Source organism: Megalops cyprinoides, chromosome 5 (assembly GCF_013368585.1).
Source record: "Megalops cyprinoides isolate fMegCyp1 chromosome 5, fMegCyp1.pri, whole genome shotgun sequence".
Taxonomy (NCBI): Eukaryota; Metazoa; Chordata; class Actinopteri; order Elopiformes; family Megalopidae; genus Megalops; species Megalops cyprinoides.
The window spans coordinates 40,848,694-40,991,283 of record NC_050587.1 but is presented as its reverse complement, the minus strand read 5'-3'; the positions used below and the strand labels follow the sequence as shown (position 1 = coordinate 40,991,283).

The following is a 142,590-nucleotide window of genomic DNA, read 5'->3' as shown; positions in this document are numbered from 1 at the left end:
TTTGGTTTTTGTCTGGTTTTTAATGTCTGTTGCTGGTTGTTGTCGGTGTAATGGTTTTCCTGCAGCAGTCGTACGGCCAGCAGCAGGGGTACGGGTCCTACGGGCAGCCCGCAGAGTCCTCCTACACACAGTCAGGCACATCTGCAGCCAGCTATGCCCAGCCATCATACGGGTCCTCATATGGCCAGCAGCCCCCAGCCTCCTGTGAGTTATGCATATTTCAGAAATAAGCCAATCAGCACTCTGCTCTACAGGTTTCTTGGATGCTCTGTACTGGCTACATTGAAATCAAGATCTGCTGTGCAGAGGTATTAATAGTAGTTATGAAAACTCTTCTGTTGGGCAGTTTGCCAGTGACTGTTGCATGACTTTGTTTTCACAAAGATGGTAAAATTATGCTGGTTGAGAGAATCGCAGATCCTTGTTGTGAGGCGTCTTTTTCCTGGGTTGGGGGGTGGTAACGGTGCGGTTTCTCTCTGGGTTGGGGGGTGGTAACGGTGCGGTTTCTCTCTGGGTTGGGGGGTGGTAACGGTGCGGTTTCTCCCCCAGCTGGATACAGTGCTGCTCCTGCTGGCCAGCAGGGTTACAGCCAATCCGTGCAGAGCTATGGTGGTGGGGGGTATGACTCCGCCCCCACCGCTGCCAGCGCCGCCCCTGCCAGCCAGGCCCCTTACAGTGGGCAGGGGGGGTATGGAGCTCAGTCAGCCTATCAGGGGTACAGCCAGCAGCCTGCCTCCACCGCACCACCCAGGTAACTCGGCGACACACCTGTCCCGGCTTCCTCAGTGACGCCTTTCAGACCGATCTCTCTCTCTCTCTCTGTGCATGTGGGGGTGTGGCCAGTCTCCACTAAACCCCTTTTTTTTGTTGCCATAGCTATGGCGGCAGCAGCCAGCCCTCCGGTTATGAGCAGAGCTCGTACTCACAGGCGTCGCAGGCGGGGTCGTACTCACAGCCGCAGGGGGGGTACCAGGGGCAGCAGGGGGGGTACGGCCAGCAGGGCTCCTACGGCCAGCAGGGCGGCTACCAGCAGCAGCAGCCCCCCCCTCAGCAGCCCCCCCAGCAGCCTCCACAGCAGCCCACCAGCTACCCTCCCCCCCCCAGCTCCTACTCACAGCCTCCATCCAGCCAGTACGGGCAGCAGGGCGGCACCGGCGGCAGCTACGGGCAGCAGAGCGAGTACAAAGCGCCCGCTCAGTACAGTGAGTACCCGCTCCGCTGTGTGAGAGCCAGGGGTGTGGCAGGTGTGTGGAGCTCTCTTCTGATTGGTGGGTTGTGTTGCTGTCCCGCTGCAGGTAGTTATCGACAGGAGCACCCCAATGGCATGGGCGGGTACCCCAGCCCTGACACGGGCGGTTTCGGGGGTCCCGGGGAGGGCCGTGGCATGGGCGCGATGGACGGGCGTGGCCGGGGCAGGGGCGGATTCGACAGGGGCGGGATGATGCGCGGAGGAGGCGGAGTCATGCGAGGGGGCGTGGTCAGAGGCGGGATGGGGTAAGTCTTTTTTCGATCGCTCCACCCCCCCACACACAGGAGTGGCGTCTGACTGCACAGGGCTGAAAGCTACCGCACCCCCAAAACATGCCCCGCCCCACCCCACCCCATCCTCTCTCTGGCTCACCCACAGCTAAGAGGGGTTTGTGGTTTCGAGAGAGATTTATCCCCATTCTCTCTGAAACAGCCAAATTAGCCTGCTGTGTGCGGCAACAGTGTAGCATAGCAGTAAGGAGCAGGGCTGCTTCAGTTCCCACCTGGGGCACTGCTGTTCTATCCTACCCAAAGTACCTAACCCCGAACTGCCTCATTAAATATCCAGCTGTATGAATGGGTAACATGTAAAATTGTAACCTATGTAAGTTGTTCTAGATATTGGCAGTAATGTCATGTGTGGGTCTTAGTGGCCTGCAGTAACAGGTGCTTTCAGCCCTGCAGTCTGTGGCCAAAGGTAAGAGTTGTGATGGGGCTTAGCTGTGCGGCTGGAGCAGACGGCGCAGGGCGCAGCCAGAGGGGCGTGGCAGTGATCCCGCGGGGGGGAGATGGCCGTGCACTCTGCCTGTGGTCTGGGTGCTGTGTGCTCCAGGTTGCTCGCTTGCACCCCCGGCTGGATGCTGCAGGACAATGCTCCCGGCCCCTCCCTGCACAGCCTTTCAAACCTGTACTCAGCGCTCTGCAGAGCCGCGATTGGTCCGTTGTGCCGCCTGCACGGTCATGTGACAGGGAGTGGCCGTGGGTGTGTGGTTTTTCCCAGACTGCATTGCTGTGGCATCTTGCATGCGTCACAGTGTGGCTGAGACATGCAGGACTTGTTGTAGGAATACAAAGCCACGCAGAACCCCTCTAGATACTTCACTACTACCAGCAGTATCAGGTTAAGTGTATCCATGCATTAAATCTGTGTTTATGTATTTAAAATTTGTGTAATTGATGTTAAAGGGTTTATTTAATAAGGAGACTTAATTCAGCTTCGCAAGGGGTTCCTGTATTGCAGCAGATTTCAGGGTCAGATGTTTAGAGTGTAAAAGGTGAAGGCAGGTTCCAGCAGCGTTGTGTTCTGTGCAGAACATGCGTTTCTCTCTGGGTCTCTGTCAGCTGCTAGTGTGTCTCTGATACACTGCATTAGCGACGCTGTTTTCGGACGGCTGTTACGGGTTCATTTCCAGTTGAGCAGAGAGCAGAAGTGCTTGCATGTGTGTTCACTGAGCACACAGAAGGTGGCACTAGAGTGCCGTGTGCTCACACCTGTGAGCCTGTGACCTGCCTTCACCTTTTCCCCTGTGCACAGGTAAGGAAGGGGGGAAATGTGGTTTTGAAATGCATGCTTCTGTAACATGGTTTTTCTGAACGCCTTTTTAACATGCTTTGTCACATTTATATACTACAGGTTACAAAGTGAGAGCCATGTGCTTTATCAGTCCTCAGAGAGTCTTCTGCGTATTGACAGGCACTTAGACAGAGTGTCTGCATTTAATCGGGGGAATAGAGCTCAAAAAGTCCTAAATGTGCAAAGTGTCTCTTATGAAAGCAAAAATGTAACAATAGAAATTCTTTATGGATAAAATGTGGTACCAAACATTGTTTTTGTTTTACAGAACTGTGTAAATTCCAAAAAAAAACCTTGTGTAATGGAAATGTGTAAAAATGGTGTTTTTTTGTTTGATTGCTAGAGCTGCCTTTTGTAAGGAGGTTGTTTCAGATGCAGTTCTTCGGGCTGATGTGGAGCCGGGCGTGATGGTGTGGGCGTGAGACTTGTCATGATATCGTTTAGGACAGACATATTTCATCTACTTGTACAGTCCACACTGGTCTGCGTGAGATCTAAATTAACACTGACATAGGACTGACTTGAAAAATGGGTTTATTCTTCCAGCACTGGGAACATTATGCTGGTATGGTTTCCTCACTCAGGTCCACCAGCTTCACCCCATACTGACACACCCCACACCCCACACCCCGGTGCAGGGCTCAGGGAGCCGAGGGGTCCGGTCCACGGTGGCTGGCTGAGGGAACTGAGCAGCCTGGTGGACAGCAGTAGTCTGCTGGGTGTAAAGGAGCCCTTACTGGGATATCCCACCTGTACGTGAGCAGTGGGTTCCCATAGTTACAGGCAGCTCTGTCAGAGGGGCAGGGCGTTTAAAGAACTGCATCTGAAATGAATCTGATATAAATACTCTGTAACTGTGTAGGGGTCTCTACCCCACAATAGTAATAAAGATAACGGAAAAAGCTCCTCCCCTTGGCTTACTCACCCCCTAGCGTTGTTTAGCCAGTACCCGGTATGGAAGCATTGTATGTAGCCGGTAACAAGGCCAAGCCAAAATGCTGTAAACCCCACAGTGTGACAGCCAGACCCCCTGTTAGACTGTGGTATTGGGGGTGCTCCCCTAGCGAGCCAGCCGAGCTCGAGGTGTGGATGGGGCCCTCATTTCTCCCTTTATTCCCCCAGCACCGCTGGAGACAGAGGTGGCTTCATTAAGCCTGGTGGTAAGTTAACGAGTATTACACTGGCTACTTACCACACAAACAGAATGCATCAGTTTAAACCCTTACAGACTGCTTCATTCATGCTCTTGTGTTGGTGTAGAGTTTGCCTTAATCTACTGCTGGCCATTCATTTGGGGGTTTTAAGGGGTTCCAGTTAACCATTGTCTGACAGGCTTAAATTGCAGTGCATTATGGGTATTTTTGCCTCTGAGGATTAACGACACAACCAAGGTGACCATGAAAACCAATATACACAATTTCAAACTGTTTACCGGGGAAATAACTGCAGGTCTGTGTAGGATGTGTATTGGAGTAATGTGACAGTCTTAAGGTTTGAGTTTTTAACCCCTGGTGTTCTAATTTCAGTGTGGCTTTGAAGTCACATTCTTACAATGGAAAACATTTTCTTTGATTAATTGGGTTTGGAAGTGTTTGACTTCTTGAAAAATTTTCCACTGTAATTAGAAGTAAAATCTTGGCTAAAATAGTGGCCACAGTGGCACAGGTTTCCTGTCTGAGCTGCAGTGGCTGCTGGGTAGTGCTGAAGCAGCTGTGCTGTTGGGTAGCAGGACAGACGTACACCAGACTGACGTCTCCTCTCTCTCTTTCTCCCCACCGGCGGACCTGCAGGACCAGACTCAGACATGAGTAAGTGTTCCCCTCTGTCAGTGCATGTTTGACACCAGGCGCTCCTATGACGAGCGTTTCTCATGCTAACGCAGCTGTTCATGCTAACGCGGCTGTTCTCTCTCAGTGCGGCCAGAAGAGCAGGATGACTCCGAAAACAGCACCATCTACATCACAGGGCTGACAGAGAACGCCACGCTGGACGAGGTGGCCGATTTCTTCAAGCACAGCGGGATCATTAGGGTAAGCGTCTCCCTGCGTCTCAGACGCGGCTCTGCCGGGGAGCCAGCCTGCTGTCATTCAAGCCGGGGTGAGCTTTGCCCTCCCCACCCAGCGGTGCAGAGACTGGGGGATGCTTCTCCTTGGGTGGAATAATGAATGAGTGAGTGAATAGATGAACTCTGCCCCCCCCCCCCAGATAAACAAGAGAACAGGCCTGCCTGCCATCAACATCTACACAGACAAGGAGACAGGGAAGCCCAAGGGCGATGCCACGCTGTCGTACGAGGAGCCGCCCTCCGCCAAAGCCGCCGTGGAGTGGTTTGATGGTGAGATGAGTGTGTGTTGTGATCGTGGCGCTCTCGCTTGTGGTGAGGTGGTGCTCACACCCTGGCGCCGGTGTTTCTGCAGGTAAAGACTTCCAGGGGAAGAAGCTGAAGGTGTCGATGGCACGCAGGAAGCCCATGATGATGCGGGGGGGTATGGGCATGCGGGACGGGCGTGGCATGATGCCCCGCGGAGGTGCGTGAGACTCCCTCTCCTCACAGTGTGTGTCTGTCTGTGTGAGACTCCCTCTCTTAACTGCGTGCGTGTGTGTGTGTGTGTGTGTGTGTGTGTGTGAGAGAGAGAGAGAGAGAGAGTGTCTGTGTGTCACTCCGTCTCTTCACTGCATGTGTGTGCGTGCGTCTCTCTGACTCTCCCGGTGCTCACCACTGCCCTCTGTTGACAGGGATGATGGGACGCGGTGGTATGGGGCGCGGTGGGGAGCGCGGCGGGTTTATCCCGCGGGGGGGGCCCCGTGGCATGGGCGGAAACATGCAGCTGAGAGCGGGAGACTGGCAGTGTCCCAACGCGTGAGTACCCCACCACCGGCACCAGCCACTGCTCCACGCAGCCGATCAGAGCTCTCTCTCACTCTGCTCCACGCAGCCGATCAGAGCTCACTCTCACTCTGCTCCGCGCAGCCGATCAGAGCTCTCTCTCACTCTGCTCCGCGCAGCCGATCAGAGCTCTCTCTGCTCCGCGCAGCCGATCAGAGCTCACTCTCACTCTGCTCCGCGCAGCCGATCAGAGCTCTCTCTCACTCTGCTCCGCGCAGCCGATCAGAGCTCTCTCTGCTCCGCGCAGCCGATCAGAGCTCTCTCTGCTCCACGCAGCCGATCAGAGCTCTCTCTCACTCTGCTCCACGCAGCCGATCAGAGCTCTCTCTCACTCTGCTCCGCGCAGCCGATCAGAGCTCACTCTGCTCCGCGCAGCCGATCAGAGCTCTCTCTGCTCCACGCAGCCGATCAGAGCTCTCTCTGCTCCACGCAGCCGATCAGAGCTCACTCTCTCTGCTCCGCGCAGCCGATCAGAGCTCTCTCTGCTCCGCGCAGCCGATCGGAGCTCTCTCTGCTCCGCGCAGCCAATCGGAGCTCACTCTCACTCTGCTCCGCGCAGCCAATCGGAGCTCACTCTCACTCTGCTCCACAGCGGCTGTGGCAACCAGAACTTCTCCTGGAGGATGGAGTGTAACCAGTGCAAGGCCCCCAAACCGGAGGGCTTCGGCCCACCCCCGTTCCCCCCTCCAGGTAAGCCCCCGACTCTGCTGTCTGAAGGAGTTCGTCCTCCAGTTACACTGATTGTGAAACTCCTGCTAGATGAATGCAGCTCTGCGGTCCCTCTGACTGTGCGCTCACTGTGGTTGGCAGGTGGTGACCGTGGCAGGGGCGGTCCTGGCATGCGTGGGGGCAGAGGAATGGACCGCGGCGGACTGGGGGGGCCAGGCGGTCCGGGGGGCTTCCGCGGGGGGAGAGGGGGAGACCGCGGGGGCGGGTTCCGAGGAGGCCGTGGCATGGACAGAGGAGGATTTGGAGGGGGCAGGGGGAGGGGAGCCCCCCCAATGGACGATATGGGGGCCAGGGGAGCCAGGAGAGGAATGGGACCTCCCGGAAAGATGATGGAGATGAAGTAAGTGACACTTTCCTTTTCAGAAACCTGTGCTGAAACGTCTCTAGGCTGAAGATGTCCACTGAGTGTCTTAAGGACCTGACCTGACCTTTAACTGCATGTGGTTGTGTTGCGGTTGGACAGTAAGTGACGTTTCCCTTCCTTTTCGCAGGGGAGACCACAGGCAGGACCGGAGAGACCGACCGTACTGAACGACCGTAATGCGACCAGATCACATTCCACACAAGATTTATTTTTAAAACAATATTTTAACTTCATAATTCTGTATGGATAGACTGTTTAATATGGCATTTTCTTTTCAGTATCCAGTAAGAGTTTAGTGTTTAGTGATTTATTTTTTGAACCCACTCCGTGTTTGCGTTGGTTTTTATTAGCTCGGATTCTGGTAGATGGATCCTTGTGAACGCAGCATACACACGCTGTCTTGTCTCAGTCAGCTGTAGGAGGTGTATTGTGGAATCTTGTGAAAAACAAGTGAATGTTTTGTTTTAGTTTCTTTATGTATTTTTTTTATTTTAAACTGTACTGCTCCCCCCAATCCTTACTTAAGGCTCCCTTTAATACCTTTATGAAAACTGAAAATAAAAACACGAAAACGTGGATCTTTTTCCTGTTTGCTGCCAGGGATATGAAAGGGAGAGAGGGGGTGTTCAGCCTGTTCAGCACACAGATGAATATGGAAGATTACGGCTCATTGTGACGAGTCGTCCTGTATCGGTTTGGGCTGCTTTAATGGATAGATGTCTGGAGCCATTCAGCCCGTCACCGAGCTGAATGACGATGACCCATGCACTCCCTTTGGTGGAATGAAGTTTGAATCTGTGAAACCTGGTATACTGAAATGCAGCTGCCACCAACACGTTTCAGCTCATCTGGATCTGCACCACAGCCAACATGAGCGGTAACCCGATTATTTCAGTCGCTCAAGTATTTTTCACCCAGGTTATTTTACCAACACACAATATAGTTCTCAAGCGTCAGTCCTGAAGATGTAATACACAAGGAGGCCCAGAACATCCCAATATTCTTGGATTGAAATTCTCTTGGTAACATATTGGAGAGATTTTATGGTGCCAGTGTACCAGATTCTTAGTGCTGTGTTTCTGACAGGCTTATTTTGTGTGTGAGAGAAAACAGTCAGGAAGCACCGTGGCTTTGCCGCTGGTCACTCCGTTCCCCTGCTCATGGCTGTTTAGCGGTGGCGGTGGCCTGCTTGGTCATCTTGGCCTGCTTGGTCATCTTGGCCTGCGTCACACAGTGAGCCACAGACAGTGAACCCAGCATTTCAACATTACAAAACGACACGGTCATTTTCCACTCACTCCTGTCATACTGTAGCCGTAAACGGACACGTGGAACATACATTGGGAACGTGTCAAAAGCAGGGGTGTTTACAGCAGTGGTTATCAACACAAAAACCCGAATGAATTCTGAACTCCACATTTCCTGAAGTCTTTCTAATTTTCTCTGACCCAGAGAACTGTGACAGATCTGTTAAGCCATATCTTGTATAAGGTTTTTGAATGTGTTATGAGAGAGATTAAAGTTACTCAGTTACTGGTAAAAAGTTCTACAGGTGAATGATAAAAGTTATTGGCATTTTTAACAGGTGCACTCATCAAGAGCAACTTACATCAGTTACAGGTTGTTGCAGTGTTATCTTGTAGCAAAGGGCAAGAGCAGTCACCCCACCCGGCCTCAAACCCGGGTCTACAGGGTACCAAACATGTGACGCCAAAGAGCCAGGCTTGTTGGTATGGTAGTCTCAGCACATATTCAACCGTAGTGATTCAACACTCCGTCACATATCTATACAGCTGGATAGTTACTGAGGCAATTGTGGGTTAAGTACCTTGACCACTATGCTACACTGCCGCCCCTGGCAGTTTTAGGTAGGATGTACGGAAGGTGCAAAACTGGAGTGTGTCCAACATGAAACGGGCTTCAGTGTAACATGGATGTAAACCTGTCAGCTGTAGAAAGGGCAGCAAGACGGTGGGATATACAGCAAAGGGCATTAATGACAAGTCAGAGGAGATTATGTTATACAGCAGCATTGCCAGACTACAGTTAGAGTTCTGTGTCCAGTTCTGGGCAGCTCACTACGAGGACAAAGCTACTGGAAAAAGTGCAGAGAAAGGCAACAAGCCTGGCTCCAGGCATTCAACACAGGTGGTACAAAGAGAGACTCCAGGACACTTAATCAGCAAAAGGAGAGCCAGGGGATCTTTGACTGGCGTTTTTACATTTTAAAAGTGATAAAGTGGAGTCTGTGCAGGAGTGTTCACATGTGAAATAATGTGTGGATCTGCCTCGTATTGATGTTTACACAGGACAAGCAGACACTGACTCATCATGACCAAACTGGACTGTGGCTGTGAGCGCCAACTTCAGCCTGAAGTCATTGCAAAACTGCCTCATTTCCAACCAGCTTTAATCAAACTAAGGGAACTTGTGGGTTCTGTGAGCCCTCCACATACTGACAAAACCAAAGAAGTGTGTGTGAGTATGGGAGAGTGAGAGTGAAAGCATGTCAGTGTGTGAGTGTATGAGTGTGAGAGTGAAAGTGTGTGTGAGTGTAGGTTGTATTAAGTTTTATCTTTAGCCAGCCTGTCGCCCCATTGCCCTGTCTAAACAGCGGGCTTGCTTCCTGTAAGTCTGATACCGGGTCTGAACCTCCACACCTTTGCCCACATCCAGAGGCTGTGCTCATCATCAGGGGCGCCTGCAGGATTTTCATCTTTGGGTACGCACAGAAGCTTGACCACGCACACATACACACATCGAGAGAGAGCTGAGAGGGAGAACCGCCACTGACTGATTAATGAATAATTAAATCTGGCCTACCTATTAATAAGTTAACTATCCTTCTCCCGGTCGCATCGAATTGCTTGAGCACTTCCTCATAGACCTTTGATCGCATAGCCTAAAATATTTCAGGACATTCTAAAACGCTTAACGTGGCTTAATGTTCCAGCACTGCGATCAAAGATCACCAAATTTCTCTCTGATATCTCTTGTCAGAAACACTTCCTCCTGTCAAAAAAATCAAAGCCGAAATCCTAGGAGTATGGTCGTTATTTCATGTTAAGCATTTTCCTCTCCATTAATGCCCATAATAAGGAAAAACCTTAACATTTAATGTCCCAAAACGGTGATCAATGATCACCAAATTTGTCTGACATCTCACATGTCATAAACACTATCTCATATCAAAAAAGCAAAATTGAAACCCAATGAAAGGGGTAACTATCTTGCGTTAATCCGTTTCTTCTCCAGTGACCCCCATTATAAGGAAAAAGCTTAACATAGCATTATGGACCAAAACAGCGACGTATCAGGACTACACTTCTCTAACACGTTTCTGATCATGACCACGTTCAAGAACCAATACAATGACCCCATGGGTTCATTATAAACACTGAGGTTTTCCCCATAGAAACCCATTATAAAGACACTTGCCGCTGGCCTACAGTTGGCCTATTGGGAATAGCTTAACGCAAATTTTCATGTTTAACCTGTTAGGACATCACTTGAGCTACAGCCTACACTGGGGTGGTGAACAGCAATGTGTAGGCCTACTGTTGCAATAAGGAACATTAAGGCTTTTCTGCCATTATAAGAAACAAGCTTAACGTGGCTTAATGTACCTATGAACATAGATAAAAGAAAAACAAATTTCTCTCACACATCTCTTGTCATAAACACTTTAACATATCAAAAAATCAAAACCGAAATCCAAGGAATATGGTCGTTATCTTACTTTAAGCCTTTTTCTTATGCCCGGTACTTAATAAAATCGGTGTATCACATCGGTGTATTCAGTGTGCCGCCAGCTAACTTTAGCTTGCAACCTAGCTAGCTAGCTAGTTGATACGCCTATCTACCTAGACACACCTAGCAAGCTAATTTCTACTTCGATAGAAATTGGAAAAAAAACACCAAATGTTAATAAATGATCACACTATTACGATCATACAATCCAAAAATTGTCCATACTTGGGTTACGCCTTTACCAACAAAGCGATTTGCCGTTTGGTGTAAAAGCGCGACTTCCGTTAATGCAACCGCCACACGGAGCGTTACGGCCAATGCCATTCATATTCCAAGGAGTGGTCTGTCTTCTTTTTAATGTCTCTGACACACCTCTCCCCCTCACTTTTCAATTTCAAATTTCAATTCCAAAGAGCTTTATTGGCATGACAAATATACACATAGGTACACATCTCTGTCTGTCGTGGAGCGCTCACAAGTCGGGAATCTCATGCCGTACAGCTGCAGGCGCCCCTGCTCACCACGATGTTTCTTCACCAGCAGATCACACTGTTAATTAGGAATTAGTTTATACAATAAACAGGCAAGTAAACTAACTGGCGAAGAGGCACGTAGTGTCCAGCATTGCGTAAATAGGTTGAAATGTTTGCGAAATATATGGAGGGTCATAATCTGGTGACTGTAATGTTGAAATCACTTTTTTTTTTTACCTTGCCCTTCAAAGTGTGCACATTAACACGCCTCTGTTACATTCAATCATTTGTTAGCTGACGCCTTTCAGCAGGGCAATGTTTTAACACAGTACCTGTTTTTTTAACTGCTGAATATTTACCAAAAGTCAAATAGTTAATAGTTCGTTGCTAGTTAACCAACTTTCTTAAGGGTACAACTCTAGGGACTCTACTTTGGAGTTAGATCGGGGGTAGGTGTTACGTGGAAAATAACGTGATCTGCCAACTGAATGAAGTGGAAAAAAACAACAAGATTTGTTTCAGGCTAAATTGCTTACATTTGCGGTTGGGTGAAGTGTAAATTACAGTACAAATATCCTAATCACACATACACACTATACGTGGGCGTGCACAGCACATAAAAGAGGAAAGTAATCAAATTTCCTGGCAGGTACTCTTTAGAAGCTGAGCAAATGTTAAATCTGTTGGGCTTTCACCACAGACCAAGCCATAATGGAATTTTGGAGGGTCATGTCAACACTCATTGTCTGCAATAAAAAAACAAACAAAAAACAAAACAAAAGAACATTCCATGTCTCGTTTGACTTTATTTAAATATTGTCACTGTATGTACTTGCTTATTTTTTTTTTTGTCCGGGCATGCCTGTCCAAGGAGAACCGATTGCCATGTATTGCCTTTTCGAAAAATATAAGAAATGAATAAATATATTCATTTAAACAATTAGCATGTATCACCTATTAATAAGAATTTAAAGATTAGTAAAAGATATTTTTGAAAGTGTAGCAATGTGCAGAGAAAGAGACTGAACATATCTCAAATATGGGCAGCTGACAGATTTATTCAGGTGTTGTTTCTGATATCTTACTGGCTGACCTGTCTGATATTGATTGGTTGTTGAGAGATCCTCAGCTGACCTGTCTGATATTGATTGGTTGTTGAGAGATCCTCAGCCCCATGTCCTGTGTCAGAGTCGAGCAGGAAGTGCTTCATTATCCGATATTCACCTATATCTCTCACCTTCCTTATTCCAGGAAAGAGGGTACTTCATTCACATTCTAATATAAACACAAGTCTTTCTGAGTATAAACACTTAATGGTTGTGCAATACATTATATCTGAATGTGCACTTTACCTGTTGCTGAATATTTCATTCTGCATTTACTGCTTTCTTCTTACTTATTTATATATTTTTACCCCCTTGTATTTTATTTGTTGCATGCTTGTCTACTTTATTTTTTATATCCATTGTTTCTTGATACTTTAATGTGAGCAATCTCTGGCACAATAATTTCCTTCGGGATCAATAAAGTCTTATCATATCTTATATCTTAGGACATAGCGTGGTGTAATGGGAATTCAATAACCATAAGGAAAAAACTAACAAAAAGGCGTTTGGCTGCTGTTCAGTTATAGCTTACTGTAACCGATCTGTTGGAGAAGATCCACCCTATGGACCACTTCCTGGGGACACCACAATTTACATTATTACATTTAAAATGGAGTTTAAAATTGGAGTAGATATAACCCCACCACCCTGCAACATGTACCCCACACTCTCAAACCCTGTGACATGTACCCCACACTCTCCAACCCAGCGACATGTACCCCACACTCAGTGATGGCTGGTGGTGATATTGGGTGGGTGGGCTAACAAATTCAGTACACCCATCAGCATCACAACAGCAGAATCACATCCAAGATATCAAGTTACAGCAACAACACTATATACCTTGTTATAGCAAGTGCTCTACAACAACACTGTAGAGAAGTACCCACAAGAATGGCCTGATGCCAAAAAAGTCTCTGTATCTGTCTCTCTTTCTCTTTCTCTCGCTCTCTCTCTCTCTCTCTCTCTCTCTCTCACACACACACACACACACACACACACACAAACATACCATTTATACTATTTTTTCTCTGTACACATTAGCACATGCCATTTTTAACAAAAACAAAATATGCAAGAATGATGGAATGATAGGCTACATGACAGAACAGAATGCTCTGTCATGTAGCCTACAATGTCAGAAAAGGGTCCACCTAAGCATGCACTTCAAAACGTGTACCAACTGTAACGACTGCCCATAGATACTGCAACTGTTTTTATCACAACCGTTTTGCAAGACATTGTGTCAAACATTATGTCCCGAATAAAACAATTTGGTAACCACAGCAAAAATAACGGTCATTGTAGAAGAGAGACAGGCAATATGTAGACAGGAAAGCTAAAGGAAATGTGTGTGATGGTCTTTTAAGAGGTCTATAGGCTTGGGCCTACCTTATTTGAAGAGAAGCTCACACCGACGACCTTTCTGGGACGCAAACAGGTTAATCACCATATCATTGAAGTCCGGTGATTTTTGGATAAAGTCCCAAAGGCTCGAATAGTTCCTAATAGTGACTAGTCACAAGATTGGCTGTTCTTTGAGGTATAATCCGAACAAAAAATATCCGATAACAACGTAAAAAGTTGAATCATTCTGATTTTTTAATGTTCAACTTGCTAGATCGATAAGCTAAATTTGAAGAACAATCGGGGGTTCATTTAACGGAGTATTTCCCGTCATTTAGCTACCGTTTATAAAATCACCTCTTATTTTAACCAACAAAATAAACCTTCAATATATCATCACTATATTAGATTGACTGATAGCCATTTGACAATACTAGCTAGCTAACGTTGGTTGACAAATAGCTACCTATTGACAGCCACTCTTTTTTTAGCCACTCTGCTTTTGCCATGATCATGATTATTAGAAGAATGTCACTCACTTGACACAGAAGATGGGTGGAAGCTGATGCCACTGTGTTTGGGCTGTAAAAATAAGCCCATTTAGATATATCCTGTGTTTTTCTTGTGACTATTTGGTGCTGTTACTGCTCTAGGTTCCACCATTTTTTAAATCTGTTCTAAAGTTTTTTAACAATAATTTTCTCATCTTTGTTGTAAAAGATAGGGAGGGCTTAGCCCTGTTAGCCCATTTATACCAGCCATCCCTGCCCACACTCCTCTCTAACCCAGCGACATGTACCCCACATGCTGAGAGCACTAAACAAGCGTGTGGAGGAGTGTGAGTGTGTGTGCGTGTGGGAGAGTGTGTGCGTGTGTAGGAGAATGTGTGTGTGGAAGAATGTGAGTGTGCGGGAGAATGTGTGTGTGGGAGAATGTGAGTGTGTGGGAGAGTGTGTGTGTGGGAGAATGTGAGTGTGTGGGAGAGTGTGTGTGTGTGTAGGAGAGTGTGTGCGTGTGTAGGAGAGTGTGTGTGTGTGTAGGAGAGTGTGTGTGTGTGTAGGAGAGTGTGTGTGTGTGGGAGAGTGTGTGTGTGTGTAGGAGAGTGTGTGCGTGTGTAGGAGAGTGTGTGTGTGTGTAGGAGAGTGTGTGTGTGTGTAGGAGAGTGTGTGTGTGTGTAGGAGAGTGTGTGAGTGGGAGAATATGTGTGTGTGGGAGAATGTGTGTGTGTGGCAGACTGTGTGTGTGGGAGAATGTGAGTGTGTGGGAGAATATGTGTGTGTGGGAGAATGTGTGTGTGTGGGAGAGTGTGCGTGTGTAGGAGAGTGTGTGTGTGGGAGAATGTGTGTGTGGAAGAATGTGAGTGTGTGGGAGAATGTGTGTGTGGGAGAATGTGAGTGTGTGGGAGAGTGTGTGTGTGGGAGAATGTGAGTGTGTGGGAGAGTGTGTGTGTGTGTAGGAGAGTGTGTGCGTGTGTAGGAGAGTGTGTGTGTGTGTAGGAGAGTGTGTGTGTGTGTAGGAGAGTGTGTGTGTGTGGGAGAGTGTGTGTGTGTGTAGGAGAGTGTGTGCGTGTGTAGGAGAGTGTGTGTGTGTGTAGGAGAGTGTGTGTGTGTGGAGGAGAGTGTGTGAGTGGGAGAATATGTGTGTGTGGGAGAATGTGTGTGTGTGGCAGACTGTGTGTGTGGCAGAATGTGTGTGTGGGGAAGTGTGAGTGTGTGGGAGAATGTGAAGGAGAGCCTTCACCACCTCTCCCTAATTGCTAATTGTCAATTGTGTATTAATCATTGGTTACTTGTATGCACATGTTGGCAATTTGTAAGGGAACCAGCTTCTTCTTGGCGACGCCTCACTAATTGGAAGGTGATTAACAGGTGTGGCTGCAGACCTGCACAGGCTGGATTCCTTTGTTTTGTTCATTGTATTTTAAAATGATTGTTAGTTTTACACTTTTGTTCTCTTTAGGCTCGTTAATGAGAGAAATGTCAGCCAGCTTCTCTCCAGGGAGAATGTGAGCGTGTGGGAGAGTGTGCGCGTGCAGGTATATCCATGTCATCCTGTTTTTCACACCACAGGTTTACTCTGACCATGCAGCCATACAAACTTCCCCTCTGTCAGCAACACTGGCTTCTTCTGAGGTTAAACACAATATTTTCTGCAGGATGCCTGGGACCCCAGACCAACCAGAACATGGCTGAAAAGTACAATTTTGCATTTTTTCCTCATTTGGCAGAGTCTGTTATCCAGAGCGACTTACACAGTGCATTTAATGAGTGGCATGAAAAGTTGCACAAACAGCACGCTGCTAACCACACAAGCATCAGTGCTAAAAATGGCACCGCTGCAGATAAAACAATCAAAATTGCATCACAATCAGACCGTAAGCATCTCACCTGCAGCTGCCAGGAAGGGAGGGGACTGGGGGTGCAGTGTTTGTGTAGGAAGCAGGAAGGAGGAAATGCATTTCAGTGTCATAACCTTCATCTGAGAATTGACGGCCAGAGGGTTGTCTCAAGTCTGGATATAAATATGAGGTAAAACTGCAGAGCAGCACAACACTTCGGAGATTTCCACAGGAAGAATTCAAAGCCGCAGGTACAGAACAGAAATGGTCCGTCACAATGGTTTTTGTACAGAATGTTCAAATATGCTCTATGGCATTTCTCAATGATTGTGTGGTGGGATATTTAAGATAGATGCTGGGTGTGATTGGTGTAATTACATTTAAACTTGCAGTATCTCTCTGTTGGATTCAGAATGATTCTGTGTTTGAGACATGACTAGATTAGAGATGAATCTGTTTGAGTTTTAGAGGTGTTTCTGTGTTTCAGGGGTGACTGTGAGTTTCAGAGATGACTCTTTCTTCCTGCTTTCTGGCATTGGGGCTGTATCTGGTTATCTCCAGCCGAGTTTCTGCAGGTGAGTGACACCTGAGAAGGACCTCGTGCTCAGGAGAGAAGCACAGACACTGCTCTTGCTAACAGAAGCTTTTTAGAGAAGTACTCATTTTCAAACTTGCTGGAGATTTGACTTACATCAGAGGGTGACTGTTTGAAAAGAGGATAACACAGAATAAGCAGCTTTTGTTATTTTGACAGATATAGGCACACCTGAGAGATGTAATTAGCACACTGAGGTTCTTTTGACAAATTCTCTCATAGAACAATGTTACACTAACAAGTATATAATAATTTAACATTCAAAATAGCTCACTGTTCTAAAAAATAATAGACCTGAAAAAGAAAAGCCCAGATTTTGAAATGCCTGAAATGTAAGTGTATTAAGTAAATGTGAGTGCTGTTATATTGTGATGCACACAGTGTGCTTACCCTTTACCCTCTGTGTGTGTGTGTGTGCGTGTGTGTGTGTGTGTGTGTGTGCGTGTGTGCAGAGGAGAGTCTGGGGAGGCCGTTCATTCTGAGCGCTGTGGAGGATGCTAAGAGGATGGTTGATGAAGCCTACAAATACTCACGTGAAGAGTAAGTGTGCAAGTCTCTCTGACCCATCCTCATTTCACACTGCAGCGCACGCGTCTGTGTGCACATAGCAGCAGTCTGTGTATCAAACCTCATCACTGCATTTCTCAGCAGTTAAATGTTCCTGTTTGTGTGGCAATCTGTCCCTCTCTGTGTCAGTGTGTGCCTCAGTAGGTTTATTGAGTGTAAGTTAGACGAGCTGTCCATGTAGCGTGTATATCTCAGTAGTTGGATTCCCTGCTTCTCAGTGTATTGATGAAAAATGGTGTGGTTCCATAGAGTTCTTCTGTCTGTATGTTTATCCCTGATGGTGCCATATCTGTAACTCTGTGTGTGTCTGTCCCTGACAGCAGCATGTGTGTAACTCTGTGTGTGTGTCTGCCCTGACAGCAGCATGTGTGTAACTCTGTGTGTGTGTCTATCGCTGACAGCAGCATGTGTGTAACTCTGTGTGTGTGTGTGTCCCTGACAGCAGCATGTTTGTAACTCTCTCTGTGTGTGTGTGTCCCTGACAGCAGCATGTGTGTAACTCTGTGTGTGTGTGTCTGTCCCTGACAGCAGCATGTTTGTAACTCTCTGTGCGTGTGTCTGTCCCTGACAGCAGCATGTGTGTAACTCTGTGTGTGTGTCTGTCCCTGACAGCAGCATGTGTGTAGCTCTGTGTGTGTGTCTGTCCCTGACAGCAAGATGTGTGTAACTCTGTGTGTGTGTCTGTCCCTGACAGCAGCATGTGTGTAACTCTGTGTGTGTGTCTGTCCCTGACAGCAGCATGTGTGTAACTCTGTGCGTGTGTCTGTCCCTGACAGCAGCATGTGTGTAACTCTGTGTGTGTGTGTCTGTCCCTGACAGCAGCATGTGTGTAACTCTGTGTGTGTGTGTCTATCACTGACAGCAGCATGTGTGTAGCTCTGTGTGTTTGTCTGTCCCTGACAGCAGCATGTGTGTAACTCTGTGCGTGTGTCCCTTGCAGGAGCTTGGCCCGTGTGCAGAAGCGCTCGGCCAGTGCTGCAGACGTCCTTCGCCTGCTGAAGCAGCCGGCCCGGGACACGCGCTCAGCGGTGCGAGCTGCAGACTACATGGAGAACACGCTGAGGCTGATCCAGGAGAGGGCGCACCACGCCCACAAGCGCTCCCTCAACGCAACAGGTCTGAGAGATAAACACTGACACCACCAGACACACAGACAGACACTTACACACATACACCACACTGACACACAGACACTTACACACATACACCACACATACACCACACTGACACACAGACACTTACACACATACACCACACTGACACTTACACACATACACCACACTGACACACAGACACTTAAACACATACACCACACTGACACTCAGACACTTACACACATACACCACACTGACACACAGACACTTACACACATACACCACACTGACACACAGACACTTACACACATACACCACACTGACACTTACACACATACACCACACTGACACACAGACACTTACACACATACACCACACTGACACTTACACACATACACCACACTGACACACAGACACTTACACACATACACCACACTGACACACAGACACTTACACACATACACCACACTGACACACAGACACTTACACACATACACCACACTGACACACAGACACTTACACACATACACCACACTGACACTCAGACACTTACACACATACACCACACAGACACTTACACACTTACACACATACACCACACTGACACACAGACACTTACACACATACAACACACTGACACACAGACACTTACACACATACACAGACCGTCCCACACAGGCCGTCTCTTGCTTTGTAAATTGACAGAATCTCTCTGTCTCAGATCTGCTGACTGCAGACGAGCTGGGGACGATCGCCCGTCTGACTGGCTGTGCAGCACGAGTCCAGCCCCCATCCTGCCGCACCACTCCATTGGTCAACAAGTACCGCACCGCCACCAGCGTCTGCAACAACCGGTGAGAGACACCTCCCTCCGTGCACTCACAGGGTACCTGATTGGTGGATTCTGTCTTGGGGTATGGCTACCCTTAATGCACTACATTGGCTATGCATTGTTAACTAGAATATCAGAAGCAGGAACCTGCATATTGGGAGACACAGTTTTACATTATCCCCAAGCACCATCTGAACGGCATCCTGCCGAATCGGTACAGACCACACCAGAGCTGCACAATGGCACTGCCATCCTGCGTGAATTCCACACAAACGCACATCATCTCTGTTTTGTCCTGTTAATTTTTCCTCAGGAAAAACCCTCGACTTGGAGCCTCAAACACACCCTTCACCCGCTGGCTTCCTGCTCAGTATGAGGATGGGGTTTCCCAGCCCCAAGGGTGGGACCGCAGCCGGCTCCACAATGGCTTCTTACTGCCTCTGGTATTATTTTTGTACTTATGACTGGTGTGCTTAAGTAGTCTAGTCCTTAGGTGGACTTTCAGATGAAATATAACATAAATGAGGCGAAACATTTCAAAACCCTAAAAATCAAGTGGACAGTGTTACGTGTTGTACATTACCTAGAATCTTTTCCTCCTTTTTTTATTCTTTCACTCATTATATTTTTCTATCTCTCTCTCAATCTCAAGGTGAGAGAGGTCTCCAACCGGATACTGACCACATCTAATGCAAGTGTAGAGAGTGATCAGCTCTACACCCATATGGTGACCATCTTTGGCCAGTGGAATGACCACGATCTGACCTTTACCCCCACCTCACCCAGTATTCGTTCTTTCAGCAATGGCATCAACTGCGATGAGAGCTGTGAACAGGCTAATCCCTGCTTCCCTATTCGGGTTAGTGACCTCCAAAGTCCAGTCTAGCCTCTGAACTCATGTTTCTGTGTAGTTCTGTATTGCTCACCCTGTGGCCTGAATATTAAAAGTTGTAAGTGTAAGTGTGGTTGTAAGTTGCTCTCTTAGATTCACAGGTACCCAATTCGAGACCCATCATAGATGGGCTGTGTGACTTTAACCCAACCCCCACTATCCTTTCCACATAATCAGATCCCAGATGGTGATCCCCGTTTTGGCTCAAATTCCGACCAGTGCATCCCACTGTTCCGCTCTGCCCCAGCATGTGGGACAGGGAACACTGGCTACGTCTTTGGGGCGAACAATGTGCGGGAGCAGATCAACTCGCTGACGGCCTTCCTGGACGTGGGCCAGGTGTACGGGTCAGAGGACGCACAGGCACGAGACCTGCGCAACCTCACCAACGATGAGGGTTTGCTGCGAATCAACCAGAGATTCACCGACAAAGGCCGAGAGCTCCTACCCTTCTCTACCATGCCGGTTAACATGTGCGCCACCCGCCAGAGGATCACCAACACCTCTGGCTTGGAAGAGGTGCCCTGCTTTGTGGCAGGTGAGGCCCAGTACTTGCCTCCTGCCTGTAGAGAAAGGCAGCAGACTCTTCATAATAAGAGGGCTGTTGGTTTAAACTTCAGTAGCAGAGTAACCTCTCAGATACAACAGTGTTACAAAATGTGTGTAAAGTAAATGTTGCAACCCTGTTGAAATCACTTGAGAGTCCAGGTAATCCAGCATGGACAGGTTAAGTTTATAAGGTTTTAGGAAGGCCTCTGGGTTCAGTATGGAGACCACTGCTATTGGGAGAAGAAGGCTGTTCTGTGATTTTGTGTAAACCTGCAGATCTGGAGGTGTGAGTTGATGGGTAAGGCTGCTCATGCTTTTCTTTTGCATGTTCTTACAGGTGATGCCAGAGTGGATGAGAACATCGGCCTCACCTCTTTGCACACACTTTTCTTGCGTGAGCATAACCGCCTGGCACGTGCCCTGCGTCGGCTAAACCCACACTGGAGCAGTGAGACGCTTTACCAGGAAGCGCGCAAGATCATGGGCGGTTATCACCAGGTAACACTACCACCAGGGGGCGCAACACACAAACCCCTCACAGACTCAGAAGCTACTAGGTGCAGAGTAATACGGTCATTCAGGTGACTCAAAGCCCAAGGTCTATTCATCCAATTGTATACCTGTTCACACATTGAGAATCTTTTTCAGCCATTATGAAGAATTCTGTTGTCTTATTGGTTAGCAGATGCGTGAAGACCACACCCCCAATATTTCCTGATTGGTTGAGATAACTCATTCTTAACTCTCTCCCTTCCTCTCCCCCAGGTGATCACATTCCGGGATTACCTTCAGCACATCGTGGGTCCCGATGCTGTGGCTCGCCAGCTCTCCACCTACCCCGGCTACGATGAGAACGTGGACCCCAGCATCGCCAACGTCTTCGCCACGGCCGCCTACCGCTTTGCCCACCTGGCCATCCAGCCCTTCATGTTCCGCCTGGACGAGAACTACAACGAGCACCCGCAGTTCCCCAGCGTCATGCTGCACAGGGCCTTCTTCGCCCCCTGGAGGCTGATCTTTGAAGGTGCGCTGGAGAGCTGCCTGTCTTATTCCGTTGAGAGATTTAATGGGAATAAGGGACGGGCTGGGTACACCTGGGCTGAGATGTTGCCTGGATTAGAGCCCTCACGCTCACAGTGGGGGAGCTCTCAGTAATACAGTTTAGGGTGACTCGTTTCTCTCTGTCTTCTCAGGTGGGATAGACCCCCTGATTCGGGGGCTGGTGGGCCGTCCTGCCAAGCTCAACACGCAGGATCACATGATGGTGGAGGCCCTGCGGGATAGGCTCTTCCAGTTCGTCAGCCACGTGGCACTAGATTTGGGCGCTCTGAACATGCAGCGTGGCCGTGACCATGGCATCCCTGGTGAGGAGCTCCTGACACTCCCCTACACCTCCTCCTGAGGGCTTTTCTCCTGTATGTTTATGTCTGTCTCTGTGTCTGTGCCCAGTCCTACACCACTCCTCCCACTCCACCATCTCTGCCCTCTGTACCATCCCTGAACTCTTTGCTCTTCCATGTCCCCCCAGGCTACAACGCATGGCGGAGATTCTGCGGCCTGTCTGAGCCACAGACCCTGGACGAACTCAGTCAAGTTCTGAGAAACCCCACACTGGCTCAGCAGCTGCTTCAGCTGTACGGAACCCCCGCCAACATCGATGTGTGGCTGGGGGGCGTCTCAGAGCCCTTCGTGCAGGGGGGGCGTGTGGGCCCCCTCTTTGCCTGCCTCATCGCCACCCAGTTTCAGAGGATCCGTCAGGGAGACAGGTGAGCTGGGGGAGCGTGAGAGTGTGAGCAGGAGGCTCTGAGGAGCTGCAGTTTTAGGGCCTCAGTGTGTAGCAGCAACTGTGACACCTGACTCTGTACCTGAGTATCCTGGACTCCTTTGAGCCAGAGAAATCATAGCCAGTATCAGCAGCTCTGTAAGCAGGATGTCTGTAAAGTCTCACTGGTAAACATTTCAGGCTGTGGTGGGAGAACGAGGGGGTCTTCACCAGCAGACAGAGGGCTTCCCTGGCCAGCGTCTCCCTGGCCCGCATCATCTGTGACAACACCGGCATCACAGATGTCCCCAGTGACCCCTTCCTGTTCCACCCCCGTGGGGCTGGCTACACCCGCTGCCAGGACATTCCCCCCTTCAACCTCACCCCCTGGTTTGACGCAGGTGAGAGCAGTTCCCCCTCACCCCCATGCAGGCACGCACACACGCACACACATACACACACACACACACACTCTCACCTGGCTTTTATCCTGACTTTCTCATCTATGATGTTTGACATTACAGACCCAGACGCAAACTTGGTTGACGGATTTCAGGTTAGAGGAACGCAGGTCTCGAGTCAACAGGTCAACAAAGACAGCAAAGATAATGAGGTAACACGTACCATCATCTCTGTTTTACAATAATCATCAATTTTATCAGCTAGATGATATGACATCACTATCATTTTTAGCAGAGGCATGACTATTCTGAGATAAATGTATGTATCCATGTTGGTACAAACAGTATCATAGCATTAAGCATTGCAAAAAATGTCCATCTGTGACATACTGTAATAGAAAGAAATCACATACAGTGTGAGAAACAGTGCACTGTGTGTGTGTGTGTGTGTGTGTGTGTGTGTTTGTTTGTGTGAGATATAGTGGTTTATAGGCTGCTGATGTCTGTAGGTGTACTATATGGTGTGTCTAGAAGATGCTGCTGTTTGCAGGTGTAGCTGCAGGTGAGGGTCAGGACAGTGGGGTGAGCATCTCGTCACTAACCACCCACCTTCCGACAGATTCCCCAGGTTTGAGGGGACTCCCTGGCCCCCAAGATCTTGGATCTAGCATTTGGCCTCTGCTGTGAAGGATACTACCCCAACCCCAACTGGAATGTTGTCTTCTGGGAAGCCACCTGCAACGAGCGAATTCTTTACTCTGCTCCTTATTGCTTAAAGGTCTTGCCTTTTTCGTTGTAGCAGGCATGCGTGTAGACCAGATTTTTTTTTTTTTATATAATTTTACAAAATATGATTCCAATAACAGCTTTTTTCTTTCCGAACTTTTACTTTCTTGGTATTTCATGTTTTTGTGCAAAAAAAAAAAAAAAATAGTACAAGAGCCAACTTGAAGTCGAAAGCAGATAACTGATAAACAACATAATGTTCACTTTTTCTACCTCAAGACTGCAGTCCTAATATGGCTAGTGGTCTATTATGGCTGTGCATTCAGTCACAGGTGCTGCACTCTCACACGCAATAGTTCTGAACATTTCCCTTGATTGTCTGCATAGCACAAATAATAATCATAATTTAGACTTGTAGATCACATATTAACTCACAAGCCACAACACATTTTCTGATTTTCTGACCAAAATGAGCAAATTATTTCACAGTTATTCACAGAATGTCTTGTGTCTTTTGGGCACGCAGCTCATTTTCCATTGCTCCTGTGTTTTAAACATGCACTGAATTTACTTTTAGGAAATACTTTTTTTGTACTATATTTTGTGTGTTTTTGTTTTCATAAATTTGTATTTCCTTTACTAAAGTGGAAGAAAGTATCTTTGTGTGATTTGTCACAGCTAGACCTTGCAGGTTGTTTTGCCTTGAGAGCATCGTGATGACAGAAATAAAAGCTAAACAAATGGGTTTGTTCCTGTTTTTGACAGAATGCTTTTATATTATCACTCACTTGGTAGATTTTGAAATTGAATTCAGCATTTATTTGCTTGTTTGTTATTATGAAAATGATCAAAATTAGGGATATTCTGCTCAAAAGAGGTATTTATTCAGGTCAATATCAAGAATAAGAATTAGTGATTTTGTAATATCTAGAGTAAGAAAAAAAAACAAGCCAGCATAAATACAATTTATCACTTTATCACAGTGGCTGCCACTAAAGGTTAAAGAACCTAAAGAATTTCACTCGCTTTTCAAAGGGCCGCATTTCGTAACCTTTGCCAAGTTTCAGACAGAAACTGAAGCACACACAGTTGACAATGTTTATCTGGCATTCATTACAACTCTTGATCCATGAGTAGAGTGAATTTCCATTCAATGCTGATTCCATTACTGAGTAAAGTGTAATAGTGATATGCTTCCTAATTAACTTGAAAAAGCCAACTTAGTTGTTCTTATCTCCTCCTTCTTATTGCTTCCAATTTTCTGTATGCAACTCTTCCTAGAACTTTCCTGCTACACTTACAAAACTTGGCCAATACCTTCAGCTAGTATGGGATTGCTGTTTTTATGATTTCACATCTAATAATTTCCCATTGACTAACATGGTTAGAACATGGTGAATCTGAACATTCTATCCCATGCAGCTGACATCACAACAGGACTTCAACTGCCAAAGACACAGACCACCTATGAAGCAAAACCTCTAACCACGCGCTAACCGTGCTCCCTGCCCACGGCTCTGTTTACACATATTTTCATGAAAGTAGAACTGGACTAGCCAGCAAGATAACAGGCTGAAAATAGAATCTCCTTGCTAGCTAGCATGTTACTGACTTAGCAAACCAAGTATCTAGAATGAGCTCAATTAGGGTGACCATACGTCCTCTTTTTCCCAGACATGTCCTCGTTTTGGGACTTAAAACATGCATTCCAAAAAAAGAGGACATATCTGGGGAAAAGGAGTGGTTCCCATCCGTGGTTGTTGTGGAAGTGTGGTGGTGAGTCACTTCTTCCTCGTCGCTCCCCTCGCAGTCTACCTGACGCACTTGGTGCCTCGTGCTGGGGAGGTGACCTCCCATGCGCAGTAATGTTCCACCTGCTCCGCCTCCATCCTGCGTCACAGCGTCGAAGGTTGGGTACCTATGCCAGGCATAAAGGCAAAGATTTGTGGCGTAGGCACCCAGACTCTCTCCCTTTTCCCTTCGGTGGCTGACAAGCTGGTCTCTGGCGTTATCAGCATACACACGGCGGCCGTAACGGTGCTGTATCGCCCTCTCCATGGCTGGCCAGCTGCATCGCTCCTCCAGCCGGAGGTCTGTGAGAATTTGCAGAGCTTTGCCTTCCAAAGTGAGGGCGACTTGGACCGCCATCTCTTCTGCTGGCCACGTGTTAAACTGGGAGGCCAGTTGCACATGGATGAGGTAAGTCTCTGGTGGCTCCTCCCCGTTATAATGCGGTAACTTCATTGCACCCCGGTCCTACAATACAAACCTATCCACAGAAAGTGAGTGTATGTCACTGCAAGACAGTCCCAACTTGAAAATCCCACTCGTCTGCTGACCAAAGTTGGCAGTCCTGGTAACTACTGGCAGTCATGCTAGGCTTTTTAGGCTAATTTAAAGTTTGTCTTCAAACTTTCCTCTCAAGTTGTTTTTGTTTTCTTCTTCTTCTTCTTCCTATTCCACTTATTTAACTTAGCCAACACATTCAGATAGTGTGGCCTTGTTTCTGCTTTTTGCGTCAACACCTCTATATTTGAGATATTTTCGATTTTATGTAGAAAATACCCCATTAACTAAAACGGACAGAACATTCAGCGAATTAATATTCTATCAGGTGCAGCTGACGTCACAACTGGACCGCGGCAGTGGCCGCACGCTTTGATCCTTGGCATGAAAGTTCCCGAGTGATTGCTCTGGTCTGTCGTACCGTCTCTCGCTGCCTGAAAACAAATTCATGGCAGATGAGTTCACAGATCGTTTGTGAAAAGTTTAACTGGACCAGCAAGTAAGTAAGCAAGTAAATCGTAAATATCTCAAATATTTGGGTGTTGACACAAAAAGCAGAAACAAGGCCACACTATCTGCATGATTTTAAAACGAATCTTTATCGTTTACTTAAATAAACAATAAAGATTACTTTTTAAATCATTCCTCTGTTGTAGCCTGTATGGAGTTCTACAGTGTTCCAGTCATTCGGTTATTTTACAGTTCTGTTCGTTTTAAACAGCCCATAAAATCTTTGCGCTACCGTGTTCTTCATAACATTAACACATGGTGGCGACACCGGGCGCATGTTCTCTCTTCTAGGAGAAAACGTTACACCACCAGACATGGATCTGTAATGCAGCGCTACACTGATTGGAAGAGTGGGAGTCGCTGTGGGTATAGTACTGAGGACAAGGAACTGCAACCTAAAGGGAGCTGGTTCAATTCCCTTGCGAATTATTACTGTCATGGTCTTAGGTGCCTGAATTTCCTCAGTTGGTATGTGCAAAAAAAAACTCTTTAAAAGAGTGTATACCAAGCAACTGTAATGGCATGACTGATTTTAAGTTTTGATGTAAAACTATTCGCACAATCGCCACATCGTAGCCACAGCCTACAGCAGCGCAGGTAGTTAATACCCTGTTGGCAGGTTGGCTGCAAGTGACCCATGTCGGCACGAGCAGCACGACTAGTAGTTTCCATAGATACGCGCGTGGTCATCGTCGTGGCCCCGCGTGGGCGTGGGCGAGGCTTGTCGGCGCGTGATTGGTCTGGACCCGCATTGATAATGCGGGACGTGGTGAAGGTCCAGTGAAAGGGTGGGAGAAAGCAAGGAAGCTTCACACAACTCGCAGAATAGCGCTGGTCTGTCCACACCAGTCCACAGCCAGGGGGCCAATTCGAAGACAGCATTACTGTGGGCAGCAGACATCTCCGTTTTCAAAGTAAGTAAAAGTTTGCTAGTTACTTCCGTCTGCTAATACAATGCCGAGCATCTTAGCTAAATTAGGCACGACTCTGAACCGCTGGGTATGAAAATGACATGGCTTGCTGCGCATGTTATCTAAACGTGTCGAGTTAGATATATGAATAAAATCACTAAATGTTATTACTCTTTTACTCATTTTGTATACGTTTGTTTCACATTGTAGAAAATGCATATTTTGCTTGCTATATCAATATTTAATTTCTTTCTGTATCAAAGTGAATTTTAACAGGCAGAAGGGTGTGTCCAGATGTATTATGCTACACATGTTAACAAATGTAGATTAAATTGAATGCAATCAGTGAAAACGGATGTTTAAGAAGGTATGATTGTAGTGAAGTTTCTTTGAACAGGCACTTGGATCGTGTTACTGGAGTGCGTGTTAACGTGTGTGGTAGTACATATAATGTAAGAACAGCAGTATCTTTAGCGTAGTAACTGTGAATTTAAGAAAGATTAAAGCAACCGCGTCGTTACTGTTCGTTTGTTTCCTTTGCGCACACAACGGACAGAGCTATAACTGCAGCCTAAACATTTCCAGTTACATTTCTCACGCTGTTTGTCGTAGGAAATCACTCTTGAAGTAAAGTCCCCTTTGCGTGCAGGTAGATGTCTCCTCAGATATGATGGGGTGGCGAAGATTTCTGTCGGCCAGTGTTAGAAAAAACCCCGCAACACACGTTTCATTCAAGCCCATGGTTTCCATCGTAGTTAAGCTCATGAAAGACTCATTATAGGGACTCCCTAAAAGTTGGTCTTTCACACACATAAAACCTTCATAAAAAGGAGCTGTTCTGTTTTTCAGGATACTTCTCAGCTGTCACCCTGTAAAAGAGTCCGATCCTCTGACGTAACCATGCAGAGCAGGGGTTCTCCTTTGGAGCAGGAAAGAAGCCCTGTAACTGAACCATTTAAAGCGCATTACCCGCGGGAGTCTGCGCACGGCGCACACCTACCTCCGTTCTGTCGGTTGTAGGTTGTCGCTAAGAGACTGTCTGAAGTTGATCCGACCCCGTTCCACGTGTTGGATGTTACTTCATTAAACAGTCTATATACAAAATGTTCCTCACATGGGTTATCTGATTACGACTTAGGACCCTGTAGTGGCTGAACTTGATTCACGCGTCAATTAAACGAGTAAGCAAATCACGTTTTCTTTGTGTACAACAATGGTTTTCACAATTAGTGATGATGTAGTGATTTTGTTGTCAGATTGATCTGATGCCATTTTTTCTTATATGTAATGAGAGGACTGTCGTCCTGGGAGTTTTGCGCCAGTTGCCATTGGCTTGCTCTCCAAAGTCGATGGAGCTTTTCCAACACCGGAATGCGTAAAACTGCCGCTAGACACGTCTGCCCTGCGGTGGCAGGCAGTACCACTCCTGATGTTCTGTAAGCCTACTTTCTCTTTCTCTCAAAGGCGAGATGCTGAGATTTAGAAGGTTTTCTGTGCTGATTCATTCCTGTAATTGGTGCCATTGTGTAATTAAGAGATAGGATGGGGTAAAAAAGTAGAGTCTCCTTTTGCATTCCAGGCCCAGAGAGTTTCCTGTCTGTGTTCTGCTTGGCTGTGGGGGCAGTGTGTGGCCAGTTCTTCAGCAGCATAAAAATATACAGAACATGATGACATTTCCTTGGAGGTTGATATGTAAATACAGTTTCTTAGATTTATGTGCAATTTTTTTTCCCCCATGTCTTTGGTTGATATAACATGGTCACTCGAATGGTGGTTTTCTGCTGTGGATAAAATTGCTCTCTCTCAGCTGAAGATGCACAGCACTGCATCCAACAGCTGCTTCTCGCTGGAGATGCCTCATGTTCGCTACAGTAGCAGGAGGCAAAGTTTCCAGCAGCCCCGGCGGTAGATGGCCTCACAGCGTGCCTGGACGAAAACACAGAAAAGCCGTGCATTCCTTGGCCTGCAGCTGCAAGGCCTTGTGGGCCCCAGGCACACGGTGCGAGTGCGAGACTGAGAGAGAGGAGAGCGGGGAGAGGTTCCCTCACGCCAGGCTCTGTTTTACCTGTGCCTGTACCTGCACCGGGGGGGACAGGTTAATGATGATGTCACCCCCTGTTCCAGCTGCAGCCGGTGATGAAAAGGGAAAAACTCGCCCTCTGTGTGTTTCTGTAAAATCGAGTCTCTGCTGCCACGTCCTGTCAGGAAGAAGTGGGGTCTGGCTCATTTCAAGCTTTGACATTGCTCAGAAAGTTCTGTCTTCCTGTGAAATGATTCTGGCACTTGAAGGGTCAAATGCACAGTAGCCGTGTTTATTTAACCATAAAAAAGATATAGCTGTAGCATACGGTCCCGGGAACATACATCATACAGTAATTTTACCCAAATCTGCTGCAGCTGACAGAATAAAATGATTCGTGACTGCTACTGACAACATTACCTGACATTTATTTTCCTTCCAAAAGTAGATTTCCTTCATAGACTCTTTCAATATTGTATCAGTAGCAGTGATAACAATCATTCAGAGTTTATTGGGTGTAAGCTCTGAATGTATTTTGTTTGTGGGCAGACAGACAGACAGGCAGACGGAGACAGATGGGCAGATAGGCAGACAGAGAGGCAGGCAGGTATAGACAGACAGACAGACAGACTGTCTGACGCATGTCATAGAGACACAGGAGCACATTTGCAGTGGGTGTGGTGGCTGGAAAGCTCTGTGGAACAGAGGAATAAAAGGAGTAAAATCCTCCTGAAAGTTTTATTATCCCGTCTGCCTCTTCTGCCTGTTCTTTTCATCACTCGGTTGGCAGCGGAGCTTTTCAGCTCAGAGCAGAGCCTCTGCTTTTTACAGCTGATGGCTCAGATAGCCATACACTCCGGTAAAATGCCAACACAGTGTACTGCTACACGGCTACACAAAAGCAGGTAATATTTACTACAGTCACAATGTAAATAATCAATTCACTTTTATTAAATCTTTCAAAATGCAGTTTTCTAGCTGTGCCATATGCCTTACGGTTGGCTGGGTTTCACACGCATTTTATGGCCATTCAGAGGTCTTTTGTCCCTGCTGAGGTTCCAGGCCTGAGTTAACCCCTTAATGTCCTTACTTGGCATTGCAAACAGCCATCACACCAGCTGTGGCCCTGTAGATCAATCCTGCCCAAAACCCTTCTCTTGGGAGGGAGGAGGTCACGTTCTGTTTGTCTCAAGGTGCTATCCATACCTGCTTCTGCTGAGAGAATGTGCTCTCCCCTCATGTTCCACTGAAAGTCTGCTCAGAAGCAAAAAGCAAGGTGATAACAAACCATTTCACACTGATTAGAATCATCGAAATCATTCCAGTCACTGAGTAGAATGATTAGAGTCACTGATTAGAATAATTAGGGAAAACTAACCAGTGATTCTGTTATTGACAGCGAATGTCACTGGGACACATTCTCTCAGCATGAATAACCAGCGGAAACCCACATACCACTCACCCAAAGCACACTCAGTGTGCAGTGAAAATAGCAGACTGTGGTAGTCAGCGATTTCATCAGCACCACCAGACCAAAGCCACAGCAGAAGCTGCTCGTTATGGAAGCTCCATCGTTTCATCGTTTTCAGGTCTGGGGAATAAATGCCAACCAATAAACGGATCATATTAGGTTGCGGTGAAGTAACTGGCAAACAGTCATGCTGTAGCTTCCAACATTGCACAAATAGGTTGAAATGTATGTGAAATATGTGGAGGGTCATGAGCCGGAGGTTGTTGTTTCATGAAGCCTTAAAATCATATATTATTATATGATATTATATTATTATTTTACCTCAAACTCCTGTCTCTTTTCAAACTGTTTTTATTAACATACCAGTGTAACATTAACCGTCTGATGCCCTTCAGCAGGCAGCATGTAATGCTAAAGTTTTAACACATTACTGTTTGATGGATATTTACTGAAGGAAGTCTAGGTAACCAGTTTCTCAAAGGTGCAGCATTAGTGTCTCCACCTGGGATTGGAACTGACAGCCCTCTGGTTACACGTGACTGCAGGCTACTGTACTCTGCCTCCCAGAAGTGCTTCAGTTATGATTTATTTCTGTTATTTTGCTCCCGCTCCCTCTCCTCTCCTCCTTAGGGCCCGTCTATCACAGCCCCTGATTGGTCAGTTCAATGCCGGCCCCCTGCTCTCTGCCCCTCCCCCTCGCTCTGCTGAGCGTGTGGGCGATATGCTGCTCGGCCTCAGAGCTGCCCCCAGACACCCCCAAAATCCAGCTCCGTCTGGCGGGGGTCAAGCGCAAGCACAGCGAGGGCCGTGTGGAGGTGTACTACAACGGCGAGTGGGGCACCGTGTGTGATGACGACTTCTCCATCCACGCCGCCCACGTGGTGTGCAGAGAGCTGGGCTTCCTGGAGGCCAAGTCCTGGTCCCCGTCCTCCAAGTACGGCCGAGGAGAAGGTGGGTAATCAGCCAGTGAAACATTTATGTTTAAATAAACAGGTTTCACTCCGTTACTAACCAGATTACCAGTCAATCTAGTAATCAAATCTGATGGACAGATTATTCTAAAGGAAGGAATAGTCACACTGGACTTCATGGGGTAAATTGCATAGAGACTGTAAGTTAACAGAAAGAGCTGTGAAGATTTGTTAACAGAAAAGGACATTCCCAGGGCTGGGGTGGGGGGGGGGCAGGAGAGGGGGTGAGACTCAATTGGAAAAATTCCCCTTGGTCCCTTAATGGATGCAAAATATGAAGTGAAAAAGCAAGTGCTCTGTGGTAGAACTGAGCTGCAACAGACATGTAGAATTCAGAGTTCAGTTCAGATAACACCTGGATCACAGGTAAACAGCCAGAGGAGCGCAGTAGAATATAACGATAAAGAGTCCTAGTAATGATCAGTTTTCCTTAGGTATAACATACAGTTTCAACTGTCTCTTACTTGTTTCCACAGGAAAATCAATATATCTTATGAATGCCCTGACTGGCCGAATGTCTTATTTAGTGTGTCTCTGAGGATTTTACACAGATTACATCATACTGTAGCTGGTTTTCTCATAAACCCCCATGGATGGCTCTCTGTGTCCTGTAAATAACTGTGTTGCCACGGTCCCGGTGCCTGGCTCTCTGTGTCCTGTAAATAACGGTGTTGCCACGGTCCCGGTGCCTCATTAGCGGTCTGTTCCATGGTGGAGTGCAGGTCATGTGCAGCACGTACGCGTCCGCGGGTTCGCCTCTCGTGCCGCTGTGGGAAAAAAACAGTGTTTCAGCGATTAAAGGCAATCCCACACAGCGGCGCTGAAAGGCCCCATGGGAGGAGGACTGGAAAGGCCAGGCTAAACCTCCCCCAGCCTGGCACAGGGGTGGGGTGGGGGGGACAGCCCAGATACTCTAACTGATGACTCAGCCGAGTCTGCAAATCTCCTCCAGGCCTGAGTGTACAGAGGCCACCCTGCCCTCTCACCCATGTGACTCACATCGCTGGAGTCGATTCACTCCGGATCCGATTTTCCCAGCAATGCTTTCAGCTCGGGCAGCGAATGGGAGATTCGGACTCAGAGTCTGGATTCATATGGAATCTTCCCAATGCCTCAGTCTAGCCTTTGGTCTGAAGTCCCTCTCAGTGCCACAGATTTCCCTTCTGCCTGTGTCTCTGAGATGAAAAAATACCCTGGCTGTCACTGTGTCCCGTGTGCTCTGAGATTCAGCTGGGTGCTTCATATTTGTTACTTGATTTAAGATTCTGGGGAGGATAATTTTCCTCATCCATCTGCACGGTGTTTCCTCCCTGGTACAGAGTAATATTTTGCAAAATCTTGAGCCATATTTTCCACGTCCCTAAATCATTTCTCAGATTTTTTTGGGTGACACAGAAGTCAGGCCACAGAGATCGATGACAAAGCTCTGATTCACTGTTATCCTTCTGGGAGTGAACAATTATGGGAAATCCAAGCAGTCAATCTCCACAAGGAATAAAAAAACACGCATTGCTGAACGTTTTGAGAGATTCTACAGAAACAGACCGAACTCCACGCTATGCAAAGCCACCTGTTCCTTCCTTTTGTTTTTTTGAGTGATTTTTTTGGGAGAACTGAAGCAAGGTGCTGATGGAGGGTGAGACACAAGCTTTCTCCGTTCGTTGTGCCTGTATCACGCTCTCACCCCCTAAGACTCCATTCGCTGTGCCTGTATCACGCGCTCCCCCCCTAAGACTCCTGTGAGCTTAATTAGGTGTTTGATTCCAGTTGCCGATGGGAGAAGCTTATTAATGTTGTTGAGCTTGAAAGAATGATACATTTCCGTGTCTCCCATGGAGGCTATGGTGGGCGGTGGGGGCTGCTCTTGGGCAGGGTGGTGAGCAGTGTGCTGTTCTCTGATTGGCAGGGCGGATCTGGTTGGACAATGTCCACTGCACAGGGCAGGAGGCGTCCCTTGCCCTCTGCTCCTCCAACGGATTCGGGGTGTCGGACTGCAAGCACACAGAGGATGTGGGCGTGGCCTGCAGTGAAAAGAGGATCCCAGGGTTCCGCTTCCTCAGCTCTCTGAACGACAACATAGAGGTAAGCCACCCCGCCAACTGAGCCCGGGACCTCTCCCGGACCACTGCCCACCTGAGAGAAAAAAAATCTGACAGAGGCTGGCTACAGATGCCGGATTCAGATCTGTCCAGAAAGGTGACAAATGATCCTTTCCTCAGATCAGCATGGGAGCCGGGTGAGAACTGCTGAAAAAGAGTGTAGAGCACCACAGTGAGCTGTGTCTGTGGTCATGCTTAGGGTTAGGGATGGGGTGCAGTTAAGCTTTCCTAAGTTATGGGTCCACCTGTAATTACTAGAGTAGTTTCTCTCAACACTACTGAAGATACTTGTGCCAGCGCTGGTGGTCATCCGCTAGTTACATCTGCTGGTTGTTAGACTCAGAGAGTCGGTCGGAGAGTTACTCGGTTGGAGAGTTACTCGGACACAGCGTTACTCGGTCGGAGAGTTACTCGGTCAGAGAATTACTCGGTCGGAGAGTTACTCGGTCACAGCGTTACTCGGTCGGAGAGTTACTCGGTCGGAGCGTTACTCGGTCACTGCGTTACTCGTTCAGCTTCACTGCGGCTGCACGGCAGTGTTCTTCTCCTGTGTGCACATGGTTGGCTGTGTTGGAACAGGACTGTGTGTTTGTTGATCTGTCCCATGATTCATAGCAGATGTGCAGCTGAAAGAAAACCGCGCTAAAACCTGGAATGCAGGATTGTGGGAGCCGGACACCGCATAACTGCTTTCTGCACCGTGTTCTTTGGGCCGACAATCTCAGGCTGCCAGTCTACTAAACTGTTTTATATTTTGGCCTGGGATGGTTAATCTGTGGAACTTGCTTCATTAGATAATAACCCTGGTCTGATGATGGCAGTGCTACACTCTGTGCTGGATGTGGTATTTTTAACATTGTGCTTCACCTTTGCATCCTCAGTAAGCAAACAGGCCTTTTCACTGTGCTGTTCTACACACACCTCCTGCAGAATGTGTTCAGTCCTGTCCAGTTTGATAAAAGAAGTCAAAGTATTCTCAAAACTAGATAAATACATTGCAAAATAATTTTAAAATGAATTACAGATGAAGGCTTAATTAATTTGTTATTTGATTAATCTGATTAGTCTGCAGGAGTAAAACTTTTTAAAAAAAACACCTCTCTGTATTTGATGGAAGGGTGGCCCAGTTTCACCATGTTTAAATTCATAGTTAATTGGACTCAGATTCAGTTTTGCTTCAGATCTGGGGTTTTTGTTGCTGCGGTGTTTGCCTGAGGGAGAGGGCCGAGCGTGTGAGAGTATTCCTGCCCAAACAGGCAACCTGTGCTCTCTGCAGCAGTGCAGCGCGAGAGGATTCCTGCAGAAACAGGCAACCTGTGCTCTCCGCTGCGCTGTGGCTCGTTTACAGCACAACAAAGTGACATTCTACAGAGAAAGTGACCCTGGTCAGGGTCTAAATGCGGTCAGCTGCCGAAGGACCGGGTCTAAAAGCGGTCAGCTGCTGACGGACCGGGTCTAAAAGCGGTCAGCTGCTGAAGGACCGGGTCTAAAAGCGGTCAGCTGCTGAAGGACCGGGTCTGAAAGCGGTCAGCTGCTGAAGGACCGGGTCTGAAAGTGGTCAGCTGCTGAGGGACCCCATCTGTTCGTAACGTTCGTGTGTGTCTTCTGGGACTGTGAGGTGTTTGAGCTCCATGCTGCTCATGTGTTTGATCGTCGGTTGAGCGCCACCACCACAGGGTGGGCACAAGGGGGGGGGCATACGACACTCTGGTGTCCTGCTCTACTTCCTGTGTGACACGGCTGCTGAGAGCAGAGCTAACATCCCCTGTGTTAGTGAGTGTGTTTCTCCTGAGCTCGTAGCTGTATGTCTGTGTTACAGACCTGGCTTCCTACGCTGTGTCATCACCCTGCCTGGCCAGGGAGGGCATTTCCATAGAGCTGAACAGGTAGCAATCCCTCTGTGTGTGTGTGTGTGTGTGTGTGTGTCTGTGTGTGTGTGTTTACAACAGAACAGGGAATCACCTTTGAATGACCTCACAGCTCTGAGGGAAAGGGAGAGGAATCTGGGAAGTGTAGCGGCGCTGACGTGTTTAGAAGCGGAACAGGGAAAGACGGGCCGCTGGTGTTTATCTCTGTGTCCTGTCCTCTCTCTGTGGGCTGAGATTAACAGCACACTGTCTAACAATTCACCTACCGGAAGAGAAATGAGCCGAAGCAGCTTTCCCTTGACTCCAGATCAGTGTGGAGCTCAGCTAAGCTCTGTGTAAGGGGGTGGGGGGGTTGGGGCGGGCGCTGGTGTCCTCGAGACGGCTGGGCTCTGTGTAAGGGGGTGGGGGGGTTGCGGCGGGTGCTGGTGTCCTTGAGACGGCCGGGTACATAGCTGGTCTCTGATGTCTTGGTCAAAAGCACCGCAGAGGAGACCAGACTCAGATTTTCCCCAGACTCCCGGTGCTCACGTCTACTCCTTAATGACTTCAGCAGAGAGAGCAGTATCAGTCCCGCCCACGCCAGCCCCCCCCCCCCCCCCCCCATGTCTGCTCAGAATGCCGTGGAGGTGACTCACACCTGAGACTGCCCCCGTGGTGTGGGGGAGAGGGACACGACCTTGTGTCTGAGGAGGAACCTGGAGATGGTCTCTGGAAGGGGGGGGGGGGTCTCTGGGCACAGTCTGGGGGGGCCAGCATATGGGAACACTTCATCAGCTAGTCTGTCAAAAGCTAGGGGTGGGGGTGGGGGGGCTGTGGGTGTTCAAGGAAAAAAATAATAAATGTGTAACTTTAGACCACCATGAGCCATGTTCCCAATGGCGTTACTGTAAATTTAAACTGGTAAGGTTTAGTAATCAGGACGGCGTAGATACGCGGAGGGCGAGAGAGGCTGCGGTGGCTCAGTAAGGCTTTTTTCTCTGCTGCTCAGTGAAGCACAGGCTCCTCCTACTGAAGGATTTCCCCACAGAGGCCCGGAGGACGTTTTTTCTACTCCAACAGAAAAGACCAATTCAAGAGGTTCTCAGTTTAGAGTGAATTTCTCTCAACTGGCAGTTTTGTCTGAGAAAAAAGAGAGGAGAGATGAAGAAAAATAGAATTTTTTTTCTCCCCTTTTTCCCAGCAGACACTTTGACAAACGTTGTCTTGGAGTGTGAGGTGTAAACACACAGCTCCACCCCATGAGTGCACAGGTCTCCGTGTCTCTGTGTCAGAGCTTGTGATGAGAGTCTGTTACAACCTGCATCGTACTCCTGTCTGCCTGGCCGATAGCTGCAGCAGCAGCAGGACCAGGGAGGCGGACGCTGAGCTCTTTTAATTTGCTGGGACTTTGGGTAAGAGCTGAGCAGGAAGCTCTTTCTCTCTGCAACTTAAGCTGTAGTGTTCATGTCGCCAGGTGCCGCCCACCTGAGGAGGGGCGGGGCTTTGGCACAGACATGCCCCGCCCACAGGCGGATTCACTGATTCACAGAGCACCACTGCTCCGAATGTTACAGCCGTTTCTTTTCATTTTCAAATCCAAAAAAGCAAGTTTGCTTTTTATTAAAATGTCCATAAAAGAAATATTCCAAGATGTGAATGTGGTCTCCACCCCACAGGCATTTCTCATGTGTTTATTCTGAGGGGGGGGTGGAGGGGGTTTATAGCTGAATCTGGCATTGGGCACACACCCTCTCTGTGGAGCCTTGATCTCTGTAGGATCTGAGTGTAAAGGAGCAGCCACTGAATCTCTGCTGACTGCAGACCAGCTCGACCAGCCTGGTGATCGACAACCATATCAGCACAAAACCCCAGAGATATACGAGTGCCATGTCATATATTATATAATATTGCTTATGTAATGAAAAGCAACCCCCAACCCCCCAACTTCAAAGGCACAGCCTCCAGGGGAGTGTTCCACAGGCATGTGGCTGTGATGGATAACCCATTACCTGGTGCACTTATGTGTGTGCGTGTGTGTGTGTGCGTGTGTGTGTGTGCGAGTGTGAGTGTGAGTGTGAGTGTGAGTGTGAGTGTGAGTGTGAGTGTGAGTGTGAGTGTGATTGTGTGTGTGTGTGTGTGTGCGTGTGTGAGTAAGATTGTGTGTGTGTGTGTGTAAGTGTGTGAATGTGAGTGTGTGTGCGTGTGTGTGTATGTGTGTGTGTGTAAGTGTGTGAATGTGAGTGTGTGTGCGTGTGTGTGTATGTGTGTGTGTGTAAGTGTGTGAATGTGTGTGTGTGTGTGTGTGTGTGTGTGTGAATGTGAGTGTGTGTGAATGTGAGTGTGTGTGCGTGTGTGTGTGTGTGTGAATGTGAGTGTGTGTGTGTGTGTATATGGGAATGGTACAGGCTCTGTTTCTCCTGTGACACACGCCGCTGTGTATTACGCTTGCTATCAGCTCTCTCAGCGGGTCAGTGGCAGTTTGACCTCTCGTCGCTCCTTCAGCATGTGTTGTCCTGCAGTCCTGCAGAGTGTCGGGTTTCAGCGGAAAGGCCCCGCCCCCGGGCAGGCTGCGCTGATGGAGCCGCTGTGGCAAGATGCAGCGTGTTTCCTGAAGCTTTAACGACAGCCAGCATCCCCACAATAGCTCCCTTAGAACACCCGATGGACCACACATGTGTGACAGACAAAACTGTGAACCACTCAGGTATCAGCGTCAATGAGGACATCATCATAGTAGCCCCATGCCAGTTCAAGCATGAAACAATGATAAACATGAGCCATCACCTGATCACCTGAACCATCAGCACCTGACTCCACCTGGGCCACGCCCATGTGTGCAGAGGGTTGTGGGTATGAGGGAGACACAGCTGCTCTGATGGCATGGGAAATCAGTGTGAAAGACATGAATAACATGATGGCTATACTGAATGGTCAGACTCACAAAGCACCACATCACCTCATGTGACCTGAGAAATCTCTGATTCCCGCCCTCCTCGCCAGTTCCTGCTAAATCTCTTTGTTCAAACCCGTGTTCACTTGTCTCCTTGAGCATTTTCCCCTGCATACCGCTGTATTTCAAGATATCCACCCACCTTCTTTAGACTTTATTGTCTTTCACCTGGAGCCCATTACAAAAGCCCCTTATTACCTTCTTAACCTTTGGCCTCCCAGTAACATCCCATAAGCCATCAGTGCTCTGGCGTCTCAGACTGACGTTTGCTGATGGATTGATGCTCAGTGCTGCTCTGCTGGGGAAATTCTCTCCTGCTACAGGATTTACCTGAGGCATGGATTCAATCCGCACTCAGGCTTCACTGGGACTAACCCATAAAGTGTTGCCTTTCTCAACAGAAATACAACTTTTTATCATTTTTAGTGATAGATGAACTTGCCAAACTGCCGCGAAGGAAAAAATATAAAACTTGCATTTAATTGTGAGGCATAGTTTGGGACGAATGATGATTTCATCCAGGCTTTAGGGTTATTTTCATTGCTACTGACTCAACGAGCAACACAGAAGTTTGTTGGTTTCCGAGATGAAAGAAATACATTATTTATGTAAAAAGGTGACATTTGTTTGCATGTTTGTTTTTGACAGCTCATAGGAGGACGGATTAAATCAGACCCTCCCCGAGAAAAACATGAAAGGCATTCTGGGTCTGGACGCACCCTCATTTAAAATAGATTCTAAATAAATAGGCAACCCTCTGCCTGAAGAAATGACTGTTTTTAAATTCATGAAGCAACAGTGTGAGGAGTGTCCTTCAGAGATTTATTCAGAAACATCTAAAATTAAACATTAAACCAAATTAAGAAATAAATATGTGGCATTAAGCAGTCCTTTCCTGTTTCGGATCTGGGAGTTTCCAGGTGCCAGTGGGGCTCTTTGTCAGGGATCTGTGGGGTGAGAGCTGAACTTACAGGCAGTGCCCATAGAGCTGGGTTTGAAACCAGTGAACTTTATACTCCTCCTTTGTAAATTGTTCTGGATCATCTGCCAAATGACAAAATGTAAATTTCTAAATTTCACCAGAGGCTTATAAGTTCAAGCCGTGTTTGAGACACACTGCTGTTATACCACTTGGGCCATCAGCAAACGTATTTAATCTGAAAGGCTGAATAGATAATGTGAGGGAGCTGAGGCAGAGTGTGGGAATCCAGCAGAGGTGGTGTAACGCAGGCTGTCTGTTGTAGCATGGCTGCTAATGGCTGATTACGCTCACGATGTGTCAGCGTTGAATTGGCTGTTGCATTTCATCAGTAAAGCTCTGCGGTTTCCAGCCTCCTTGCGCAACAAGACCTGGTGTCTTTTTCTCTTTTCTCAAGTGAACCTGAGCAGGAAACGGGGGGGACTGCCGCTCCCGAGCCCAAAGCATGGAGAGGGTCGCTAGCCCCCCCCCGCCAAGACTCACGTCCACAACAGCTGTGTTATGTTTTATTCTTGGAAAGAAAAGGGAAAACATTTGGCCAATGCGTTAATCAGAGCTTCAGAGATGAGACAGAGCAGGAAAACTCCGGAATGAAACTAATGAAATCAAAGGAACAGTATGTTCTCTGCTGCTGTAAATGCTGTGGTTAGACAGATGTGATGATTCACTCTGGATGCCAGGATATTTTCCCTCACGTGTGAAAACCACACATGGAACTAATCTCTCCTGCCAAAGGAACAGGTCAGTCTGTGAGACGATTACATCACAACGCCCATGTATCACACACCCGACATCACAATGCCCATCTATCAAACACCTGACATCACAATGCCCATCCATAACATACCTTTCATCACAATGGCCAGATATCACACAGCTTACATCACAATGCCCTGATATAACACGTGTTACATCACATTAAAAAGACATTAGCGTGGCTGAGTGGTCTAAGACGCTGCATTAAGGCTTCAGTCTTCTATCTGAGTGGCAGTGTAGCATAGTGGTAAAGAGCAGAACTCATAACTGATAGGTTGCTGATTCGATTCCCTGCAGGGGCACTGCTGTTGTACCCATGGGCACGCTACTTAACCCAGAATTGCCTCAGTAATATATCCAGCTGTATAAATGGGTAATGTAAAAAATTGTAACTCATGTAAGTCACTCTGGATAAGAGTATCTGCTAAATGCCAACAATGTAATGTAGTATAATGTAATACAGCAAAATTAGTCTCTAAACATCGAGGCTTAAAAAGTGCCAGAGATGTTTGATCCTTATACCACAGGTGTCAGGTGTGTTGGGGTGGATTTGAGGGAGACAGGCAGGATTGAGAAATGAGAGTAAGGGTTGTGTAAATACTTGGACAGGCATTCTGCTGGATCACTTCAGATGCTGTTGGCACTTGTAGGGATCTTGAAATGCTTGCTTTTATCCTTCTGCTAAAAAAAGGCATGAGACAGAGTCAACACTGGGGCTGCATGCTGAGGCCAGTGTTCCAACAGAAGGGACTCGCCTCTATATTCTACTACCCGGGGGCAAAGGTCACATATTTTCTCTGGGCAGGAGAGTCAGATTTCCTCCATGGATTCTTCACATACCCAGGAGCATAAGAGACAGACACACGAGCAGCCCCAACACGCACACTGGCTGAGGGTCTCTGTGGGTCACCGCATGTCACAGAGATAAGCCTGAAATCAGGGGTAGTGTGGTGAGGATGTTCATACCCATTATGACACACAGGGTTTGTGTTTTCTGATTTTTGAGTGCGTAGGTTATGCCCTCTGTCTGAAACAGAGGTGTGGGGCAGGAGAGGTGAGGAAATGTTTGCTTAACTCACCTCATTTTCTAGATAGAGCACGTAGGTGTGTCAGATGAGAGTGTGTTACACACTGTGGGGTGTCTGCTGTGCTGGGGTCGGTGGGCAGTGCTTGTTCCAGGACTGATGAAATACTCCTGCTGTTTAATTAACCTGCAGAACAGAGTCATGGAGCAGGAGGCGGTGAGGCTCCATTCCTGTTAACACGCTAGAAAAAGGAGACCTGTGACTGAGGCTCAGGTGCCGGAAGGTTCCTCAGTCTGAAACGGCCGCAGTGAAAGTGTGAGATACTCTCAATATTCCCACAGCTGCTTTACGGACTGACCGTGGGTCCTTACATCTGAGCCACTGTCACACGCAAGTGTTACTTTTACTCTTCAACAAGATAAACCATCTTTTTACTGAAAAAAGTACCACCTGCACTTTGTTTAATAGTTGCTAGTGGGAGTTAAGGGCAAATACTGGCTGGATCCAGGCCTTGGTGCAGTTTTAGGGAAGAGGAGAGGAAGATGTCTGTGAGGAGCTCCACAGACTGGAGTTCATTGCTGCTGAGGGACTCCCCCACTGGCCGTCTCCCTGCGATTGTGTAATGGTGTAACGCTGTAACGGCGTGAGGGTGTAATGGCGGTACTGAGCGTGTTGCGCTCTCCTCTGCAGACGTTGAGTAGTGTAACAGATGTGCTGATGGGGAAAGGGGCTTTCCTGGTTTCTTCTCTACCCCTCTGAAAGTCTGCAACCACTGTTTAATGAGATCGATATCCCAGCTGCCCTGCTCCAATACCGCCCCCCCCCCCCCCCCCCCGGCCCCGCCAGCCCCCGGTGGTGTTTTGGGGGGGGGGTCAGGGCACAGATGTTTATCTCCCGTTCGCCTGCCCTTGCGTTGCCTTGCTGTTTCGAAACGGGCACGTGTTGGCCAAACGTGACCCCCCCCCCCCCCCAACCCAAACAAGAAAATGAGAGGAAAAAAATGGCCAGTAAAAAAAAAAAAGAAAGGAAAAAAAAGTCCTGTAATGCATGAGTCAGTGTCTGAGCCAAGCAACCCCTCTCCCTCTCTCCCTCTCCCTCTCCATCTCCCTCACACCAGCCAATTAACCATTAAAAATATTCTGAAAAACATTTTTTTTTGATAAAAGAGGAATGTGGTTCAGCCCAGCCCTGGAGTCAGGGTGTGACCTCCGGGGGACTGTGGGTACAGGGTGTTGCCCTCCAGAATTCACACCTTGTGTCTCCGTACCTGCCAGCAAAGGGGAATTCCTCGCTGTGACCGAGTGCGGGCCTCTTCCCTCCGCCCTTCTCTCCGCTCTGCAGATTGAGAATTGTAATTGAGAAGCCTTTGGTAAGGACAGGGGCGTCTCGACAGCTCTGCTCACAGCGATTTCAAACATGTCAACTCTCATGGCTTTATTTGCGAAAAGCATAGATGTTAAATACATTAAAATCTTTAAGGTCGAAAGTTAACTCATTCCGTGCGCTAACAAGCTGTTTAAAGTCCCCCAACATGATGTGAGACACAGGGGGCATGCAACTGAACCAGTATGGGGCTTCTTTCTGAACATGGTGAAGGAACCTTCAGGAAGTAACACATTTTTTAAGTTTGCTTTTAAGGTTTTTCTCTGAATTTCAGGGACCTGATGTGTGAAGCGTGACTTGGGTCAGTTGGTTTCTCGGTAATGAGTGACAGAACACCTTTGTGGTTGAACTGAACAGCCCTTGCAGTTTAACACTCATTTCTGCACAGGTTATGAGCTTCCACCTTTACAGAGAACATTAGCGAGGCAATTATGCGCTGCAGGTGTTGGAAACAATACAGGAGGCTAATTCACATACTGCTCGCCTCAGGCCACGAAATGCATGTGGAAGTAAGTACAAAATAAACAGAAGAAAACACACCAGAAGATTCTGTGAGAAACAATGGCTGGAAAGCAGCCTGTCAGACCGTCTGTTTCCCCTCTCTCCTGACGTGACCCCCCCCCCCCCCCCCCCCCCGGCTGCCACCAGCCTTTTCTGCTGCTCCTGCTTGCATGGGATTTTAATTCTGGAAAATGGAGCCGCTGTAGAGACAGCACAACGGCTCTGCCCACGAGAGATGCATACCTATCTGAAAGTGGGAAAAGATGAAAACAAAATTAATAGCCACCTGTTCTGGAAAAAAAAAGAGTCATCTGGTTTTACATCTTATGCATGACTACAGTAAAAGCTAGAATTTTTTAATCTAAGTCAGCAGTTTCCCAGTCTGTTTCCTGGAAATAACGAAAAGTGAATATCAAGTTGATTAAGTTTATTAAGCTAGACCAGGGTAGAGCAGCCCTGCAGGCACTGTGGCCCTCCGGGACCCGGGTTGCATGGCCTTGCAGACAGTGTCATTTTGTTCAGGCATTTAGCTGACCTGTGCAGGTCACAGAGAGGCTGGGCCGGGCGAGAGGGGGGTCCTGGGCAGACTGGAGAGCAGGACTCATACAGAGTGCTGCTGACACACCTGAAGCACCTGTCAGAGAATTTTACTGCCCTCTCTGGGGTGGGTCATGGCCTCTACCTGCCTGTCACACCTGAAACTGGACAGGACATTCCAGACCCTCAGGAGTCAGGGGTCAACTATCAATCTGGAATAATACCGCAAGCCCCGTTCAACCACAAAGGTGTTCTGTCAAGTGTGATGACATACATATTATACATTTATATAGTCTCACCTGTGAATGGATCCCTGCTACTCTGAGCACAGCATTGCAGTTCTGTGGTGATGAGGAGGTGCAGGCAGTGTAATGGGTAGAGGTTTGCAGGAGGGATAAGCGTTTAGCAGAATGAACCTGGCGATGCTGTAGTGCAGATGGGGTGGGGTGGAGTCCCATGCTGTGTGTGAGTATGCAGAGCAGTCCTGTAACACAGAGATCATTAGGAGTCCTGCGCTGAGTGTGAGTCCTGATGCTTTGGGACTCTCTGCCGGTGTCTGTGACTCAGTAGCGGCCCTGACTCGGCCGCGGTGGCGCTGACTCGGTGCCAGGCCTGTCAGTGCGGACAGGAAGCCGGCCAGCTGGAGGCTGCAGCCGCACGTGCTGCTCTGGCGGGTTAGCGGTTTGGCTGCCATGTGCCGCTGGACTCCAGACTGGGTCTCATCCAGGGGCATTATGGGAGGTTTCTCCGAGACTGGCGTCTGGATTTGCTTTCATTAGCTCACGATGTGCAATTTCTCAGCGAGATGGAATTTGCTGAGTCTGGCTTTTTACAGTTTGATCTTTGGGAACATACTGCACCCCAAAAAGAGCTCAGTGTTAGATGTTCCTGTCGGAGGCCCTCTCTCACTGTTCTCTTTCCTCTTCTGAGGCATTGTGTAATTTACCGCAGAACAGCCAGAGGTCTGAACAGTATTTTTAAGTGTTCTAAAATGAAATGTTTTTTCTTAATGTTTTTACATTTTCTCACATTTGGCCTGTAATATTTAGGCTTTTATGTTAGATCTTTAGATATTTTGACAGAGTGTTTCCACAGCCAGAATTTAAAATATTTTTGTGTTTCATGTTACATCATGCATCAAAGACCTTTCAGTTGCTGAGCTGAGTTTGATCCAGCAGGGCGTGGGCTTGACTCAGAGCTGGTACACAGTGTGTACCTTCAGGTGGATGTTTTGTCTGGGTGGAGCAGTTTTCACGGCGGTCACTGAGTGGAAATGGCTGTTTAATGTTAACAGCTGCAGGTCTCTCTATACCTTCCCTCCTCAGAGAATCTGCAAATTCAGCTCATTCTGGCAGGTTTGTAGAGATTCCCCAGCCAACCTAAACAATCGGGGGAATCTGGTATAAACCCTCTTTCTCCTGTTTGCTTTAAAGAGTCCTGCTTGCTCTGCGTCTGCATCTCTTCTCTGCCTTTCCCACAGAACCACAGTCTTCTCTCTCTCCCTCACTCTGCTGCTCCCACACAAAGCTCTTCAGAAACACCCTGCTGCGTCGGTAATGCTGGACGCAGTTCTGAATAACCCCCCCCATTTTGGCCTGTGAGGCTGAGTGAAAAGTGAAACAGCGCAGGTTTCTAGTTTGGCCTGGTCTGCTGTGGCAGATTCCTCCTGGCTGATGTCACGTCAGCAACCCGTCCCTCGGTTAAGAGCTGAAACGTTATTGGAGGGAAATCCAGGCTTTGTGAGGGGAAGTGCTCAGACCTGCGCTGCCTCTCTGTGGTGGCGGGTTTTATGGTCAGCGGCGCCACGGGGCAGCTCTTCCCCAATGGGCTACGTGGTCACGTACACCCAGGGTGGCGGCTGTGGTCTGGAGTGGAGACCTGGACAGCGGAGTCAGGGCTTAGCAAGGGAAGAGGGTGCTTATGGAAGCTGGCAGGGTCAGAGAGCGGCTTTTACAGGGGCTCTGGGGCAGCTGGTGACTCCTCTCTGACCTGCAGGATGCCTTTGGCTTTAATCACGCAGAAAAGCCCTTTGACCTCTTCCTCTCGTGGGCGGTGCCTGACTCCTCTGCAGCTGCTAGATCCCCTGCCTAAAAGCAACCTTTGTGTTCCCCTCGCAAACGAAACGGGCACGAGTGGTCAGAACTTCCTGTCGGATCATCATCTTCCTCTTTATGGTTGCGTGTGACTGGCTGGGAGGTTACCCCTGAGTGAGAATACCCAGGGGCGTAACCCCACCCCACAGCCCGACAATCTGCTCCCCTCCCACACACACACACAAAGGTCCGTTCTGTTTTCACAGCTCCTGAAGATGCTTGTTATTGAAGCTGCTGAGCTGTTTCCACGCAGCTGGTGACGCTGCCTGAAGGACCAGGTCTGGGCTGAGGGAGGAAAATCTGTTAAAGCTGTGCTGAACATATTCCAGCCAGGCCCACAGACGGTGTGCTTTACACAGCCTCCCTGTAATGTGAAACAGGCCGGAAGGGGCCACTGAAAGCCCTCATTCCACAGGGGGAAAGGTTATCCGAGTCCAGCTTTCTGCAGTACTGATGGACGTCTCTCACCTGGGCGTGGTTAGGGCTGCCATCCTCAGGGCCAGCAGCAGCTACCAGGACAAACCCTGAAAGATCCTGTTTTTGACAGAGTTATGCTCACATTCGAGGAAGTCAGGAGGAGTCACTGATAGGGCACTCCACAGGTGAAATGGCAGGAGCGAACTTCATTTTGTTTCAGGTGTTTTTATGGTCATCAGTGAACTGTTCATATCAAGAGAGGCTGGCAGCGGCAGAGGGGCATAGCAGTGAGGGAATGGGGGTCACAACCAGAAGGTCGCAGGTTCTAAACTCGGGTGGGACACTGCAGCGGTGCCTTTGAGTGAGGTGCTTAACCGAATTTGTTTTTATAGATGTTTAGCTGTACAAGTGAACCTCATTTACAATATGAGTTGGCGTAACTCTCAACACCAAGTAGGAATTGATGGGAAGTAAAGAATAAATAGTCATTGTCACCCCAAACAAGGCTAAGGTTAAAGGTTAGGTTAGGCTAGGTTAAACGAGGCACCCGCAGCCATGAGAATCACAGAATTGTAGACCCTCTTTCAGTGCTGACTGTAATCACAGCTGTTACCTAGGTGTGTTTGAGCGAGGAGCTGAACCCGAGGCTTCAGTAAAGGTCCGGTGAATGACTGGATGATGTGTAAGTTACTCTGTTAAGGGTGTGAGCTAAGCACCGATGGAAAGTCATGTTTTATTCCTCTTATAGATCACTGTGTCCGTGCTCCGTGCTCCGTGCTGAAATCTGTTTCTGCTGGAAGCTCCTTCTTCAGCGCAGGTTTTAGCCGGATGTTTCACTGCTGTCGTGCTGCTTACTCGCTCGTACCTGCTTCTGCACTGCGAGGGGGAGCGATGCGATTGGCTCAGGATAACCACCCAATCACTGCGTCCATCCCGCAGAGCCTGCCCATCCAGGTGGAGGATGTGCGGATCCGGGCGATCCTGGCGGCCCAGCGGAGGCGTATCCCGGTGACGGAAGGGTACGTGGAGGTGAAGGATGGGGGCAAGTGGAGGCAGATCTGTAACGAGGAGTGGACCCTGATGAACTCACGCGTCGTCTGCGGCATGTTCGGCTTCCCGGGGGAGAAGAGGCACAACCCACGCGTCTACAAGTGAGTGTGTGTGTGTACATTGTACATAGTGCTACAATAAACAGTGCCACACTGAAAAACTTAATTAGGAGCATAACTGAACTGAATCGAAGCGTAAATCAGTGCTGTAATCTTCCTGCAGTGCTATGGAGTGAAACCCAGGCCTGCATGTGACCGTCTGCTTTAAAACAGCCATCTTCCCATAGACCCTTCAGCTCCTTCCCACCTTCTGAGAATGTTAGCAGCCGTAAACAGAGTCGCTGTTGTTTCCGTGGGAACAGACAAAGAACCGTGGCCCACCATCAGAGCAGTCAGGACTCTGACCTCAGGGTGACCTCCTGCTGTGACTGCAGTCCTGACACTGTGTGTCCAAGGAAGAGACGTGAGCAGACATTAGCAGGCCTCTGTGCCAGGGCTCATCTCTGTGCAGAGGTGAACTTTCATTAAGACAGATACTCCAGCCAGCTGTGTGAGAGCGAGACTCCTCTGGGAAAAAATGGAATCTTTTTATGAATTGTATAAAACAAAAATCTTCTGCGCCATGGCTGACAATGTTCCTGGAGCTGTTTTCAGGAACAGGAGAGTGTAGCTCACTCACAGCACTGCTAACACTGAGCGCGGGGGAAAAACAGCTCAAAGCAGCTTTTTCTAATAAGGTGTCATCTTGAATTGAGTTTATGGTACATTTGAGTGGCGTTAGTGAGGTCTGGGTTTCCCTGTTTCTCCCTGTTCAGCCACCAAATCCCTGCATTCCGTTAGGATGCTGTAATGCCCTCCGCTTCAGCCGGAGAAATCCTGCCCAATGCTCCCTCTGTGTTGGGAAACCAGGCTGAAACAGTAAACAGTTCCATACTGCACATTCCAGGGCCCTGAAAGAAATGAGCTGAACCCTCCCGTGGCCCAGGTCTGTCCTGGGAGGGACCTGAACGCGCTGTTTTCGGGCATTTAAGTTTCCCTTCCATCTGATCTTAACAGAAGTGCCCCTCAGTTCCCCTCAAATCCTGTTTCTTTTGGCTACCTGGTCATGTAAATATATTTCAAACACAGCCAGTGCAGTTATAGGGAAGGGTGAATTATGAATTACAGCCCCATGAGTCTGCTTAAGAGGAAGGAACCACACAAGGACCGAGTCAAAGCCTCTGTCTGCAACAAAACTTAGTTAGTACAGGATTGATGGCATTAACGAACATTTGGGGTAGAATGGAAGGAGTTTATGTTCTGTTTACTCCCTGTCTCTGTCAAAATGTCTTTTCCTAACACACCTCCAACAACAGTTTGGAAAGGAAAGGGGGAGATTTTTTAGTGTCAGGTTCATGACAGGGAATCACATCTCTGAAAAACCCATCTGCTTCCCCGGGTCTCTATGCTGGAGTGCAGCAGTCTCCTCAGCCAACGAGCTTTCCTCTGCTGTTTCGCATCAGAGCAGCAGCTGCTGTGCAAAGGCATGCCAGGGACAGACATCACGCTTGTTTTCCCCGTATTTTTACATCACAGTCTAAAACACGCCACCTCGTTGGACAGCTGATTTGTTGTATGGATTCCAGTGGGAACATTTTGTTTTCATGTTTAAAATGAATAGAAAACAAATGTCCTCTCTGCAGATTTAATAGCTCAGAGAGGAGAGTACGGGAGACACGCTGTCTCCTCTAACGGGCCAGTTCCCCCAGCACGGCACAAGCCTGACAAACTCACTGCCTTAAGAGTGACTGGCACAGCATGCAGGCATGGGCAGGCCTTTAATTGTTAAATTAGTGAATAATTAGTTCAGTTACTGAATAATGGAGCAATTAAGCACAGGAAAGCATTTTATTAGAACAGAGTGTATTATTTTCATGTGTCAAAGGTGTGTGTGTGTGTGTGTTTGTGTTTGTGTCTGTGTGTGTGTCTGTGCGTGTGTGTGTGTGTGTGTTTGTGTGTGTGTGTGTGTTTGTGTTTGTGTCTGTGTGTGTGTCTCTGCGTGTGTGTGTGTGTGTTTGTGTGTGTCTGTGTGTTTGTGTCTGTGCGTGTGTGTGTGTGTGTTCGCAGGATATACGCGCAGAGGAGAAAGATCAGTTACTGGGGCCACTCGGTGAACTGCACGGGGAACGAGGCGCACCTGTCTGCCTGCAGGTTGGGGAACAGGCTGCCTCGGAAGGGCAACAGCAGCTGCCCCCAGGGCACCCCCACAGTGGTCAGCTGCATCCCCGGCCGGGCCTTCGCCCCCACGCCCCTCACAGGCTTCAGGAAGGCCTACAGGCCAGAGGTAGCGTGGGATACACCGGTCCTCCAACACAGAGACACACAGATAGCAGCAGCAACGAGGGACAGTGGGTGAAGGAGGCAACACGAGGCAGAAAAGTGACAGAGCTGAGAGACAGAGAGAGGGAGAGGGAGAGCGAGAGACAGAGAGAGAGAGAGGGAGAGAGAGGGAGACAGAGGAAGAGAGGGAAAGAGAGAGAGAGGGAGGGACAGAAGGAGAGAGACAGAGGGAAAGAGAGAGAGAGGGAGAGAGAGGGAGAGAGAGAGAGAGAGAGAGAGAGAGAGAGGGACAGAAGGAGAGATGGGGAGGAAGAATAGCAGTAAAAACAAAAGAGCAGTGAAAAATGTGAAAAAAGGAGAAGGACAGTCCCAGCAAAGCTTCTGCAGCCTGTCTGTTTTGCACTCTGATATCCTGTGTCTGCTTCGTATCGCCTCACAGCCATACGCCTCATTTCCTGTAGGTCATTACTCTCACATTCACTCCTACACCCACCCACTCACATGCTCAAATGTGCACACACACACTCAATCATTCACACGTGCACATACTCACTCACAAACTCACACACACGCACACGCACACACACACACACGCACACACACGCACACACAGACACACACACATGCACACATGCACACACACACACACGCACACACACGCACACACAGACACACACACACGCACACACAGACACACACACACGCACACACACACACGCACACACAGACACACACACACAGACACACACACACACACACACACGCAGACACGCACACACAAACACACACACGCACACACGCACGCACGCACGCACACACACTCACGCGCACACGCACACACACACTCAATCATTCACACGTGCACATACTCACTCACAAACTCACACGCGCGCACACACACACGCGCACACTCACACACACACACCCAGATGCGCATACACACACACATGCGCACGCGCGCGCGCACACACACACACACACACACGTTTGTAAAATGATTATTTGTGTCTCCTCGCGGGATTCTCCTGCCTGTGGGAGCAGAAGGCAGTGAAGATGTCTGATGTTCTTGGATTATTTGCACATTTTTGTCCAGCTATTTCCTGCTCCTCACACACAGCATATACATCAGACTCCAGCCTCATCGGGTTTTCTAAATATCTCAGCTATGTGCGTGTTGACAAAGTGCTTTTTGAAGTTGTGGAGATATCGTTGTTTGTACAAACTGTCACGTATTCAAACTTTCCAGTCCAGCTGCTGACGTATTCCGTTTATACTCTAATCATTACTTTGCTTCTCTTGCTGAGACAGGCAGAGTGTTTGGTCCTGTTCCAGTAAACATCTTATCGAAGAATGCACTGACTGGAAACTGCATGCACAATGCATTCACCCGCTCTTCTCTTCATAACACCCACCTCTAACCACTGTGGGACCGCAAACACACGGTCAGGTTATCAACATTTCACAGTCATGTTAACTGCTGTAGGAACGCACACGGTCAGGTTAACCGCTGTAGGAACATACACGGTCAGGTTAATGGCTGTAGGACAGCATATGGTGATATTACCTGCATATGGTCACGTTGGGGTAATGCTGCTGTGTGCTTTACCTGGGGAACTTTGGAAAATGTCCCTCTACATGTTAATGTAGAGATGTGGGTGACAAAATAGTGCTCACTGGCTCACTGTAAAAGTACATGTAATGCACATACACCTCACGTAAATCAACCCTCCCCCAACACCCCGAGATGGAATCTTCCAGTCCTGACCCGGGGAATGAACAATCCGGAACAATCCGAAGGAGCCCACAGCACTCCTGAGTAAGCTGGGCGGCGAACTGAATAAACAGCGTTCCATCTCTGGAGGGTTTACACAGAGCGGCAGAGACGTGTGCATTAGCAGTCTGTGGCCGGCTCTGTGTGCTCTGTCTGTCTGTAGCTGAGTCTGCAGGGGGTGGGGGCAGGCCTGGAAGCTGTGTGCATTCTCTCTGAATGATGACCCAGGCACAGCTTGGATGGTTCTCTAAAAAGTCATAGTGACATCACTATTCTCAGTATCATATATATCAATTTTCCAACTGGAGCTTGAAATGAATGATGATTTTGGAAAAGCCTGGGATTGGGAACCCCAGGGAAAGTCTTTAGTTGGATTTACACGTCATGTTAGCGGCTCTTCCAGGCAAGGCAGATGCGTGAAACCTCAGCTCTCTCAGCCACACACTTTCCAGTGTTATTTTCTAATAAACCTGCCTGGGCGGCATTTTAACCCACTGCTGGAGGAGACTGAAGGAAAGAAAACAGAGTTCCTCAGTTTCCCTCAAAACAGAACGTCTTCTTTGTATTTGTCACCACCTAAACAGAACTATTAAGTATAATTACACTGTTAATACAAAATGGAGCTTTGTATAAGCAGAAACATGCATTTTACAAAAAAACCTGATATTAAAGATACGCTATATGGACAAAAGTATTCGGACACCAGACCATTACACCAACAGGGACTGTAATGACATTGTATTCAAATACATATACTTTAATATAGAGTTGGTCCCCCTTTTGCACCTATAACAGCTTCCACTCTTCTTGGAAGGCTGTTTCTGTGAGAATTTGTGACCATTCATTCTGTAGAGCATTTATGAGGTCAGGCACTGATGTTGGACGAGAAGGCCTGGCTCGCAGTCTCCGTTCCAGTTCATCCCAAAGGTGCTCGATGGGGTTGAGGTCAGGGCTCTGTGCGGGCCAGTCAAGTTCTTCCACGCCGAACTCATCAAACCATGTCTTTATAGTCCTTGCTTTGTGCACTGAGGCACAGTCATGTTGGAATAGAAAAGGGCCTTCCCCAAACTGTTGCCACAAAGTTGGAAGCATAGCATTGTCAAAAATGTCTAGGTATGCTGAAGCATTAAGATTGCCCTCTACTGGAGATAAGGGGCCTAGCCCAAACCCTGAAAAACAGGTGTGGCCAAATACCTTTGTCCATATAGTGTATATTGCTTTCATAAAGGTTTTATATGAAATGACCAGAAATAAAAAGCAATAAAACCCATAAATTTTAGCAGCTAATAAATGGGACATTTCACAGTGCTATGCCGAAGCCCTGGGAGTCTGTGTGAGCTGTCTGCAATGTTACAGCAGCTAGTAAGTCCTGGGAGTCTGTGTGAGCTGTCCGTGATGTTACAGCAGCCAGTCAGCCCTGGGAGTCTGTGTGAGCTGTCTGCGATGTTACAGCAGCCAGTCAGTGCAGTTCCTGAAGCTCTGTCACTGCCTGCCTGAATGAGCAAGGGATTGTGGGAGATCTCAGTCCCTCCGGAAAAACACCGGAGGGAAGACAGTTAAAACTGCACATGCAAGCAGATTACTGTTAATTTTAGGCAGTTCAAAGGGAAGTGCTTTCTGTCAGCTGCCATGGTCAATATTCTGATAACGCACCCCCACACCCCCACACCCCCACACCCCCACACCCCTACATCCCCACACCACCATACCACCACACAGCCACACTGCTAGTAGTACTGCACCAACCGTAAAGCTGGGCTGAGAAGGAAAATATATGTAATAATAATATAGATTTATATTTTAGTGGTTAATAGTTTTGTACATACACACACGCACATACATATACAAGGAAACAGTTTCTCCCACAAACAATTACATCATTCAGCAACATCATTAAGCTTCTGTTTATGTACCGCTAGTATACACATTACTTCACTTAAGCACACAAACTCCCCCTGTTAGCCAGCATGACGCCGTACAGTGTGGGGGGGGGTGGACCCTCACTAACGGAACACGCACATTCCAGCTCTGAAAACATGACTTCTGCTCTGGTTTCCACAGCAACCGCTGGTGCGCCTGAGGGGCGGAGCCATGGTGGGAGAGGGGCGGGTGGAGGTTCTGAAGAATGGCCAATGGGGCACCATCTGTGACGACAACTGGAACATCCGGGCGGCGAGTGTGGTGTGCAGAGAGCTGGGCTTCGGCTCCGCCAAGGAGGCCGTCGCAGGGGGTCGCATGGGACAAGGTAGGCCCCACCCCCTCACACCCACCGGCCCTTTCCAGGCTTCTGATTAGTTTAACTCACAGGACGAACAGCCAAAGGACCCTGCAGAGTGGCACTATTGTACAGCTGTCACGTGATGACGCAGTGTAACTGTCGTGTGGTACATTATATTCAGTACAGTTTGATTAACAAATTAATTTAGTGGCTGACTGACAGGTTGTTTGAGTGATTAATTGATTGAATTAATTAATTGATCAATTGAAATGGGATGGTTTAACAGCTGCAACTACAACTGCAAAGCTGAGTAATTGTTCAGACACCCTCAGGCCCTTTGACGCTTTGTGTGTCTCTGAGGTAGCAGAAACTCTGTTTGGCTGAGGTCGCGGTGGTACTGTGTGGCACACAGACTCAGACGGCCTGGCGTTTCCTGCTCTGAAACGCTGGCCGTTGGGTGAGCGCCGGCTGTTGGGTTAGCGATGGTGCACTGGCCGTTGGGTGAGCGCTGGCCGTTGGGTGAGCACCGGTCGCTGGGTGAGTGCCGGCTGTTGGGTGAGCGCTGGCCGTTGGGTGAGCACCGGTCGCTGGGTGAGTGCCGGCTGTTGGGTGAGCGCCGGTCGCTGGGTGAGTGCCGGCCGTTGGGTGAGCGCCGGTCGCTGGGTGAGTGCCGGCCGTTGGGTGAGCGCCGGTCGCTGGGTGAGTGCCGGCCGTTGGGTGAGCGCCGGTCGCTGGGTGAGTGCCGGCCGTTGGGTGAGCGCTGGCCGCACGCTGACCCCGCGCGCTGCGTGGCTCAGCCTGTGAGTGTGTGGCTCGTGTGCAGCTCTGCAGGACACGCCTGCCTCCAGGTGCACGCTTTTAGCAGAGACTCGGATTTCACTCCACATCCCACCCTGGCAAACCCAGGCCTTGGCTTCCTACTGAAACAGGCCAGCTGGAGCCAGCACAGTGACGCCATGCAAACTGCCATTTCACAGCTGGATTCCAAAATATTAGCAGATCAAGATGCAGGTGCAAACAGAATCCGGGTTTCACTCAGGTGTGCTCCCGCTCTCGGGTTTCACTCAGGTGTGCTCCCGCTCTCGGGTTTCACTCAGGTGTGCTCCCGCTCTCGGGTTTCACTCAGGTGTGCTCCCGCTCTCGGGTTTCACTCAGGTGATTAATCAATCAATCAATAAATCAGCCAAATCTGATCAAGCTTCAAGATCTCCTGTTTTCCAGCTGTTTCCTCTCTTGTAGGGCTTACAGAGAGTGAAATTTCATCAGATATATGAAAAAAAATAATCCCCATGAAAAATATCTGATTCCAGGAAACAACAGCAGAAACAATACCAGTGGGACTAACATTAGGGGAACGCAGTGTTCCCCGCCTCCCGGCACGCTGCTCCGAGCCCCGCTGCTCTGAGCCCCACCGCGTGTGCCTCTGGCTGTTCCTGCCAGAGGTGCTGCTGAACCTGGCAGCCCCCGCGTTTGGCAGAAGCAGCAGCTCCTGTGCCATAAATCTGAAACTCTCGGCCGTGTGGATCGACCTGAACGCATTGCCTGTGCTCAAGCTGCACCCCGAGTCCCTGCTTCAGCCTCAAACCCCGGACTCCCCTTTCCTTTAATAACCCACTGGCAGCATTCAAATGTGTGCTTTTCTAGGGTAATGCAGTCTTCCCACTCCGAAGCAGCGGTTTAATGTCACACTAAATGAAGAAATAAGGAAATAACCTCCTTATGAACCAAACCGGCTGCCAAACCCCCCCAACCATTTCAACTAGTCAACCAATTATGACAAAGAATGTAATTATCAGACAAACATGTAATTATCAGACTGACAAATGGTGGATTTCCTGAACAACTTTTGCTTTTTGATGATGGATGCATTGGAGCATTCACCCAAAAATATGCTGGAATAAGCCTCAGTTTTCACTGTTTTTGTCTTTTGAACTGTGAAGTAATTTATCAGTACACTGGGACTATGCCACAACTCGAAACACAACTCGAAACTTCAACAAAGACGTTAGTGTTTGAAGCTGTTGGGTTTGTTTTACATGAAAAGGGGCTGGTAATTAGAGTGCATTCATTTGTGTGTGATGAGTTCTTGACCGGATCTCTCCCTTGTATTGTCTGTCTGTGTTGTGCCAGGAGGGCTTCATCTGTAAACAGTCATTTCCACAGAAATAACGTGCTATTCCTGGAAACAGCTGTCCGAGTCTCAGAAGGACTGTCCTGGCCATTCTCCTCCTTAACTCACATTTAATTTGACAGCAGTTCCCCTTTATCTCATAATAAACCATATGAGTATTAATGAATAACCCTTAATATGTAGCTTCATGTACAGTAAGTCACACTGTCTGACACTGACCCGCTCTGAAACAAACACACTGACGGGCACTGACCAGCACTGAACACCACTGACCAACACTGTTTAACACAAACACAACTCTGACCAGCACTGACTGACACTGACCTGCATTCACCATTTCCCTGCAGGAATGGGCCCAGTCCACATGAATGAGGTTGAGTGCTCCGGGTTCGAGAAGTCCATCACAGAGTGCTACTTCAACAGGGACTCTGCGGGGTGCAGCCATGAGGAGGACGCGGGCGTGAGGTGCACTGTGCCCGCCATGGGCTTCCACCAGAGGGTGAGCGCCCCTACCACAGCACCCCATTCACACAACATCACGCAACAAACCGTCACGCAACCAAACACTACACAGCATCATAAACCACCACGATGCCGGGCCAACCTCGGGACCCAAAGCCTGCTGTAGGGAGTAGAAAGGTTTCTGAAATGACAGTGTATGAAAACATGGCAGAATATAAACACATGTCGCAGTATGAAATCAGACTTCCTGAGCCTGAGGTACATTCGGGAAGGAGGCGGAACACCTGCTGCAGGAGTCATTTTCCACGACAAGGTTTCCATGCAAATACAACATAGCCCCGGGATCAAAGTGTGTTATACTTACAGAATATGATTATATTAAATGTAGTTACAGATGCACTTACTTAGGATTATGTAGTTATCTGATCTGGTACAAAATGTAATATACTGTATTATTAACTATACATTAACATATAATAACAGAGAATGAGACGCTCCGTGGTATAAGACTGTTCTCTGCAACACATTCAGGTACAGATGTAAATAAAACCAAAATGACATCACCGGGAGAACATCATGTTCGCCTGGCATTTACCAGCACTGCAGAAACTTCCGGCTCAGTCCTCCATAGTTCCCAGTGTGGGTGAAATGTTAACATAGACTTCATTCTTACTGCTTGTCTTTCAGACGAGGGAAGTGTTTGTTTTCCCTGCGTATTTGTGGCGCGTTTGTGGTTCTGAGCACATTCATTCAGCTTTGTGACTCTGAAACCAACTGGGCGTGATCTGAGTTTCATATCAATAAGAACCTTAATATCAGTGACATCATGCCAAAGTCAGCAAACACGACACCGCGGTATCTCTGCAGTACTGGAATAATATAATTAGGACATTATCTCCTGCCCTTATAGTGCACTGGAGTACTGCTTGCCATGGTCTGGAAGTTTCTGTGGGAATGTGGAAACTTCCAGAAACTTCTGCCTTGCAAAATTAAGGACATCTTGGCAGTGCCCCTCACAGCAGTCTTTACAGGACCTGTGAAAATCCCGCACGAGGCTGGCCTAACTCTACAGCGGACAGAGGTGCCCCAGAGCAAATCTGCATATCCTGCCCTGTGGTAAAGAGGCCTTTCCTATAAGCACTGAGAGCCGTAGACTGTGAGCCTCAGAGAGTGGGAATGAACTCATCTGTGAGGGCTCACGATCTCAAAACGCTGCAGGCTAAAAACATGCCTTTAGACTGCTGATTCTCCTAAACCTGCGAGAGTGCTATGCCACAACTCGAAACACAACTCGAAACTTCAACAAAGACGTTAGTGTTTGAAGCTGTTGGGTTTGTTTTACATGAAAAGGGGCTGGTAATTAGAGTGCATTCATTTGTGTGTGATGAGTTCTTGACCGGATCTCTCCCTTGTATTGTCTGTCTGTGTTGTGCCAGGAGGGCTTCATCTGTAAACAGTCATTTCCACAGAAATAACGTGCTATTCCTGGAAACAGCTGTCCGAGTCTCAGAAGGACTGTCCTGGCCATTCTCCTCCTTAACTCACATTTAATTTGACAGCAGTTCCCCTTTATCTCATAATAAACCATATGAGTATTAATGAATTGGGTGTTTGGGGGGTGTTTGGGGGAGCGTATGGGGTGTTTGGGGGGTGTTTGGGGCAGTGTATTGGGTGTTTGGGGGGTGTTTGGGGCAGTGTATGGAGTGTTTGGGGGGTGTTTTGGGGCAGTGTATTGGGTGTTTGGGGGGTGTTTGGGGGAGCGTATGGGGTGTTTGGGGGGTGTTTGGGGGAGCGTATTGGGTGTTTGGGGCAGCTTGGAGGCTGTTTTCGGGGTGTGACCGTATCTCCTTGCCATGTCTCCTGCAGCTGCGTCTCAGTGGGGGGCGGAACCCCTTCGAGGGGCGCGTGGAGGTTCTGGCGGAGAGGAACGGCTCGCTGGTCTGGGGCACGGTGTGCAGTGACGGTTGGGGCACGCTGGAGGCCATGGTGGTGTGCCGCCAGCTCGGCCTGGGCTACGCCAGTCACGCCTTCCAGGTGAGCTCCACCTGCACCGCCCGCACCTGCACGGCACACACGAGGACCCGGCGCATTTTCACCTGCTTCTGCGGGTGAAATGGTTCTCTCCTTTCATCTCTCCTTTAAACTTAATGCGATTGCTGCTTATTAATTCCACAGCTTAGTCATTACAGATGAATTACCTTGGATGTAAAGTAATAAGAGTTTATTGTATCAGCAGTCATTAGTAGATATTAGGATATTAATTATATTAATTAACTAAAATAATTAAATAATTATATTAGTTAATTATGTTATTGGAGCTTTTAATCCTCTGATCCAGTAGGATTAGAACAGGAGCCCCTTGAACAAAGTGTTCAAACAGAAACACCACGGTGAATTATCCAGTTCTTTTATTATGACTTTCACAAAATGTAACATCACACTGTGAATTTATTAAATCAGTGTAACCCACAACCATAGCAAAAGGAAGGGCTGTACCCTCTAATGGAAGAGAAATACTCTGTACACTGTGATACACTGTGTGTGTGTGTGTGTGTGTTTGGTGAGGGGGGGTATTCCAGTGCAAAACAATGAAATCTGATACTTTATAAATCTGAGTTAATATGTCATATAGCCATTGAGCTTTTCAGCAGAAATGCGTTGCCTTTCTGCATGTTTGCGAACAGCTCTGTCTGCTAGCAGTGTGGAGCTGTAAACGATCTATAAACTGTCAGATGGAAGAAATGATTTGGGGTGCAGAGGGAGTTTTAACAGTGGAATTTCTAATGGGGGTGATTAAGCAGGAGGTGGAGGAATTATAGGGGTGTTAAGTATGATTAAGCTCATAATGCTGCTCAGATAGAATATTACATCACACTGTCCATTTCTCTAGGAGGCCTTGTTCCTTGAACCCGGGGGCAGTTAGCACCCCACTCCTGTACATCTGACACATTCTGCAGGCCATTTCTGCTCACTGCCACACCCAGCTACTCCACACCAGCACAACAGCAGGGTATCAGCTGGGAATCAAACCTACACCCCTCTGCTACAGCTTCCCTGGTGCAGCTCCTAACAAAGGCTGTACTCAGCTGCCTGGTGGAGGTCCCCATGACTCTGTCAGCTGCCTGAGTGTCTGACCTTAGACTGGCTGGAGCTGGAGAAAAGCAGTACACAGTCATTAGCCACACACACACACAGACACACACACTCACACACACACATACACACAGACGCACACACACACAGACACACACACACACACACACTCACGCATACACACACACACACACACACACACACACACACAGAGACACACACACACACACACACACACATACACACAGACACACACACTCACACACACACACACTCACACACACACACACACAGACACACACACACACACACACACACACACACACACACACACACACACACACCGAACACACACACACACACACACACACACACACATACACACAGACGCACACACACACACACACACATACACACAGACGCACACACACACAGACGCACACACACACAGACACACACACACACACACACACACACACACACACAGACACACACACTCTGTGGTGCTATTAGAATTCTACTTCATCTGGAACACTTTCCACATCAGATATGAGTGTTGCAGCTGGCAGATGTGTTTGTATTTGGTGCTGCCGTGAGATTGTAACTTTGCTGACTCTCCTCTCTGATGGTTTATCTGAACGAGCAGGGCGGGGCCAGCGTGTAAACTCTCTCTCTCTGCTCTCCACCTCACAGTCCAGCTGTTTACTTCTTCTGGGCTTTTTCTCACACACAGTGATTCACTGCAGCTGAAATCTGCACATGCATTGCACTCTCCTTGTATTGTAGTGCTGCAGGAATGGTATCAGAGTAAATAATAAATGTATTAAATGTAATGTAGAGGTGTAAATGTGCTAGTTAATGAACTGGACAGTGAAAGCAGAGGGTTGGGTTACAGCATCAGCCGCTGCACACAGGCCTGCAGGGGCCAGAGCTGAGGGAAGCAGCTCCGGGATGAGGGTGTAGCAGGAACGGCAGGTTTGATTCGCTCTGATGGCTCGGGTGCGAGTCCGGGATGAGGGTGTAGCAGGAACGGCAGGTTTGATTCGCTCTGATGGCTCGGGTGCGAGTCCGGGATGAGGGTGTAGCAGGAACGGCAGGTTTGATTCGCTGATGGCTCGGGTGCGAGTCCGGGATGAGGGTGTAGCAGGAACGGCAGGTTTGATTCGCTCTGATGGCTCGGGTGCGAGTCCCACACCCAGCCTCACTGCATAACACAGCAGCGAGTGTGAAAGAGAACAGGTACAGGATGAGCAGAACCCAAAACAGGCTGGTCACAAAGTATTGGTAGAACACAACTCAGAAAAGAACAAAAATACATGGAAAAACTGACACAGAATTACACCCCCCTCCCCTCGGCTGGAGATACCAAAACATTGGAGCTCCATCGCACCCTGATCTCCCACTAACTGACAACATATGTGCCTGGCTCAGCTCCACCCAGACACACACACACACACACACACACACACACACACACACACACACACACATGCACACACAAACGCACACACACGCACGCACGCACGCACGCACACACACACGCGTGCACACACACACACACAAACGCACACACACACACACACACACACACACACACACACACACACACACACACAAACGCACACACGCATACACACACACACACACACACACACACACACACACACACACACACAAACGCACGCACACAAAGATGTGCTCAAACTCACATACCCAAATGCACACTGTAAACAGTGGTTCATTGTGGGACAAAACAACAGCATCCCCCACAGAAACACGAAATGCAGCAACACAAAAACACGGAAAAATCAGTGAAAAAAGAGTTCCATCAGTGACTCACACCAACCACCGGGAATCCCCACTGTGACAGTCAAACTTCCTGGAACTGAGACCACAAAACCAGCAGTAAACAAGGGAAATTATATTCTAAAAGAGACCTAACAGACTGATAGCTAAAACTTTATGGTAAAATCAAATGCGGTATGTTTTAGCACCCTCTAGAGGTGAACCGATTCTGTTCACTGATCTTAAAATCATCTGCATCACTCACCATATTCAGAGCCCTCTGCATTATCCAAGTCACATGATATAGTTATCACATGAAAGAACTACCTATGCAGCACAGAATTTTAAAAAGGCTGTTGTTCATGGGTCTTGCTTTTGTGTATCAGTGCTACACAAATGCACCGTAGATTTCCAGATGTGGGATGAACTATGCAGATCATATATTCACTGAGACCACCAGCTCACCCCATCTACAGAGCATTGATCCAAAAACGGCAATAAAATAAACATAAGCTCCCGTCTTGCAGGACTGGCTCCCCCCGCAGGAGAAGTGGTACAGACCAGAGGAAGGGTTTAGTGATGTCTTTATGGTGTGTATCTCTCTGGCTCCCCCTGCAGGAGACCTGGTACTGGCCGGGAGACGTGACCGCTGACGATGTGGTGATGAGTGGGGTCAGGTGTTCGGGGACAGAGATGTCCCTGTCACACTGTCTGCACCACGGGCAGTACCTGAACTGCCCCCGAGGGGGGGGTCGCTTCTCCGCGGGGGTGTCCTGCTCTGAGAGTAAGCTTCCTTTGAGATTACTACTGTACGACTACCCACTTCCTGTCAAGTACTACTGTAACACTTCATGCTTCCTGTTTTTCAGGAAAAAAGTGTAAGATTACAGTGAACGCTCAGAAAAGTGTTACATTTTCTAATCTAGTGTTGCACCCCAGTATATGGGGTGCAAATGAAGTTTTGAACCCAAAATATTTTTATCCAAATCCCCTCTCTGCAAGCAGGGGGACTTTTTCAGTTGCCTGGAAAAATGACCTGAATAATCTGATCTGAGGTCAGTGGTTTGGGGAGGCCTCTCTCTCCATGTTGTGAACCCCATCCTGTCCTCTCTGGCTCCAGCGGCACCGGACCTGGTTCTGAACCCGCAGGTGGTGGAGCACACGACGTACCTGGAGGACCGGCCCATGTTTATGCTGCAGTGCGCGTACGAGGAGAACTGCCTGTCCAGCACCGCCAACGCTGGCCGCAGCGACTCCTACCGCCGCCTGCTCCGCTTCTCCTCCCAGATACACAACAACGGGCATTCGGACTTTCGCCCCAAAAACGGACAACACTCCTGGATCTGGCATGAATGCCACAGGTGAGCAGCGTGCCCCTCCCCTCCCCTCCCCTCCAACCACCGTCACACAGGGAGGGGAACCAGACGGGTGTGTGAGCGGGCACCGGGACTGTGATACAGAGGAGCAGTGATGGCTTACAGTGACAGTAACAGCAGCATTAATGTCTGTCTCCCTCTCCAGGCACTTTCACAGCATGGAGGTGTTCACACACTACGACCTGCTGAGGCCGAATGGCTCCAAGGTGGCAGAGGGACACAAGGCCAGCTTCTGCCTGGAGGACTCAGAGTGTGACGAGGGTATGGATGCTGCTTTCAGTCTCAGCCCCACCCCCATCCTCAGCCCCTCCCCTCCCCAAATCTTCATCTTCTCTCACTCTACTCCCAGCATGCACCCCCAGCTGTCTGCCTCTCAGCTCTACACCTGTACAGGTGTGTACTGATGAGCTCAGGGAAGGTGCCACACTGAACTCACCTGGGCTACACCTTAACCTGTCCCCAACAGGTATCAACAAGAGGTATGTGTGCGCCAACTTCGGCCAGCAAGGAATCAGTGTGGGATGCTGGGATACGTACAGGCACGACATCGACTGCCAGTGGATCGACGTGACCGATGTTACGCCTGGCGATTACATTCTCCAGGTGGCTTTCTTTACCTTTACCTGCGGTGCCCTCTTAGGTTATAAGCAGGCATCAGCGATTGCTGTTGTCCAGAAAACAAAATCAACATCTCCGCTCCTGAAAATCTCATTCAGTAGAATTTTCCGATAGAGCAGTTTGGTGCATTTGGACAGGGTGGATCGTGTTGTTTTTGTGAAGATTTGATTGTGCTCAGAATTCAGGGAGCTGCGATTCTCCACTCCAGTGACTCTGTGAAAAAGCATGACCCTCCTTTCCCCTGCAGGTCATAATCAACCCCAATTACGAGGTGGCAGAGTCAGACTACTCCAACAATGTCATGAAGTGCAGGTGTCGGTATGATGGATACCGCATATGGACATACAACTGTCATATAGGTAAGCCAAAATCCCAGCCCCACCAATCACTGGCCCACAACCCAGAAATATGCAAAACAGCTCCAAGAGATGAGCTCAAACAGAATATTTACAGCATTACTTATACTGTGAAGAGAGTAACATTGTAAATATATTCCTGCATTCTCTAAAAAGATGGCTAATTTGACAGGATTTTGTTTTGTTTTAATGACAGGAAGGTTAAAGTTTGAAGATTAAAAACTAAGAAATGTCTGAAGTGTGTCTGCGTGGGGGTAGATTATGGCTCCTCAATGCAAACGTGGAAGAGCAAGCGCATTTCTGTGGAGGGACCCAGTGCTGGAGACGCCGGGGTTTACAGAGGGAGGCTGCAGTAATACAGCCACACTCATGAACACAACCAAGGAAAAACTTTTACTTTGTTTATTAGTGGCACACTGACATCATCACAAACGCTGGAGAGGCTTAGATCTGAATGGTACCGGTCCTGCTGGAGAGGCTTAGATCTGAATGGTACCGGTCCTGCTGGAGAGGCTTAGATCTGAATGGTACCGGTCCTGCTTCACAAACACTGGAGGAACAGTGCTGTCCTCTCCCCAAAATCGGGACGCAGTCCAGGACACAGCCCGACCAGGGGTGAAACACAACTGTGAACACATGAGAGAACCAAACCCCACACTGTGCAAAACCCACAGAGCCTTCCACTTGAAACAACACAACTGTACAAAAAATATATTCTACAAATGAAATTATGTCGCTGGTGTGTACAAAAACAGAACAAAACAAAAAGAGAGTACAAAGTACCAGTCCGGTTTGAAACTTGAAATTATAATTTTAATGTCTTTAACTATCATTTCTCTGACTGTAGTCACTAGTGATGCCAGTTAAAGACAGGCACTGCTACAGGCAGCTCTTTCTCCATGGAAACGTGAGAAACACACTGTCAGACCCTCACTGGCCCACCGCTGGAGAGGCAGAGCTGGTCGATTCAGGGCTGCTGAAACGCAAGGCCCAAAGAGCCATGGCTTTTCACAAGCGTTAATTAAATCTAAATGTTATGCAATCTAAAACGTAATCTAAAAATGAAACTGTATAGATGTTTCCTTAAAAATAACTGCTGTCATCAATAAAACTAGTGCAATCTGTTTTTTAGTTTTTCCAGGCGTGTCTCCCCACAGAAACATGCCTGTCTGTCCAGTAGAAAGGAGGCTGGAGACACAGGGTGAGCGTATGAGCTTCAGTACCAGCCAATCAGTGCAGGCGTGCATTACCAGCCAGCCACTGTGCTGCACCTTCTGTGGTCACACACTCGGCATCCTCCACCCAAACCGGATTCCACACTGTGTCCCGAAACATGACCTCACGATTCGCCAAGTGGCAGGCAAAGTGGGGACTGAATTCCAACACACTGAACATGAAACATTTAAAGAACAACACACAGGCTAGCCTGCCCACCTCAGACATGTTTTCATTGGCTGCTTAGAACACAGAGCGGCCTATCCCGCACACAGAGGCCTGTGATCCTCCCCTCCTGTCTCCCACACAGCCAGCAACACACCGCCTCCAGCACCTTCTTCCTGTGCGGAGCCTCAAGCCCCACAAACGCTGACATTTATCTGATTTATTCTGTGAAGTGTGGATGATAAACCGCTGGGAGGTAAAATCAGGACTGGTGTACAGGACAGCGCCGACCCGACCGGACTCCAGCACTTGACCGCTCCCGACCCACGGGCAGGAAGTGGTCACAGAACCACGGTCAGCATCTGCACAGGACGCTGGCTGGCTTCCTGCCGATTCAGCTCCTTTCCTGTCAAAGTCAAAAAAATGAGAAAAATGTGGAATTAATTGCTGAGTGGAGATAAGGGTTGGAATAAGCCCTGCTTTCAGCTCAGCCCAGTGAACACTTCCTGTCTGTACCGTCTGGGTCAGCCTCGTCAGTCTCTGCTGAGCTGTCTCTGGCTCTCTGGGGTCAGTTTTTCACTTGTTTTTTTTTTTTTCTTCCCAAGGTGGGTCACTAAGCTCAGAAACTGAGGACACCTTCCCTGGGCTGCTGACCAACCAGGTGTCCTACAGGTAAGAAGAACTAAAGGCATACAGACAGAAAGATGGAGAGAAGACTCAGATTACAAGAATCAACATTACAAGAGTTGGAGAGACAGCCGGAACCTCCAACCACTAGAGGCGCTGTCTCTCTCGCTGTTCCCTACTGAGCGCCGCTGGACAAAACCTTTCACTTCTAAGTCTCAGGTCCAGGATGCTCGATCCAGGCACTTTCTGCCCTTACCAACTGATCAGGCGTCAGAATCAAAATTTGGTTCAATTTCGAATGGTTGAGTTTAGGATTGGAGGTAGGCAAGCTGATCTCAGATCTGTTGCCAAGAGCAGAAAGTACCTGGAGCACCCGATCCCCATGCCTGAATGCCTCTGCCCTCCTTTCAGACGTGAAGCCTGATTTTAACCTGCTCTCTGGAGAACGACACTCCCAGCCAGGGGCCCCGTCTCTCTGAGGGGAGAGGAGGCCTTTGCTGGGACTCAGTGGTTCGAATATGAGACACTGATGGTTTTCAGCTTTTTAAGGCTTAAGATGAGGTGCTGTGGAAAGGAAAGCTCTCTCCACATGTAAAAGGGAAGCCTACACGCACTTTCCAAAATGATTGTAATACGAGTGGTTTCCAGCTCCGTGCATAGCTTCTGTGAATCTGCAAAGGAATATTATTATACACGCCTAGAAATGACATCTGCTGAATCTCCTCCCATGCTGACTAAACGCTGTGACTCAACCCTGTTCACCCCCTGCCTCAGACCTCACGCAGCGACACATTCCGGAACCTTCTCTGCTGTAAATCCCGGTACACAGCTGAAGCACAGGGCTGTGTTCCAGCAGGTGTGTTTCACCTGGATGTCCAGACTCTTACTAACTTCAGAAACAGGCTCACCGCCTGTGATACGGGAAGTTTAACAGTTAAGATGTGCATTAGGATGTTCAGGCATTTACTGACACACCACTTTAACCCTGCTGTTTACATGCACCTCGAAAGAGCAGATGTACTGGAGTGTAAACTGGGGAAAGCCACTGCTGAGAAGTCCTCACTTCTCTCTCACCCATGTAACATGGCTGACAGTTAACAACACGATTAGCATGTAGCAGAACAACCCAGACAGAGGAGCACACTGCTGAAGCATATCACAGCACTGAGTTTCACTACTTTCCCATCACTTCATGCTAATTTCAACCACTGCCGAGCTCACAGCAACTGAAGGAGGTGACTTCCTTTGCACCTTCCTGTCCCTCACATGTATGCTCATTACACTGTGATCCTGGAACACTGCCCTACAGTGTCTGAGGCGTTAGAGTTTGACGGTGTTTGCAGTTCAGAGCCTGGGGTTTGCAAAAGGGAGTGAATGAAACAGGACACCATTGCTGGGTGCCACACTAAGGGTTACGAGTGTTAGCGTTAGCTAGCTACTGTTAGCATGTACAAAGGCCAATTAACAGTGAAATCCCCAAAGACTTGCTGTGAGAGACTGCTACAACACAGACAACTCCATGCCTGTGTAGGAATGTGTGAATGCTTTTTTTTCATAGTCAGTGCATTTTTTATACCTTTTGTAAATGGTTCAGTCCTCTCCAGCTAGCATTTATATGTAACTTATTGCTGTGAAAGTCAGGGATTGCAGTTGGATATGTTTTATTTTGTCTAGCGTAAGCAAATGCCCGTGTTTGTGAGTGACGCATGTCTGGCTTCATTGTATTGTGTATGTTCTGTACCAGTCCTGCTGTACTGTGGCCTTCTGTTTTCTGAGGGAGCATACTGCAGGCTGAAAGGTGCTTACAGATGCCCTTACTTGAATGGGTAGGATAATATCCACATTATGCTTCTGAACCCGTCTGCAATAATAAAAGTATGGATTAAGCATCCTGAGGTCTGTCCTGCCTCCTCCTCACTTCTATCTGCGTCTGTGCTGTGCTAAGCAGCGGCTGTGCTCAGACCAGCCGAAGGGTCTCCCACACCAGGGAGTCTGTCTGTCCTCCGATTCCTCCTGATTCCTCCTGCACACACACGGCTGCATTGCTATGGAGCCTAACACTCAGTGTGGCACTCAGTGCAGCGCACACCTTGAGCAACTGTGGTGCCAGGGCTCTAACCCAAACCCATCCATGAGTTGCTCTAAGTTGTACCTCTACCTGTTGGGAGAGATCATAAAGACAACGTTTAAAGAACGCTGGGGTCACCTGCAGAGGCAGTCAGTAGCGTTTTCCTTGGGAACCAGGCTTCTGCAAACCCAGAGCTCGAGTCACCATCCTCCGGGCGACAGCCGTGTCTGTGCGCGGCCTCTCCTTCACTGGCTGGATAAACTCTGAAACACAGGAAACGCTCAGAGTCAGCCAAAGGCTACATGAAATCACTGCGGTCAGATTCAGCCACAAGCTACAGGAAAACACTGCGGTTAGGGTCAGCCACAAGCTACAGGAAAACTCTACAGCCAGTCAACCACAAGCTACAAGAAACCACTATACTAACAGTTAACAACAAACTACAGGAAAACACTTCAGTCAAGGATTGACTATGAAAACACACCGTGTCCATCTCCCTACTCAGCTATGCCTTTTCACTTTTTTTTTTGCAAAAACACAGATATTAGTAAGGTACATGTTGTTACTCTGCCCAGTTTTGACAATATATAATTTTCATATTTCTCTGCATCGTGTGTGTCTCCTCTCACCCGCACGTCGCAGGGCTTTCCCCTTCGACTTCTTGCTGCCTTCATACAGAGAGCGCACTTTCAGCAGGGGGTGCTGTAGAGTCAGCGCACGGACAGCTGCAGAAAGCACAGGAAAAGGAAATGACCTCCTTTCATCAAAGAGCAGACACACCGAAAGCACTCACTCACCACCTCATTCCAAACACTCCAGCTCCCCAGCTCTGTGGTTTCACTCCCATGGAAATCTCTCTAACTGCTGTTTAACTTCCAGGCTAGCTCTCTTAATCTGGCTCTCTATCCACCCTCCAGTTTAACTGGCTAAATAAATCCCTCACTCTCCACCTCCGCATTCTGGCACAAACTGACTTTGATGAATTGGCTGAGGCTTTATGCCCCTCTTCATTGTAAGCTTCACAGATCCTTAAACAGGATGAAAGGCACTACACAATTCACCATCATCATCACCATCATCACCACCACAGAGACTCACCCCAGGGTAAAAGGTCATACCTGCAGCCTCGCTGGAGAACACGCCCAGAGCATGCGTATTGTCCACCCACTTGATCTTCAGTCCTCCCTCACTGCAGGGGGCGCAGGAGAGATGGTACAGCCGGTTAAAACTGTTTGTGCTTTTCAGCCAGTGTGTACCTGAGTCAGGTGACATCTGTCTTCACCTGAACTCCGTGAAGGCGTCCAGCAGGTCCTCCGTCTTGAGCAAAGCAGGGAAGTCATAGATCTCAATGACGTGGGCGAACTCGTCCGGGGCGATCCACAAGTTCTCATAGCCAGAGTAGTCACCGTGGACGTTCTCGATGGTGACATCCACTTCCTTCAGGTGTGCAGAGATCTAAAGTGACAGGAGAGGATGCAGAATCTGAACAAAAAGGTGACTCCACAGTCCACACACCAGCACCTTGCTCTCAGAGCCTGGGACTTAAAGCAGTATGGCTGCATTGGTAAAGAACAGGGGGAAGTGCTAAGTTCGTTTCTGCCCCTCAGATTAGGTAAACTAGTTTATCACTTCAGTGATTACCTCAAACTCTGTGAAACTGAATTACTCACTAGAAAACAACAGGGTAACACGACACAGTCAGACAGGATCTGTGAGGTAAGAAGCCCCCATCCTCCCCTGCAGGGTACCACACCTCTTGCATACAATCCCCAGAATCCTTTGCAGCCTCCGCTTCAGGCTGTGCTGCACTGCTGCTGTCATCCGATTGGTCATCTAGCGTCATGGCCATGAAGATGGAGATGTCCTGGTCCCAGGTGAAGCCTTTGGCGTCAGCGAGGACAGGACAGGCCTCAGGCTCTCCGAGCGACTCATCTGCACTGTCACACGCTGTCTCCTGATTGGCTACGGGCGGCGCTTCGGGGGTGTTGGGGCAGGACTCCTCCGAGGTGCTGAGGCTGAGGCTGCAGCCCGTGGAGCCGATGGTGGGCGTGGCGGGCGGGGCCAGCCGCTCTCTCTCCCGCATGGCGCGGGGGACGTAGATGGCCTTATCAGGCCGCCGCTGGCTCCGGCTGCGCGTCTGCCTCGGCTCGGGGGCGGGGCTATGCTTGCTGCTGTCCGTCCCCTTGCCTCGGACCCGGGTCTGCTCACATGCCCTGTCCTCTGCATCACTGTCGTTCTCTGGGGGTAACCTGGGTGGGAAGTGGAGTTTTATTTCACACGTCTCACTGGGGGGGCACATGCACCACTGTTATACTGTCAGGCATCATTAAGATGGGGGGTGGGGCTTACATATTGTAGTGGTCATGGTAAATTATCTCCACTGTAAAGCACATTGAGGGCAGCAAAAAGGGTGCTAGATATATTTTATATATATTTTAAATTTACATATGAATGCCACTCATCCATTCATTCCTCGGTGCATCTGTGTGGAGGGCCACACCCGCTCCTGCTGTATACCTGAGGTGAGAAAAGCACACCGCCACCCGACGGCTCCACCCAGCCCCCCCCACGGAGAATGTGCTGAGGAGGGGGTAGCTCTCCGCGCTTCTGTGGATCAGGTAGCGGAATCGGCTTGGGAGGGGGGGGAAGAGCAGGATGCTGGAGAGGGGAGGGAGGACACTGCGTTACCCACGACCCCCTGACCTGCACTCAGCGGCACGCCCATAATCACACTGCAGTGCTAATGAGACCTGACTGCCGATCCCGCTGCCTGCTCCTATACACTGCAACATTTAAAATCCTACACAAGCAGAAAGACAGAGGCACAGTGGATTCCAAAGTATTCAGCCAAAAAAAAAGTCAAATTGCAGACTCCTCTACAGAGAAACTCCACCGTCTGATGGCCAGCTCCTCTGAACTGCATTAAAAGCACAAAAAGAGAATCCAATCTTGCCTACAACCCATATTTCTGGGATATCAGACACATTACTTAATTGGTACTGGACAGTCATTTGGAAATAAATGGTACCGCTGCCACTAAAATCTGGCGTGCTGATGAGTAAGAGGAAAATCCAGGAAGAGTGGAGGTGTAGACTGTGGGTTCCAGGCAGAGTGATGGGAGTTTATGATGGAACCGAGCACAGACACATACACCAGGGTTTCTTGAAATCACTCCTTACCTTTTCTGCTGGTCCCTCTGTAAGAAGGCCTCCAGCTCGTCCACGACCGTAGTAACAAACTCATTCTCTTGCTTTGGGAGATAACAGCCATCAACGCAGGGAAACGCCAGGGTGGCTACGCACAGAGCAGCTTTCTCTGCGAGGGTCACAACGTCACAGCATCAGTGCCACGAGCGAGAGAGGACCATGACAACAGAGCACATTTCTGATCATAAGCATGCCATCGCTCTGTTTAAAATACCACCACAACTAGGACGGAAGCTAGCGGATGCTAAAACAGAGCTATACCAACCACTCAGCCTTCAGCGAACTGATCACTGGCGTTTTCCCCATGACCCTGCCAGCTGACAGGACCACAGAGCCTCCACCGAGGTAACCACAGAATCTCTGTTTTACCACTAAAAGCCACTAAAAGGGGAGGCACCTCGGCAGTCCCGACCCCTGTTCTCGCCCAAAAAGGATGCGTACACCGCTGGCCTTCAGAAAGCTTCTGCAGTCCGATCCCAAACCGTCCTTTGAAAGCGGAGTCCTGCATGATGGCGTTTCACTGACACTCTGACAGCAAGACCGCTACCGCACAGCTGGAGCTACTGCTAGCTAGCGCTAACCATAACAGCAAACTTAGCGAGATAGTCACTCAGTGAACACACTGTCTAGCTAGTAAACTGAAGCATTTTAAGAAAGCAGAAACACTGTCGCTGTGAGTAAACCGTATTTACCCGGACTCTCAGCAGCTGCACAGCCAGGCGGCTAGCGAGCTAACCGGCCAGTCCGCTCTCCCGATTCACTCATCTACTGTCCCGTCAGAGTATTTACACTTACCTAGCTATAGATTTTCGGTTAAAATGAAACCAGATCTCCGTCTTGACATCAAACAGGTAAATACATAAATCACCTGGCTGGGCTGGAATGCAGGTAGTTAGTGAAGTGAAGCGCTTCAAATCTACCACCAGGCTGAGACCATGGAGCGCAGTGCGCGTCACACTGTGGCCCTGCAGCTTGTGAGAATGCGCCCCCTGGTGTACTGGCGAATAACTTCGCTTTGTTTTTGTCCAAAAAGCGACCTCTTGTGGACCACAATATTTTCTATCACTCCTCTTTTCCATTCAGCAAATGACATTGGACTTCGTTCTTCTTGACACACCACACTGTTTTATGAAAAAGTGGTTTTATGAAAAAGTCTCTTGCGGTAGTCGTGGCTGGAAATTCAGAGACGAGAAGTCACTTTCTACTCGCTATTTCAACCGAGGAGTTTTACCGATAAACCTCCTTGAATGTAGGTGTGCTACGCATTCCACAGAGGTTAACAGCTGAAGAAACAGAAGTAGTCTACCTATCTGTAGAAAACCAATAGATAAGTAATTTAGTTTGAATAGAAACACTGTATACTGCAGCGTTCCATATCAACACTTTCCAAAATACAACAGCATAATCACTGAGTTGAGCTGAAAAGGGTACTATGACACAGCAACTTAGATTGAGTGAATGGTGCGACATGACAAACTGCAGTTCTTCAAGACGAGACACATTTCATTTATTCTGATACATTACACAAATTAATAAAAGATTTTACATTAATAATAATGATAAAAACAGAAAATAACATTTCAGGGAAATGAACAGAAAGGAAAGACTACATGCCAGAGGTGTTTTAAGGTTTTTGTGGTGCTCATGTGATCTGTAATTTATAATTATTAAAAGATCACAATTTAGGATCAATTTAGTGATACCACCATTCAATACATTTCTTGTCCTTTATAGACCCCTGGTTGATAATCCCTGATAAGCAAAATGAATGGTCCTTATACCACTTTCCGCATCAAACCTTTCGTTTTTCTCCAGAAGGCTTTTGGAGATCATGTTTATAAACATGCATGGGTCCGGGGCTGTTTCAGGTTAACACATTCAATCTGAATCTAACTGCAATCATAATTGTTTTTATAAAATACACAGTAATTACCCAGGAAAGGTACAAAAACACACAGGTACAACCAGGTGTTTGCCCTATAGCTGTGATATGTGAAAACCTCTACCGGAGTCACCTGAGCAGGTTCACAAGAGCCCTGATTGACATTATACAGGAAACACATATTTCCACTTCCTTTCTGAGTTTTAACATGCAGATGGAGAATCCAACAGAACTACACTGTCCATAAACAGCAGGGCACATTGGCCTTATCCTTCTGTTCAAGACAAGTATATATACAGAAAGAAATATATAAAACCATGAGATTAAATAATAATAATCAAAAAACATAATATGGCACAGTTTAGATTTACAGAAAGAAATATAAACCTGATTTATGTTAAAAGTAAGAAACTGTACATTTGAAGGTTTACTGTAACCCACATATGAATGGCGGGTGGACGGTCACCCTGGACAGCCCACCCTCTGGAGAGGAAACGCAGGACAGACACACACTATCCACAGTCTGTAAGACAGGAGTGATTGTAGAGTCGCGGTGGCAGGGCGTGGCCTCAGCAGGTAACCAGGCAACCGACACTGTGAGAAGTCCGGTCTCCTACTGATGACACTATCAAGGGAACTGCGAAAAAGACAGAAAGAAAGCATTACTACACCAACTTCTCTAAAGAGATGCGTGTGAACACACAGTAACTCACTTAAACTCACTTGACTCAGATTCTCAATTAAAATGATCAATTAAAAAACATTAAAACCCGGTCCAGGTCACTGTCATATTAGAGCCGTACCACTGCATATTAACCCACGCACACCTCTGCAGCACAGGAGCTCTGTGCCAGGGAGACTGTCTGTGTGACAGGAGCCCCAGGCACAGGGCTCAGTTCTGCAGTGGATTTTCAGCCTTCAGTGCTTCAGACCAGCATGTTGGAGAACCTGGGTTTACTGCCAAAGGCAGTATTGTTTCAAAGTACAACCTTCAAGGAGAGATACAGCTGCGGTATTTTATCATGTTTTGAAACACAAAAATCTGACACAGAGCTCATTACATTTTAGCACCTTTCACTAATGCGGAACTAACGAAAAAGAGGTATGAGGAAAAAACCCAACTATTTATGAGAAAAATATAAAGCTTTTTTCCACTGCTGTGAACATGTAAAATTTAGAGCTGTACTGTAAAACTGGAAAATCAAAGAGAAACACAGCTGACTGCATTCACTCAGAGAATTCCTCCTACTTTTGACTGGAGCTCCAGCTTATAACAGCACACCTGGACTGCAGTAAGAGTATATTTTAAAGGCCACTGGCTCCCATACAGAGTGACTCGGACCTCAGACAAGCATCCTGGCCTCTGCAGGTCAAAAGCAGAAGAGGAATTCTCTTCCCCCAGCGCCAATACAGAGGCGAGCAGGACGGAGACTCTGCTGATCCTGGAGGAAGGGAATACGCAGCTCAAAGCCACCGACAGGCACATATCGGGCAGCAGCAGGGCCCTCCAGAGGGATCTCCCTCAGTGCAACCACCTGGGCATCTCCAGAAACGGAGTATCATGCTGTATCATCATCCTGCCCAGAATCATGATTATTTTAAAATATAAGAATTCAGGTTTATTCCACACGTTAACCATCATACTGCATGACACACAGCTCACTACACAAATGTTAGATATTCACATCCCACACCGAGCAGGTACCTGCTGCAGCCGCTCAGCCTGCCTGTGCGCGCAGACAGAGGAGTCAGAGGAAACAGTGGAGGTTTTGGTGAGGTCACGGAGTGTGTGTGTGTGTGTGTGTGTGTGTGTGGTTGTGTGTAATGGTGTTCACCTTTTGGGGAGGACTTCATCTCCCAGCTCCAGAGCTTCGGTCTTCAAAGACAGTGATCTCCACCTGGGGAGCCGAGAGTTAAGGAAGGATCTGGAAGCTCTATGGTGCTGCGTCCCCAGCGCACACAGGTGCACACACGGGTACTGCATTAGTCTGCTGTTAACACGCTACTGTGGAACAGTATATGATGTAACACAGTGTCTGATGCTTAAAGGCTCTCCTCAGTGTTCAGGAGAGAGCGCTGCAGCGGTCAGACTGAACGGCTCCGCATTCAAGCTTCAGAGAAACACAGCTGACACACTGCATTCTGGGAGAAAAACAGGCGGGGGGGAGGATGAAGGATACGACTCTCAGGCCTCTCTCGATGGGGTCAGTCAGCAGCAGGCCACGGGGGGCGTAGATTTTGTCGTTCTGTTCCTGGATGTACCTGGCGATCTTCTTCAGAACCTGACAGTTCAAAGAGCAGAAAAATGACGCATCAGAAAAGATGGCCACCAGGTGCCATGCTGTCACGCACACCGAGAACAAGAAGGGTTACTAAAATCTGACAGTCAAAGTGATATAGCTATATATGCGAGCAGGTACAAGACTGACTTGCAACCTTATTGATAACTTAGATTAGTCAGGATCAGTCTCAGACTTTTACACAGTTCCAATTTACCAATCGCATTTAATTAAGAAAAATGGGAGGAGCCTCTGAGGTACTCAGGGTGCTTGGGGGTGGAGCTGTGCTGGGGCGGGGCTTTACGGCTGCTAGGGGGTAGGGCTGTATGGCTACTCAGGGGCGGGGCCGTGCGGGCGCTCGGGGGCGGAGCTCACCTTCTCGTAGTGGGTCTCCATGCACAGGAAGATGGTGTAGGCCGTGACGCAGGCCAGGCAGCCCTCCAGGTAGGACTTCCCCCCAAGCTTCTCCGCCTCTGCGTACAGCGTGTTGAGCGCCCGGATCGTCTCCTCAAACTGCTGTTTATCGATCTGACACACAAGAACAGGTATTATCAGACAGATGCCCTTACACAGCACGCTGGTAAAGCTACCACAGCTACACACGTTTCAACTGTTTCACACTGTAATGAACAACTCCATATGTGTTAAAGGAGCAAGAGAATTTTCAGGACTCCTTGACTGAGAGTTAATACATAATCATAAGAAATAGTTTCCCAGGAACTGGACAGCCCTCGGAATCCCGCTGTCACCATGGCCATAGGTGGGAGGGTCGGGAGAGACATGGCAGCAGGTGAGGGACACCTGAAATGCGCTGCGCTCTGATTCGCCGTGCCTGGGCCTCATGCCAGGGCTGAAAATCTGAGGATTCACTACTGCGCCTCTGAGAGATTTACACCCCCCTCCACAGAAAGATGAAAGCAGAGAGAGGAACCACAGGACGACCCGCAGTGAAACTCCTCTCTCACAGCGATAAATCTGAGCTCCCTCGGGATTCTCCAACATTCCGAATGTAAATTCCCTCAATAAATAAATCAAAAGGAGCTCAGGAAAGCTGGTTATGCAACCGGTGGGATTTGGAAAAACTGCGCTGACCTGAAATACACATAAAGCATAAAACACAGGCTCCTTCCACTGCACTGGGACTCCAATAACAATGAGTAATAAAGTACACATCTCTAATATTAATGCTAAAAAAATCACATCCACACAGCACCTCTCACCCCTCCCAAACACCACCCCGATGTGCAGCCATGCTGGAACAGCACTCCACCCAGGCTGATATAATAACGCAGAAAACCTCGTTATCCTCTCTGACGGGGTGCTTCAGGAGGGTGAGCTCGTTATCCTCTCTGACGGGGTGCTTCAGGAGGGTGAGCTCGTTATCCTCTCTGACGGGGTGCTTCAGGAGGGTGAGCTCGTTATCCTCTCTGACGGGGTGCTTCAGGAGGGTGAGTGCAGCGCCTCTGCAGGCAGTAACACAGCTCTGACAGCCAGGCCCGTCACCGCAGCCCAACGCTGGCCCAACATCACTGCGGCCCGACGTCACCGCGGCCCGACGCTGGCCCAATGCCACTGCGGCCCGACGTCACCGCAGCCCAATGCTGGCCCAGCGTCACTGCCGCCCAAGGTCACCGCGGCCCGACATCACCGCAGCCCAACGCTGGCCCAACATCACTGCGGCCCGACGTCACCGCAGCCAGACGCTGGCCCAATGCCACTGCGGCCCAACACCGGCCCAATGCCACTGCGGCCCAACGTCACCGCAGCCCAATGCTAGCCCAACGTCACTGCGGCCCGAGGTCACCGCGGCCCGACGCTGGCCCAGCGTCACTGCCGCCCGAGGTCACCGCGGCCCGACATCACCGCAGCCCAACGCTGGCCCAACATCACTGCGGCCCGACGTCACCGCGGCCCGACGTCACCGCGGCCCGACACTGGCCCAATGCCACTGTGGCCCAACACCGGCCCAATGCCACTGCGGCCCAACACCGGCCCAATGCCACTGTGGCCCAACACCGGCCCAATGCCACTGTGGCCTAACACCGGCCCAATGCCACTGTGGCCTAACACCGGCCCAATGCCACTGTGGCCCAACACCGGCCCAATGCCACTGCGGCCCAACACCGGCCCAATGCCACTGCGGCCCAACACCGGCCCAATGCCACTGCGGCCCAACACCGGCCCAATGCCACTGTGGCCTAACACCGGCCCAATGCCACCGCAGGGTGGGCCACAGGGTTGGAGGGTAACTCTGACGCAGCAGTCTCGTACCCGCGTTTCCAGCTCTGGGGGAAATTTGGTCTGGAACTGGCATATGGTGCCGCTGGAGTAATCCCTCTGGACAAAGACTTTGGCTGCGATGGCGGCTTGCTGTCGAATGTCCTGCAGGCTGTGTGTCTGGAGAGAGGAGAGGAGGGGAGAGGAGGGGAGAGGAGGAGAGAGGAGGGGAGAGAAGAGAAGAGGAGAGGAAGGGAGAGGAGGAGAGAGGAGGGGAGAGGAATTCACACCTACTGGCAAACCCGGACACACTGAGGACCAATACACAGGCGCATCGCTCAGCTTCACACAGCCAGGATGGGCTTGATCCATTACCAAACCTTCAACCACCACTTTCACCATGACTTTCCCCACACAGTGCCAGCAGCAACAAATCTGACCAATCAACGCTCTTCCAAATCAAAACGATGTAGAGAAACAGAGAGCTTTACATACGGGACTGACAGTTGTTTCAAATGGGAAACATTCATAATACTACTACTACTTATTATAATAATAATATTAATAATGATGATAATAATAATGACGATGATGATAATTATGATAATGTGTTTGCAGGCCTTTTCTATGAGGGGGGAGGGAAGACACTGGCGAAGAGTGAGTCACGGGTGAACACGGCCAAACATCACAGGGAATCTGAGTACAAAAAAGGCACAGAGACCATGAATTTCTTTGTAAACTAATCAGACAAATTATGGAGGCAACAGCATTACTTTCTTGTGACCATGTTTATGAAAGCATGTCCCTCAGTAAGAGTATTTGTTTTAAAAGTCAGTTAATGCGACCTGATGTTGTTCGTAAGGCAGCTTTGATGACCAAAAATAGCAAGTTAGCATTCACACGACATCAAAGCGCTCTGGGGAGCAAATGCAGTTAGCTCGTTAGCCAAGTTAGCAATCTTTCATGTAACAGCTTAAACTTTATTCAGGAAAAACCCCGTATGCCTGCCCAGTGTAACATTCAACTAACCCATTAGGGGAGGTCGTAATTTGTAGCGTTATAAACAACTGTCAATCAAGTACCAAATAACATTTACTTTACCTAAAGCATGCAAAAAAAAATCATAAAGCATCGCACCGGCTACATTGCTATTCAGGGTTATGATACGAAAAGCTAACATCAGTTAGCGAGACAGCTACTGTTAGTAAGACAGAACGTCGCATCCACCTGTTGAACACCTGGGCTGTCTGTTTTGTGGATGCCTGAACCTGGCAAAGTACGCGAATCTGAGACACTGCTAACCAGCTACCAGATTAAAATACATAATCATACAATACAAAAAATGTAGAGAGCTAAAGGCGGATACTTCAACAATTAGATATAAGCCAGCCTTAACCAGCGAACTGTAAGACACATCATTAGCTAGCTAGCTGGCTAGCTTCCTGATTTCTGGGTCACGAAACCTCTCAGTGAACTTTAACGTTACCAATATCAACACCAGTCACCGTTATTATAAACTCAGCAGCTCAGATGAACACTGCCTCTGATCAAATATTGACATTCGCCGATCAGAAAAAAACAAAATCAAGGTTGTATTTTCAGTGTATCCTCCCTTACCTCCGCCATGTTAAAGTCCCTCCCGCTTCCGTCTTGGCCAGTGTGCTACCCGTAAAGAAATCCTATGAGAAACTGCGTCCGCAGATAAGTTGTTCCGCGTACCAACTTGCACCCGGAGGCATTTGGAACCGGAGGAGCTGCCTCTTGTTTTCAGGCATCTGTGAGCTGCTCAAATGAAGCGCCCATCCTCCAGTGCTTGTTAGTTTCACTGTAGTCCGCTGTGGGGCTTGTGGTCTGGAAAACAGGCACCTCAGGCCTGTTGTGTGTTGGAGCATTTTATTCATGACCCCCCAGCGCTCCTGCGTGAGCGCAGAGGTTGCCGTGGTGTCACAAGCATAATATGGAATTTTGAATTCCAAAAAGCAAGGATGTAAAAACGGGGAAAGCATAACAAGTCAGCAGTGTAGCAGTGTAACAGTGTAGCAGTGTCCGTCACCCCGGAGAAGCAGCTTAGCACATAAATAGCAGCCATAGCTGACCTGAGCAGACCACTGAATGCACTGTGACACGCAGTTGCCTGTATTTTTCCCGGCCAATGGCAGGAGCATGAGAGCCTCCGTCTGTGCAGTGCACTCACAGCTGAGAAGCAGGGCGTGACGTCTCTGCTTTCTGCTGCATCCTGCAACGCTTTGTTTCATGTTTGTTTTAGGCTCGGTTTCTCTCTATTAAAGGAATCAATCAAACCGTACGGCTTCCTCCGCTGCCTCAGACCCACTGCATTGTGGTGTTAGTTAGGTACAAATGGCCTTAAAAAATCAGCCTGTATGTTACCCCCATTGAAAAGAGGACAGGGACTACGCCACAGGAAAAGACTGTGGAATTTAATTTACATCAGCCCTTTGCCCAGGGGGGCAGGGCTATGACAGAAATGATTTTCACTATTGAGTATCCAATTGGGGAGCAAATACTTTGAAGGGGCGGGGCTTTATCCAAGGCATTACAATGATTCCGCTGGTTGATCCAAAGGCACACTTGCATCTGACAAACACCCCTGGGCTTGGCTATAGGCGTCACATACAGCATACATGCCTATCACATTGGCAAAAATGGCTCCTTCTCTTGAATCTCTTCCCTCAGACTCCATTCTGAAAGTCCCCTAGTGGCCCATAATGACAGATAATAAATGCCTGATGAGCAGCTTTTGGAAGAAAGGGAGGAGGAGCTGAACAAACAAAAAGCCTGGCCCCAGGTCTGCCTGTGGGACGCAGTAACACTCCAGCCCCAGCTGAAATCTCTGCGGCTCGGGCTGAAATATCTGAGTGCTGCGTTATCCCACATCCAGCAGCTCATTAACCTCCGATTAAGGCTGCTGCTCGTAGCTGTAAATGACTGCATGTGAAAGGAGGTGGCTGTGTTTCTGTGCAGAAAACCGCTTTGAAAACTTCAACACCCACTGGCCTCAGAAAGCAGCTCTGGCAGACATTTAAAGAGGTGCATTATGTGGTCCTAAACGTCGCGAACATTTATTTTATTAGCTGTTTAATTTCCTGTTGGGAATGCTTTTTATCTGTTTGTTGCTTTTTAGTCCTTCAGCTGAGTCATTCTGTCCCATGACTACAGCCCCCCCACCCAGCCCCCATCCCCCCACCCCCCCGCAGATCTCTGCAGATCTCTTCTCCTCAATGCCTGGGACACTTAAGCTGTCCCAAATACTGCACCATGTTTTGGAAATATGTCACTTTTAATACAAAGTGCAGAATTGCTTTGTTGGTAATTTGTTGGTTGAACAAATTGTAAAGGTTGTAGCAGTGAGTCTTCCTGCCTGTGCCATCAAACCCCTACAACTGAGGCAGAATGCAGCTGCATGACTTGTCTACAATCTCCCTAGATGTGGTCAAGTTACTTCCCTCTTCACCTTGCTTCATTGGCTTCCTGTTATCACTTGCATCAGGTTCAAAACCTTGGTGCTGGCATACAGGACAGTGAACGGAAAAGCCCCTTCATACCTATGATCAGTCTTCAAACACTGTGTTCCATCAAGATCTCAACGCTCTGCAACTATGGGGCAGCTGACTGCCCTGACCCGACGGGGGCGCTCCCCTCAGAGGGGTCGCACAACTTAACTTGTGGTTGGGCTTGAACAGTGTTATGCTCACACTCACTGTTTTGGGAGTGTTGTTAACCTGGTCTGACACTGTTGCTCGGTTAAATTGAACGGATACATTTAAGTTCTTTTGTGCTGGCAGTTGCTCTGGATAACAGCGTCTGCTAAATACATGTAATATAATGTAAAGTAATGGTAATTACCTATTGTGTGCATTCATCTACACTGTGTCTACTGTGATAGGATCTGGGGGCGGTGTCTTGGCCGCAGCCTTGGCAATGGTTGAGTACTGGATATGGAATTTGCGCTGGACCATCTTTTTTAAACTTGAGGGTGTTTGTGATTGAGCAGAACTTGTATTTAGGGTGTTTTCTGTGTTTCTGCAACAGCTGTCTGCATGCCTTCAAATGCCTAATCAAGTGGACCTCATATTCCATTGATGAAAAACAACCACATTTATTGCTTCCCTCTGTTTCCCCACTGAAATGTTTCAGTTCAGAGGAAACATGCTGAGGCAGAAGAGACATGAAAGGCTTGTGCTAACCACACGGAGGGGAATGAGGAGGGTGTTTACTTCTCCAAACCACCTCCACTCAAACAGGCCAAATTTCAAACAGCTTTCCTGGCCTCTGTGTGTCCTCAGAGTCCTTTAGGAATGGATTCAGATCTCATGTTTACTGTGGTCAGAAAATACAAAAAAACATTTCTCTCTCTTACGAAATGTTTTCATTTTTTAACTCATACAACATGCATTATTGCCAAACATCATTCCTAGAAATATCTGTCTTAAGAGTCACCAGCACCCAGCTGAAGCAGAATTCTCTGTCAGTCTCATTGTCATATCTCTGTATGTCTCATGGCTAGGAAGACAGACAATGATGAACTGCAAAGGCATCACAGATATTCTCGCACTGATCAGTGTGATAGATGCTTTTGCATTTTCCAACATGATGCATGGATGTGCTGAGTTCAGGGACTTTCTGTGCCTGGATGTGTATTTTGATACACTTATGAAGACATCATTGGGCAAGTCATATCTCAAGGAAGACTGTTTTCTGAGCTATTCGTCAACCGTGGCACCAAAAGAAACTGTATAATCAGACGGTCTAGTCCCAGCTCTACAGTGGGAATGAGGGTATAATGGGGTATAATGAGCCAGTCTGGTTCCAGCTCTATAGTCAAAACAAAGTTTAAGAGGAGCCTAGTTAGAGCTGCATCAGTCTTTAGTTGGTCTTGGTCTTTAGTTTGTGTTTGTGTTAAAATGTTACATGTTTTAAGGCCCCTCTGTCTTCAGTCCAATTGAGATCTCTCAATAGCAAATCACATTTCATCAATAGCATCCAAAGTCTTCTTGTAATTGAGACTGTCTTATCAGCCAGCCATTGGTTAGCAGGCCAGACCTGCCCAATCAGAGGTGCAGTAATTACAGGTGGGGCTGCTGCTGGGGGCATGTTTTGGGAGCAGGTGGTGCCTGTGCTCAAGGGTGGGTTTCCTTGTGGGGTTTTTTTTTTTTGAATAAATGATTTGATTCTATTTTGGTAAGTTTCTTCTGTTCATTTTTGTCAGAGGCATCAGCCAGTTTCCCCACAGTCTTATTTAGGAAGTTACCCATAAATAATTATGAATTTCCATGCAGTGGGTGAAGGACAGAAGAGCAAATGATTTTGGAGGGAAAACGCCAGCTTGTCTGGTTTCTGTGTAGCCTGGGATGAGATTGATCACTATGCACTGGCCCCACGATACAGCAGTTTTTTTCTAGGGGCCACTGTGGATATCTATTGGCCTTAGTATTGATGGCACAAGAAAAACTAAACTCCAGCAGAGATGTGGAGGTCTAACGGGATGCAGCATGTTGGTGAGTGATTGCTGTAGGCGCTCTTGGCTACGCCTTGAGAGAGAAAAGCCAACGGCTTGTTTGTTTTGCCATTTTTCTCCCCCTTTATAAATCATGCTGACACTTCTGGCTAGGAAGAGATGGCAGGCTGCAGTGGAGGCCCAGGGGGACCACTGAGATCCGGGACTGAGGTTTTGGCGGACAGGGATCGCCCGCTGAGTTTGGGACTCCAGAGATTCTCCGTGTGTCTGTCTGAAGCCAGGGTCTCCGCACCGCTGGCGAGACGTTCCGTGGTTTGGCGCGCAGAGCTCAATTAATTAGAGACCATGTGCTGGTTGAAATTTTTCGTTCAGAGATCATCTGGGATATACATCTTAAATTAATTAAAAAGTCCGGTCCCGAAATATTCATCCCATTCTTTAAAAAGTGTTATTTTTGCTGGACATATGTTTTCAGGTGGGAAACGATATGTCGACGGGGCTTCTCCTCTAAATGCTGAATATTAGACCTATACATTATTAAACTCCTGCAAAATACACGATTAACTTCAAAACTACCACACGGTTAAATCCCATGTGATGTGGCATTTCTACAATCGTAATTTTCGATAGAACCTACCGCACCAGTTGATATAAACACGGCTTACGTTGTCACTACATAAATGTGCATCGAGAAAAGTTTCACTTTAAACTGTCACACGACTTGAGCCCAGATCGCACGTCATCAGAGATGATCAGACTTGTCAGACAACAATGGAAACAGACGTAAACCCAGTATAGATACTAAGTCTCATCGAATAGGCGAACTAAGGCAATTGAACCGTATTCTTCATGAAGATGAATTCGTCAGTAGCGCACTACCCTCGCTTCATAACTACATTTGTTTCTTTAGGTTTTACTCTATTACTTTGTATTATTCTTTCGCAGTTATGTGGATTTTTCTAGTGATATTGAAACAATAATCTGTAATTACAGGGTTACGCAACTAACATCTGTCTAACTCTATAGTCATTGGTCAATTAGACTCATGCCAAGTACACTCGTGTGAAGAAATCTACACTAGTAGGCTACACTCGTGAGAAAAAATCTAATGTTTTTTAAATTTACGGTTTGTATTTAAAGACGAACAAGAATATTCTTGCGTCTCTCATTAACTTAAAGTAATGCAAACTATAAATATTGTTTAAGCGCAGGCCTTTTGTTGGTGAGTGATTGATTGAAATTCTCCGAAAAAAAAAACTTTTTTACACCCACACATTTCATTGTCGCAAATCAACAACATAAACTATTTTTGTGTCTGTTCAGTGTCGGTTTACTGACACGCCAGCCGCTGGTTTCTCCCTCCCGCTGCAGATTTACAATAAGTAACTCGTCTTCCAAGAGCTCATGATTTATACGGGCTGGAATGCAGAGGAGCGAAGCAGCCGCAACTTCGGGGAAGAGGCAGACGCGGGAGTCCAGGTAATTGTTCCAGTCCTTTGACATGCGTTATCACCCAGAACTGTATCAAATTGGTGGAAAAAAAAACCCTTGTCAGAAAAATGCAAACCTTGCCTGGGGGCGCCGCTATTACCGATTGGGTAATTGAGCATTTTGATTGACACAAATGCCAAAAAGACGCAGACGCTCTCTGATTGGCCGGATCGGTCTTCACAGTCTCCTCGTGTTCGCGGACTCGGTCAGTGTGCGCAGTTGCGATGTCGTCACCTCGTCGGGCGGAGGACCGAGTCAGTTGAAACAGCGCAGAACTGGGCGTCTGCGGCGCACAGACAGCGCTCCGAGCAGCGGCGCGACAGCAGCTCCTCCCTCGTGTTGCGCGACTGCTAACGGCTCAGCACCAGGCTCGGACACGGTCCCGCGTTCCCGTCTACTCTCCACAGCCTGCTCCCTTCAGCTGTACTTTTGCGCTGTAGACTTTTCTCCCACAGAGACTATGAAGTTGTGCTTTTTCTCCTCGTGGTTCTGGAGACCCATGTCCTTGGCTCTGGCGCTGGTCCTGGTGTCTGCCTTCAGCAGGGCGTCTGAGTACGAGTACCTGGGCTGGCGTTCGGGGCAGGTGAGTGGCGGGCGCAGCTACGGCAAGCCCCTGCAGTGCCTGGACATCCCGGAGGACCTGAAGCTGTGTCACAGTGTGGGCTACGGCCAGATGCTGCTGCCCAACCTGCTGGAGCACGAGACCATGGCGGAGGTGCGGCAACAGGCGGGCAGCTGGGTGCCGCTGGTGCACAAGGGCTGCCACCCGGGCACGCAGGTGCTGCTGTGCTCACTCTTTGCCCCCGTGTGCCTGGACCGGCCCCTGCCTCCCTGCCGCTGGCTGTGTGAGGCTGTGAGGGAGGGCTGTGCCCCCATCATGGAGGCCTTCGGCTTCCCCTGGCCCGAAATGCTTGCCTGTGACAAGTTCCCCCAGGACGACGTCTGCATCGCCATGACCAACGCCAGCACCACCCAGCCCACCCAGCTCTCAGGTGAGCCTGCTTCCCTCCTCCCTCTCTTATTCACCTCTCTTTCTCTCTATCACCTCTCTCTGTCTCCCCTCCTTTGCACTCTCTCCTCTCTCTCCCCTCTCCTCTTTCTCTGTCTCCTCTCTCTCTCCTTTCTCTCTCTCTCTGTAAGCTCTTTCTCTCCTCTCTCTTCTCTGTCTAAGTCGACGTGTTGCAGCTTTTGAAACATGCACAAAGCATTTGTGAAAGTGTAGCTTGTTGCTGTTATAAAAAAGGAATAATATGTGAGTGATAGTTAATGTAAATCAGTAAAACTGTTAAATGGCATCCTTTCAAACTGAATAACAGCTCATACAGTTATACCCAAGTATGAACTGATCTGCGAGCATTACAATCAGGTTTAAATCATTTGAAAAATCTTTGAAGATGCTTCCACCTCATTAGTTTGTACTGTAAGATGCCAGAACAAACTGTGTATTTACAGGTAGCTATTTCTAATTTTCAGATTTTCAGATGTTTTTACATTTGTAAAAGTTGCCAAGCAACAGAAAAGTAGTGGTTTGAAAAAAGAAAAAAGATAAAGTGAAAAAATCAGCAAGTGACATCATCAGCAAGACTTGAATAACCTCATTTTACAGCAGGGTTTCCATAACAACCAGCCTACCCCTCTCCCCAGCAGAGAAACTGCTACAATTACAACCAATCAGAGGGTCCCCAGCCTTGGCCACCCCCCCACACCCACACACACACCACACACACACACACACACACACACACACACACACACACACACGCTTTCAGTAGTTTGGGTGATTGGCACCTGGGTGTGACCCACCTCTTCCCGCGGCTGGCTCCTGAAGGCAGTCTCAGGAGCCGAGGTTTGAGAGGAGTGCGAGAGGCGTGTGTTTCCAAGGCTGTGATCGCATAACCAAACCTGCCATTAACGCCATTCTGTGGATTCTCCATGACAAACCGATATTCTGTCACTGTGTAGAGACGACAGCAGTCATTTCAGCAGTTTCAGCTCAGAGCTGCTTGTCGCCCATCACACCTGACTGCCACGCATTGTGAGAGAGATCACAGGTGGGTTAGTGCAGTGGATGTAGGTGTGCTGTAAGACTGAGGAAGGGGCACTTGCTTGGAGTTGATCCCCACAGAGAGAGGTTGGCACACAATGTGGCTGCTGTGTCAGTCTGTCTGTCCATCGGTCCTGTCCATCCACAGTGTCCCCCTCTCCTGGCCTGGTGCCTCGTGACTCTGATCTTATGCTGATTAATGAGCCCTGTTGGAAGGTGTCAGGCGGCGCCTAAGGGTTTCCTGTGTTCCCCACAGCATGCAGGTTTAACGGCTGTTTCAGGCCCCTGCAGCGGCTCGTTCCGCTGCGGTATTGCATGTCACGCAGTAACAGCGGAACTGTGCAGCGCAGCCGCAGAAACCAGGAGCAGCGCATGCAAACATACCGCACCCCGCCGGACACACCTCGCAATCTCACGCTCATCTCTGCACTGCTATCCCAGAACGCACTGCTCAGCTCTGTGATCGGGTGGGGCACAGAGGCCTAATTATGGGCCCTTTAAACTCAGCACAAACCCGAAACCTTTTGTTCTGGGTGTTATTTTTGTTGTGGTTGTAGCCCTGCTTGCTGTGTGACTGCAGTGTGTGTGTGTCAGACGTGTGTGTGTGTGTGTGTGTGTGTGTGTGTGTGAGCTCCCAGCTTCGCAGGGCGTCCCTCGGGGGAACACCAGGCTGAAACTGCGAGGCGCAGCAGAGCACAGTAAATGACAGAGAGTTTCCATGCCGTCGTCAAGCAAACACACCTACAGTAACAACAATAATACGTATGATTAATAAATCCTGAGCAGTATCGGGTAATGCACATAATTATTATCATAAGCTGCTTTGTATGTATAGAACTGATTCCAGAAATGAAGGTAAGACAAAGATAATTATTTTAACACAGAGAAGATTACAATTAAAACACCAGTTACAATGCTCATAAAATAAGTAATAAAATAGTAAGAACAGACGCTGTTATGAAATAAGAAGATGGTGATAAAGTGAAACAGCCATAGAAGCCTAAAGCAGGGCAGACCAGCACTCTGCTCGAACCCGAGACCGCCGCTCTCCTCTACCCACAGCCTCCTCCTGTCTCCCCTGCAGGCCCCACCTCCGTCTGCCCCCCATGTGACAACGAGATGAAAACAGAGGCCATCCTGGAGCACAGGTGTGCGAGCGAGTTTGGTAGGTACAGCCGGGAGCTGTCTCTCCTGGGGGGGTCGTCCCTTCATCGGTCACAGGACACTGTGAAGGGACGCAGGATAGCACACTCCCTCTGCTCTGGCAGCCAACCCATATTTATTCACATAGAATTTAGGTGCTCCGTGATTCCAGGTGTCTGTTTTTATGTGCTATCCTTCATAAGCCATCCCAGGCCTCCTCTGAGGGGGAAAATTTTCAAATCGATTCTCATGTGAGGTAGGTTTGGCAAGAAATCAGAACCTCCCGGTTTGCCCGTGTGTCTGAATTTTTCCGCCCTCGGATGCTGAGACGTACTTTTGGATGAAGAGAACTTTGGCTGAATGAAAAAGAGGCTCAATAGTCAGAATGAGAGAAACATGCAAAAGCGAGACCCAAATTACAGAGCAACTGTGTCATCTCCACAGACAAGGCCATGTCATGATCAAATTAACCAAAAGCAATCATTTTTTTATTTTAAGACTTCCTCTGGACTAGTTAAATGTGATTGTGGGAGAACATACAGATGTCTTTGATTACAGAAGAATTTATTAGTCTGACATGATTTAAGGCATTTTGGCACAAAGCAACGTGGCAAATTCTGCCTGTACTCTACAGGTTTGGAGGGACGGGTTGGCTGAGGAAAGCGAGGCGTACCTTTCTGTGCTGTTAGGGGCAGGGGCGGATACATCTCTGCCAGAAATCCTTTTGGCTGTCACCTGTCAATGAACAGTATAATTTCTTTGATTACCTAGAAAAGTAGGCAATAAAACCAGTTCCTGTAAGAGTGGTGTAAGAGTATTTATGAGCTCCCAAAAGTAACAGCGGTCTGCCATGTCGTCTTTCTGTTGTAACTACTATCACTATTCACAATGGCACCAACAATAAGCATAAACTATGAGAAATCAATGAACATGTTTTGTGCAGGCAACTAGGAAAGTGATGCAATGAGGTAGTCAAGACTTATGACAAGAATGATTTTAAATGTGGCTGAAAGTTTCACCGTCTGGACAGGTTTACTCACTGAGAGAACACCTTTTCCCCTGTAAAATCAGGATGCAGGGGTACAACCTGCAGTGTCTCCACCTGTGCGGCCCGCAGGAATGATTTTCTATAGATGCCTTGTATGCATTTAGTTATTTACATCAATTTTCATTTTTCATTTTTTTAATCAGTTTTGGCTGAGTTCAACAAAAATCTTTGAAAAGAAAAAAAAACAGCTTTTTATTATTCATAGCTTTTTGGATGGAAAAATGATGCTTAAATGCATGATTTTTTTATTTTGGTGTGGGATGCCAAGTTAGCAAAATTAATTCCTTGTTGTTGCATTGGTTGGTTTACAAGGAGTCCATGGTGTTTTAGAGAAACTTGTGGGTGTGGTTTTTAGGAAAGTAATTAAGAGATCAGATACATTAATTTTGTATTCATGTTGCTGGAAACAGTTTGGCCATGAATCAAGAAAACACCCAAACAACTACAACACACAAGAGAAAACAGAATTAAAATTCAAACGCATGACTGGGTTTCAGTGTTTGACGAGCACAGACCTGATCTACACAACTCAGCAACGAAAACAACCAGGAACAATAATCAAGCAAGAAGCTGCTAAAGCAGGGATTACAGCTGGTGCGTCTGACACTGCAGACTCTGGGAAAATCTGGGCTTCCTGAGATCATTAGCAGTAAATGAGGTGTTGCTGTAGTTTGGGGTTTGGCTGTTGATGGTTAGTTTGCATGGCTGTGGTCTGGTGTCATGTGGGTGTGTGTGGCAGGGCGGTCTCTCCGGAGCGGGCGTGGCACTGTGCCAGGGTGCGGGCCACCCAGCCGGTCATCAGAGCGTAGCGGGAGGCAGTGTGTCACCATGCAGCGACGTGATTTCAGTGCATCGACTCCAGCCTCTGGAGGATTGATGCATAGACCCTGCACCACCATTACATACAGACGCTCTTATCCAAATGCAACTTACACAGGTTACAGTTTTATCCATTAATACAGCTGGATATTCACTCAGGTAATTCTGGGTTAAGAACCTTGCCCAAGGGCACAGCAGCAGTGTCCCAGCGGGGGACTGAAAACACAAAATGGGAAACAAATTGAGAAAAATAGGAAACCGTGGATAGTTGGAATCCTCAGATGGTACACCTGTGGCTGGAACTGGATTGATGTTCAGTCATTATGAGGCTGAAGGATTGAGCTCTGTGTGTCGTGACATCAGATTCTAATGCTGTTTGTTTTTTGGGAAAAGCTGTGAGTGTATGTGAGGCAAGCATCCTGCACTCAGAAAGGTGTGGAGGCAGAGCTGTCCTCTCTCACATCTGCAAAGTAGGTTCTGCAGCAGAGCCGAGGAGTGAGTCAGGCCTGGGAAAGCCCTCTGAGAAAAGCTTCCTTTAAGACCTCCTTCGGTGTTATTTACTGACTATCAGATGAGGCCCGAGACAGCTGTTTTTCCAAAGAAAACATACAGCCAAAACTCTGTGTTCAGCGCTCAGTTAAAAAAGTTCTGCAGGACAGAAATTCTACCAGCAAAATTATTTATGTTTGCTGAAGTTCCCTTTCTGACACAGAACACATTCATCCAATCAAATGTTTGGAAACGAAAGGAGTTTGTGCTGCATGCCCACCGGCGGCCTGTGCAGAGGAGCTGAGCCTTTCTGTGCTTTCGCTGGCTGATAACTGATCCATACAGGAGAGGTGAATTAAAAACCATTTGCCATGACATTATCATCAAAGCCTTTGCCTTTGATTAGCCTACATTTACATGCTATCCAGGTACACAGTATATATTTCAGTGAAGCTGTTCAGTTCAACCTCCTCATTATGGAATCAGGCCTGCAGTCTTTGCCTGAAAACCCGCAGCTCCCTCAGGACTGCCCCCTACTGACAGTCCTCAGCACTGCTCCCTGCTGTTGGCCCTCCGTACTGTCCCCTACTGACTGCACCCCACTGACAGCCCTCAGTACTGCCCCCCACTGACCCCCCTCAGTACTGCCCCCCGCTGACGGCCCCCAGTACTGCCCCCTGCTAATGGCCCCCTTCTGCCCCTCTGATGTTTCAGTCATCAAGGCGAAGGTGAAGGAGGCTCGGCAGCAGGGCTCTGACCGCCAGGTGACTCTTGAGAGGAAGAGGAGGCTGATGAACCGCGGCGCGCTGAAGAAGAAGGACCTGAAGAAGCTGGTTCTTTACCTGAAAAACGGCGCTGACTGCCCTTGCCAGCAGCTGGAGCAGCTGGGCAAGACCTACCTGATCATGGGCCGCAAGGTGGACGAGCAGTACCTGCTGACCGGCATCCACAGCTGGGACACCTCCAGCGCGGAGTTCCGCAAGGCCCTGAGGATGCTGAAGAGGCACACCTGCCCAGGGTTCGAGGCTGTCTTCAAATGATCACATCTCAAGATGCCTAAGAACTTGAAAAAAGTATCTTTCTTTACTCTGTCATTAAAAAAGAAAAATACATATACATACAGTTGTACAAATATGCATATTGGATCCTTGTAGTGAATGTCTCTGATGATTGATAGAATTGCTTTTCCTTTACTTTTGATTAATGCGATCTGCAGCTGTGACTGTGTCCCACCTGACGCACCTGTGCGGATGCTTCTCTTGGGTATCCATGGAAACCTGTTCCGGCAGGTTCTGCCTGTGACTGTGTTCCTTCAGACAGCTGCCAAGCTCACAGGCCAGGCAGCATATTTTCCCTTCACCACATTTAGCAGATGTTCTCATCCAGAGCGGCTTACACACGGCACAGTTTTCACGTTATCCATTTACACAGTTGGATATTTAACTTTAGAAATTCTGGGTTTAGTACGTTGCCCAAGGGTACAGCAGCAGTGCCCCAGTGGGGAATCGAACCTGTATCCTTTCGGTTATGAGTCCTGTTCTTCACAACTATGCCACACTGCTGAAACACATTCAGGTTCATATCTAAGCGTACTGCCCGATCCTGATTCCTTCCAGGCTCTGTTGCTTTCTGTCATACTCAGAAACCTCACACAGATTACAAAAGCAATGTCTGGCAGTACCCCTGCCTTATTTCATATAGTTTCACACAATTTAGTATGTCCATCCAGGAATAAGCAGACATTAATGCAGTTATGAATTTCTGTCACAGATGTCATTTATGCGGTGTGTAACACAGCAGTGGGTTGGTGTGTGCTTGCAGGTGGGGTGTGTTTCACTCGATGCCTCCTGTGAGAGGCAACTGAACAGCATAGTCATGGCTTTCCTTTAAAAATTTGCTGTCCTTTGTCTGGGCTGGATTTAGGAATTTTCTGAGTTTGTTTTAAATTAAGTGGCAACATAACTGTTGTGAAATAATGTCAATTTTTAAATGTCAAGTTTAATGTCAAGTTTAAACATGCACCAAGTTCTGTTTGTGCCACATTCTTTACTTACCTGTTTTACTCAGGTAAGGTCAGGCTATTAAATGTTTAACAATATTCCCAGATGCTGCCATTTGCCATCATTCTCCTGGTTCTGACCCAGAGCCTAGAGTACATGGGACGTTTTGATTTATTTCAATCACAGAGCACCCCAAAACACCAACCTTTCAGAAATAAAATGGAATAAACCCATCATGTCCCACCTCACCCACCTCACCCCACCACACCCCACCTCACCCCACCTCACCCCACCACACCCCACCGCGCCCCACCGCACCCCACCTCACCCCACCACACCCCACCACGCCACCTTTATTTCTGTATTCCTCAGATAAATGGTATATTTTAAACTACACCATCTCTAGATTGGATTGCATAGATTGGATGATGAAGATTTTGATTGGGCCATCTGCTGACAACAAGCTTTTTAGCAAACATTTTTAAGCTATATCATTTTGTCACACTATTTGATGGTGAAGTAAATCACCTTTACACCAGTATCAATGTTTAAGAGGCAGGTTACTGTAATAATTACCACAATAACCTCAGAGTCTACAGAGATACAACCAAATGCAATTCTTAAGTCAGTCAATGAAAAACAGCTTGGAATGTCTTCTACTGCTCTCTGCCCATATTCTTCAGTGTGAATCAGACAAACAAGTCTTTCATTTTCATATTAATTATGGCCAGTAATGTCCTCAATGTCCTTCCTTTCTGTGCAAAAATAAATATGTTAAAGCTACATGAACTGAGCAAAGAAAAACAAAGGCTGATATCGCATCGCCCTTGCCAAGTATCTCCTGAAAAAGAATCCAGCACTGGCCTAGACCACTGGAAGAGAAGCAATATTCATAAATGTTTTTGGAGTGTCCTCAGGTCACCTCCTCTCTGGCAGAATGGCTGCCAAAAACACTATGATCCCATTTAGTGTCTATTTAAAATAGACGGAATGCATATTATAGCAAGTAATACCTTCATATAATTAATAAATTGGCAAATAATTTAGAATATAAATGTAGAGCTGGGTTGTGTTCAGACTATGATTCATTCCTGCTTTGTGGTGAGCGGACAGGGCTCCAGCTGTCACTGGACATGCTGGTTATGGTAATGTAAGTATGTGGATCTTCAGATAGCTGTCTGGCTAGCAGCGTTTTTCCACATGGTGTCTGTAACATTCCGGGTTTCCAGTGTTATCCTATGAGCAAGACGGCCTTCTAGGCCCAACATGCCATATTGTCATGGTGACAGTCTGTCAGTCTGGCTGAACCAATGGCTGGTAGTCCAGCCAGCTCTGTACATCAGCGGAGGAAATGTGAGCATAGCAGGGGACTAGCTATGCCACTTTTTAGGAAGCACTAGTTACAGCAAAATCCTGTCAAAATCCTGTCAAAATCTGGCATTGGCTGGCATCTGGGAATTTGCTTGGACTTTCTTAATGAAGAAACCATTTTCTTTCAGTTCTTTTCTATTCTAGAGTTCACAGTCACAGACCTGAAATGAGTTAGATCTCAAATTGTTATTTTTTTTTCCCCCAGAAAAGCCACCCCCTCTTATTATAACACAGATTTCTCTGTCCATCAATCACAATTTGCCCTTAGCCCTGCCACCTCAGTCATAGCTGTATATAGCGTGCAAGCTTCACACTGAATACTCCAAAGCATTTCGATGCTCATAATTAACAGGGTGGACAGAGGCTCGCTGTTCCTGAACCTGGTAGTTTTTTTTATAAGTGCTTTTTACCAAAAAAGATAAACACCATGATGTGATATTATGTCTGTTCGCCCATTTTATTTTCTCAGCAGCAAAGTCTTCAGCTTTGTGCAGAGTGGTGCTTCCTCCGTGGCTCGGAGGTGGGCTGCCCGATCGCAGAATTCTCTGCTCATTTAGCACGACCTGACAGCAAATACAGTTTACCTGTAACATAACTACAACATGGGCTTTATTCCAGATGCTGTCCCATTCGTGAAATTACAGTGAACATTAATTACGTCATAGCAATTCTCCTTTAATGGAGGGGAAACATTAAAAAGACAAGATTATGAAGGTTGTAATACAGGGAATCTCAGAATGTAACGGTTACAACGCCAGTTTGTCTGTTGAAACTTATGTCAATAAAGCACCTTTTTTCTATAGCGAATGCTCTGCCTTTTCTTAAGTTCTCTTTGAGTATATCATGAAAAGATAAAATGTTACGCACTCCCCTCCACTGACAGTATGTGGTATTACAACTCTCTAAACAGGAACTCGTAAGTCGTTCCCTGGAACCACATGCTCTCATTCGTGAAGCGGCCAGACAGCTTCCCCGTTCGTTGCTTACGGTTTTTCTAGCCCTAGTGGTAGACAACATGTTGCGGTTTTAACTTCGCAGCCAGAAAACCTGAAGGTTGCATTAATTTCACTGAAAAATTACGATTTCACATTTGATACAATGCAATCGTCTTTACCACCAAGTTGTTCATATATCTTGAGCTGTCACTATTTGATGTAGTGTAGTTAAAATACCGTAGTAGAACTTAGCCTACGTATACTCAGCAATTAACTACATATGATTCAGAACTAACAGGAATCCAGTGAGTCAGAAAATATCTCTACAATTGTCTTATAGATGCATAACTTGCCATCTGTTTCTAGTATTAGCCATCTTGTGTTACCGTTGATATGGTCATTCCATAAATTTTGTGAACCAGAACGGACCAGCAGTACTATATTCTTCGGTAATTATATTTACTGTCCAGAAGAGGGCAGTATCTCTCTCTCACTCTCAATGTAGTGACATAAAGCTCACAGCAATTCGGAGGTAGATACGTACGTACAATTCATTCATGTGTATTCTATTAAAAAGGTTGCAGTGATTTCAATGAAAATTGCGACTTCCAGTTTAATTCAATGCAACAGCCTTTACCAATAATCTGCTGGTGTATCCTGTGCTGTGTGGTTGAAAGGTCTACAGTTAAAATCTATCAGTAGAATTTAGGTATAGTCAGCAATGAGCTACATGTGATCCAGAACTAACAGGAATCCAGTGACTCATTAAACAACCTGATCCTGGATATTAATCTGTAAGACCACCTGTCTTACAGATGCTTAACTTGCCATCTGTACCACCACACCCAAACACACACTACTACACTCCCACACCCAAACACACTACTACACTATCACACCCAAACACACACCATTACACCACCACACCCAAACACACACTACTACACTACCACATCCAAACATACACTACTACACTAGCACACACAAACACACTACTACACTATCACACCCAAACACACACCGTTACACCACCACACACAAACACACACTACAACGCTACCACACCCAAACACACTACTACACTATCACACCCAAACACACTACTACACTATCACACCCAAACACACTACTACACTAGCACACACAGCACTCCTGGGAGGTAAGCAGCACACTCACAGTCCTGAGCATAAAACTGCTCTTTCCTGAAACGAAGTGGCTTTGCGGTGGATTTGAATTAATTTTCCATAGAGAGGGAGAGAAAATGAGGGAGAAAGCGGGCAAGTGAATGAGAGCATCATTACAGAAAATAGGCCAGGACCAGAAGCTCTTAGGCGATTCAGATGAAAATGGCAGAAGAGATTGCAGGGATACAAAAGAGCCTATTTTTACAGCCAAAATTTTCTCTCAAGAACATTTTGCTATTTTGTCAAACCCTGCAGGGCCAATACAGCCCCTACTTTTCAGGAGAATACAGAGGCATGCAAGGAGGCAGAGGTGCATGATGGGAAGACCTGTAAAACCACATTCACGGTTTGGGATCTGGGGCTGCTGGGACAGGATGGTGTGTGTGTGTGCGTGTGTGCGTGTGTGTGCGTGTGTGCATGCGTGCGTGCGTGTGTGTGCGTGTGTGTGCGTGCGTGTGCGTGCGTGTGTGAGTGTGCATGTGTGCGTGTGTGTGTGTGTGCGTGTGTGTGTGTGTGTGTGCGTATGTGTGCGTGTGTGTGCGTGTATGTGTGTGTGTGTGTGTGTGTGTGTGTGTGTGAGTATGTGTGCGTGTGTGTGCGTGTGTGTGTGTGTGTGTGTGATGTTCCTCAGAAACAGGCTGCATGGGCTGAGCTGGATTGGGCCTCTTATCAGACATCACAGGAAAGTTCCAACACTCTGCCCCTCTGCCCCTCACTACTGCCCCTCTGCCTCACACTACTGCCCCTCACTACTGCCCCTCTGCCCCTCAGTACTGCCCCTCTGCCCCTCACTATTGCCCCACTGCTCCACCCTACTGCCCCTCTGTCCCTCTGCCCCACCCTACTGCCCCTCTGCCCCTCACTACTGCCCCTCTCCTCTGCATGGGGCAGTAAAGGCCGGGGGTTTGAGTCCCTGCTGTGAAGCAGGTGCTGTTCAGTGCAGAGGCCCATGGATGCATCTGTGATTCAGCAGAAATGAGTGGAAATGAAGCGTCTCTGGAGGAGCGTTTTGGATGCTGACACACCGGAAGGGTTCTGGTTACAATCAATGGCAAATCAGACAAACATACTTCATTTTAGTTATCGTGAGAGGTGTCGGTATAGGAACGGTGCGCATGCTGTAGAGGCTATCGATTTTAACTTGATTTTTTTTTCTTTCAAATATCCCAAAATCCCATGGGTTTGTTGGAGTCGCTGAGTCTGTCTCAACTTTGCACACCCCTCTCGTCTAACACGGTCAGCTCGAAGACCCAAATCGGGCACAAACTATTTAAATTACATTTCAAATATGTAGCCATTAACATCGGGTTTATACATATAAACATGGAGGCACCATCTCAGAATGCTCTTTGCGTAAGTAATATCATCAAATATTAGAGCGCTTCCAGGTATTTAATTTCTCCTGCAGTTTAATTTCATTATATTTGCTCGTGTTGTCTCTAGCTCATGATGCTATCCGAGGACTGTAGAGAGTTTTTTTCATTATACAATTGGCGTAGGTTGAAGCGCTTGCTGTATGACCCAGAAACCTCACAGCACGTTGCTAGTGCGCATATGTATCTACTGGGTGTATATCTATATTTAGCCTATCTTTTGATATCGATCCATTTCTTTATTTCCAATACACACAGTTCTTGAACTTTCTGTGTGAACCATTAAGAGGATAAACGAAACGGTCTGTGTATTTATCGTGGTCTTAATTAGTTTTCCACTGTTTCCAGCTATGATGCACCGCGTTTAGGCAGCTAGTGAGATACACAACAGCTGGTGAGTTCGCCTACTACTGCGACTACTACAGCCAGGCGGCCAATGAGACGCAGGCGGGGCGGAGAGCGTCAGCGGCGCTGCTGCAGGGCTGGGCTACGCGTTTCAGTGTTACACACGCAGCAAGCGTCGGGCATCATCTGCGTGGTCAACGGAATACAGACTTTCCTTTGAAGTTCAGCGAAAACTAACGGTGTTCCCCACGCACTTTCAGCAATTACAGGTACGTTCGGCGATGCGTTCACTCACGGGGCAAAAAGTTAATATTCACGTAGCGTGACGATTTTTTTTTGTTATCGCGGAGATGCTTTAGACCAAGGTAACGCTGAATAGCGCTCGCAGTTGCTATTCAGAAACTGCTTACTCTTGATGTAGCTGAGATTGGTCTTCCTCTGTCAGGGGGAAGTAAACTTTACAGAGACATGTGTGGTGTGAGTAGGAAAGTATTTTTGCACGGTCTGTATCCCAGCAAAGACTGCGATGCACGCTGACCTCGAAACTTCGCGGTTTCAGTGCGGAGCTGGAGGGGCAGCTTTGAACATGTGTGACTGGAATCGCTCATACTGAAAGGGTGGTGTTGGATTGGAGTTTATACAGGAAGGGTGGTGTTGGAGTGCAGTCACCGCTGGAATGACACCAATGCTGATGACCGCAACCTGCGCTTTGAGGAGTTTGAATGTCGTTATATAGCAATCATTAGTTTAGGTTCAAGTAAGCTATGAAAGGGGAAGTGGTGTGTCGCCTGCGCGGCTGGGATTGCACTCCATGCGGAGTGAGCACGGTGTTAGGACAAGCTGAAGCTGAACAGTGTGCAGTGTCTTTTTGTATTGTAATGTACACTTAATCACGCACAAAACCAAACAGCATGGCTTGGAACATTTGGCATGCTTGCTGTAGTGTTATTCTGTTATATTACAGCAACGTCACATATACGTTGTTAAATAAGTGAGAACTGTTTTTGGTGTGATTTTCTGAATTGTTTTTGGTGTGATTTTCTGAATTCCCTGCATACTCTGCCGATGGACAGCATCGGCACACAGAAGGTTCTGAAATCGGGAGCTCCTTTGAGTTTCTGTGGCAACAGGGCAGCTCGTGCACGCTAAAGAACCTCACCGCGTGCGTGGAAGCTGCTTGATCACTTCTGGTTATTATGCCGATGTCGCCTGTTTTCCAGTAATGACACCTTTCGGTCTTGCAGTGCGGTTGGCTTAGCAGTAATGTTGAGTCTAAATCCGCGGAACACACTCCTTTCATGTTAAAAACCTAAGTTTATTCTGATTTTATTTCTATTCGAAAATTGGACTCCACCACAAAGACAGCGCGAGATGAGTCACCCTGCACAAGATCACATTTTTCCGCTGTGCAAGTGGAGACCTTATTGCGTTTTCCTGGAATAAATAAGATATAAATCAGACATTCCCTGGTTTGATTAATGCGCAGAAGAGGGGGCGGCTATATGGGCGCATTTCCCCTATAACTCCCTTACCTTTTGTTGGTGGAAGATTGCCTGTAACGGTCTTTAGTGTACTGCCTCCATAGATGAATTGTCCCTAGTTTATTGCATGCCTTACCCGTTCTCTTGGCTCTTTGAGAACAGTTTCATGGGCCACAGGCATATTAACCCTGTATGGTACCACTTGCTGCAAGGCCATCGTCTGAAAGGCAGCACATTTCAGTGGTTATCCAGCCTCATCACATTACCACACATCACAGGTTAGCCCTGGATCGAGAATTTGGCCTCCAAAACATTTAACTGCACATGTTATTTTAACAATACAAACATGGCAGATTGCAGTCATAACCAGTCTTTATTGTCTCACATATTTATATGTGAGGGCAGTGAGTGTATTTTATAAAGAGCTGATAATGAAGTCAGCCGCAATGACACAGGAAGCAGTCAGCTGGAAAACTGTGATAAAACAAACACACAACAGTTCCTGCATTAGCCTGCATATAGCGCCTGAAAACGATTCTCACAGCAGCACACCTGACGCAAACGGAGCGCAGCATTCATCTGGAAGAGCAGCGTTAACCCGCATCGCTTCGCAGCACACACAGCGGCTTGCAGGACTGCTGTTTATAGCTGAGTGATGCTGCAGGACCAGTGAGCTCATCCTCACAGGAGACACATGTTTAAGCAAAGAGAGCAGAGAATCACATCTGTGCTGCTTTTCTGTCAGTATGAGACTGCAGAGGATTTCTGTTTAGCCAGGCTGTAGTGGTTGAAATGTTGAAGGTTATTTCCACCAGGTGTGGCGTGAGGCAGTAGGTGCACTGGTCACCATGAACTCGATGCCCAAACACGTCTGTGTGACTCTGCTGTTTCATCATTAAAATATCTCTGCTGCTGTTTCCCTGTGTCTTTTCAAGCTGAGTAACCATTTGCATTGAAAATAAGTCAACTGATGCATGTGGTAAAACATGTTTCCTCCTGTGTGGTTTTGGTTTACCTGTGCATGGAGGTCAGAGGTCACATCTGCCCTGATACAGCTGAAGGGCTCTTGCTGTTGGCTGGATGTTGGACACAGATATCGGCAGCATCGGTTGCTGTAATGAATACAGATAATTGTAGCGGAGCGTGGCTTGTGCTGCTAGCAGTAACACGTGGCAGATGGCCCTGTAATAACATGTCATTTTCTCTCCGCACCTCCTGAGTGACAGCCAGTAGGCCTTCCTCTGGCGGAGTGCAGTTTGGCATCATCTCACTCTGACAGGAAGGGAAGGGTTGGGAGTCGCTGCAGGGGAGCTCACCGTTTCCTCCCCACATTTATCCCTTCACTACTGGAGCCATAAACTGAACAGTGTTCTGGTGGGGTTACAGAGCCTGTATGCAGATTGAGCCCAGAATTCCCTTCTGCTGCATCTGTTTGACCTTTAAATCATGCTGTGTATCTGCCTGTGCAGGCCAGCTTGGTCTGGCTGTAATTGATTATTGATTGGTGATCTCGCTGTCTCGGCTCCATCCTCTGTGCTTCCCTGGCCGTACAAGCCTGGGAGCAGCGTGATCTCTGGAGAGGTGATGTCAGTGCGGTCTGCACTCGCAGTGAGCACTGCGGCTGACTGAGCACATCACGAGTCCTGTGGCACAGCACCTCCAATGTCAGTTTCAGAAGTGATTGTGGAAGTTGCCATTTTAGGAAACACTGGTTTTCCAGGTGCTGTTAGTAGCAGGGTGTTGATCCTTTTGGGTAAGGCCTGGACTTCTGCAGGTAAAAAGAAGTCTGCCTTGGTCTTGGCTGGAATCACTTGTGCAATATTAAGCCTGCTCTCTGTACTCAGTTGGTTAAATGTGTATGGGCTTAGTCTTGCTGTGGGGTCTGCAGTTTGAGTCCACTGTAGAGGAGAATGCTGTTTTCCATGGACTCCTATCCTGTACAGGCTGCAGTTCTTAACTGTAGGGTTTAACACAGTTAATAGACCTAGGCTTAGCAGAGGTGAAACCGTCTCCCACCTAAATTCACATGACCTTTTGCCTCGTGTAACCATGTAGTGTACGGCGCTACACTGGCTGAGTCCTTCAGATGGCTGGCAATGTTGTCCCTCCGCTGCCCCGGAGGTCGACAGAGGAGAGAGGTGTCTTTATTGGACGCTTGGTGTCTGAAACTCGGGTTGTCTTCGGCAGTCCTGAAGATACAGCAGCAGTGTGCAGTGATTCATTATTAATCTGTGTTTTTTTTTTTCTGGAGGATTCTGCAATTTTAATAGGGGCACTGACAGCTGTGCTTTGGGGGCTGTCTGTATCTCACCGTCCCAATCTAACATTTGGTTACCCATAGCATGAGGGGTATTACTCCAGGCCATAATGGTATTGTAATAGTGCTGTGGATGTGAGGGGTGTTTGTGCTTGCACACGTGTGTCTGCACATACCGTATTTCACACATCCTTATTAAATGCTTTCTGCACACATTCACTCTAAGTCACTCTGGATAAGAGCATCTGCCAGGTTACTTAATGTAAATGTGTGTGTGTCTGTCTGTGTGTGTGTGTGTGTGTGTGCGTGGAGAGGGGGGTTGGGCACCAGCACGACACTGATCGGTTAATTTTGTTGAAAACGCATCCTCATGCTCACAGTGCAGGAGAATCGCAGGTGGGTTTGATTCTGAATGCATGTCATGTATGTAATGGACCTAAAATAGGAGGAGCGTGTGTCTGTGTGTCTGTGTGTCTGTGTGTCTGTGTGTCTGTGTGTCTGTGTGTCTGTGTGTCTCTGTGTGTCTCTGTGTGTCTCTGTGTGTCTCTGTGTGTGTCTGTGTGTGTCTGTGTCTGTGTGTGTCTGTGTGTGTCTGTGTCTGTCTGTGTCTGTCTGTGTCTGTGTCTGTCTGTGTCTGTGTCTGTGTCTGTGTCTGTGTCTGTGTCTGTGTCTGTGTGTGTGTCTGTGTGTGTCTGTGTGTGTGTGTGTGACAGAGAGAGATGACACTGAGGGCAGTGTGTCTCTTGCTCTGTGCTGCTGGGGGAGAGCGAGACTCGGGATCTTCATCTCATCATCCCTTACAGGATTGATGACTATGGTGTCATCCCCCCCCCCGAGGGTGAGAGGGCCTGTCCTATGGATCCAGACTTTTGGAAACACTTAATCTAGAGGGAAACTCTACTCTGTCAGCTGGTGTCATGGAGACCAGCTGGAGTGACCAGGCGGAGGCTGTGGGGGGGGCTGAGCCATTTGCATTTTAACACGCCTCCAGCTCCAAACTTGTAAAAGCCGTGTGTTGTATTCCAGGCCAGCGGTGTGGTGGATGTGTGTTTTCAGTGGCTCGTTAATCATCAGTAATGGTGTTTTTTATGGGTAATGAATGATCTGCAGTGTGTGGTGTGACGTGCAGTAATTGATGTCTTTTGTGTTACGCTGATCGTGGAACTGTGTGTTCTGTCTGGCAGCACCAGATTTATGCCTCTTGTGGCCAGCGACAATGTGTGGATCAGACCACTAGGGGGAGCACTTTTACAGAGGGAAAGCATGCTTAGGCCATCAAGTACGTACTCATAGTGTTTGTAGTGTTCCTAATGCAAGTAGAGGTCTTATAGTGTTTGTAGTGTCCTTGTGTTCAAAGCTTCTGGTGTGTCTGTCGGTGTTAATGATTCAGTGGCGCTAAAGATTTTGACTCAGATGAGTTTTGAATCTCTTATTGTTACTCATATCTCCTGGTGTGACTTTGAATCATGTTCTCCAAGTGAAATGCATCGTTCCTTTAGATTTTATTTTCTAAAACCAAAAACATTGATATTGTATTGAATTTTAATTTTTGAATCAACATCAATTTAATTGCCCTTCTCTGTCATAAATTAGAACATATCTACTATCTACAAAACTACTTCAAGATTAGTTGAAAATGGCTGAAGTGCATTTGGATGTGGTTTTCCCTGAATGAGGTGAAGGTGCAGAATCGCTCTGGAGAGTGACTAACTAAATTTGTGGAGACCTGTTAGAAGGACCTACATCAACGACTCACTTGGGTCAGGTTGTCACCTCTTTGACTCTTAGACAGGTCTGCCTGGAGTGTCAGCAGTCAGTGACGGTATGATTTTCAGAGGCTGGCAAATGGCAGGTCTTGTGAGTCATTATTGGGATGGTACTTAACCTACCATGTACTGCCTTGTTGTGAGGCTGTGTCTGATTGATTGACTGGGCTGGGCTTGTGTGTGAAAGCAAAGTGTGTGAGTGTGTGAGTGTGTGAGTATGTGTGTGAAAGAGCGTGTATGTGTGTGTGTGAGTGTGTGAGTGTGTGTGTGTGTGTGTGAGAGAGAGTGTGTGAGTGTGTGTGTGTGTGTGAGAGAGAGCATGTGTGTGTGTGTGTGTGTGTGAGAGAGAGCATGTATGTGTTTGTCTATGTGTGTGCGAGTATGAGTGCAAGTCTGTGTGTGCACGGCTGGATTTATGTGCAACAGAGGACCATTAATATTCAGAGGCTCCCTTGGACAGTTATTTTATTTCAGATGAAAATGGAAAAAGGCTTGCTGATGAATTATTAACTTTTTACTCTTACCCAATCTCAGCGTAAGAATCTGTGCATGCCCCAGAACCCTCTCACTCCCCGCTTATCTCTCTCTCTCTTACTCTCTGTTATTTAAATTCAGTTAAATTCCACTCAAGTGCATCTGTTGGCATGACAGTGGAACATTTATGTTGCCAAAACCAGGCCCTGTCTGTGTCTCTCCCCATCTCTTCCTCTCTCCCCATCTCTTCCTCTCTCTCCCCATCTCTTCCTCTCTCTCCCCATCTCTTCTGCTCTCTCCCCATCTCTCGATCTCTCTCCATTTCTCCATCTCTTTCCATGTCTCTGTTTTTTCTTCTCCTTCTCTCGCTGTGATGAGGCTGGCAGATTGCAGCTCATTCTGCAGACCCTTTCCTTAAAGGGACAGAGGCATGTCTTGTGTGAGTCAGCATCAGTAACTGTTCCCTGCTGGTGGACCCTTATGAAAACGTGTCTGTGTGTATGTGTGCGCGTGAGTGCGTGTGCGAGTGCGTGTGTGAGTGTGCGAGTGTGCGATTGCATGTGCGTGTGCGAGTGCGTGTGCGTGCGTGTGTGTATGCATGCTTGCTTTGGCTCTCTGCTCACCGGCTTGCTCTCCTCTCCCCGGCAGATGAAGGCCACAGAGCTGCAGCTCTTCACAGACAGCTACTGCAAGGTGTGCAGCGCCCAGCTCATCTCCCAGTCCCAGAGAGTGGCACACTACGAGGTGAGGAGACGCTGACCAATCAAACGCTCCCTCTCTGTGACCAATCCAGAGTCTGCAATCCATTTACATTAACACCACTGACCAATCCAGAGCCTCTTCCCAGTGTAAGAGAAAGTAATGGACTATTACAGAGACTGATATCTGTGTGCATGAAAAAGAAAGAGACTCTTCAAAAGTCTGCCCTCTGTTTTTCAGTTTCATTTGTTAACCTTTTAACCATGGTGTAATTATTGACGTAGCAAAGAACTGTAAAACCTTATTGTTTGAGCCACTGTGGTCAGAGAGAGAGGAGGATGCAGGTTTGAGCAGCTGGGAGGCCAATGGCAGCCAGAGGGAGAGAGCCAACAGTGTCTGCATAGCCATGGACTCGTTTGGTCCTCAGGCCAACAGTGTCTGCATAGCCATGGACTCGTTTGGTCCTCAGGCCAACAGTGTCTGCATAGCCATGGACTCGTTTGGTCCTCAGGTTACACTGTAGATCTGTGGCTTCTGTTTCACATAAATTTGCCCTACATGGTAACAAGCTCTTAATGATCCAGAGGACTTGTGTAATCAGCTCTCGGGTCTAATTATATCAGCAGTGACGCTTTTTAAATGTTTCATTGAGCCTGGCTGACACTTTCATTTGCAGGGAGGAGGTGATGCAGGCAGGCAGCCCAGCCTGCTGGTGGTGTCTGAATGCTGTAACCCGCTGTGTGCTGCTGCATGTCTGATGCTCCGCAGATTATGACCACTCCTCTCTGAGCTTGTGGTTATGAGGGAATTTGACCTTCTTTCGCTACTGCAGAATCATTTCCTACATGTTGAGTCACTTTGTATTTTTTCAACATGAAATCAGCCGTAACTGAAAATAAATACCACTCTCGGATGTTTTTCGACCCTGTCAGTGCTTTCTCTGGCTTTATGTGTATGTATGTGTGAGTGAGTGAGTGAGTGTATGTGTGTGTGTGTGTGTGTGTGTGTGTGTGTGTATGTGTGTGTGTGTGTGTGTGTGTGTATGTGTGTGTGTGTGTGTGTGTGTGTGAGTGAGTGTATGTGTGAGTGAGTGTATGTGTGTGTGTGTGTGTGTGTGTGTGTGTGTGTGTGAGTGAGTGTGTGAGTGTGTGAGTGTGTGAGTGAGTGTGTGAGTGAGTGAGTGAGTGAGTGAGTGAGTGAGTGAGTGAGTGAGTGAGTGAGTGAGTGAGTGAGTGAGTGAGTGTGTGTGTGTGTGTGTGTGTGTGTGTGTGTGTGTGTGTGTGTGAGCGAGTGAGCAGCTGGCATGAGTAGTGCTCTTTCACTGCGCTCTGATCTACAGGCAGAGCTTAGCACTCACACAGCCTAAGTGCAGTCTGTGCAGTAGTAAGCACTGTAGTCGTCCTTTAGGAAGGGCTGGCTGATTCCTGTGAGCTGGAAGAGTCGCTTTACTGGCACGAGTAAAGGAGCAGAAGAGCGGTTGTTGCAGAGGGAAGCTCAGACTCATGGAGTTACTCTGAGCTGCTGAGCAGCATAGGTCGTGCACATGCCGCTGGTCTTCGGCCCTCGTTAGCGCTAAAGCGGCCCGTCAAACCGCGTTGTTTAACGTGTCTTCTTCCTTCTGCTCTCACAGAGTCGGAAACATGCGAATAAAGTTCGGCTCTACTACATGCTGCATCCCGCGGACGGAGGCTGCCCGGCGAAAAAGCTCCGCCATGAAAACGTAAGCGCACTGCGTCTCTGACTGCTATTACCCCTAACAGTCTGCCTGCTGCAAACCAGAGCTACAGGATTTCATTATGAAGCAATTTCACTCTGTGGAATCATAAACATTTGATTGCTTCTTGAAAATGTGGTTGCCCGTTATGTACATCGGGTGAAGTTTTCCTCCACCTCACGTGGGTAACCTGCAACATCAATGAAAGCAAAATATTGAAGCAACTTGTCTGCATAAACTAGTTTATGCATCAAGTCAGTGAGTGTACCTTATGCGGAATTAACATCCAGTTTCAGTCAATCAATCATTGAATCATTATCCACCTGATACCTTGGTGTATATTCAACATTTACTGTAGACACAAACAAGCAGTCATGTACAGCAGCCCATGTTGATCAGTGACACCTCTCCCACTGCCAGCTATATGTTATTGTGGGCCATGAAGCGGTTGGAGTACCAGATGCTCATTAAACCCTCTGATTAAACATTTGATTGGTGTATGAGAAGCTTAAATGAACCAATGAAATGGAGAAAGAGCATTTTTGCTTCCTATAAATGCCAGCCATGTGTTCCCATTATAGAGCTATCATGAATGTCATTTAGACTCTCTGAAAATGTCTTACCCGGCTGCCCTTTTGCTGACTTTTTACCCCCACAGCGGAACTAAGAGCTGGGGCCTGAAAACCCATTTATTTTAATACTATACATGGTACAATGTTATAAATGCACTTTTTAATCTTAGAAATATTATAATGGCAGCAGTGTAGCATAGTGTTTAAGGAGCAGGACTCGTAACCGAAAGGTTGCCGGTTTGATCCCCGCTGGGACACTGCTGTTGTACCCTTGGGCATGGTACTTAAGCCAGAATTGTCTCAGTAAATGTCCAGCTGTATAAATGGATAACATTGTAAATACCTGTAACCTGTATTACAATAATGTAATGGTATGAAGACCTATTTTAATGTTATGGATGAATTTGAATTGCATTGAAATTGTTTAAAAATGATTTTTTTTATGCAAAGAGAAAAAGACACCCAGGCAAGCTGGGCATTGAAAGATGCCTCTGTTGTATGTAATGGTTTTTTCCTTTATTATTAATGTGTGACCTTTGATGCAGAGATTAGCATGAAAATGTAATGAGTTTCATACCGAGCTGGAGCTCAGAGATCCTGACAGACAGAAGGAGGAGTGAAGTCTGTTACACGCTGAAAAGAGGAGGGGATTTTGACCACCAGGAGCTGCAGCTTAAAGCATGTGGCTTTGACACTTCTCCAGCAAGTGTGTGACATCTCAAAAAATGAGTGACTCAAGATGATCCAGCCATTGTGTAGTTATCTACACAGAAGTGTAACGCGTGTGTGTGCTGTTCCTGCAGGGGGGAGGGGTGTAACGCGTGTGTGTGCTGTTCCTGCAGGGAGGGGTGTAACGCGTGTGTGTGCTGTTCCTGCAGGGGGAGGGGTGTAACGCGTGTGTGTGTGCTGTTCCTGCAGGGAGGGGTGTAACGCGCGTGTGTGTGTGCTGTTCCTGCAGGGAGGGGTGTAACGCGCGTGTGTGTGTGCTGTTCCTGCAGGGGGGAGGGGTGTAACGCGTGTGTGCGCTGTTCCTGCAGGGTGGGGTGTAACGCGTGTCTGTCTGCTGTTCCTGCAGGGGGAGGGGTGTAACGCGTGTGTGTGTGTGTGCGCTGTTCCTGCAGGGTGGGGTGTAACGCGTGTGTGTGTGTGTGTGCTGTTCCTGCAGGGTGGTGTGGAGGGGGGCGTGGATCGGGATAAGTGCTGCACGCTGTGTAACATGTCCTTCACCTCGGCCGTGGTGGCACAGTCGCACTACCAGGGCAAGATCCACGCCAAGAGACTGAGGCTGCTGGGGGAGTCGGCGGGCATCACCTGCACGGGGACAGGTGAGACCTGGGCGCCTTCTCACCTGTCCCGGAGAGGGGTGGACTGCAGGCCTGCTCTGTGTCAGTGCTGCATAATGTGTCCATGCAGACAGACCTGCGCATGTGCAGTAACTGTCGCTCTCTGCACCTCCACAGAGGTCCCGCCCAGCCCGGTCCAGCTGCTGATGGACACCTCCCCCGGGTCTTCGCCACGGCAACAGCAGGACTCGGAGCGTTACTGCCAGCTATGCAGCGCGTGGTTTAACAACCCCGGCATGGCTCAGCAGCACTACACCGGCAAGAAACACAGGAAGAACGCCGGACGTGCCAGCCTGCTGCAGCAGCTGGGCCAATCACCGGGCATCGCCGAGGCAAAGGGTATGGAGGCGCAGACGGGTATGGGAGGGGTGCAGATGTAAATGAGAGCATTATATCATTATACCCCTTTCCCACTGTAGAGCTGGAACTAGGCTGGCTCATTATACCCCTTTCCCGCTGTAGAGCTGGAACCAGGCTGGCTCATTATACCCCTTTCCCGCTGTAGAGCTGGAACCAGGCTGGCTCATTATACCCCTTTCCCGCTGTAGAGCTGGAACCAGGCTGGCTCATTATACCCCTTTCCCGCTGTAGAGCTGGAACCAGGCTGGCTCATTATACCCCTTTCCCGCTGTAGAGCTGGAACCAGGCTGGCTCATTATACCCCTTTCCCACTTTAGAGCTGGAACCAGGCTGGCTTTCATAGTTCACAGCCTGACAAAATGCAAACTGTCTGTAAAGCAGCCCCCCAGCAGCTTTTATTTTTGCAGTGGAAATTCTAGTCTTGTGTCTGTGAGTGAGGGTTGGGCTCAGGTAAGGAGAGATCAAGACATATCAGGAGAGATCAGGAAGTGCTGAGCTTCCAGCTCCTCTTTAAAGGGGATTCTCAGGCCACTGCATTGTCTGAAAGGCTTCAGTCGATAAAGCGAAACGCACTTGCTGCTGAATGGATTGGAATGAAGAGTAGAGGCAGTGACCTTCCTTCCCTCTCAGGCCTCGCAGCCTGCGTGTGTTTCTGGCCCCTGTGTTTCACAGCACCCTGTCTTTAACAGCGCCACAGGACAGCAGTTTCACCCGGAGCTCTGTCAGACGCTGGAACAGACAGCTGAGCTCAGATTAACAGCACACTAATGAATGCTGTGATTTAGCATGCAGTTAGTCCCCAACTCCCAGAGGCCTGTGGGCTGGATAGAGCTGTGTGTGTACTGTCACAGCTAAATATCTGTGAGTGTATGTGTGTGTATACTGTCACAGCTAAATATCTGTGAGTGTATGTGCAGGTATGTGTGTGTATTCTTTTACAAATAAATATCTGTTTGTGTTTGTGTGTTTGTGTGTTTGTGTGTTTGTGTGTTTGTGTGTTTGTGTGTGTGTGTGTGTGTGTGTGTGTGTGTGTGTGTGTGTGTGTGTTCTCTCCCAGGCCTGAAGCGTAGCCACACCTGTGAAGTGTGTCACATGACGCTGAACTCTGTGGCGCAGTACCACGCCCATCTGCAGGGCTCCAAACACCAGAACAAGTGAGTGTCCCGCCCCACTCCCCACACAAACCCCGCCCTGCTCCCCCACCAAACCCCGCCTCCCACACCAAACCCTGCCCTGCTCCCCACACCAAACCCTGCCCTGCTCCCCACACAAACCCTGCCCTGCTCCCCACACCAAACCCTGCCCTGCTCCCCACACAAACCCTGCCCTGCTCCCCACACAAACCCCACCCCCATACCAAACTCCACCCTGCCTCCTACACCAAACCCCCCGTGAAAACACATGTAAGGATTTAATAAGGATTAAAACTGGGAAATGAAGTGACACCTGCCACCCGTCTGCTTGGAACTCTGCAACATGAGAGGTGGATTGTGGGTAAAGACCCCTGGTTTCCTGCTGAAGGGAGCACTCAGACAGAGAGCACAGGATAGACACTGATCCGCCCGGGTTAGAGCTCTGCTGACCTATACAGCAGAAGACAGGTCTTTATAAGTAGCCAACATAACATTAATCCTACATTAGGGTTAAGGCTTTTGTACATTTTGAACAGAATCTCCCAGGCTTTCCCCGTCATACATGTTGCTTCATGTTACAATCGCACTTCTGTTTTGTAGTTCCAGGTGGCGGTGCTGTCTGTTTTGTAGTTCCAGGTGGCAGTGCTGTCTGTTTTGTAGTTCCAGGTGGCAGTGCTGTCTGTTTTGGCTGCACTCTATAGTGCCATAAAACCACACTGCAAAATGACCCCATCTGCATGGAGGTGTTACCCTGATTGTTTCATGCAGTCCGACCATTTCCTTTGAAATGTTTAAAAGCAAGGACAAAACCCTTCCCATGTCATAGAGGTTACCTTGGAGACAGGAGCATTAGCGTCTCACCCTCGTTGGTGAGAGAGCTCTATAAATGATGCAGGTTTATAAACCCATCACGGACGCTGCTTTAGCTCAAAGCTAAGATTGCTGACGTCACTTTCCCCCAGCAATTACTCTAAAATGTTTTTAACAGCCTCATGACAGCGTCTCTGTTCTCGGAGGCGGCTGGGGGTTATTTTTATCCTGCAGCCACACGTACCGCCCTCTTCCCCTCCTGCTGCAGGTTCGACAGGAGAATGACATGATGGGGCTGAACAGCACTCCGGATAAACCCAGCCGTTCGCTGCCAGGAAAACCTGGACATTTAAAAGGGCGCGTGTGCTGCTCTCAGTTTTAGGAATATGCTTGAGCTTGCGTTATGCGTATGTTTCTAAGGCTCTGCAGGGTATCTCTGTCAGCCTCTTGCTCTCTCGTTAGCACGAGTGATCGTTAACATTGCGTGAATTCACAAGCTGAATTACACTCCAGAGACACAACGATGGCCCCGACCGGCGCGTACAGATTTGCATATTGGCAGCGTGTCGGGCAGCATGAACACGGAACAGGAAGAAGCAGCAGAGCGTTCCACCGCTGCGTCGTCTCCAGGGAGAGGGTCTCACGCTTCTCCAGGACGGATTGTTCCGGTGTAAATTAAGCCAAATAATTGATATGTAGTTCATGTTAAAGTGAGCTTCATTTAAATGTACAGCACAATCTGAAAGTGAACACTCAAATCCCCCAAGCTCAATACTGTAGTCAGTTTCCCCTTAATAATTTTCTACAGAGTGCTGAATGCACAATATAAAGTATATATTAAATAACCTATATTTATTTTACCATTTATTTGTTTTAGCATTTTTCACACATAAGGGTAAACTTTAAGTTTTGAACATTTGCTAAATCTGTCAAATATTTACTGAATGCCAGTTGTCATCCCCTAGTGTAATGTGATAACATCATATGGGTACCTGCTGCGGCAGAGGCAGAATGGGGACAGGTGTATCCTTCACGGCGGTGCAAGTGGACCGAGAGAAACGCAGCCAGAGTAGCATCATGTTCTTACTCCGGTTTGCTGTCTCACACATTGAGTAAGCTGCTCAGGACCTGTCACTGCTCAGGACTCATTCTAGTGTTCACAGTTTTAAATCATCAGTCACCTTGGAGATATTGAGTTACCTGTCCACCTCCGCACCTGTCTACTTCCATACCTGTTCATATCCCCCCCCCCCCCCCCCCCCCCCCCCGGTCCCAGCCACAGCAGATAACTTCCTCCGGTGCTCCCACAGATCAAACAGTGACATCGCTGATGACACAGACACAGAGGCAGTGAGAGACCATCTTATTGGACGTTGAATAATTCAGCTACTGTGCCTCTTTGCATTACTTATGCTACATAAATGCATGAATTGCTGGGTCCTGATTGGTCCATACCAAACCAGAGAATTCACCCTGATTAGTCCATACGAACACTCAGTTTCAGGGGCAGATTCAGGTGGAAGGTAGTGGGGAGGGGGGGGGGGGATGGTGGGGGTGTTGGAGTGGGAGTTGTGTCACGGCAAGGGAGACACTCTGAAACTGTCTAACCAGAACGCATCACCAGCACAGCACCTGATGCTCAGAACAGGCGCATGCCGGCATCTTTCCTGTCCTCACCTGTCCTGTCCTCTCCCGCTCTCCCTCGTGTTGTAGCGTGACTGAGAGGAAACGAGAGGCTTTCTGCATCCCATCATTAATAAATTAAGAGAACGGCAGCGCTGGTCTCTAACAGCCACAAATGCAGTTTGACATCATGTCATATGGGGCACCAGACATGAAGATGTTTATGATCGTGAGTCCTATGCATTTATTCAGCCATGAAGATGTTTGTGCTATCGAGCTGTAGTGCAGTCACTAGAGTATGTTCATGTGCATTTATGCTGGCGTGACGATGTTTACTAAATAAAAAACTCAGGTGATTCAGGACAGGGCGGGGCAGTGTGCAGCTGGTGTGAAACCTGATGGAGCTCCCAGGCCGTCTCTGCCTCTGGTTCACTGTGTGTTAAACTGCACGGCCACAGGAGAGCCTATCATTCTTCAGACACTCCCCCAGGCTCGGTCCATCAACCTTTGACCCCATATCAGTGCCACTGGAGGCAACCCAGTGGCACTGTCTTATGGAGATAACAGCCATATCTGCACATGTCAGAAAGAAAGAAACTGCAGACCAGAGAGAGAGAGAGAGAGAGAAAGGATACATACATCATGTATACATGTAGTCATTTTGCCGATGGTCTTATCCAGATCGATTTATGAAATCACATATAAGAGGGTTAGGCTAAGAGTGGAGTGTCATAATCCAGCACTCAGCACTGATTACATAGCACGTCACATTCTGTTAGGTGGAATGGTGGAAGAGGACATTTGAGGGTGTAGGGTCTGACCGCTGTGAGGGGCTCATTCCACCCCTGGGGGTCACGGTAGAGATCGGATGTGGGTACGTGTGTGGACCCTTTCAGAGAGGCACGGCAGGGTGTAGGGTTGGATAATGGACTGAGGCTGGAGCTCCTCTTACTTCCCACAGGCTGGGCCCAGAGGTCTGTATTTTACTCAGGCCATGTCCGGTAACCACTGGAGGGAGATGAAGAGAGGTGTGATGTGTTAGTATTTTTTGTTTGATTGAGCATCCTTATTCAGGTATAAAGGTACATTGGACATCGTTATTCAGATAGAAAGGTGCATTGGAGATCATTATTCAGGTATAAAGGTGTGTATAGGCTGAATAGGCATTGACTGTGTGTGCCTGTCTCTGTTTCTTTTACAGTCTGAAGAATCAGCCATGAGTCCTGCTGGTCCCTACTGGAGAAAAAAAACTTTGAACTGGTGTCAGATGCACTGCAAACAGTTTGCTTCTATCCTTTCGGCCATCCTGGTCTAGCTTCCTCTCTCTCCCTCTCTCTCCCTCTCTCTTCCTCTTACTTGTTCTGAGTTTCCACTGAGCCACAAGGTCGGTGGTACAATATTTATTTTGTTTTGTCATGTTGCCAGTGCTCTTATCCAGAGCAACCTGCAAAGCAAGACTACAAAGCTGTAAATAACAAAGTTGCCTGAGCAGCTTTAGCTGTAGGTCAGGTATACCTGCGGCAGGCCGGAGGCGTTTCCGCTGCAGTGAGACTGGGGCCAACCCCGGGAGAGACAGGTGCTTGACCTGCAGACAGGAAGTAGATGAGTTTGTCCTGTGTAAAATCCCACAGCCAGAAAGCATCCTTAACAAGGCTCTTTACTCCTGGTTAAGCAGCAGTGTTTTCATTCTGTCAGAAATTCTGCCAACCAGATTTCAGCTGAGAATCATTCATCAGCATCATTTGCCACTTTGTTCGGGGTCTCCAAATCAGGGATGTCAAAAATCACAGGGCACAGGCCACAGCATCTCTTCCTCCTTCAAGAAGTCAGTGGGGGCAGCCATGCAGATTTTGCAGGTTTGTCAAGTGAGTTTGACTTTAAAGTTCTGGAGTCATGAGCACCTGAGTAACAGGTGAGACTAAATTAATTTAAGTTCAGATTGCCGTATTGATTGCATCCGGCAACCTGGCTTCTTTGCCTGTACCTGCAGTCCGGTAAAACAGCATCTTACTGGTGAAATTGACAAATACATCATGCTTTCTTAATGATGCATAGTGTTCTTGTTGACCTGTCACAGTACAGTGTGTGCATTTGTGTCTTTTTAAGCGATCTGTAGCACAGAAGTGAACGTGTTGAAGAAGGGGTTGATGGGAAATAAACAGGTGAAGGAGGGAAAGCGGGAGTTCAGTGACAGGAAGGGACTGCTGGCGGCCTCTGTCAGTAAAACACGCTGCTAATGCAAGGCTCATCTAGGCAGCTATGATTGTAGGAGGAGTTACAGTGACTGTCTTGTGTGTTATTTAATAATAATAATAATAATAATAATATTCTAATGTATGCAAAAATGATATTCCAGCTGTGTTGTTGGAGCTGTTTGTGTTGAAGGAAGTGGTTTGTTGTGAATTGTGTTGTGTATGATGTCATTGATTTGTCTCAGTTATTGAGGGGAGCTGCTAAGAGCAGCATTACTAAGAGGAATGTTTGTATAGCCATTATTTGCGTTATTTGCGTTATTTGTGTTATTTATGGTATTGCATTGCACACCATGATGGCTGTGTCGTCTGCTGTTCTCTGTCTCAGGGAGGTCTTTGTGGAGACCATTGTGTGATACCATGTAAGGTATGAATCATTTTGATTTATTTATAAATAATATGGCAGTTGCGTTTATCATCCAGTTATGATTTGTTCACAGAAGCATTTTCAAATTACATAGGCACTCTAACATAAGGGTGTGAATTTATCCAAATCAGGGATGTTCAGCTCAGTGTACTTTTGCAATCATTGTGCAGTGACAGGATGTGCGAAATGTCTTATTAATATCCATACTGATTGACTGTTTGAAAGTGAATAGTTTAAAACAGTAGGCATCTACTGTGAAAATCCAGAATCAACATATGTAATAGCTATTGCAATGCAAGAGGTGGTTAATATTTGCATTTGATCTAAATTTTGGGACCAATATCTGGCTGAAGTCAATTGTCCTCTCTTGTATTGGTGTTGCTCAGACTGGATGAGGCAATTTCTTTGAATAAATGCTTTCTCTTTGTAAAAAGGGTGTATGATGGTGTGCCCCAATTCACAAAACAGGAACGAGGTTCCAATACACGTCTAATATTGCAGAGCCACGCGAACCAGTCATTTTAATTATGTCATAATAATGCCTTATCTTTTAGACGGTGATGTCATAATAATCATAGTCTAAGTCTTGTTGGTTTTTTTACTGTGATTTGTTACTTGTCACGTTTTGCTAGTCTCAGCATTTCCGGAGACATTTTGTTCTCTTTTTGCGCATCACAATACCAGACAACTCGCCTCTCTTAAGAAGAAAAAAAAACACAAAAAACGTCTATTTGCAGACATCTGTGAAAGCTGGTACTTGCAGGTCAATAGCTCTGTTCATCCAGGATTTTGCACCAAATGGATGGTTTTATTTTGTACAAGAAAAGCACAGGGCACAGCATTAGGGAAAGGGCTTTGCCATTTGCTGGAAGCAGTGAGTGGCTGATGGAGGGGGAAGCTGGAGTGAAGCCCACATCCATTTTGCCTCCACAAATAAAATGGTGTCAGGTAAGGTAGTGAAACAATAAAAACCCTGCGGACAGAATACCACACACAGGGCTGCTGGAGCCATTATCCCTGTGGGGTTCCAGGGGCCAAAACATGCTGTTACTGTGAAAGAAGCAGCCAGGATCCAGCAGCATGGAATCCTGATTAACCATTTATTTATATATTTAAGAGGAATTTGTCACAAAGCACTTTGGAAATAAAAAAAGGAAAAGAAAGAACAAACTGGATGTTTCGATCCATCTCACTGGTTAGCATTCAGCACTCTGCTGTGCATGACGCTGTTGCTGTCGGCTGACGCTTCAGCCGCTTTAAGCAGCGAAGAGTAACAGGGATAAGAGGTGGAGAGAGGGAAGGGGGGAGAGTGTGTGTGTACGTGTGAACGTGCGTTTGAGTGTGTGTGCGTACGTGTGAGTGTGTGTGAGTGCGTGTACATACGTGTGAGCGTGCGTGTGTGCCTGTGTGCCTGTGTGTGTGTGTGTGTGTGTGTGTGTGTGTGTGTGTGTATGTGTGTGTGTGTGTGTGTGTGTGTATGTGTGTATGTGTGTGCGTGTGTGCTGATCACTGTAGAGCTGGCAGCGCGTCTCCTGCATCATTTGTTCCCTGTAGCAGACACTAATCCACGCTTTCGGCAGTGTCAGGAGACACACGTGGCATTAACATGCAGAATGAGGCATCTCTCTCTGCTTCCTGCTGCTGACAGAGAAGCTGTCAGTGACAACACTCAGCAGGAGGTCATCAGTATCCCACTATACACCTGTGCATGCGCAAGTGTGTGTGTCTGTGTGTGTCTGTGTGTGCGTGTGAGATTGTGTGTGCACATGCACATGCGTGTGTGTGTGTGTGTGTGTGTTTGTTTTGGTTTGGCATCTTACAATGGAGCAGTAAGGTTTTCCATTAGACCAAGTGTCTCAAAAAAATTTGCATTTATTGAATGTCATTGATGCTATTACAGTCACTTTGGTTTGCATATTTTCTGCCACAAAAACATTGTTGATCTTTTAACTTCAAGGTGGCATGGCTTAATGTTTATATTTTATATTAGCTATGATGTATGAGCTATGCTAATTGTATATGTCAAATGCTCTTTGGGATAATGCCTTTGTTAAGAGCTCTGTGTGAAATTTATCTGATTGATTGTCCTGTCACATTAAGGTATTCTGTTTTCTCTCTGAGGGGTGTGCATCCCCTCCAGCTCTTTAAAGGAACCATAAAACTTTCAGCATTTATGGAGAACGGAGATGGGCTGGGAGGGTTTCTTAAATAAATCAAAGCTCCTATAATTGTTATTTATCCTCGGTGGTAAACAGGCTCTGATGTATCACTACAAGTGACCTTCAAACGTGCAGAGGCAGCATCTGTGTGGGTGAGGTGCATTGTGGGTAAATGAATTAGGCCACCTGAGCAAGCTCAGTGTGTCAGCTGATGACAGCTTTATTCATATCTGTCCCATCTCATGACTCATTTACTGACTTGTGCCCGGATGAATTACCCTTTAAACACATTAAGCAAGTATGATAAAACATTTCTCATCTTCCCTCCTGTAATCCCTGTAAAATGCCAGTCTGCTAATCTATCAGGGCAAATGGGCTTGTGTGGTTGAAGACACTAACAGCCGACATCACGCCTCAGCCAATGTTAATGTCATTTTGGTGGTGCTTTTAATTGCCTGGAGCTTTTTAAATTGATTTAACATGCCATCAGCAGATTTGTTTGCGGGGTACGGCTTTGTGAAAGCTATTTCACTACAGTGCTATTACATAGATGCCGTTAGATGACTCGAAAGATGGATGATAACTAACAAACCATTTTACTGCTGTACTGACACAAGCTACGGCTGTGTGGTGCCTCAGTACAGACAACACAGTGGCGGTTATCGCACACATACCACAGGAGGCCACATACTGCATTGTACAGGAACAAAAAATCGCACTCACATGATGGATAATGTCAAGACATTTTCAAATGTTCAGCAGAAAACGTCAGCCGAGCAGAGTTGCTGAGTTGCAGTGTTTTGCCTCAAACTGAGCAAGAGTCAAGCAGATCAAACAGAATAAAAACTGTTTGTGGAATAACAGTCTCCACAAGACTGAGATCTGTCTGTGCTTCTGTTACACATCTCTGCCGAATGATCCGTGATGTGCCTCCTAAACCCCAAGCCCCAAAATCTCAAAGACAATGGCTGAATGTTCATGACGGATGTCCCCAGATGGCCAACCATAACCTGCCCGGAGTTGCATCCGGTGTAGCCTGTGAAACATCGCATGTGTGAAACAGTCATGATGGACAGGACTCCCTTGCATTCTCACATTTACACATCTGATGTGTCGGGGAAGTGAGAATTTAATAAATATTAAATGGTCTGAACCCAGCGGTCTTAGAAATTAATGCCCTTATTTATCGTCCAGCACTCTGAATACTAAACACAAGTGACGCCTCACTTAACCAACATGTAAAATAATTTAAAAAAATGATTTAATTTAATAATTATTATTAAAGATATTAATTATCAATTAAATCGCCAAATTTATTGATAGGAAATGAAGAGTCTGGTGGATCAACCTTTGCCAGAAATATACGATCACAACTGGAATAAATTAAAAAGGTTTATTGAGCAGTTGCAGTAAGACAAAGACAAAATTCAGAGTCTGAGCTACAGACCCGGTCCACTACCTTAACAGACATTAAATTACATAAAGACATTAACAAAACAAGAACATGAATGGATCACGGAATGGATGAATGAATGCGTGAAGAGAATATTAACCAAGCCAATTGTTTACCTCCTCCGAGGAAGAACACAGGAACCACTCACAATAGCAGCAAAATTCCAAAAGGAAAAATCCAAAAAGTTGCAGGAGAAACTGAGCCATGGACTGGATAACTGAACGGATAACTGAGCTGTACATCTGAGCGTAAAACTGAGCATAGAGGTCTGTTCTAGGCCTGACTTAAGAAGAAGCTCTCTCCACCTCCCTGACCCATGCATAATTAATTTTATGGTGGGGGAGTGCCTGGATGTTTCCTCAGGAGTTAATTTTGTGCTTTTGATCCAAACATCTAGAAATACCAGATATATTTTTGAGATTATCATTTTTGCATTCAGCTCCTCATGAGCATCGCAGTGACACCAAACATTAATAGGTATGGGATGAGAGGAGAGAGTCAGCTGAGAGGTACTGGTAAAATGGTGGTTTTGCTGCTATATTGAGAAATACCCATGGTATCACATGGCATTGGGTTTTCCAACATTTTTCCCATGACATGAGGGTACAATTAACGGGGGGGTATAAAAGGGTAAGTGATCCAAACATGTAGATACACACAAAGAAACACACATACACACACACGCGCGCCGATTGTGCTCCGGAAGGGGGGAAGGCAACCCTCTGCAGCTGTGGTCCATCAGGATGTTGCTGTTCTTAAGAAGTAACTTTAAGATTAAGGCTAAATAGGCAGAGTTCTTCAATATTATATTAGAAGTATTTGGCACCTGAACCTCTTTCAGATTAAACCAAACATGACTGTGGCCACCGTTCTAAGGATTCTACATCTGAGGGGCAGATTAACGCTTAACAATAAACAAAGCGGGCGTACCACGCCCTACTTTTGCTTTTATCTGGCAAAATCAAATGTGTATCCAAACAGTCAATCATTAGTTTGACTGGGTATTAGGTGACTTCTTGCAATCTTAAAGCGGTGGCTGCTTATTTTAAGTAGATATGTGACCTGAGGTCACTGATTTAGGGGTATTTATGGTGGTAGGCCATTCGCCCTCTTGCCTGCTATGTGTGTGTATTTGTTGACTTACCTGCCCTTGGTCTGGTCATGCCTGGTACTCTCCCAACAGATGCATCACATGCAAATGAGGCTGGCCCTCAGGTGAGAATTTCACATGCCTATCATTTCTTAGTGGTGCATTGCCACATGGGTCTCAGTTGACTGCTGCAAAGAGTGATGCCTATTAATTTATATTCTATTTAATTTAAGGAAGCTAAAAAGCAAGAAATGTGTGTATTTCAATGTGTTTGAATTCACTGCTAACAGCAGCATTAATTAATACTTTCACAGGTGTGCTTTTTCACACACTGTATGTATTCTACAGCATCTACATAGCAGCACAAGTGGAATCTCCCTGAAGCCATGTTTTCTAACACATTTTTAAAATCAGACTCCGTGCTGGTTAAACGGCATCAGTCTTTCTGAGCTCAGTCCTGTTTGGTTTTTATTGGACAGGCAAATGTTTGGGGATAAACAGACTGCAAAAACATAAGAGGAATAATCTGCTTTTTACAGATGCCCTTAGCTGTACCTGCTCATTTCTACCACAGCTGTTAGTAACAGAGTAAACCTAGAACAGCTGATTATGGTTTCAGCTTTTAATGGTCGTGGTTTGAAGCTTGAACAGTTTAAATCATAAACAGTCGGTGTGTGTTCACAGTGTGGGCGTGGCAGGAGTGTGTGTCACGGTAGAACAGCTCAGCTCTCCTGCCCCGGGGATGAACGCACATGTAGGCCCTACAATCCGGAAACACACAGTAACAGCTGGGAGACTCCAGGTGATGCAGAGATGTTTCCACTTGAGATGTCTGCCTCTTGCCTTTTATCTCTTTGTATTTATTTCTTTACTCCTACCATGAAATCCTGGTAACATTTCACCTAATTAATCTTTGTATGAAGTATGATAGCACTGCTATCAGTTCAAGATAATGTGAATAACCATATATAAACACTGTAACCAGCTCATAATAAGCATCATGAAACTTGTTAGATAATATCATGTCACATGTCTGATAAAAACCAATTGTTATAAGTTGTTATAATTACATTCAATGGTTTTGGTGCATTTTGTAGCTGCTGTTAAAAGGCATTGCAAATGCTACATTCACAGTATGTTAAGGAGGCAGCAATCCCATTAAAAAACATGGGACCTGCCAATAAAACTGCATCAGTCTGTTTCTCCATCTGTGAGACAGATTTCACATACTGTAACACTCCTCCCAAAGCAAGTGCCTCAGAGCGCCGGGCAGAGTCATCACATAAATTCAGCCTCTCCATCTTTTGTTGCATAAAGAGTACCAGATTCTCTTACATTCGGCTCCAGAGGTCTAAGATGTATGTTTGTCTCCACAGAAATCTTGTCAACGTGTGTTTGTGAAAGGGACTCGGCCCATGCCACCAGAATGCTGATCACTGATAATATGATTCCGACAGACGAGGCAGATAGAACCTTACATAATGTGATTTAAGGAGGCTCGCTGGGAGGCACAAAAATCAATTCCATGAAAAGGAAGAAATTATGCATCCGCAGTCCTGCTTGAAAGCTTGCAGGTCAAAACATATTTCTATCAATCTATTCCTTCTCCAATGAAATTAAAAGAGAACCTGCATTGAATGTGAATGAACTGTTTTTAAAGAGAAAAATTGTGCTAACATCAACTGCATTACATTCAGAAAACATGTGCTCTTTAAAGTGACCTCTTGCTGATCAAATTATACTTTGGATATTGATGTAAGTGGTCAAAGGTCAAAGGTTGGCACCAGTTGGGCACTGTAATGTGTGGCTTTTCTGTCTTGTTAGGCTGATTATTCTCTAAATGCAGAAATGTTACTGGCATTTTCAGGTTTGATATCAGCGCCAAAACACATGGGGCCTGTATGTGTCATTTTGAAAACAAACTCTGTGAGCCACACAGTTGTGCCACATGCCTCATGATTTTTTATGATCTTATTAAGGTTAATCCCTCAGTGTGTGACTGTGAGAACCAACCCTGTGGACGGCCAGCCTAGCAAAGATGGGAGAGTGGATTAGCAGCTCCCTCCTTTGATTTGAAGTCTGCCGGCCTCTATCAGAGGAGATTCATGGGATTGGTAACAGTATGATCATCACTGCAGCACTGACTGCACATGGAGACATGCTGACTGTGTATCAGAGCCAATCAGAGATACATCTTTGCTGTCGTGTGAAGGCAAGCTCATAATGAGAGGCCTGACACCACACACCTACTCTCATGGTCTCCTCTAGAGAAAAATACCAGGTAAAGGCACAGTGCTCAGGGCTGCTTCCCATCTGATACCCGAAATTCGCGTATACCTGATGTTTGTTTCCCCTGTGGCTTGACTCCCCAGAGGGCATTGGACTCTATTGTCACACTGTATTACACCATGATGTGTAATATCATATTTGAAAAGTGTCTTTGTTTCCCATAATCCCTGTTTGAATACTGCGTGGGGAGGTGGGGGTCGGACTGAGGAGCATCCATCACCTGGTGATGCCGACCTGACACCTGTTGTGCAGGTGTCACCTTAGCTGAGGGAGAATTCTGCGTTTGTGAACGGACAAGAGGTTAGAGCACAGAACACAGCAACAGCACAGAAATGGTCCATGGAAATAGTATCATGTCACTGAAATCATAAAATATAAAAGTTTCTGACGTGTTAATGTCGTGTGCTGTCACTGTCAGAATGAATCAGTTGTTACATTCACTTGCTACGGACATAGAAAAGCCCAGTCAGGAGTGCGTGCTGGTTTATTGTTTCTCATTTCCGCAGAAACTTTTCTCAGTGTTCTTTATTTTGGTATTGTTGTAACAGAACTTGGGGCATCTCTGTATCGCACAGTGTCCGCTCCTCAGCTCCGCCGTGTCTCAGAAAAACGCTCGTTGCGTGTATAAAAGCAGGCACAATTCCGCTGCAGTTTAAAGCCGTCAACGCGCCCGGAGTGAAGCAGGGTACTGCTGCAGCGTCTCCGTGAATCGCACACTTCGCCTGAAGGGCCAGTGCAACTTAATACGACGATACTTAAGCGTGAAAAGTTCAGCGAACAGAAATTGCATCCGGGTGCATGTGTAATCCTATTTTAAGAACTCAAAACTCTGAGTCTGAACGCTCAGATTCACGCCTTAAAAACGAGAGGCTCCGTCGTGCATTGAGAATTTAATTTTCAGAGGTAGACACGGAAGGCCTTTCAACAGAATGGCGTGGCAGCAAAAAAGAATGAACTGATGCCGGAGGTCAATTGCATTTAACATCGCTCCGTGGCTCTGCTCGTTTCATGAATCATGCAATTAAAAAAAAAAACAATCGGGTACCATGAACTCGCAAACAGACGCTGTTCGGCCTCATCATCATACTGACTGCAGAATCGAGTGCTGAACTGTCCCGCTTCGGAGTCCATGCGGCTTGGCTGGCAGTTGGGTGGTTGGCGGGGTTACACTGCTTATTTCCTCAGCTTTAATGCAGCTCCCACATCTGTATTCAGGTACGCACGCGCTTCAGTGGAAATACACCGTAAACAACACGCACATGAAACCAACCAAGCCTGAGAGAATTAGCATGTAATATAACATGTTGTCCTGTTACACCTCGGGGTAAATGCACACGGGAAGCAGCCTCTTATTAATCCCTGCGCTTGTCTCCGGTGACGAATGCGTAGAATTAAGCTTGTTATTTTCCTCCACAAACTTACTTGAGGGCTAAAGCCAACCCCCCCCCCCCATTACATTACATTACACTACACTACACTACACTACACTACATTCATTAGATTGCTCAAAATCATCCATCCTCAGCAGAGTGCAGTACAACATGCCTGAGTCTCCAGGCTGTGTCTGTGTGGTGTGGAGTGTATCAGGCCGCGTCTGTGTGGTGTGGCGTGTATCAGGCTGTGTCTGTGTGGTGTGGAGTGTATCAGGCCGCGTCTGTGTGGTGTGGAGTGTATCAGGCCGCGTCTGTGTGGTGTGGTGTGTATCAGGCCGCGTCTGTGTGGTGTGGAGTGTATCAGGCCGCGTCTGTGTGGTGTGGAGTGTATCAGGCCGCGTCTGTGTGGTGTGGCGTGTATCAGGCCGCGTCTGTGTGGTGTGGCGTGTATCAGGCCGCGTCTGTGTGGTGTGGTGTGTATCAGGCCGCGTCTGTGCGGTATGGAGTGTATCAGGCTGTGTCTGTGTGGTATGGAGTGTATCAGGCTGTGTCTGTGTGGTATGGAGTATATCAGGCCATGTCTGTGTGGTGTGGAGTGTAACAGGCTGCAGATGAAACTGGCAGCTTTGAGCTGCCAGTGATGCTGTGTAAGAGGATGGTGGATCTGCTCACTCTCCATCTCATAATCAGTCTGAAGCATTAAAAATGGCAGGAGTTTGGCAGAGCGGTAAGGAGCAGGGCTTGTAACTGAAAGGTTGCTGGTTTTATTCCCCACAGGGGCACTGCTGTTGTACCCTTGGGCAAGGTATGTAACCCAGAATTGCCTCAGTAAATATCCAGTTGTATTAATTGACAACATGTATGTAACCTCTGTAAGTTGCTCTAGACATAAGCATCTGCTAAATGACAAAATAATGGAATATAATGTAAAAATGCACAAGATTCACTCTGCTGTCTCACTCAAAGGCATGCATTTCATCTGGTATGGGGGTTAAAGTTTTATTCAAGGGCAGTTATGTCATTGCAACAGTCACACCACAGATGTTCTATATTATTACCAGATATTCAGCATCTGCATTCCTGTCACTCTGAGATCTTTCTGTTCTGCCTTGTCAAGGAGGTTCTTGTTTACTAAGAGGAGGTTCTGGTGCTGTTTCTGTTGGTGTGCTAGCTGTCTATGTTCTGTGTTTAACGCTGCTCCTTCAGGAATGTTTATACCAAGCAAACAAAATTCAGAACCCTTAGAGCTTCAACAGTGACACAAAATTGAGCCAAAACTGTCAATGTGAAGTCCACACACCTAGATAAATATCCGCGTAAATGTTTGCACTTTCTACCCTGTTGAAAGACTTTTCATAATTGTAGTATCAAACATATCCCCAAAAAGAAACACTACGCTAAATCCATGTAATAATTTTCATATGATCTTTTTTCATATGATCTTCATATGATCTTTATGCAGATTGTATTCGCCTTGGTATACCATACAATTGCAACATGTGAACGCCAACTGCAAATCGGCATATGCATAAAACAGTTAATGAACATCGAATAAACAGGTTTTTATAACTGCGAAACTGCATGGAACAAGACTTTACGTATGACAGAGATGAATGACATGAAATTCTGAAAATAGTTGAAAAGTTCACTGGAGCTCAGTCGACCGTGTTACAGCTGTTAAGAGATTAACTGAACAACTCATGTCCTGATCGGAAGTCTGTATTTAGTCAAATGGCACAACAGTATTAAATGGAAAATTTAAGATTCCACTGAGCTCGGGTTTGAGACTGGAGGGGTATATTCCTTCAGACGGCGATGTACACTGAGAGGTAAGTATGGTCAATTTATGGATGATGTGCACCACCTAGCGGAGACAACGGCGCGGTATGAATTACAGGACTAAAACTAGATGTATGACGGTATAAAGACTCTGAAGCTTTTAGCGAACGATCCCATCAGTGGTCCTTGACATTTTTTTTTTTTTTACAAGTCACAGAAATGAAGAATTTAAAAAATGTATTATCTACGTAGAGCAATTTCTCCGCCACGCCTTACATATAGCTCGTTGGAGTTGCCACATTTGCGGAATGAAGATGAAACCAATGTCCTTCCGTCGCAGAGTAATTTGAGCAAGACGATCACCCACTCACATTATCGCACATTATCAACCCACAATGCTGAATGTGTTCTGTTTTTACATTTACATTAATTTGGCTTTTATCCAAAGCGACTGACCAGTGAGGTACAATACAACACACGCGAAAAACCATACTGTGGAGGCTATCCTATAAGCCTCGGAGCGGATGGCCAAGTGTTCTCAACGCGCAGGTAGCTCCAATAAACCAATGTCCAAACAATAGGTCCAGGTTGGGTGGCGTTCCCGTTTATTACAAACTTGCAGATTTACATAAAATCAAACTTCACTTTATCCGGTGCTGGTGATATTAATAAAAGGAATTATGCCGTGATGGCTGTAGTGTGGCGGCATTATTTTGGCTACGGCTACGGTAAGAACCGTGTCTCCTCCGCCATCCACACCTTAGCTTAATTAATGTGTGAACGCCTGTTCATATGCACCTGTGAACCCATGTGACTAACACCCAGTGCATTACACCCCCAAGTGGCTAAAACAAGAAAGGCCAATAAACCCACAAATTAAAGGTGACGAAATGGCTCCTACACATTCAGAGTCAACAATATTAGAAGCGCTGCATGACCAGGTTTCAATGGTTGGCCAGGCAAGGTACAAGCTAGCAGGTGAAGCTAATGAGTGTGTTAAACCATTAGATTACATTTATTTCCATTTACATTAATTTTATTTTATAGTTTAGTAGGAGACAGTTTGAAATGTTAGAAACTCCTTTAGGGGGTAGTGTTTCAGCTGCACAGGTGAGAGCGGAAGAACTGTGTCTGCAGATAGTAGATAGATAGTTTCTTGAAGACAGAGAGGGACTCAGCAGAACCGATGAAGTGTAGAAGTTCATACCACCATCGGGGGACAACGGCGGAGAAAGTCCTGGATAGTGATTTTACGCCGCGAAGCGACAGGACCACCGGGCGCCATTTGGTGGCAGAGCGTAGCGGTTGCAGCAGTGAGTTCAGGTAGGTAGGTGCAGTTTTGTTGGTCACCCTGTATGCGAGCATCAAGGCCTTGAACATGATGCAGGCAGCTACAGGAAGCCAGTAGAGTGAGACCAAGAGAGGTGTAACATGAGCCCTTTTTGATTGGTTGAAAACCAGACATGCAGCTGTATTCTGTATCAACAGCAGAGGCTTAATGGCACATGTAGGTAGGTCAGCCAAGAAAGCATTGCAGTGGTCCAGTCTTGAGATGACAAGAGCCTGGACAAGGAGCTGTGCAGCATACTCAGATAGGCAGGGCCTGGTTTTCCTGATTCTGTACAGCGCAAATCTGCATGACCTTGCAGCCATCGCAATGTGGTCGGTAAACTTTAGCTGGTTATCAAACACTACCACCAGGTTCCTTGCAGACCTGGATGGAGTTAGTGTCATTGAGCCTAGCTGAACAGTGATGATATGCTGGATCGACGGGCTGGCTGGGATGACTAGGAGCTCAGCCTTGGATATGTTAAGCTGGAGGTGGCGCTCCTTCATCCAGGCTGAGATGTCTGTGTAATCATCAGGTTGGAACGAGAGGTAGAGCTGGGTGTCATCTGCATAGCAGTGGTAGGAGAATCCATGCGCCTGAATGATCAGGCCCAGTGTGGTTGTGTATAGCAAGAAGAGCAGGGGGTCAAGCACTGATCCCTGAGGTACCCCAGTGGTTAGCTGGTGGGACAAAGTACAGTGCTGGTGATGCCTAGTTCAACGAGGGTGGACAGGAGGTTCTGGTGGTTCACTGTGTCAAATGCAGCAGATAGGTCTAGTAGGATGAGGCCTGACGACATGGAGGCAGCTCTCACCAATTTTATTGAAAATCAGTTCTGTAAAAATAAACTACTGAGCAAAATAAATTTGTTGATATCTGATTCCATTAATACTTTCACTTGTTGCACTCATGTTTTGCAATGAGTCGATTGAATTATTATTTAAATGCAAACAGGGAATTATTTTATCAATGTTTTTGTCACGGTTGCACAATTGTTCGGCAGAGGAGAGCCAAAATGCAGCCTGCCATTCGCAGAGACGGTGAAGCAGAAAAAAATGCTCATGGAGTGTGCAGACACAAGCATACACCTCATCAACACGCACTTGGTCTCCACAGCATGCAGGTCACTGTTGTGGGTGTAAAAGGTTTAAAGAGAGCTGTTCTCCGATCTCCTTGTGTGTTATAAGAGAGTAAAGTAAGAGAGCCTTAGTGTTGACTGTCTCTCTCCTGGAGTGTGTTTATGATAATGTGAGGTGATGGTGTGAGCATGATATATAATGTGCTTATTATCTCCCCATGGCTGTGCACCTGACTGATCAGGCCAGAGTAACTTGAGGTGTTAAGACACAGTGGGGTCCCACTAAATCTGCAGGCTTTTCTGAGCTCTGGGCCTTTGCCCTGAGGTCACTTGTGTACTAGACACCTCCACAATAGTGCCAGAGAGTCCAGAGAATAGGCTTAGCCCACAATCAGGTCACATCTGGGATACAGGGAAATTCTAGTCCCAGCTGACCCCAGATCAGTGATCTTGGCCTCTCCAGACCAGAGCTGAGTGCCTTTAATTTGACAAAAAATAAATAAATTTGTTGTTTCAGCAAACAGCTGGTAATGAGGGGTGGCATTGTAGCATAGTGGTAAGGAGCATGGCTCATAACTGAAAGGTTGCTGGTTCAGTTCCCTGCTGGGGCACTGCTGCTGTACTTTTGGTCAAGGTACCTAACCTGGAATTACCTCAGCAAATATCCAGCTTTATAAACAGATAACAGGGTAAACTGCCCTGTGTAAGTCACTCTGGGTAAGAGCATCTGCTCAATGGCAGTGATGTAATGCATCCATCATGTGTTGGAAAGTGCAGTGAGTTTGAATCCTCTGGGCAGGAGTGAGTCTGCTGCTCTCTTCCTGTGTTATCTCTGGGAGGGGTCTGTGATCCTCCTTGCTAGACTCAGTGTGGGTTTCTCTGTGATGTTTGGAAACTGGGAGCAGGAAAACTTGTTGGCCGATGATTTTGTTGAGCTTGTTCTTGCTTTGCGTAGATTACGCCACAGCCCAGCTTTGCATATACAACCTAAAATGCTGCAGAAAACGTCTGTGTGAAAGAAAAAGTGAGGCAGAGTATCATATAAAAAGCCATATAAGGAGTCAACAATATCAGAAGTGCTGCATGACCAGGTTTCAATAGTTGGCCAGACAAGGTTCAATCTAGTTGCTAGAGATATGAATACATTAAACTATTAGATCTGTTGGCTGGTATGGAGCTGTGCAGCATACTCCGATAGGTAGGGCCTGATTTTACTGATGTTGTAACATAATATATAATATGCAAAACATAAAGAAGATACCTTTTTTTTTTAAATTAATTTTAAACTGTTTTGCTTCAACAATATTATTTTACTGCTGAAATTGGACAAAAGGCCTTGTATTCACAAACCCACATACTGTGATCAGTATTTGTGTCATGATGAAGAGAAGTTCAGCTGGGGGTTCTGAGTCAGCCTCTTCCACACAACATAGCCCTGTGTCTTCAACCTCATCAACAAACAGTGTGAGTGTTTAAAATTGGCCATACAGCTAATAGCCCGAATATGAGAAAAGCAGCTATGTGCAATATGATTTCCACACTGCAAGCTCAAAGCTTTGACGTTTCCCTTCTCATTCCACACTAGGAAAACAACATTGATAGTGTATCATAGTGTATCATTCCTTTAATTTAGGAGAATTTCACTATTTGCGTTTAATGCGGTTAGCATGAACAGCGCTGAATTTAACCAATATTCATGATGTAAAAGTGGCCACACTCATTATGAATTGTTTGCTGAAAACAGTTAGCTTCTAATATTCCCTTTTCTCTTGACATTAAAACACATTTGATACGACCAAGAGAAAACCAAGTTACTCGTTTGGTAGCTGACAGGCAAAAAATAAACAAAAACTTAGCTGTTCATGAGCAGGACTATGCTTCACCAAAAATTCAGGTGAAGCATCAATATTTGTTCAGTTATTGTTTGTTGAATGGCTGGATACTCCTTGGTTATACATCAGAGGAAACAAAGCGTGTAATAACATCAAATTTGTAGGCAAATGCTGGGATATTGTATCTTAATATTATGCAGTGTTTTGCAATGAGTGCAAACATATCAAGGCATACATGGCCACTACACTTCATAACCTGGCATTTTTCTATGATAGTAAAAATGGCATTTGTTAAGCCACGGTGCACTCCCCATCACTGTTTATGGAGATGTAAAACCACAGACATTCCGTGTGTTCAAAATGAGAAGGTTGGTTGCCCTGACTTCCAGGCACCAGTGGGTGTCAAAGTGGTGTGGAAGGTTCCAATACACTTGGTCTCCACAGCATGCAGGTCACTGTTGTGGGTGTAAAAGGTTTAAAGAGAGCTGTTCTCCGATCTCCTTGTGTGTTATAAGAGAGTAAAGTAAGAGAGCCTTAGAAATCCACTTGAGCATGTTTGTGTTGACTGTCTCTCTCCTGGAGTGTGTTTATGATAATGTGAGGTGATGCTGTGAGCATGATATATAATGTGCTTATTATCTCCCCATGGCTGTGCACCTGACTGATCAGGCCAGAGTAACTTGAGGTGTTAAGACACAGTGGGGTCCCACTAAATCTGCAGGCTTTTCTGAGCTCTGGGCCTTTGCCCTGAGGTCACTTGTGTACTAGACACCTCCACAACAGTGCCAGAGGGTCCAGAGAATAGGCTTAGCCCACAATCAGGTCACATCTGGGATACAGGGAAATTCTAGTCCCAGCTGACCCCAGATCAGTGATCTTGGCCTCTCCAGACCAGAGCTGGGTGCCTTTAATTTGACAAAAAATAAATAAATTTGTTGTTTCAGCAAACAGCTGGTAATGAGGGGTGGCAGTGTAGCATAGTGGTAAGGAGCATGGCTCATAACTGAAAGGTTGCTGGTTCAGTTCCCTGCTGGGGCACTGCTGCTGTACTTTTGGTCAAGGTACCTAACCTGGAATTACCTCAGCAAATATCCAGCTTTATAAACAGATAACAGGGTAAACTGCCCTGTGTAAGTCACTCTGGGTAAGAGCATCTGCTCAATGGCAGTGATGTAATGCATCCATCATGTGTTGGAAAGTGCAGTGAGTTTGATTCCTCTGGGCAGGAGTGAGTCTGCTGCTCTCTTCCTGTGTTATCTCTGGGAGGGGTCTGTGATCTTCCTTGCTAGACTCAGTGTGGGTTTCTCTGTGATGTTTGGAAACTGGGAGCAGGAAAACTTGTTGGCCGATGATTTTGTTGAGCTTGTTCTTGCTTTGCGTAGATTACGCCACAGCCCAGCTTTGCATATACAACCTAAAATGCTGCAGAAAACGTCTGTGTGAAAGAAAAAGTGAGGCAGAGTATCATATAAAAAGCCATATAAGGAGTCAACAATATCAGAAGTGCTGCATGACCAGGTTTCAATAGTTGGCCAGACAAGGTTCAATCTAGTTGCTAGAGATATGAATACATTAAACTATTAGATCTGTTGGCTGGTATGGAGCTGTGCAGCATACTCCGATAGGTAGGGCCTGATTTTACTGATGTTGTAACATAATATATAATATGCAAAACATAAAGAAGATACCTTTTTTTTTTAAATTAATTTTAAACTGTTTTGCTTCAACAATATTATTTTACTGCTGAAATTGGACAAAAGGCCTTGTATTCACAAACCCACATACTGTGATCAGTATTTGTGTCATGATGAAGAGAAGTTCAGCTGGGGGTTCTGAGTCAGCCTCTTCCACACAACATAGCCCTGTGTCTTCAACCTCATCAACAAACAGTGTGAGTGTTTAAAATTGGCCATACAGCTAATAGCCCGAATATGAGAAAAGCAGCTATGTGCAATATGATTTCCACACTGCAAGCTCAAAGCTTTGACGTTTCCCTTCTCATTCCACACTAGGAAAACAACATTGATAGTGTATCATAGTGTATCATTCCTTTAATTTAGGAGAATTTCACTATTTGCGTTTAATGCGGTTAGCATGAACAGCGCTGAATTTAACCAATATTCATGATGTAAAAGTGGCCACACTCATTATGAATTGTTTGCTGAAAACAGTTAGCTTCTAATATTCCCTTTTCTCTTGACATTAAAACACATTTGATACGACCAAGAGAAAACCAAGTTACTCGTTTGGTAGCTGACAGGCAAAAAATAAACAAAAACTTAGCTGTTCATGAGCAGGACTATGCTTCACCAAAAATTCAGGTGAAGCATCAATATTTGTTCAGTTATTGTTTGTTGAATGGCTGGATACTCCTTGGTTATACATCAGAGGAAACAAAGCGTGTAATAACATCAAATTTGTAGGCAAATGCTGGGATATTGTATCTTAATATTATGCAGTGTTTTGCAATGAGTGCAAACATATCAAGGCATACATGGCCACTACACTTCATAACCTGGCATTTTTCTATGATAGTAAAAATGGCATTTGTTAAGCCACGGTGCACTCCCCATCACTGTTTATGGAGATGTAAAACCACAGACATTCCGCGTGTTCAAAATGAGAAGGTTGGTTGCCCTGACTTCCAGGCACCAGCGGGTGTCAAAGTGGTGTGGAAGGTTCCAATAGCCGGACACGGGGAGCTTGGCGTGGTTCTGTGAAGAAATGTACTCCAACTAGTTAGAGGACCACTACTCGCAGGTGAAAGCAGGGGTTCCAGCGAGCGAAGGGTATGGAATTACAGACAATGACAGCTGGCTGTCACTGACGTGAAGACCAGCTTGAGGGAAACAGTAGCTCATTTAAACATAGCAGTACACGTGCAGTGCGCTTCATCAAAGCAAAGTGGCGGGAAAAGCGCTGGGGGGAATGCCAGCTCACCCCACCTCAGCTGCCAGCTCTGCCTCAGACAACCAGAAAGTTTCTGTTGCCAAGGAAACATCCTGATGGCTGGAAGCCAAACCCGGATCTACCGATAGCCCTTTGATGTTGCCTGTGGAGATGATACTATATAAAGTCACCAGGTAACTTCAATTGTAAGCATGCAAGAAACTCCAGACCTGTGTATCCAACATGCAGATGCTGTGTCTTCCTATCCTTCTCCTTCTCCAGGTAGTAGGTAGGTCTAATCCGCCAGCATCCATCTCCTTATTCTGGACTCACATATACCTGGGCTACTCAAACCTAGTCCTGAAAGACGACAGTGACTGCAAGTGTAATCTGTTCTGGTTCTTACCTACCAGACATGGGAAAATCTGACCTGAAATTTTATTTGATTGCCCATTGATAAAATTGTTCTTTACAGCAAAAAAGGTGAGTATTACATGTTAAAAAATATTAAATGATGAGCATTAAATTGCATACTTTCTTTGTAAATCACTCCCTGAGTAAAATGAATAATGTCATGGCAGATCCTGCAGTTCTATCAGAATTATTTCATTTGTCTTTATTGCAGGGAAAAGAAGGACCTGGGGATGATAGGGAGAAAATCACTCCAAAGACTCACTGTCAACATGCAGACAAAATGACAAAATGTGTAGCTTGGTACATAAGAAATAGTTTAGCTAGGAAATGGACTTTCAGGAAATGATTCATGAATACTTTAATATATGTCCTCTAAAAGATATTTTGGTAGCTTGTGTCTTATCGTTCAGAATTCGACTGATTTGTTATCATTCTGCAGGAACTACCAGTCCCAAAAAAAAATGTGTGTTCCCCTTCAAGTACAAAGGCAAATTGTATAATTCATGTACTACAGTGGACTCAGGGTCACCATGGTGCGCTTTAACCAGTGACTATGACAAGGATGGTAAATGGCGTTACTGTACCAAAGTTAAAACCTCAGGTAAATATGTTCATCATATATGACATGATAGTACACTGGGAATGGGTCTGTTAAATACATTAACCCACAGAAAGTGGATGGTTGGATGTATGTTATACTCTTTTCGTCAGCCTTGTACGTAGGTGCGTCCGATGTCCAGCGAATCGTGTGTCATGATATTATATTTCAAATGCATATTGATATTTTACATTACATATACATGTAATACTTAAATTAGGCATCAGATATTCAGAAAATGACCCATGATTTCTTTAAGGTAGTTCCTGTTATCACCTTGTGTATATATCTGAAAAGATGAAGCTAACATTTTAATTCATGTCTGATGATTCAGAATTTGTTTTAAATTTAGTGGGAATGGAATCAAATGTCTTTGGTTGGTTATGGAATAAAAAGTGTGGGGTGGACACTGACTGACGTGTTTTCATTCTGCAGGAACTACCAGTCCCGCAAAAAATAACTGTGTGTTCCCCTTCAAGTACAAAGGCAAATTGTATAATTCATGTACTACAGTGGACTCAGGGTCACCATGGTGCGCTTTAACCAGTGACTATGACAAGGATGGTAAATGGCGTGTATGTACCAAAGATGAAACCTCAGGTAATGCAGGTAATCCTAATTTAATTGTATATGTAATGTAAAATATCAATTTAGGCATCAGATATTCAGAAAATGACCCATGATTTCTTTAAGGTAGTTCCTGTTATCACCTTGTGTATATATCTGAAAAGATGAAGCTAATATTTTAATTCATGTCTGATGATTCAGAATTTGTTTTAAATTTAGTGGGAATGGAATCAAATGTCTTTGGTCAGTTATGGAATAAAAAGTGTGGGGTGGACACTGACTGATGTGTTTTCATTCTGCAGGAACTACCAGTCCCGCAAAAAATAACTGTGTGTTCCCCTTCAAGTACAAAGGCAAATTATATAATTCATGCACTACAGTGGACTCAGGGTCACCATGGTGCGCTTTAACCAGTGACTATGACAAGGATGGTAAATGGCGTTACTGTACCAAAGATGAAATCTCAGGTAAATATGTTCATCATATATAAAATGATAGTACACTGGGAATGGGTCTGTCAAGTACATTAATGCACAGAAAGTTTTTGTTTGGTACGTAATTCATCAGTGTTCTACTAGGGTGCGTCATATTTCCAGCCAAACACTTATCCTGAATTTAGTTTTCGTATACATGCCGACATTTTATTTTACATATATATAAAATCCTTAAATTAGCCATCTGATTCAGAAAATGACCCATGATTTCATTAAGGTAGTTCCTGTTATGAGTTTGTGTATATATCTGAAAAGATGAAGCTAATATTTTAATTCATGTCTGATGATTCAGAATTTGTTTTAAATTTAGTGGGAATGGAATCAAATGTCTTTGGTTGGTTATGGAATAAAAAGTGTGGGGTGGACACTGACTGACGTGTTTTCATTCTGCAGGAACTACCAGTCCCGCAAAAAATAACTGTGTGTTCCCCTTCAAGTACAAAGGCAAATTGTATAATTCATGTACTACAGTGGACTCAGGGTCACCATGGTGCGCTTTAACCAGTGACTATGACAAGGATGGTAAATGGCGTTACTGTACCAAAGATGAAACCTCAGGTAAATATGTTCATCATATATGACATGTTAGTACATTGGGAATGGGTCTGTTAAATACATTAACCCACAGAAAGTGGATGGTTGGACGTATGTTATACTCTTTTCGTCAGCCTTGTACTTAGGTGCTTCCGATGTCCAGCGAATCGTGTGTCATGATATTATATTTCAAATGCATATTGATATTTTACATTACATATACATGAAATACTTAAATTAGGCATCAGATATTCAGAAAATGACCCATGGTTTCTTTAAGGTAGTTCCTGTTATGAGTTTGTGTATATATCTGAAAAGTTGAAGCTAATATTTTAATTCATGTCTGATGATTCAGAATTTGTTTTAAATTTAGTGGGAATGGAATCAAATGTCTTTGGTTGGTTATGGAATAAAAAGTGTGGGGTGGACACTGACTGACGTGTTTTCATTCTGCAGGAACTACCAGTCCCGCAAAAAATAACTGTGTGTTCCCCTTCAAGTACAAAGGCAAATTATATAATTCATGCACTACAGTGGACTCAGGGTCACCATGGTGTGCTTTAACCAGTGACTATGACAAGGATGGTAAATGGCGTTACTGTACCAAAGATGAAATCTCAGGTAAATATGTTCATCATATATAAAATGATAGTACACTGGGAATGGGTCTGTCAAGTACATTAATGCACAGAAAGTTTTTGTTTGGTACGTAATTCATCAGTGTTCTACTAGGGTGCGTCATATTTCCAGCCAAACACTTATCCTGAATTTAGTTTTTGTATACATGCCGACATTTTATTTTACACATACATAAGATCCTTAAATTAGGCATCAGATATTCAGAAAATGACCCATGATTTCTTTAAGGTAGTTCCTGTTATCACCTTGTGTATATATCTGAAAAGATGAAGCTAATATTTTAATTCATGTCTGATGATTCAGAATTTGTTTTAAATTTAGTGGGAATGGAATCAAATGTCTTTGGTCAGTTATGGAATAAAAAGTGTGGGGTGGACACTGACTGATTTGTTTTCATTCTGCAGGAACTACCAGTCCCGCAAAAAATAACTGTGTGTTCCCCTTCAAGTACAAAGGCAAATTATATAATTCATGCACTACAGTGGACTCAGGGTCACCATGGTGCGCTTTAACCAGTGACTATGACAAGGATGGTAAATGGCGTGTATGTACCAAAGATGAAACCTCAGGTAAATATGTTCATCATATATGACATGTTAGTACATTGGGAATGGGTCTGTTAAATACATTAACCCACAGAAAGTGGATGGTTGGATGTATGTTATACTCTTTTCGTCAGCCTTGTACTTAGGTGCGTCCGATGTCCAGCGAATCGTGTGTCATGATATTATATTTCAAATGCATATTGATATTTTACATTACATATACATGAAATACTTAAATTAGGTATCAGATATTCAGAAAATGACCCATGGTTTCTTTAAGGTAGTTCCTGTTATGAGTTTGTGTATATATCTGAAAAGATGAAGCTAACATTTTAATTCATGTCTGATGATTCAGAATTTGTTTTAAATTTAGTGGGAATGGAATCAAATGTCTTTGGTTGGTTATGGAATAAAAAGTGTGGGGTGGACACTGACTGACGTGTTTTCATTCTGCAGGAACTACCAGTCCCGCAAAAAATAACTGTGTGTTCCCCTTCAAGTACAAAGGCAAATTGTATAATTCATGTACTACAGTGGACTCAGGGTCACCATGGTGCGCTTTAACCAGTGACTATGACAAGGATGGTAAATGGCGTGTATGTACCAAAGATGAAACCTCAGGTAATGCAGGTAATCCTAATTTAATTGTATATGTAATGTAAAATATCAATTTAGGCATCAGATATTCAGAAAATGACCCATGATTTCTTTAAGGTAGTTCCTGTTATCACCTCGTGTATATATCTGAAAAGATGAAGCTAATATTTTAATTCATGTCTGATGATTCAGAATTTGTTTTAAATTTAGTGGGAATGGCATCAAATGTCTTTGGTTGGTTATGGAATAAAAAGTGTGGGGTAGACACTGACTGACGTGTTTTCATTCTGCAGGAACTACCAGTCCCACAAAAAATAACTGTGTGTTCCCCTTCAAGTACAAAGGCAAATTATATAATTCATGCACTACAGTGGACTCAGGGTCACCATGGTGCGCTTTAACCAGTGACTATGACAAGGATGGTAAATGGCGTTACTGTACCAAAGATGAAATCTCAGGTAAATATGTTCATCATATATGACATGATAGTACACTGGGAATGGGTCTGTTAAATACATTAACCCACAGAAAGTGAATGGTTGGACGTATGTTATACTCTTTTCGTCAGCCTTGTACTTAGGTGCGTCCGATGTCCAGCGAATCGTGTGTCATGATATTATATTTCAAATGCATATTGATATTTTACATTACATATACATGAAATACTTAAATTAGGCATCAGATATTCAGAAAATGACCCATGATTTCTTTAAGGTAGTTCCTGTTATCACCTTGTGTATATATCTGAAAAGATGAAGCTAGTATTTTTATTCATGTCTGATGATTCAGAATTTGTTTTAAATTTAGTGGGAATGGAATCAAATGTCTTTGGTCAGTTATGGAATAAAAAGTGTGGGGTGGACACTGACTGATTTGTTTTCATTCTGCAGGAACTACCAGTCCCGCAAAAAATAACTGTGTGTTCCCCTTCAAGTACAAAGGCAAATTATATAATTCATGTACTACAGTGGACTCAGGGTCACCATGGTGCGCTTTAACCAGTGACTATGACAAGGATGGTAAATGGCGTGTATGTACCAAAGATGAAACCTCAGGTAAATATGTTCATCATATATGACATGTTAGTACATTGGGAATGGGTCTGTTAAATACATTAACCCACAGAAAGTGGATGGTTGGATGTATGTTATACTCTTTTCGTCAGCCTTGTACTTAGGTGCTTCCGATGTCCAGCGAATCGTGTGTCATGATATTATATTTCAAATGCATATTGATATTTTACATTACATATACATGAAATACTTAAATTAGGTATCAGATATTCAGAAAATGACCCATGGTTTCTTTAAGGTAGTTCCTGTTATGAGTTTGTGTATATATCTGAAAAGATGAAGCTAACATTTTAATTCATGTCTGATGATTCAGAATTTGTTTTAAATTTAGTGGGAATGGAATCAAATGTCTTTGGTCAGTTATGGAATAAAAAGTGTGGGGTGGACACTGACTGATTTGTTTTCATTCTGCAGGAACTACCAGTCCCGCAAAAAATAACTGTGTGTTCCCCTTCAAGTACAAAGGCAAATTATATAATTCATGCACTACAGTGGACTCAGGGTCACCATGGTGCGCTTTAACCAGTGACTATGACAAGGATGGTAAATGGCGTTACTGTACCAAAGATGAAATCTCAGGTAAATATGTTCATCATATATAAAATGATAGTACACTGGGAATGGGTCTGTCAAGTACATTAATGCACAGAAAGTTTTTGTTTGGTACGTAATTCATCAGTGTTCTACTAGGGTGCGTCATATTTCCAGCCAAACACTTATCCTGAATTTTGTTTTTGTATACATGCCGACATTTTATTTTACACATACATAAGATCCTTAAATTAGGCATCTGATATTCAGAAAATGACCCATGATTTCTTTAAGGTAGTTCCTGTTATCACCTCGTGTATATATCTGAAAAGATGAAGCTAATATTTTAATTCATGTCTGATGATTCAGAATTTGTTTTAAATTTAGTGGGAATGGCATCAAATGTCTTTGGTTGGTTATGGAATAAAAAGTGTGGGGTAGACACTGACTGACGTGTTTTCATTCTGCAGGAACTACCAGTCCCACAAAAAATAACTGTGTGTTCCCCTTCAAGTACAAAGGCAAATTATATAATTCATGCACTACAGTGGACTCAGGGTCACCATGGTGCGCTTTAACCAGTGACTATGACAAGGATGGTAAATGGCGTTACTGTACCAAAGATGAAATCTCAGGTAAATATGTTCATCATATATGACATGATAGTACACTGGGAATGGGTCTGTTAAATACATTAACCCACAGAAAGTGGATGGTTGGACGTATGTTATACTCTTTTCGTCAGCCTTGTACTTAGGTGCGTCCGATGTCCAGCGAATCGTGTGTCATGATATTATATTTCAAATGCATATTGATATTTTACATTACATATACATGAAATACTTAAATTAGGCATCAGATATTCAGAAAATGACCCATGATTTCTTTAAGGTAGTTCCTGTTATCACCTTGTGTATATATCTGAAAAGATGAAGCTAGTATTTTTATTCATGTCTGATGATTCAGAATTTGTTTTAAATTTAGTGGGAATGGAATCAAATGTCTTTGGTCAGTTATGGAATAAAAAGTGTGGGGTGGACACTGACTGATTTGTTTTCATTCTGCAGGAACTACCAGTCCCGCAAAAAATAACTGTGTGTTCCCCTTCAAGTACAAAGGCAAATTATATAATTCATGCACTACAGTGGACTCAGGGTCACCATGGTGCGCTTTAACCAGTGACTATGACAAGGATGGTAAATGGCGTGTATGTACCAAAGATGAAACCTCAGGTAAATATGTTCATCATATATGACATGTTAGTACATTGGGAATGGGTCTGTTAAATACATTAACCCACAGAAAGTGGATGGTTGGATGTATGTTATACTCTTTTCGTCAGCCTTGTACTTAGGTGCGTCCGATGTCCAGCGAATCGTGTGTCATGATATTATATTTCAAATGCATATTGATATTTTACATTACATATACATGAAATACTTAAATTAGGTATCAGATATTCAGAAAATGACCCATGGTTTCTTTAAGGTAGTTCCTGTTATGAGTTTGTGTATATATCTGAAAAGATGAAGCTAACATTTTAATTCATGTCTGATGATTCAGAATTTGTTTTAAATTTAGTGGGAATGGAATCAAATGTCTTTGGTCGGTTATGGAATAAAAAGTGTGGGGTGGACACTGACTGACGTGTTTTCATTCTGCAGGAACTACCAGTCCCGCAAAAAATAACTGTGTGTTCCCCTTCAAGTACAAAGGCAAATTATATAATTCATGCACTACAGTGGACTCAGGGTCACCATGGTGTGCTTTAACCAGTGACTATGACAAGGATGGCAAGTGGCGTTACTGTACCAAAGATGAAATCTCAGGTAAATATGTTCATCATATATGAAATGATAGTACAGTGGGAATGGGTCTGTCAAGTACATTAATGCACAGAAAGTTTTTGTTTGGTACGTAATTCATCAGTGTTCTTCTAGGGTGCGTCATATTTCCAGCCAAACACTTATCCTGAATTTAGTTTTTGTATACATGCCGACATTTTATTTTACACATACATAAGATCCTTAAATTAGGCATCAGATATTCAGAAAATGACCCCTGATTTCTTTAAGGTAGTTCCTGTTATCACCTCGTGTATATATCTGAAAAGATGAAGCTAGTATTTTAATTCATGTCTGATGATTCAGAATTTGTTTTAAATTTAGTGGGAATGGAATCAAATGTCTTTGGTCAGTTATGGAATAAAAAGTGTGGGGTGGACACTGACTGATTTGTTTTCATTCTGCAGGAACTACCAGTCCCGCAAAAAATAACTGTGTGTTCCCCTTCAAGTACAAAGGCAAATTATATAATTCATGCACTACAGTGGACTCAGGGTCACCATGGTGCGCTTTAACCAGTGACTATGACAAGGATGGTAAATGGCGTGTATGTACCAAAGATGAAACCTCAGGTAAATATGTTCATCATATATGACATGTTAGTACATTGGGAATGGGTCTGTTAAATACATTAACCCACAGAAAGTGGATGGTTGGATGTATGTTATACTCTTTTCGTCAGCCTTGTACTTAGGTGCGTCCGATGTCCAGCGAATCGTGTGTCATGATATTATATTTCAAATGCATATTGATATTTTACATTACATATACATGAAATACTTAAATTAGGTATCAGATATTCAGAAAATGACCCATGGTTTCTTTAAGGTAGTTCCTGTTATGAGTTTGTGTATATATCTGAAAAGATGAAGCTAACATTTTAATTCATGTCTGATGATTCAGAATTTGTTTGGGCGGCAGTGTAGCTTAGTGGTTAAGGAGCAGGACTCGTAACCGAAAGGTTGCCGGTTCGATCCCCACGGGGACACTGCTGCTGTACCCTTGGGCAAGGTACTTAACCCACAATTGCCTCAGTAAAATATCCAGCTGTATAAATGGATAACATTGTAAAGAACTGTAACCTATGTAAGTCGCTTTGGATAAAAGCGTCTGCTAAATGAATAAATGTAAAAAAATGTAAATCTGTTTTAAATTTAGTGGGAATGGAATCAAATGTCTTTGGTTGGTTATGGAATAAAAAGTGTGGGGTGGACACTGACTGACGTGTTTTCATTCTGCAGGAACTACCAGTCCCGCAAAAAATAACTGTGTGTTCCCCTTCAAGTACAAAGGCAAATTGTATAATTCATGTACTACAGTGGACTCAGGGTCACCATGGTGCGCTTTAACCAGTGACTATGACAAGGATGGTAAATGGCGTGTATGTACCAAAGATGAAACCTCAGGTAATGCAGGTAATCCTAATTTAATTGTATATGTAATGTAAAATATCAATTTAGGCATCAGATATTCAGAAAATGACCCATGATTTCTTTAAGGTAGTTCCTGTTATCACCTCGTGTATATATCTGAAAAGATGAAGCTAATATTTTAATTCATGTCTGATGATTCAGAATTTGTTTTAAATTTAGTGGGAATGGCATCAAATGTCTTTGGTTGGTTATGGAATAAAAAGTGTGGGGTAGACACTGACTGACGTGTTTTCATTCTGCAGGAACTACCAGTCCCACAAAAAATAACTGTGTGTTCCCCTTCAAGTACAAAGGCAAATTATATAATTCATGCACTACAGTGGACTCAGGGTCACCATGGTGCGCTTTAACCAGTGACTATGACAAGGATGGTAAATGGCGTTACTGTACCAAAGATGAAATCTCAGGTAAATATGTTCATCATATATGACATGATAGTACACTGGGAATGGGTCTGTTAAATACATTAACCCACAGAAAGTGGATGGTTGGACGTATGTTATACTCTTTTCGTCAGCCTTGTACTTAGGTGCGTCCGATGTCCAGCGAATCGTGTGTCATGATATTATATTTCAAATGCATATTGATATTTTACATTACATATACATGAAATACTTAAATTAGGCATCAGATATTCAGAAAATGACCCATGATTTCTTTAAGGTAGTTCCTGTTATCACCTTGTGTATATATCTGAAAAGATGAAGCTAGTATTTTTATTCATGTCTGATGATTCAGAATTTGTTTTAAATTTAGTGGGAATGGAATCAAATGTCTTTGGTCAGTTATGGAATAAAAAGTGTGGGGTGGACACTGACTGATTTGTTTTCATTCTGCAGGAACTACCAGTCCCGCAAAAAATAACTGTGTGTTCCCCTTCAAGTACAAAGGCAAATTATATAATTCATGCACTACAGTGGACTCAGGGTCACCATGGTGCGCTTTAACCAGTGACTATGACAAGGATGGTAAATGGCGTGTATGTACCAAAGATGAAACCTCAGGTAAATATGTTCATCATATATGACATGTTAGTACATTGGGAATGGGTCTGTTAAATACATTAACCCACAGAAAGTGGATGGTTGGATGTATGTTATACTCTTTTCGTCAGCCTTGTACTTAGGTGCGTCCGATGTCCAGCGAATCGTGTGTCATGATATTATATTTCAAATGCATATTGATATTTTACATTACATATACATGAAATACTTAAATTAAGTATCAGATATTCAGAAAATGACCCATGGTTTCTTTAAGGTAGTTCCTGTTATGAGTTTGTGTATATATCTGAAAAGATGAAGCTAACATTTTAATTCATGTCTGATGATTCAGAATTTGTTTTAAATTTAGTGGGAATGGAATCAAATGTCTTTGGTTGGTTATGGAATAAAAAGTGTGGGGTGGACACTGACTGACGTGTTTTCATTCTGCAGGAACTACCAGTCCCGCAAAAAATAACTGTGTGTTCCCCTTCAAGTACAAAGGCAAATTATATAATTCATGCACTACAGTGGACTCAGGGTCACCATGGTGTGCTTTAACCAGTGACTATGACAAGGATGGCAAGTGGCGTTACTGTACCAAAGATGAAATCTCAGGTAAATATGTTCATCATATATGAAATGATAGTACAGTGGGAATGGGTCTGTCAAGTACATTAATGCACAGAAAGTTTTTGTTTGGTACGTAATTCATCAGTGTTCTTCTAGGGTGCGTCATATTTCCAGCCAAACACTTATCCTGAATTTAGTTTTTGTATACATGCCGACATTTTATTTTACATATATATAAAATCCTTAAATTAGCCATCTGATTCAGAAAATGACCCATGATTTCATTAAGGTAGTTCCTGTTATGAGTTTGTGTATATATCTGAAAAGATGAAGCTAATATTTTAATTCATGTCTGATGATTCAGAATTTGTTTTAAATTTAGTGGGAATGGAATCAAATGTCTTTGGTTGGTTATGGAATAAAAAGTGTGGGGTGGACACTGACTGACGTGTTTTCATTCTGCAGGAACTACCAGTCCCGCAAAAAATAACTGTGTGTTCCCCTTCAAGTACAAAGGCAAATTGTATAATTCATGCACTACAGTGGACTCAGGGTCACCATGGTGCGCTTTAACCAGTGACTATGACAAGGATGGTAAATGGCGTTACTGTACCAAAGATGAAACCTCAGGTAAATATGTTCATCATATATGACATGTTAGTACATTGGGAATGGGTCTGTTAAATACATTAACCCACAGAAAGTGGATGGTTGGACGTATGTTATACTCTTTTCGTCAGCCTTGTACTTAGGTGCTTCCGATGTCCAGCGAATCGTGTGTCATGATATTATATTTCAAATGCATATTGATATTTTACATTACATATACATGAAATACTTAAATTAGGCATCAGATATTCAGAAAATGACCCATGGTTTCTTTAAGGTAGTTCCTGTTATGAGTTTGTGTATATATCTGAAAAGTTGAAGCTAATATTTTAATTCATGTCTGATGATTCAGAATTTGTTTTAAATTTAGTGGGAATGGAATCAAATGTCTTTGGTTGGTTATGGAATAAAAAGTGTGGGGTGGACACTGACTGACGTGTTTTCATTCTGCAGGAACTACCAGTCCCGCAAAAAATAACTGTGTGTTCC

At 46.4% G+C, this 142,590-nt stretch overlaps 7 protein-coding genes across 8 annotated transcripts in view; 5 read left to right on the top strand and 2 right to left on the bottom strand.

Moving 5' to 3' along the window:
• ewsr1a (EWS RNA-binding protein 1a) overlaps nt 1-7,285 on the top strand; it is a 9,130-nt gene extending 1,845 nt beyond the window's left edge. Inside the window, exons 4-16 of one of the 2 annotated variants that reach the window (XM_036528573.1) lie at nt 69-204; nt 550-751; nt 877-1,202; nt 1,296-1,494; nt 3,944-3,981; nt 4,612-4,629; nt 4,736-4,851; nt 5,027-5,156; nt 5,239-5,349; nt 5,558-5,681; nt 6,301-6,398; nt 6,519-6,777; nt 6,929-7,285. In XM_036528573.1, coding sequence (XP_036384466.1) covers nt 69-204; nt 550-751; nt 877-1,202; nt 1,296-1,494; nt 3,944-3,981; nt 4,612-4,629; nt 4,736-4,851; nt 5,027-5,156; nt 5,239-5,349; nt 5,558-5,681; nt 6,301-6,398; nt 6,519-6,777; nt 6,929-6,968 — 1,797 coding nt within the window. In that variant the 3' untranslated portion in view covers nt 6,969-7,285. Of the gene's footprint in view, nt 1-65; nt 205-549; nt 752-876; nt 1,203-1,295; nt 1,495-3,943; nt 3,982-4,611; nt 4,630-4,735; nt 4,852-5,026; nt 5,157-5,238; nt 5,350-5,557; nt 5,682-6,300; nt 6,399-6,518; nt 6,778-6,928 lie in introns of both variants that reach the window. The other variant, XM_036528572.1, reaches the window with a different exon arrangement.
• Nucleotides 7,286-16,036: 8,751 nt separating this feature from the next.
• LOC118777597 (eosinophil peroxidase-like) lies at nt 16,037-23,951 on the top strand. Its single transcript, XM_036528694.1, has 15 exons — nt 16,037-16,066; nt 16,303-16,390; nt 16,863-16,950; nt 17,918-18,093; nt 18,793-18,925; nt 19,217-19,346; nt 19,556-19,762; nt 19,973-20,333; nt 20,682-20,842; nt 21,110-21,368; nt 21,538-21,708; nt 21,873-22,110; nt 22,308-22,507; nt 22,631-22,719; nt 23,127-23,951. The coding sequence occupies exons 2-15, from the start codon at nt 16,324-16,326 to the stop codon at nt 23,139-23,141; spliced, it is 2,295 nt and encodes a 764-aa protein (XP_036384587.1). The 5' UTR covers nt 16,037-16,066; nt 16,303-16,323; the 3' UTR covers nt 23,142-23,951.
• Nucleotides 23,952-26,804: 2,853 nt separating this feature from the next.
• LOC118777427 (lysyl oxidase homolog 2B-like) lies at nt 26,805-67,034 on the top strand. The gene is made up of 14 exons (XM_036528311.1): nt 26,805-26,943; nt 31,062-31,382; nt 33,309-33,484; nt 46,929-47,140; nt 49,145-49,361; nt 53,190-53,373; nt 55,825-55,976; nt 57,806-57,973; nt 61,436-61,601; nt 61,938-62,178; nt 62,339-62,454; nt 62,660-62,796; nt 63,059-63,170; nt 65,153-67,034. Exons 2-14 carry the CDS (start codon nt 31,097-31,099, stop codon nt 65,221-65,223), a joined length of 2,238 nt encoding a protein of 745 aa, XP_036384204.1. The 5' UTR covers nt 26,805-26,943; nt 31,062-31,096; the 3' UTR covers nt 65,224-67,034.
• On the bottom strand, nt 63,855-70,956 carry r3hcc1 (R3H domain and coiled-coil containing 1). Its single transcript, XM_036530012.1, has 9 exons — nt 70,899-70,956; nt 70,422-70,557; nt 69,760-69,900; nt 68,996-69,491; nt 68,525-68,697; nt 68,361-68,431; nt 67,872-67,967; nt 67,381-67,505; nt 63,855-64,953 (listed from the first exon to the last, which is right to left on the bottom strand). The coding sequence occupies exons 1-8, from the start codon at nt 70,954-70,956 to the stop codon at nt 67,393-67,395; spliced, it is 1,284 nt and encodes a 427-aa protein (XP_036385905.1). The 3' UTR covers nt 63,855-64,953; nt 67,381-67,392.
• A 1,747-nt stretch (nt 70,957-72,703) lies between these two features.
• Nucleotides 72,704-78,519, bottom strand: LOC118777428 (golgin subfamily A member 7-like). Its single transcript, XM_036528312.1, has 6 exons — nt 78,444-78,519; nt 76,881-77,006; nt 74,985-75,137; nt 74,511-74,612; nt 74,166-74,228; nt 72,704-72,967 (listed from the first exon to the last, which is right to left on the bottom strand). Exons 1-5 carry the CDS (start codon nt 78,450-78,452, stop codon nt 74,181-74,183), a joined length of 438 nt encoding a protein of 145 aa, XP_036384205.1. The 5' UTR covers nt 78,453-78,519; the 3' UTR covers nt 72,704-72,967; nt 74,166-74,180.
• Nucleotides 78,520-84,253: 5,734 nt separating this feature from the next.
• Nucleotides 84,254-90,376, top strand: LOC118778479 (secreted frizzled-related protein 1-like). The gene is made up of 3 exons (XM_036530011.1): nt 84,254-84,785; nt 86,922-87,002; nt 90,051-90,376. Exons 1-3 carry the CDS (start codon nt 84,254-84,256, stop codon nt 90,374-90,376), a joined length of 939 nt encoding a protein of 312 aa, XP_036385904.1.
• A 6,365-nt stretch (nt 90,377-96,741) lies between these two features.
• On the top strand, nt 96,742-112,013 carry LOC118778511 (zinc finger matrin-type protein 4-like). The gene is made up of 6 exons (XM_036530062.1): nt 96,742-96,813; nt 103,171-103,266; nt 104,852-104,941; nt 106,673-106,832; nt 108,268-108,364; nt 111,978-112,013. Exons 2-6 carry the CDS (start codon nt 103,171-103,173, stop codon nt 111,994-111,996), a joined length of 462 nt encoding a protein of 153 aa, XP_036385955.1. The 5' UTR covers nt 96,742-96,813; the 3' UTR covers nt 111,997-112,013.
• Nucleotides 112,014-142,590: the final 30,577 nt, after the last annotated feature.

Coding starts and splice junctions, on each gene's coding strand:
- LOC118777597 (XM_036528694.1), top strand. CDS start 16,324: ATGACTCTTTCTTCCTGCTTTCTGGCATTGGGGCTGTATCTGGTTATC. Junction 18,926..19,216: donor ACCAGCGTCTGCAACAACCG/GTGAGAGACACC, acceptor ATTTTTCCTCAG/GAAAAACCCTCGACTTGGAG. Junction 20,334..20,681: donor GGTGCCCTGCTTTGTGGCAG/GTGAGGCCCAGT, acceptor ATGTTCTTACAG/GTGATGCCAGAGTGGATGAG.
- LOC118777427 (XM_036528311.1), top strand. CDS start 31,097: ATGCCGGCCCCCTGCTCTCTGCCCCTCCCCCTCGCTCTGCTGAGCGTG. Junction 49,362..53,189: donor GGAAGGCCTACAGGCCAGAG/GTAGCGTGGGAT, acceptor TGGTTTCCACAG/CAACCGCTGGTGCGCCTGAG. Junction 53,374..55,824: donor AGGGGGTCGCATGGGACAAG/GTAGGCCCCACC, acceptor ATTTCCCTGCAG/GAATGGGCCCAGTCCACATG.
- r3hcc1 (XM_036530012.1), bottom strand. CDS start 70,956: ATGCAGGACTCCGCTTTCAAAGGACGGTTTGGGATCGGACTGCAGAAG. Junction 70,558..70,898: donor ACTGCAGAAGCTTTCTGAAG/GCCAGCGGTGTA, acceptor TGACCCTCGCAG/AGAAAGCTGCTCTGTGCGTA. Junction 68,432..68,524: donor GACGCCTTCACGGAGTTCAG/GTGAAGACAGAT, acceptor CGCCCCCTGCAG/TGAGGGAGGACTGAAGATCA.
- LOC118777428 (XM_036528312.1), bottom strand. Junction 75,138..76,880: donor CCCCAGAGCTGGAAACGCGG/GTACGAGACTGC, acceptor CTTGTGTGTCAG/ATCGATAAACAGCAGTTTGA. Junction 74,613..74,984: donor TGGAGACCCACTACGAGAAG/GTGAGCTCCGCC, acceptor TTGAACTGTCAG/GTTCTGAAGAAGATCGCCAG.
- LOC118778479 (XM_036530011.1), top strand. CDS start 84,254: ATGAAGTTGTGCTTTTTCTCCTCGTGGTTCTGGAGACCCATGTCCTTG. Junction 84,786..86,921: donor CCAGCCCACCCAGCTCTCAG/GTGAGCCTGCTT, acceptor TCTCCCCTGCAG/GCCCCACCTCCGTCTGCCCC. Junction 87,003..90,050: donor CAGGTGTGCGAGCGAGTTTG/GTAGGTACAGCC, acceptor CTGATGTTTCAG/TCATCAAGGCGAAGGTGAAG.
- LOC118778511 (XM_036530062.1), top strand. CDS start 103,171: ATGAAGGCCACAGAGCTGCAGCTCTTCACAGACAGCTACTGCAAGGTG. Junction 104,942..106,672: donor AAAAGCTCCGCCATGAAAAC/GTAAGCGCACTG, acceptor CTGTTCCTGCAG/GGTGGTGTGGAGGGGGGCGT. Junction 106,833..108,267: donor CATCACCTGCACGGGGACAG/GTGAGACCTGGG, acceptor GTTCTCTCCCAG/GCCTGAAGCGTAGCCACACC.